This window comes from Vipera ursinii (genome assembly GCF_947247035.1).
Source record: "Vipera ursinii genome assembly, chromosome: 1".
NCBI classification, from domain to species: Eukaryota; Metazoa; Chordata; class Lepidosauria; order Squamata; family Viperidae; genus Vipera; species Vipera ursinii.
In genome coordinates this window covers 7,972,967-8,115,827 of record NC_139512.1, presented here as the reverse complement: position 1 = coordinate 8,115,827, position 142,861 = coordinate 7,972,967, and the positions used below count along the sequence as shown (strand labels likewise).

General features: G+C 45.5%; 4 protein-coding genes across 7 annotated transcripts in view; 3 read left to right on the top strand and 1 right to left on the bottom strand.

The window, feature by feature from the left end:
* APBA3 (amyloid beta precursor protein binding family A member 3) overlaps positions 1 to 9,564 on the bottom strand; it is a 29,071-nt gene extending 19,507 nt beyond the window's left edge. The window contains exons 1-4 of one of the 2 annotated variants that reach the window (XM_083363417.1): positions 9,142 to 9,564; positions 5,096 to 5,444; positions 3,081 to 3,933; positions 668 to 707 (exon numbers count right to left, since the gene is read on the bottom strand). In XM_083363417.1, coding sequence (XP_083219543.1) covers positions 668 to 707; positions 3,081 to 3,933; positions 5,096 to 5,409 — 1,207 coding nt within the window. In that variant the 5' untranslated portion in view covers positions 5,410 to 5,444; positions 9,142 to 9,564. Of the gene's footprint in view, positions 1 to 667; positions 708 to 3,080; positions 3,934 to 5,095; positions 5,450 to 9,141 lie in introns of both variants that reach the window. The other variant, XM_083363416.1, reaches the window with a different exon arrangement.
* A 3,548-nt stretch (positions 9,565 to 13,112) lies between these two features.
* MRPL54 (mitochondrial ribosomal protein L54) lies at positions 13,113 to 17,633 on the top strand. Its single transcript, XM_083365251.1, has 3 exons — positions 13,113 to 13,309; positions 14,778 to 14,934; positions 17,376 to 17,633. The coding sequence occupies exons 1-3, from the start codon at positions 13,207 to 13,209 to the stop codon at positions 17,506 to 17,508; spliced, it is 393 nt and encodes a 130-aa protein (XP_083221377.1). The 5' UTR covers positions 13,113 to 13,206; the 3' UTR covers positions 17,509 to 17,633.
* Positions 17,634 to 21,035: 3,402 nt separating this feature from the next.
* On the top strand, positions 21,036 to 28,708 carry LOC310641821 (UPF0449 protein C19orf25). Of its 3 annotated transcripts, none has more exons than XM_083365094.1 (3): positions 21,036 to 21,094; positions 24,599 to 24,760; positions 28,474 to 28,708. In XM_083365094.1, the coding sequence occupies exons 2-3, from the start codon at positions 24,625 to 24,627 to the stop codon at positions 28,668 to 28,670; spliced, it is 333 nt and encodes a 110-aa protein (XP_083221220.1). In that variant the 5' UTR covers positions 21,036 to 21,094; positions 24,599 to 24,624; the 3' UTR covers positions 28,671 to 28,708. The 3 variants fall into 3 exon arrangements, with proteins under 3 accessions (XP_083221220.1, XP_083221219.1, XP_083221218.1); XM_083365093.1 differs by lacking the exon at positions 21,036 to 21,094 and adding an exon at positions 23,966 to 23,980; XM_083365092.1 differs by lacking the exon at positions 21,036 to 21,094 and having other exon boundaries at positions 24,244 to 24,760.
* Positions 28,709 to 49,561: 20,853 nt separating this feature from the next.
* On the top strand, positions 49,562 to 130,533 carry PIP5K1C (phosphatidylinositol-4-phosphate 5-kinase type 1 gamma). Its single transcript, XM_083363557.1, has 19 exons — positions 49,562 to 49,735; positions 72,742 to 72,773; positions 81,464 to 81,556; positions 82,099 to 82,229; positions 83,268 to 83,385; positions 85,142 to 85,294; positions 86,210 to 86,509; positions 88,919 to 89,124; positions 98,908 to 98,991; positions 102,352 to 102,400; positions 103,810 to 103,894; positions 107,151 to 107,312; positions 107,623 to 107,652; positions 110,382 to 110,520; positions 112,993 to 113,025; positions 114,129 to 114,233; positions 115,647 to 115,770; positions 125,878 to 125,961; positions 127,247 to 130,533. The coding sequence occupies exons 1-19, from the start codon at positions 49,618 to 49,620 to the stop codon at positions 127,247 to 127,249; spliced, it is 2,049 nt and encodes a 682-aa protein (XP_083219683.1). The 5' UTR covers positions 49,562 to 49,617; the 3' UTR covers positions 127,250 to 130,533.
* Positions 130,534 to 142,861: the final 12,328 nt, after the last annotated feature.

The following is a 142,861-nucleotide window of genomic DNA, read 5'->3' as shown; positions in this document are numbered from 1 at the left end:
GTGGTTAGTTAACTTTAGCGCCTTTCCTTTTACACCTGTTTGGACTGAGAGAGAGGGAGTAGCCCAAATTCAGCCAATGAGCTTCTGTGTCTAGTCCAGCACTTTCCCTTCCACAGCTCATTGGCTCTTGGGCTGAGGGGGGAGGGCCTAGCCCAAAATCAACCAATGGCTTCTGTAGATGAAGAGGAACTACTAGAACATGGGTCTTAGTCCGCCTCCTTTCCCACTACACCTGTTGGTTCTTGGGCTGAGCGGGAGGGACAGGACCAAATTCAGCCAATGAGCTTCTGTATCTAAGAGAACCTGGATCTCTCTGCTGTTAGTCCAGCACTTTCTCCCTTCCACACCTCATTGGCTCTTGGACTGAGAGGGAAGGACTACTAGCACCAAGTCAACCAATGAGTTTCTGTGGCTGAGGAGAAACTAGAATTTGGGTCTCCATATTGCTAGTCCAGCACCTTCACTTCTACATCTGATTGGCTCTTGGGCTGAGAAGGTGGGACTAGCCCAAAGTGAACCAATGAGGTTGAAGAAGAACTAGAACCTGGGTCTCCCACTCTTCGTCTGCCTCCTTCCCCAGTACACCTGATTGGCTCTTTGGACTGAGAGGGAGGGACTGGCCCAAATTTCACATGATATAATAAATTCATCAAAATTCTTCACTTACCGTCTTTATAAGGTGGGAAAGATGACATATTGGCTTTATTCTGTTAAAGAGGAAAGGGGAAAAAGAACTGGCTTTGTAAAGCTGAGGAGGCGATCTTAATTATTTACTTACGGCATTTATCTGACCACCTGAAACCAACGAGACGAGACTCTAGGCAGCTTACAACTTTACATAATAACAACAGGATACAAAATCAAAATAAAGTTACTTGAATAACTAACCTCAGAGACTAAAAATCGAGAATTACAGAAAACAGTCCAGCTGCATGCAATGAATCCCCTTCAAACTCTGAATGCATAATATTTTGTTTGAGGAATTTGATCTGAGCACATTTTACTACAAAGCTAGATAAACCTTGATTCCCGGTGTCAGCATCCATGCTGTTTTCTTGATATTTCCCCCTGCCCTTTTCTGATTTTTTTTTTAAACTTCCCAGTCTAGACAACAGCACTTGGAATTTCCAAGTGCTGTTGTCTAGACTGGGAAGTTTTAAAAAAAAATCAGAAAAGGGCAGGGGGAAATATCAAGAAAACAGCATGGATGCTGTAAGGGTGTCAAACTGCCGGCCCGCGGGCCGGATCCATCATGGCGAAACCGCACCCACCCCATTGCTGGCAATGGAAAAAAAGTTGTGATATGTTGCAACACTTCACCTGACATTGTCAGTTTGACACCCCTGGTTTAGAGGACTTCCATCAAAGCATTAATTTTTTTAAAAAAAATTTAATTCCATTTATATCCCGCCCTTCTCCGAAGACTCAGGGCGGCTTACAAGCTTAGCAGTAGCCTTCATTCTATGTATATGCCTGCTTATTAGGGCTTTCACACACATACCCAAGCGGCATTATTACAAAGTCAGCTTAATTGCCCCCAACAATCTGGGTCCTCATTTTACCTACCTGGGAAGGATGGAAGGCTGAGTCAACCTTGAGCCTGGTGGGATGCAAACCTGCACTGATTGCAGGCAGCTGGTGTTACTTAAGGAGGCATTAGCCCACTGCTCCACCAAGGCTCTAATCAGGCCCAACCCTGCTTAGCTTCTGGGATTAGCCAAGGGTAGCTATGTACAGTATTAATCATTCTACAGCAAGCACATCATAATGACTTTGCACAACTGATACAAACTATATAATTTATGTTTGTGTCACGATGTCACAATGTACACCTGATATCACTGGGTTTTTTTTTACCATAAGGTGATCAGTCTAACTCTAACCAGAAGGCAGCTCATACTAAACAACTTCTGGAGACAGTCTCCAAGATTAGTTGGTTTGTGGCAGGATGCTTATGTACTGAGTGCATAAAATTATTAAAGTGGCACCTTTCAGTTATTTTGGATTTTGATTACATGTTCCTTAACCTAAGAACCGCTAACTGCACAGATAAAAAGATAGTGGGAAGGCAAAGATACCTCTGTATTTGAATTCCAGCTGGATACATCAGTCCCATAATTTCTACATCCAAAGCAGGGTATATACAGATAGTCCTTGTTTTGTGATCAGTTGCTTAGCAACCATTTGAAGTTACGACAGACCTCCCCAGGGGTGCTTACGACCCAGTTCTGATGCTCACCCCATGGTCACATGACTGAAGCTCAGGCACTCTACAACCGGTCCACTTTTATGGTTGTTTATAGTGTGCCATAGTCACATGATGGCATTTTATAATGGTTTTGCCCCAGACTATCATTTTTGTTTTTCAGAAAAACAGGCCCTTACTGAACCCTTGGTCACAAAATCAGGTCGGTCACAGAGGTCATCCAATTTATGACCGCCACCATATACATCCATGATGGGCAGTCTCCATTTCAGTTGTAAGTCGAGGAATACCTAAATGCGATTCTCATTTTGTTGTCTTTCCTCCGTAATTGTTTTAACATTGAACATTTAATGTAACTAAGGGCCATTGCCCTGTAAATGGGTCAACTATGATTTAATTCAGGGGTGGACAATTAATTTTCCCAAGAGGACGCATGAGAAACTGGGACTGTTGTGGAAGGCTGCCACCACTACCCCCACTCTCGTGACCCTGATGCCCTCACCTCCACCACTGCCTGGCATCCTCTGCCGTGGGTTGGACAGGGACAGCCTGCAGGCTGGATGTGGCCCACGGACTGTAAAATCCCCAGATCTGATTTAATTCCTATTACTATATAGTTGTTCCATTGGCAGGAGTCACACAACAAAGAACAAGCTAAGACAAAAACCAAGGAAACCACATTCTGGTTTACGATTCCATGACCTCATAAAGGCAAACCAAGCTTGGTTAAACAAGCAACAGCAGCGTTTGCCCATGGTGCTAAGCCACAAATCACAGTTTGCAACAACCCACAAAGTGCTAAGTCAATAAAGCCATCAAGGCGCCTTGATGACTTTGAAAGTAATGTGTGAACATTGCCATGCAAGATACTCACCACTGGATCGGAGGTGGGAGAGGAATCCCCCATGCGGTTCAGTGCAGGCTCCCCCACTGCTAGGCAACTTGGATCTGGGGAGACTTCCCAGCTGCTGGCCTCCAAGTTGGAGTCAGAAGATGCAGCTGCTTCCAAGCCAGTGGATTCTTTTGGCAGCCTCGGGCTGGACCTACGTACTTTCCTTCTTCTCTCTTTCAGATCATCACAGGCAGGTTCTGGAGGGACCGTCTCTGGGGCCACAGCCCTTCCCTCAACCTCTATTTTCTGACAGCCAATCCCGATCATCACATCTGAATGGGCCAGAGGGATCCGGTCATCCTCTTCCATGGATGTGCCCCCTTCATAATGGAGGAGACTGAGGAAGTCCTCCTGGTTGGCTTCTGAGGAAAGCAATTCTCCACTTCTCTGTCCTTGGACAGTTCTCAGGAGATGCTGAGCAGCTGCCCGAAGGCCTTGCCCTGTGGCCACATGGAGTAGAGAAGGGACAGCTTTGTCCGGAGGTCCCTGGAGGTCCTCAGCATGCTCAAGAAGGGGTCGCCTGTCTCCATCTCCTAACCCGTGGCTTTCCTCGCCGTCAGAGGCAGCCAAGAGGTCATCTTCAGAAGTGGGCAACTTGTCATGGAAGCCAGGGTTAAGTCTCTGCAGTTGGGCAAAAAGCTTTAAGAACTCGGCCTGGTCAGCCTCTGGAATCTCCTCTTCCACCTCCTTCTCCTCTAGCTCCTTTGGAATTTCACCCTGGTCAACAGCAACCTTGAGGTTACCTTCTACCTCTAAGGAGACCTGGTCTTGTTTGGGTGTCCAGCATACGTTCTCTTCCTGAGCTGAAGCTTTGGCACCCTCGTCCACACCATTCCTGTTGAGGAAACCCAAACGCCAAGTCACAAGAGAAGCTGTCTGCCCCAAGAAGGGAAGTCAATGCAAAACTATGACCGTCTCTCTCTCTCTATATATATATATATATATATATATATATATATATATATATATATATATATATATATGTTTCTCCCAGAAGAAGGAAGCTGAAGCCACCAGCCTGAGGATGATGGATGGGATTCCGAATGACCAAAGATCCACATACAAACACCCGCGAAAACCTCAGAAAACATATATAGTTAACATATGACAGCAGGAGGAACACACCGGCCTGATGATGACGGATGGGATTTCGTCGAAACGTCGCCACAACTTTCTGAAGATGAAAGGAACGCGGGAAGAAACCCGAGACTCTAGATCTACACATACAGACACCCGCGAGAATCTACGAAAACAAATATATATATATATATATATATATATATATATATATATATATATATATATATATAAATTGTGGGTCTTAATCACTGGAGGTTTTTAAGAAGAGACTGGACAGCCACTTGTTTGAAATGGCATAGGGTCTCCTGTTTTGAGCAGGGGGCTGGACTAGAAGACCTCCAAGGTCCCTTCCAGCTCTATTCTACACTAGCATAAGTTGCTTTAACTATGCTTTGCTGGACCAGCTGCAGTGGTTGTTTGCACAAAACTCTGAACCACAGTAAGCGATTTGAAGATTAACATGAGGAGCTCCTTCTCACTGCTAGAAATGAAGAGGGACAGTTTCTCCCATTTTTGAAGCAAGAAATATACAAGACGCATGGAGAATCCATTTATGTTGTCCAATTGTCAACCTCCATGTACTAGACGTGTGTGTGCGTGCGCGTGGGGGAGGGGGCATCCTCCATCCATCCATCCATCTGTCCATCCATCCCAGAGGTCCCCAAACTCTGGTCCACAGCCCAGTGTCAGACTGCAGCCCGGGTCGCAGAAGTGGTGGGCAAGTGCACAAGTGCACGTGTGATGCTGCATTTGTGAAAGCAGCGCACGCCAAAGAAACCATTTTCCTCTCCCCCTGCCACTGCCAGTCCACTGAGCTGGAAAGGTTGGAGACCACTGATCCACCCCATTTCTACAGCATATCAAGAATACATAGATAAATAATAAATAAAATGTGAAACAGAAGAGAGACTCTTTACCTGGGCGCCTCAGGATCCAAAGAAGTGATATCTTGGGGTTCTAAAGATCTTTTGGACTCTCCATCCCCATCCAGGCCAATCCTGATCTCTTCTGCTCTGAGGTAACTGGACCCTGAATCCAGCTCTGGAAGCTTCTGGAAGGCCTGGTTGTCACCAGGAGAGGTGGGCAGTTGTTGGATAATGGAAGCATCTTCTCCAGAATCAACAGGAGCCTCAATCTCATCTTCCAAATCCATGAGGGGAGGCACTACAGATTCTGAGGGGATCCCAAACCCCTCAGCTGTATCCTTCTTAGCCTCCATGCTACTGTCCATTGTGATAGCTCCTGCAGGTCGCCACAACAATGACCCTACACTTGGAAACAAAATGGGAGCGTGTAATCTTGAACTCAGGTAGAAACAGGAGTTTCACTTCATTCGCTTTCTCACAAGGCTTCAACTTCTTTTATTTTTATTTTATTTTAATTCCATTTATATCCCGCCCTTCTCCGAAGACTCAGGGCGGCTTACAAGCTTACCAGTAGCCTTCATTCTATGTATATGCCTGCTTGTTAGGGCTTTCACACACACACCCCCAAGCGGCATTATTACAAAGTCAGCTTATTGCCCCCAACAATCTGGGTCCTCATTTTACCTACCTCGGAAGGATGGAAGGCTGAGTCAACCTTGAGCCTGGTGGGATGCGAACCTGCACTAATTGCAGGCAGCTGGTGTTACTTAAGGAGGCATTAGCCCAGCGCTCCACCAAGGCTCTTGTGGGGGTGGGGGAGGAGAAGGGAAGAAACCAGTCATTCTTCCAAATGCATGGTGGGCAGGTCTCAGGTAGGTCTCAACTTATGACAATTCAGCCCAAAATTTCTGTTGCTAAGCAAAACAGTTGTTAAGTGAGTCCCCCCCCTTTTACAACCTTTCTTGCCACAGTTGTTAAGTGAATTACTGCAGCTGTTAAGTTAGTAATATGGTTGTTAAGTGAATCCGGCTTCCCCATTGACTTTGCTCGTCGGAAGATTGCAAAAGGTGATCACATGACCCCGGGACACTGCAACTGTCATAAACATGAGTCAGTTGCCAAGTGTCTGAATTTTGATTATATGACCATGGGAATGCTGCAACAGCTGTGTGAAAAACAGTCATAAATCACTTTTTCCAGCGCTATTGTAACTTTAGATGGGTCACTAAATGAACTGTTGTAAGTCAAGGATTACCTGTACTTCAAAAGAAGGGCTTAAACCGCTCAGGTAAGAGACCACAGGCACGGACCGTGAGGCAGGCTATTTCTGAACATGATCTAGCACTTTTTAGAACACTAAACCCATATCCAAAAATAGCTTAGTTCACCAATATGGAGAAAAAGCATGGTAAGAGTTTTTCATATTGAAAGGTTTGCATCATAGTTAGGGAAAACATGAGGATAAACCCACAGCAATGCACAAATCCCAAATACAGGCCATCCCCAGGATAAGGAGAATCCCTAGGTATGAACAGGCTGCCTATTACAGGTGATCCTTATGATCAGAATTGCTTGATGTTCAGTGAGTCATGCTCAATTTTACCTTTTTGCCACAGTGAATCAGGCTAGCCCAGGGGCAGGCAACCTGGCTCTTTTATGACTCGTGGACTTCAACTCCCAGAATTCCTGAGCCAGCCGCACGAGTCATAAAAGAGCCAAGGTTGCCTGCCCATGGGCTAGACCAGGGGTCGGCAACCTCGGCTCTTTTATGACTCGTGGACTTCAACTCCCAGAATTCCTGAGCCAGCATAGCTGGCTCAGGAATTCTGGGAGTTGAAGTCCACGAGTCATAAAAGAGCCGAGGTTGCCGACCCCTGGGCTAGACAGTCACTTGTTTGAGATGGTATAGGTCAGAGGTCTTCAAACATAGCCCTTTTATGACTTGTGGACTTCAACTCCCAGAATTCCTCAGCCAGCGTGCCTGGTATAGGTTCTCCTGCTTGAGCAGGGGGCTGGACTAGAAGACCTCTAAGGTCCCTTCCAGCTCTATTCTATTCTAAGTTGTGCGTTTTTAATATATAGCTTGGTTTTCAGCAGTTCCTGAAAGCATCAGATGGGTTCAACACTTTGTCAGCTTGAGGAAGGATAACAAGGTCCGTCATTTTTAGTAACAGGCTGTCCATTCGTAAGTACGAGTTCCAATTTACGTACAGATTTGGGTTAAAGCCAAAGTTAGCAACCAAACTCCTCCTTAACCTGTAGCTTAAAGCTGCCAATTAAGTGCTTGGTCCATTACTAGACTATTAACAATAGTGTAATCTGATTTTTAAAAAAAACAGCAGGAGAACTTGTAACATTGCAGTAAGATAAATTTTGTAATTTATCTGCAAAAGGTGGCAGACCATGGGGTTTGAGATTAATTACAAAAAAATAGGCTTTTTAGGCTCATCCTTTAATTTTAAAAAACCTGGTTTTTTTCCAGCTCAGAAAACAATTTCTAGTCCTGACAAGTTTGGATATTCCCAAAATGCAAACAAACAAAAAAAGGAAATGAAAAATGAAACTTGTATAATGTAAGGGGAGGAAGACCATGATATTAAAACACACATACAGAAAACTCAGCCCTAGATAAGACACCATATGAACCCCAGCCTACCTTAAATGCATTTGATTAAGGGCAAGATTCACTAAATGCGATCAGGCTTTTTCTAGGTAAACACAGGTAAGATATGCCCTGTTTAAAAAACTGCTAAGTTTTACTGCCATGAGAATTTTCCAGGATGTAGAAAATATGGTGGCACAAAGATGGATTGAAAACAGGATGGCTACTTGCCAAACAGACATACATAGCCTCAATCTCCAAGGCCATCATCCTAGGCAAAGGTGCACTGACGCTACACAGCAATTGCACTACAACACAACACCACCAAGAAATTCTGTTCAAAGTCCCAGCCAGCTGAATTCTCTTTCATTCCACCCACTCAATATTTTTTTTTAAAACTGTCAATCGACATTCCATGGTTATTTGAGCATGCTCAGTTGTCTCTGCTTTAAAAGTTGCCTGCCTGGTTTTATTTTATTTTAATTAAAGAAGTTTTGATTTCAGTCCTCTTTAATTTGAAGGACAGTTTCTCCTCGTTTCTCAATGACCCTTGTTGGTAGAGGCAGCAAGGTTTAAAATCCACACAAATGCAGCACATATGCCGGGGAGTGAGAATTTTAAATGGAAAGACATTAAAAATAGCATCATCCTTTTGGGTCCTTTGATAAACCTTGCTCTGTTAGGACTGTTACACTGCAGTTTTATGCTGCGTCTGCTGACAGGATCGATTTAAAAAGCTAGCAACCAATAATCTGGCTGACACTTATTTGCTTCAAAAGAGGGAAGAAATTGTGCAATGTCTGCTTTTTTTAAAACGAAGGAGATACATACAGTGTGGTTTAGTTGCTGAAGGCAAGTACCATATAACTGATTTATTGCTGCGGCTAAAGATTAGCTGAGGAAATGCAATGATCGTCCTATATTTAAAGAGGGAAGAGGAAAAACAGCTACCAAAATACACCGTGAAGAGTGTGAACCTTCTTTTGCTGCGCCTTTATAGGGCAGAGAAATTCTTAACCTGTTTACTTGAAAGAAAATCTCTAGGTTTAAAGCCTCTCAATACGCAAGTCCTCTGCACAAAATATTCTGAATTTATTTTCCACTTACGTTCAGTCTGATCCAGATTGTTTTCACTACCCCCTCTGATATCATTATTTACCTGATGCTCTTCTCTTTTAAACTTACATATTCATCTCTCCTCTCTCTCTCCCTTTAATCCCCCACATAAAGGGGAAAGTTTATAGATCTCGAAAAGAAATAAGCAATCTTAGGAAATCAGGAGCGTTTTCAAAACATTCCACTTCAAAAAGTTCCCGATGATCTAGAGTCAGGGGCTTAAGAAGTTTCCAACAATACAGGTTTTTTTTTAAAAAAAAGAATAAAACTGAATCTGCACATTGTAGAAAACCTTTCCCCCTCTCTTTTTGGGGTAAGTGGGTGGGTGAGTGGGTGGGTGCAAAACTTAAAACGAAAGCATGCGCTTGGACAAACTTACTTTTTAGAAAACTTTGGCTCTCAAGTTTGAAGAGAAAGATGAACCCTTTGTAAGTTGCAAGCTCTTCGGAGTCCCTTGCTGGTCGGCATCCGACTCTCCGGCAGGATTAGGCCCGCAGACCGCGGATTAAAGCTGAACATATATAAAAATATTCAAGCACATATTTTTCTTCCTGGGGTTCTCTCTCGCCTGCCCGCCCGCCCGCTTACTCGTTCCCACTAGGATTGAGCATGTGCTCAGAGAGGATTCTGGGAGATGTAGTTTTGTCGCGCCAGTAAGGTTTAGCTTTCCGAAGTAAAATTTGTATCTGCCTACAATTTTTTTTTTAAAAAAGGAGAGTTTGCCTAGTTTTCGTAACGGGATGATCCAGATTTCTGTGTTACTCAGAGGTCTGCAATTTCTTCACCAAGTCACCAAAAAGTATATTTTTTTTAAAAAAAATGCATTCCCCCCCCCAAATGAATTTAGTTGTTGCGGAGTTGTGTCTGTTTCCTCTTCATCCTGAAGAAATTGTTTTCCTACAAACCAGACGTTGCAATCCTGTTTGCTGATGTAATGCAAAGCCCTGCTCATGTTTCACCTGTTTTCTTTGTCAAATGAAGCGGAGCCTGGAACAGCATGCCTCTCTCGATCAGGTTGCCTTTTGAAGTAGTGGATTGAATTGCCTTTAAAAATCTATGATGCTGTTCCGCTTTTTGTCACAGATCCAGAATAAGTAAAATTAGATTCCGAGTGATCTGCTGGTCTCTGGCAACTTGTTTGTGTTAGGGGATATCCTAATTCTACAGTATTTATTATTTTATTTATTAAATTTATTTCCTGTCTATCTTACCTCAGGGTAACTCTGGGTAGCTTAAAGGTAAAGGTAAAGTTTCCCCCGCACATGCATTTTTACGTGCTTTCGAACTGCTAGGTTGGCAGAAGCTGGGACGAGTAACAGGCGCTCACTCTGTTACGCGGCACTAGGGATTCGACCCGCCAAACTGCCGACCTTCTGATCGACAAGCTCAGCGTCCTAACCCACTGAGCCACCACGTAAAGTAAAGCTATTTTCTCAGGGATGTAATGTACTATAGTACAAACCAAAATTTCTCTCATCTTCTTAGTCCAGACTTCCATTTTTCAGATAATTACAACAGGTCTTTTCCAACTATCTTCTGTGCAATCTTAAGGTTCTGCAACGGAAGGAAGGAAACAAGTTCACTCAAACACAGCCAATTTTCTGTCATAGAATTTTGACTTTTGATAAGATATTCTGGGAATTTATTTTTCCTCACAGCCTGAAAAGTTTGAGACCCTTGCCTTAGAATACAAACCAGGGGGAAAAAATCTGCTGGGCTACACCGATTTTAAAAAACAAAATAAGACAGGATTTTAAAAAACCATTTAAACTCACAATATCATCTTATTTAAGAAAGAGTTGCCAGATCGAAAAGTGTTCTGGAAGCCATACACAAACAACAAGCTTTTAGATCCTTGTCCTTGTGAAGTGAAGAACCCTTGTGCCAGACCACAGGAAGATGGATTCATTATTATTCATTATTATTCATTATTAGTCTGCAACTTACAACCATTTGTTTAGCAACTGCTTGAAGTCACAATGGCACTGAATAAAGTGACAGTGATCAGTATTCACATGTATGACTTTCATGGAATTGCCAAGGTCACATGATCAAACTTCAGACACTTGGCAACTGGCATGTGTTTATGATGGTTGCAGCATCCTGGGATCATCTGATCACCATTTGTAACTGGACATATTTGACTACCATTTAGGATTGAGGCACTTTTTTGCTTCTGGAGTTTAGCTTGAATAGTTTCCGTTTTCCTTCTTTCAGCTTGTCTAAGAGATGTAAATCTTGATAGTGGTTGTCAGCATTTTTGTGTATTCTGTAGTCATAGCTTGTTCCAACTGCTCCTTGAGGATATGTAAAGGGTGCTGATATTTGTTTAGCCTGCAGTGAGCATCCATGATAATTAGCCATATCATTTTTCAGGTGCTTTGTTGAAACTATTTTCCATCCACTTGTGCAATTTAATGGAGGTTTATGTCTGACAGTGGTGAACAGGGTATGGTATCAAAAGCAAAAAGAATGCAGTGAGCATCCATGATAATTAGCCGTATCATTTTTCAGGTGCTTTGTTGAATGATTTTCCATCCACTTGTGCAATTTAATGGAGGTTTATATCTGACAGTGGTGAACAGGGTATGGTGTCAAAAGCAAAAAGAATAGTTATACTCTGTGGAAATTTGCCATGTTCTCTGGGGAATTCTAGCAGTTAAAGTCCGCACATCTTAATGTGGCCAAGGTTGAGAAATGCTTCTATAGTTGTATCATTCTTAGATTGTAATTTCCACCAATTTTCAGATGTAGAAACATAGAAAGCTGATAGTTGAAAAAGACCTAGTAGTCCATGAAGTCTGCCCTTTGAATTTCTTTTTTGTTTTCTTTTTAACTAATTTATTGTTTTTATATTTTATTTAATTTTTAATTTTTGTCAGATGATGGACATGTGTTTAACCCAAGCCTGTTAAAACTCAAATGTTTAAACTCCAAAGCACTACAAGCATGTTTATACTCCAAAGCACCTGAAGGCAGGACAAGAAGCAACGGATTGAAACTAATCAAGGAGAGAAGCAACCTAGAACTAGGGAGAAATTTCCTGACAGAATAATTAATTAGTGGAACAACTTGCCTCCAGAAGTTGGGGGTTCTCCAACACTGGAGATTTTAAAGAAGAGATTTGACAACCATTGGTCTGAAATGGTATATAGGTTTTCCTGTTTGAACAGGGAGTCAGACTAGAAGACCTCCAAGGTCCCTTCCAACTCTATTATTCAGTTACTGATGACTGACCCACAACCACCCTTGGAAGTTGGTTCCAAGCTTCCACTACTCTTTCTGTGAAGGAATACTTTTTAACATTACTTTTGAACTTTCCTCTTGTCAGTTTGAGGTTATGCCTCCATGTTCTTCATTTTTGCTTAAAGTTGAAAATGCTGCCTTCTTGAACCTTATTCTCACTCTTAATATATTTAAAGTCCTACTGATTACAAGACATGTGGACTATAATTCAACAGCATCCGTCAGCAAACATAATTTTTAAATCAGGAATTTTAAATGAGTGGGTTCTAATGTAAAAAAAAATGTTCTGGTGTGTAAACATCAACCCACAAATTATTCTTTGTTGACTGGAGACTGGAAATTTGGAAGTTGCCCGAGTTCCCTAGGACTGAGTTGTAAGTACTGCAGTACTAGTAAAGTTTATTTATGATCATTGAGTGGTTTTTCAGTGGTCAAAAACCACACTGAAAATTAAATTGAAAGTAAAATCAGAAATAAAAATAGCTGAATCACTTGGAGTCAGGTGGGATGACGAAAAATAACAATGTAGTTATTTGAGCTGTACAAATTTTCATCTTTGCAGAGGATTGAGTTGTAAACCAGATATCTCTTGGAACACAGAGATTCTATTTTAAACTCAACTAATAAATAAATAATAAATAAATAAGATATAGTGAACTTTTTAAAAATAATGTACAAATAGACTGTCATGAAAAATCAGAATAATCTATGATAGGGAAGGAAATGAACTGCACCGGTAGCAGATTCTCCGGTTGTGGCATATCAGAATCTAATAGATTTTTAATAGACACTTTTCTGAGCAAATCTACAATATGCCATCAAGATTGGGCTTCACCGACTGCCCCCAGCTGACGAAGCTGGTTGGGGATGATGGGAGTGTCTTCCATTTGGACGTCAACTATAATGAATAATATTTCGTAAGTGCCGGATTCTGTGGGGATTTTTCCCTGGAAGAAAACCTACGAAATGTTTGTTCAGGCGGACTGGAGAAGACGGATCTTGCGATGCAGCACGTTTGAGGCGGGCACCCGGTTGGGGAAGGATGACGTAAGTCGTCATTGTAATCCGCGCTCGGCAGTCGCAAAAGGAAGGGGGAGGAGGCAGGTGAACTACGTTTCCCAGGATGCCCTCTGTTTCTGCGCCGACTCCGTGCGTCTGAAGCCGCCAGACCCAGCAAGCGGATAGGTTTGGAGGTCGCATGGCTTTGGTTGGGCTGCAGCTGCGGGCTGCTGTCTGCTCCTCGCTCTCCAGCCTTTCATGGTCGCGGCTGATGGTCAGAAACTATTCTGCCAAAAAAACGGGTAAGCCAGGCTGGGCGTCCTCTGTGGTTGGATGTGGGGCACCTAGGAAGATCCTTGCACCTTTCCCAGCAGATAGACCCCTTCAGCCCACCGTTTTGTGGTTTTCCCAAAGTCCTCCTCTTCCTTTGCTTATTTTCGGTAGATTGCTCTTCTGCATGGAGGTTCCATTGTTGCTGTCACCCCAGCCTCTCATAGGGAAAGCCCCACTGGATTAGTTTAAAAGCGACATGCTTGCCGTTGCTGTAGTTCAGTGTTTCTCAACCCTTATTTATTTTAAGATGGGTGGACTTCAACCCCCAGAATTCCCCTGCCAGCATTTTGGCTGAGGAGTTCTGGGTGTTGAAGTCCATACCTCTTAAAGTCACTGAGGTTGAAAAAAAACCATATCGCCTACCTGATCTGCCCTTAGCCACTGCACGAAACTGTCTCTTAGTTGTGTTGTTCTATCTAAGCCAGGGGTCTTCAAACTTGGCCCTTTTATGACTTGTGGACTTCAACTCCCAGAATTCTTCAGGCAGACACGTTGTCCTGTGTAAACATCCCTTTAAAGCCGGGGTCTTCAAACTTGGCCCTTTTGTGACTTGTGGACTTCAACTCCCAGAATTCCTCAGCCAGACACGTTGTCCTGTGTAACATCCCTTTAAAGCCGGGGTCTTCAAACTTGGCCCTTTTGTGACTTGTGGACTTCCAACTCTCAGAATTCCTCAGCCAGCGTGTCTGGCTGAGGAATTCTGGGAGTTGAAGTCCACAAGTTACAAAAGGGCCAAGTTTGAAGACCCCTGATCTAAGCTTTACATATTTTATGTATACTACATTGGTGGAAGTTCAGGCAATACACTAAGCCCAAACTAATCAAAATATAGGTAGTCCTCAATTTACAACTGAGCCCAACATTTGTAGCTACATAAGAGATCTGACTTTTGCTCCATTTTGCAACCTCTCTTGCCGCAGTTGTTGAGCAAATCACTCCAATTGTTAAGTTAGTAACATGGTTAAGTGAATCTGCCTTCCCCATTGACTTTACTTGTCAGAAGATTGCCAAAGGGGATCACATGATCCCGGGGACACTGCAACAGTCATAACTATGAGTCAATTGCCAAGCATCTGGATTTTAATCACGTGACATGGGGATGTTGCAACGGTCCTGTGAAAAATAGTCATAAGTCACTTTTTTCAGTGCCATTGTAGTTTTGAACGAATGAACTGTTGTAACTCGAGGACTACCTTTCTGAAAGTATTTTTCTGGGGTATTAGCCTAAGTTCCTAGAGTGTAAAAAAGGAATGTAAAAGCAGCTTTTTTCCATATCCTCAGAGATGTTTTGACTTGCAAAATGATTCCCTTTTCCCCCCTAGTCTTGCTCACATTTCATGCATATGCAAAAGCAGCTTCTGAAATATATATATATATATATATATATATATATATATATATATATATATATATATATATATATATATTTCTTTTTAGCAGTGAAAGGCAAAGTGAGAGGTCTTTCCAAAGAAGAACTGAAAGGCCCTGAAATATGCAAGGACCCAGTTAAGCTCGTCACTCATGCGATGGGGGTGAATATCTACAAGGAAGGGACAGATGTAGTGCTGAAGCCGGACTCAGAGTATCCTGAATGGTGAGCAGGGCCCCTTTTTGGTTATGATTGTAAGCAAAAGAAGACTGAGATTGAGGCCCTAGAATTCTTTTGCTTCTCTTTGCTATTTTCCTGTTCTGGGTAAATGAAGGACTTACAACTATCCTGATTCATAATGGGAATTTCGGATTTCATTACAATTGTAAGCTGAAGATTACTTGGGTCAAATTGCTGTTGCTTCTGAATGTCACTTCTTGTTCAGGTTTGAAAACCCTTTGCCAACTGTACATCAAAAGTTGTATTGGGTCCCGATTTCCCAGACTCTGCAAGCATTGGCTTTCTTAATAAAGCTTCTAGTCCTTATGGCTGCAAAGACAGACATACGGGCAGGCTAGGACCGAACAAGTAAAGTGGATGTCCCCAGAATATTTTGGATTAGAGAAACAACAATACAGGTACAACCACAACTGAGACCAAGGTTTCCGTTGCTAAACAAAATACTTGTTAAGTAAGTTTTGTCCCATTTTACAACCTTTTTTGCCATAGTTGTTTAACTGAATCATTACAGTTGTTTAATGAACTGTGTGGTCGTTTAGTAAATCTGGCTGCCTTCATTGGCTTTGCTTGTCAGAAGCCAGCTGGGAAGGTTACAGATGATCATGTGACCCCTGGGATGGTGCACCTGTCCATAAATACACGCCAATTGTCAAGCAGCCGAATTTTGATCATTTGACCTTGGGGATGGGGCAGCGGTCATAAGCGTGAAAAACGGTCATATATCACTTTTTCCGGTGCCTTGGCTGGCTCAGGAATTCTGGGAGTTGAAGTCCACAGGTTGTAAAGGGGCCATAATTGCCCAGCCCCGATCTAGAGCCTCAACTATCAGTTCTGATGGTCTGCTTTCCAACTGACTCCATTCTTCCCACTGCTCCTGTTTGTAATTTTTCTACTTCATTTGTGCTTGTCTTTCTGCCTCGTGCAAAACTTCCACACTCACACATTTTCTAAATATCCTTTCATTCCCTTCAGGGTGTTCTCCTTTCACATATGCTACAACAGTAATATCTGGCCATTATCTTTGAATAAACCAAAATATTTATGTGTGATGGTTTCCAGATTCAAAATAAAAGAACAGTGACTGAGGAAGGTACAGGTAGCCCTTCACTTATAATCATTCATTTAGTGACCTATTTAAGGTTACAATAGCACCAGTCCTTGCACTAATGACCATTGCAGCATCCCCATGGTCACCTGATCAAAATTCGGATGCTTGGCAAACTGGCCTATATTTATGATGGAGTCATGTGATCCCCTTTTGAGACCTTCTGACAAGCAAAGTCAATGGGGAAGCCAGATTCACTTAACTATGTTACTAACTTGACAAATGCAGTGATTTACTTAACAACTGGGGCAAGAAAAGTCATAAAATGGGGCAAAACTCAATAACTATCTTGCTTAGCAATGGAAATTTGGGGCTCAGTTGTGGTCATAAGTCAAGGACCACCTGTGTAGAGCATAGCTCTTCAACCTTTCCGGCTTGGCGGCCCAGAAGGAAAGGGAACAGCAGGGAAATGTGCGTGCACACAGCCCGGCGCCCACACATGGACAGTGCTAGTGTGCATGCGCATGCACAAGCAGGCCGTGCCAGGTATGGCATGTGGGCAGGCATCCGCGTGCTGGCGCAAATGGGCTGCTGGCGCTCGTGTGACGCTGGCTGAGGTTAGCGCCCCTGCGCATGCACAAATTTGTTACTTTCAAATGTAAAGTTATATGAAAATAATTATGAAAAGTTATGGGGAAAAGTTCAAAAAGAACTGGATAGTTGGAAAAAACTATAATTATCTTTATTGGGAAGAATTGCAGTAGTGAAAATGAATGTCTTGCTGAAATTTTTATTTTTATGTCAAATGATACCTATTCTTAAAAAGGATTCAAATTTGGAGGAATGGCAAAAGGGTATTAATAATTTTTTTTGGGTAGGGGAAAGGCCACGAGTTTATATTTATACTGCTTGTAGTTATTTTATAAGGGTTAAAGTGCAATAGATTTAATAGCTTATTGTTGTTTGCATAAGGTTGATTATGATTGTTTGTATTTTTACACCCTGTATTTAGCTCTGGGAAGTCGGGGAGGGGGGAGGGAAGGGAGGGGTTGGGGAGGGTTGGGGAGTGGGGAGGGGGTTGGGAGGGGTTGTGTTTTGTTAAAAATAAAATGTATTGTAAAACGTTTTAATAAAAAAAATGGGGCTGCTAGCACATGTGCAGCAGCGCTACCGCGAGGGGAGGCTCACCAGCTGTTCCTGGGGCCCGGTGGCCAAAAAGGTTGGGGACCCCTGGTATAGAGGTTTGATCACCATTTCAGTCAGTCAGTTTTCTCCCTAGAAAGTTGCAGTCCCTGTTGTTTAATAAACTTTTCAAGATGCTGCTTTACTCTAATTTATTTTATTATGGTTGTTTCCCTTCTTCTCCGTTTCCCCATCCCAGGCTTTTCAATATGGATCTAGGGCCCCCTAAGAAGTTGGAAGAACTGGACCCAGACACTATTCAATACTGGCGTCGGCTCCGGAAAGAGAATACAAAACTAGGGAAAAAGTATTGGAAGACAAAGCCATTTTGAGGCTAATACTAAGACGTGAAACCGAAGCCATCTCAGGAAGGGCTTGGGGTATTAGGAAGTGGGATTCTTTTTTAAAAAAATTATTCTCATTCTTCAAATAATGACCAATAAAAAGCTCCACTCTCTGTAATGGTTAGATTTTTCATTATCTCAAGTTTCGTAAGGCCTACTGGTTAAAGATTCTAAGAGTACAGGTAGTCCTCAATTTACAACAGCTTGTTTAGTGAACGCTCGAAGTTACAATGACACCGGAAAAAGTGTGTGAGGACCGTTTTTTACACTTATGTCCATTGCAGCATCCCCATGATCAAATGATCAAAATTCAAAAGCTTGGCAACTGGTATATATTTAGGATGGTTGCCATGTCCCAGGGTCATGTGATCACCTTATGCAACTTTCCAACAGGCAAAGTCAATGGGAAAGCCAGACTCACTTAACAACCGTGTTAACCAACTTAAAGATAATTCACTTAACAACTGTGGCAAGAAAAGATGTAAAATGGGCCAAAACTCACCAATCATCTTGCTTAGTGACAGAAATTTGGGGCTCAATTGTGCTCATAAGTTGAGGACTTCCTGTATTCCTTGACCTTGGCAACTTTAAGAGAGTGGGATTCTGGGAGTTGAAGTCCACGTGTCTTAAAGTTGACGTGGTTGAGAAACACTTGGTTGTATAATCTGAACTCTGAATACATTTCAAATGGCCCTGATGGGTTGATTTGATTTGCATCATGAGAGTTGTAAGCCAGTTGCAGATCAAGATGCGTGTGTGCACGTGCAAAATTGGGGCCAGAAGGAAGGCTGAGAGAGCAAATGCCCTTTTTTCAAGACCTCTTCAAGGGCAGCTTCGAATGGTCACTAAATGAAGTGTTGTAAGTTGAGGACTACCTGTAGTGATTGCCAGGATTAGTTTTTATGCAGGTGTCAAACAGCTCTCACGCATGTTTTTAAACATCCTCCATTAATTCTGCCATTACCTAACCTCAGTGGTTTTATAAAAGATCAGAATCCAGCCTTACCATGGGAAACATCATTTGTGCCTTAATTTCTGTGGCAATTGATTTCGTTTCTGCAAAAAGGAACTAAATAATGCTGAAGTTTCCCCCCCCCACACACGTTTGTTTCCTCCTGTATTATGTTCATCTTTTCCTGCTAAATCAGGAAGAAACACTATAGAGCAGACATGTCAAACACAAGGCCCGGGGGCCGGATCCGGCCCGCAAAGTGGTTTCATGTGGCCCGCGAAGCCATCCTGGAAACAGTGAGGGAACGGCCCCCACTGCCTTGGCCCTGGCCCAGAGACCCTCCTTCTGCCAGAGACCCTCAGATCTGTCCCACTCCTGCCCAGGCCCCCATAGGCACCCTTGATGCCAACGATGTAGAGCTGGCCACGCCCACCCAGCAGGCCATACGCACTCTAGCCACGCCCACCCAGTAGGCCATGCCCACCCAGGCCATACCCACCCGGCCCCCTAAGGGCAACTGCAATGCTGATGCAGCCCTCAATGAAATTGAGTTTGACACCCCTGCTATAGAGCACTATACAAAAGTGGATGGAAGCATGGAGTAGCTATACCTCCCAAGATATTTCTGAGCATATTAATCCTAATAGTATACCTCCAGGATTTGGTCTACCCCGACACGTATGGGTGACATACAATAGAAACAGAACGGACTCATGAGGTGTGTGCGCCGATTCTCTGTATATATGGGGAAAGACACCTTCAGCACAATGTGATTGCGGGGCTCCCCGACAGACCATCCATCATAACTGCCCTGTAAACCGCCCTGAGTCCTACGGGAATAGGGCGGTATACAAATCCAATAAAATAAATAAATAAATAAATAAATAAATAAATAAATAAATAAATAAATAAATAAATAAATAAATAAATAAATAAATAATATATATAGTGAGGGAATGCACTAATAGAAGATACCCAGGAGATTTTAAGGACTTCCTCTGCATAACAACGGCAGCTACTGACTGGATCTCCAAACTCGACATTAAACTCGGAAATGTTATTTTTGTTTTCCTCTCAGGTTTTATGATTGCTTCTTTTTTTTTAAAAAAAATAGTTTTCACTGTTCCACCTTGTAAATCTGAAGTGCTTTTAATTCTGTGTGTGGACCAGCCATACGCTAAATCAGGGCTCTTCAAACTTGGCCCTTTTATGACTTGTGGACTTCAACTCCCAGAATTCCTCAGCCAGCATTGCTGGGTGAGGAATTCTGGGAGTTGAAGTCCACAAGTCCTAAAAGGGCCGAGTCTGAAGACCCCTGCGGCTAAATAAATAAATAAATAAATAATAGGAAGAAACAACGGCAGAGATCAATCTTGGGGATGGGGGTTAGAGCGCTTCCCCCCCCACGGCGGGGTTTTTTTTTTTCACCACTGCACACGTGCCACGTTCGCACGGAAACCGGAAGGAGGGATTCCGAAAGCGGAAAAAGGGGAGAGTGGGTAGGCGTGGCCTGCTTTGGGGCGTGGTTTGGGGAAGGGAAAGGGCGGGAGGGATTCAGGTGGTGGAGAGGAGGAGAAAGAGCAGGTGAGAAGAGGAAGGGGGGGTTATTTGGGGAGGGGTAAAGGTTAGGGGGTGTCTGTAAAGGTAGAGGAAGCTTAGGGGAGCCTGATCTGGGGGAGGGGGAGAGGCGGGGTTGTGCAGGAAAGAGGTTGGGGGTCCTCTTGGGGCGGGCGTCCTCTCGGAGAAGGGGAATTGGGGAGGGGGGAACTTGGGAGGAAATGGTCCGTCTCGTGTGAAGGGGTGACGCGGGACAGGGATCGCGGTCTGCTGCCAAAGAGAGGCTGGATTACGGGACTGGGGTAGGGCGTGTGTAGGCTTGGCTTTGGGGGAGCTGGATCTTGGGAGGAAGAAAGGGTGGGAAAGAGAGCGAGGGTCTCCCAGGGGGACCCAGGAGTAGAGCTGGCTTGGGAAGTGGGTGGTGCGAATATGGTGGGAGCTGGGGGTGGGGGGTGGGTGGGTGTTGCTTATTGAGCAGGAAGAACTGGAGTCTGTTGGTGGAGGGGAGGGGGAGGATCTGGTTATGGGGAGGGGCTCAGGATCCTTCCAGAGGAGCAGAAGAGAGCAGGTCTGAAGGAGAAGGTGACCCTGGATACAACCACCTGGGGTGGGGGCTGGACAGGTGCAACGAGCCTTCCAGGAGTGGGGGGGTTGAATCAGGTGGAGTGTGTTTACGTCCCAGATACTTTAGCATGGGGTGGGGGAGGAGGTAGAAGTAGGAGATAAGAAGGGAGGATGAGAAAGGAAAGAAAAAGGGGGAAATTCAGCCAGGTGGGGAAGAAATGCTATAGGGTTTCCTGCCTGAGCAGGGGGTTGGACTAGATGACCTCCAAGATCCCTTCCAACTACTACTACTTATTGTTGTTGTTGTTGTTGTTGTTATTATTATTATTATTATTATTATTATTATTATTATTATTATTATTAAATGTGAAAATCCCACCCCCTCTTCAATTCACACTGCAAGGCATTAAGGAGAGGGAAGGTTTTGATGCAAACTCTGCTGCTGGTAGAAATGGAGGAAGAGGATTGAAGCTGGCTGCTATGACAGAGGAAGGGGAGTGGGTGAGTGGTGTAATGTGTCATGGGAAGGAAATGTAGGGGTCCAGGAAGATGATGGATCAGGGAAAGGAGGTCTACGGCATGATTACTGGAGGGTAAAATTCAGACTGAGGGTGTGTGTATCTATGCTTGCAATAGAGTGGGTGTGGTATCTGCAGAACGGGTGTATTCTGTATCTCTCCCCCCCCACATCCTCCTTTTTTTACCCCTGCATGCATCTTGCATAGCCATCCTTGGCGAAAGGGACTGCAGAGCCAGTAGTGAACATTCTGGAACGTGGTTGGGATGCATGGGCTGTCCTTCCTGCTCGGTGCAGGAATGAGAGCTTTTTTAAACTGGAGGGGGGGAACAGAACAGCATCACAGCCTTCTGTTCCCCCACCCCTTCGGAAAAAACCTTTCATCCCTTAAATGCATCTCACTCCTCCCCACTTACACAACTACATCTTCCCACCTGCAGATGGGACTGCAGCTTCACAGTAACATTTGGATGGTGTGTGTGTGAGAGAGAGAGATAGCTGAGGGACCAAGATAATTACATTTAACTCCTCCTGGTTCCCACTCCTGCATTGACAAACAAAGGATGTTTTGATTGTGGTTTCTAGCCTTGTGGAAGTGGAGGGAGGTGCTGAATGGAGACAAAACTGAGATGGAAGCAAACCATTCTTGGTAGGTGGAGGAGAGCTTGGATTAACTGAGATAATCTGTGGGGTGGATGCCCTGGGACTTTTGGCTGAAAAGCCCTGTGGTTGTGTTTTATGGGCTTTTTAAGGAGTGAATGCACAGGTGACAGAATACCTAAAATTCCCATAAAAATCGTAAGACTTTTCTTCAAACAACTGTAGATTTTTTTTTAAAAAAAAAGCTATCAAATTTTAATTAATCGCTTCTGTGGGGCAATAGTTCTTTTAACTTGGAGCAGGCAGACTAGGCTCCAAGAAGAGTGATTTTAAAACATAAAACAGGAACTGTTTCCCCCCCCTTTTCTAACAGTTTTTTTTTTTTGTTTAGAGGATTGCAAGGGGTGTGATGGTGATGCAGTAGCTTTTTCAGCTTGGGCACAGTCAGGATTTTTGGGGAGCCCTGTTTTGTGATAAAAAGGAACTTTTACATAAAAAGTGTTTTCAGCTTATCCGAGGAATAATGCATCTGATTTTATTTTAATTTTTTTAAAAAATGCATCGCGATGCTTTTGATTTTCAGCAGTTTGCCACTGTATTTCAAAAGTGTGATTCTGGGGGACAGTTTTGTGTGTATCCTGAAGCTGGCTGATAATGAAGTGTTTGCATAGCAGGCACCTTGTGTGATTCTTTATGATGTTTTCCTCCTTAGCTACAATTAATTAAATCAGGCATAGTTTGCATTTGATAAAACTATTGTTTTTCTGAAGGGGAAAACCATTTTTTAATGCTTTAAAAATGGATAACTTCTAGCATTGGCAGTCAAAAAGTTGTGTATGTTATTGCATTTCTTCCTCTAATTTAAAATTTAAAAAAAAGTGATAGAAGCAATGTTTAAAACATGGATTTCATAGAAGATAGTGTTATGCCTGTTGCCGTAAAAATCATGTTTGGAAGCAGAGCAATTGCACCAATAACAGTCCCTTCTGGAAGCATTTTTTTAAAACTTTTCAGTGGATTAAAATAATTGTTATTTTAAAAGCAACATTCTGTTTTGTGTTTATGCAGAGAAGCTGCGGGGTGGGGGGATGCTGGTATTTCTAAGATGGCACCTGCCATCTATTTTTTTTTTTTAAAAAATAAGTTATATAAGGAAAAAAATAATCAGGTTGCCTTTCTGTTTAAATTGAAACCGTTTTAGTCTGTTCATTCAACTATTTAAACACAGGTAGTTAGGTTGTTTTCTAGATACAGAAAACCCGAAGGAAATACCTGCATGGGTTTTTATCCCCCAGAGATGGAGATGAAGTCTATTCCTATGTGGAATACAGTAAAATATCCAGTTTTAGTAGCCGAATTCATATTTTTTTGGTTCAGATGTCTTAACTTTTGCTGCAAGATAGGCACATTGTAAAGGCAAATTTCAAAAGCTCATTCTTCTTAGATGTAACTTATGTTACTTATTTGAAAAAAAACAGATGGCAGGTGCCATCTTAGAAACAGCAACACCCCCCCCCAGCTGCCTTTCTTAAATTGCAGGTACCTCTTCTTCACCCCACCCCTGTACAGAGGATACTTTGAGCTGGCCTGACTCATTTAGGATATTTACTCTCTCCAATGAGGGTGATCTGGGATGGATCAGATTGTGTTTTACCTCAGACTCGAAATGCTGCTTTGTGTGTGTGTGCGCGTGCGCTCACACCTTCAAGTGAGATTGGATTTCTGATGGCTATATGGGGAACATTTTTGGAAATAGGTCACCCTTGCCACCGCCTCCTCCTCAGACTGAGGGAGAGGGACCAACGCAAAATCCCCCAGCTAGCTTTGTGCCTACGGCAGGATTACAACTCGCAGTCTCCTCATTTTGAATCTGATGCTTTAACCACTGCACCAAACTGTCTGTGCCTTAGGGTTTTTTTTGAAGAGGAAGTTTTTTTTTAAAAAAAGAAAACTTGAGAATGCCAAGTTCGTACAGAGGAGTAAACGCCCCCTGACTAAATAGTTTCTTCAGCTTGAACTGCTGTGTAATTTAACGTGGAGTTCCTTTTCACATAGACAGATAGTCCTCGACTTACGACCACAATTGAGGCCAGCGAATCACTTTCAGTTATTAATATCATGCGAATCTGGTTTCCCCCATTGACTGCTTATTGGAAACCGATTGGGAAGATTGAAAATGGGCAATCCTGTGACCTTGGGACAACACAGCTGTGATAAATACATACCAGTTGCCAAGCTGATCACGTGACCGTGGAAATGCTGCAGTGGTTGTAAGTGCAAGAACAGGTAGTCCCAAACTTACAACAGTTCCATTTAGTGACCATTCAAAATTATAACAGTTGTCATGGTTCCGACAGATGACACACTTCAAAGAACTTCGAGGCAATGTTTACCTTAAAAGAATCTTTATTCAAGCGATGCGTTGACAACAGCATTGAAAAAAAGTGACTTATGACCATTTTTCACACTTATGACCATTGCAGCATCCCCCATGGCCAATGTGATCAAAATGCAGGCACCTGGCAACTGGTTCACCTTTATGACGGTTGCAGCGGCCCAGTTGGGGTGTGTGGGGGAAGCCAGGTTCAGGTAACAACCGGGTTACTAACTAAACAGCTGCAATGATTCACTTAACAACCGTGACAAGAAAAGTCGTACAATGGGGCAAACCTCACTTAACAAATGTTTCACTGAGCAACAGAAATATGGGGCTCAATTGTGGTTGCAGGTCAAGGTTTTAAGTCACCTTTTCCAGTCCTGTTGTAACGTCAGTCACTAAATGAATGGTCGTAATTCGAGGACGACCTGGAAGGCCAGTCCATTTCTATCCAAGCCTTATCGGAGCAAAGATCCAAGCCTCCTCTTTCTCTCTCCAACTCTTCTTCCAGTGCCCTCTGGCACCTGTTTCCAAGCAATGACCTCAAAGGCCAAGAAGAGGGTGGTCCTCCCAACACGCCCTGAGCCCCCCAACGCAGAACAGATTCTTGAAGATGTCCAGCGTGCCCAGCCCAACGATCCCGTTTTTGTCCTCCTGGTGGAGCCCAACGAAGGTATGAAGATCCTGGCCCAGGTGTTGTCCTCTGCGCTTTGCAAAGTAAATGCAGGGAGGAGACCAGGTTACCCCAGGTTTCCTTTATATAACTGCATAGTACAGGGGTCTTCAAACTGGGCCCTTTTATGATTTGTGGACTTCAACTCCCAGAATTGCTCAGCCAGGCACGCTGGCTGAGGAATTCTGGGAGTTGGAAGTTCCCAAGTCATGAAAGGGCCAAGTTTGAAGACCCCTGGCATTGTATATAGTTATACAGACTATAACTCAGGGAAAAATCTCACGGGAGATGAGAATCCAGACCATAGCTTTACGTGGATGAAAAGGCAGGTAAAGCAGAAGTCCCCAACCCCTGATCCGTGGACTGGCACCGGTACGCAGCCTGCCAGCAAGCGGGCTGCACAAGCAAAGCTCCATCCTCAGGATGCAGGCAGTATTCAAAACCACACCCCCTCTGGTCCACGGAAAAACCTTTCTCCGTGGCACAGGTCCCTGTTGCCCAAAAGGTTGGAGACCTCTGACGTAAAGGGAAAACGTGTCAAGGTGCAGACACAGTGCCCTGAATGCAAAGCAAAAGGCCTGGAGTTTCCATCTGTCAGCAAAAAGTAAATTGTAATGGTCTGTGTGAATGGCCTTGGGAGACAGAAGGAAGAGCTACAGGCTGACTCAGGAATTCTGGGAGTTGAAGTCCACGAATCATAAAAGAGCCGAGGTTGCCTACCCCTGGGCTAGGCGATGGTCAAATCAGAAACTGTTTAGCCTGCAAAAGGAACCGTGGGGGAGGATATCAAATGTCTCAGAAGGGATCCTCTCTAATTTCATGGACTTATCAAGACAAGGGAGGAGAGATGCATATTCAGGCTTGCAAGTTTCAAGCATGCCTGGCTGAGGAATTCTGGGAGTTGAAGTCCACCAGTCATAAAAGGGCCATGTGTTGCACCATCATCCCCAAAAGACCTGCCAATTTTGAGGAGGCGAATTGGGGGTTCCAAAATCCCCTTCAACCTCACCAAATGGAAAGGTTGCTTAAAGATTTGGCTGTGCTTGGTCTATGGCTGACAGAAAGCTGCGTCCAGGTTGCCTGCCCACCCAGCATATTAGAAACATTGTTTGAGTTTACAGGCAGTGCTAAGCCGCAAAAGATGGTTTGTGAATCTGAATGGCTGGCTCCCACAAAATTATAAGGCAGACCTCTTAAAGATCTTTCCAGCTTAGCAGGATGTGTAACCAGGCAGCTTAGTTTTAACTGCAGTCTGCCCTCTATGACTTTTTAAACAAATCTTAAGTCAGGGGTGGGGAACTATGGACCTTTTATGACTTGTGGACTTCCACACTGGCTCAGGGATTCTGGGAGCTGAAGTCCACAACTCATAAAGGGGCGTCTGCGACCTAAGTAAATACGTTGTGGATTGAGTATCAGTGTGGCCTTAGCATACTGTGGTTTCCAGCCCTTTTGAAGCTGCTGGATTGATCCTAATATACTTTGCTTGAAAGTAAATATTTAACCATTATAGAAAAAAAATAATTCTCATAGTTTTGGATGAGGCTCAGATTTTATTAGAAAGTAGAGGAAGTTGTCTTAAACTGAATCCAGATGGAAATCAATTTTCTTTTGGGGAATAACTGTTCTCCAGAATTTCTTTCTAGATGTTTTATTACAATTATCTTAATATTGATAGTGAGATGGAAGGTGCTGGTGATGATCTATAAAGCCCTAAATGGCATGGGCCCGGATTATCTGAGGGAACACCTGCTGCCAGCGTCAATTTCCCATCGTCCTGTGCGCTCCCACAGGGAGGGCCTCCTCAGGGTACCGCCGGTCAAGGATTGCCGACGGGCGATCCCCAGGGGGAGGGCGTTCTCTGTGGGCGCGCCTGCCCTATGGAATCAACTGCCAACGGAACTCCGGACTGCCCTTGACCTTCGTTCATTTCGCCGGGACCTAAAAACCTGGCTCTTCGAGCTATCTGGTCTGGACTGAGGGGTTTTAATGTTTTTAAATTGTGATTCTAATTTTTTGGGGCTAGACTTTAATTTTATTTTAATTTTATATTGTATTGCTTTTAAATTTTGCCTTGTAAACCGCCCTGAGTCCTTCGGGAGTAGGGCGGTATATAAACCGAATTAATAAATAAATTAATAATAAATAAATATAAAACACAAATGAAGGTGATGGGAAAAAGGGAGGAAAAGGGAAAGATGTAGGTACAGAGGAAAAGAAAGAGACCATTGACTTTTTCCAGCATAGCGTAAAGTAGAAAATAGAATTACAGCCTCAACGTTTTACTTTTACCAACTTGACAAATACTAGCCATTTTTATATCAGACAGTTCTATTAATCAGCAAAACCCAGCATCAAGGGTTTTTTTTTCTGTCTCAAGCACAAAGTCCAGAAGTGGCTTCCAGGTAGAAACAACGTTTGATATGTTCTTTTCTCTAATAAGAAAAATCAATTTTGCCATTTCTGCTAGTTTCACCTTTTCCATCCATGTTTTTGTGGTGGGGATTGATACATATTTCTGGGCATATCAAGTTCTCTCTACGGCCAACATATACAGTGATAAAGTTCCCAACCTTTTAGGAAGATTTATAAATCTTATACAGTAATCCTAAAAGAAAGACTTCAGGTTTCAATTTTATAGTAGTTATCACTGCACTATAACATGGATCTGAGCCCAACGGTTCCTTAGAACATCTGACTGGATTCCTTGTAGATGAACCTAGATTTGTCATATTGAAACTAGGAGGATCTGGGTGCCAACCAATGCTTTATTATTAAGCTGTGTAGGTGACCCGCAAAGGTAGCATACTTTATTTCTGTCTGAGGAATCCCTGGTGCTCTCTGAGCTTGGTTGTTTTCTTGTAAACGTCTCGCTGCCAAACTAGGTAACATCATCAGTAGTAGTAAAGAGCAGAGATTAACACCACGATTAACATCAGAACAACAATCAAGAAGTAAACAGTACCTCAATCAAGGAACTGTAAGGTAAAGGTAAAGGTTCCCCCACACACGCGTGCTACTCGTTTCCAACTCTAGGGGCCGGTGCTCATCTCAGTTTCAAAGCCGAAGAGCCAGCGCTTGTCCGAGGACGTCTCCGTGGTCATGTGGCCAGCATGACTAGACGCCAAAGGCGCACGGAGCGCTGTTACCTTCCCACCGTAGTGGTCCCTATTTTTCTACTTGCATTTTTACCTGCTTTCGAACGGCTAGGTTGGCAGAAGCTGGGACGAGTAACAGGCGCTCACTCTGTTACGCGGCACTCGGGATTCAACCCGCCAAACTGCCGATCTTCTGATCGACAGGCTCAGCGTCCTAACCCACTGAGCCACCACGTCCCTATAGGGTAGTATATAAACCTAAATGCTATTCTATTACTGTCGCTTTGCTTGAAATAAGATAAAATCCATTCCATGACACTAACCCACTGAGCCACCGCGTAAACCAAGCTAATAGTAAACCGCCCAACCAAATAACCACCAAAAACTGACAGGGCACGTCAATACAATGTAAAATGAGAGCAAGCCCCACTCCCTACTAGCACTGATGATGTTGCTTAGTTTGGTAGTGAAATGTCTGCAAGAAAGCCACCAAGTTCAGAGCGCACCAGGGACCCCTCATTTCAACCCTGAGCTACAAATATTCTCCTCTATTGTTATCTTTGTCTCTCTTCCTCCTCCCCCCGCCCCCACCGTTCCCATTTTGCCTGCCTCCAGATTTGCCCACCCCAACGAAGAATGAAGATCCAGAGGCCAAGAGGGAACGCCTCTATCGGCTGACCCAGTCCTACGTGGAGATGAATCACCGCCTCCAGAAGGCCTGCAGTTTGCTCAAAGAGAAGTGTGAGGAGCTGAAACTAGCTGGAGCAACCCTGGAGCAGGGCATTTTAGAGATGAAACAGAGGGCTTTGTGAGATAACTTTTTTGGGGAAGTGACCACAGCCAAGTTGACCACAGCGTTTCCCCCCCTCCCCCCTTTGCAGGATCCATGCCATGCTTGAACTAAAGACTCGCAATTGTGATGTGATTTCAGCATGCCTACGCCACACATCTTCAACACCGTCCGTGTTTTAGGTTTTGTGAATGTGTGTCCAAGATGCCCGCCTGCTACAAGCCTTTTGAGGACCTGGATCTCTTCGCTGTGCTCACTCTGAGATGCCCAGTTGTGCAGTTAGCGTTGTTTTGATTGTTCTGGCCCTAGATTCACTGTTGCCCTTAGTTCTCCGCAGCTCCATTGGCCCTTGTTTTATTTTCTTCCTACAGACATTCAGAACAAAACACACCTCATTGGAGAAAGCCAACGGGAAGTTTCTACAGGATTCACACACAGAGATAGGCTGGGACAAGTGGGCTTCGCAGGAGGGGTGGGGGTGAAAAAAATCACCGGTTTGCCCCGGCAGCAGTTCCTCCATAATTTTATGCCATGACATCTTCGTTCCGATACGATTTCTCCCTTTGGTACTGCCTGGAGGACGATGCCATTGCCACTTCCATCCGTGAGATGCTGGCTGACTATGGTTTCCATGGCTACGTTGAACATCAGGACCACGTGGCCGGGAATCCGTTGTTGGCCTCTGTGAACGAGATCATCCAAAGCAGCCGACTTGCCATCGTGCTCTTGACCTCCCATTCAATGACTGACCTTTGGTGCCAGCGCATTTTGGAGTGGAACCTGGTCCATACCGTACACCACAAGGGGACGAAGGTCATCCCGGTTTATGTGGATATCACCCCGGAACAAGTGCCCCTCACTTTGAGACACCTGACCGGACTCAGATACAGCGAGAGATTCTTTAGGAAGCGGCTGCTTGACTGCTTGAAGAAGACCAAGGCGCCATGCTGTCCTAGTACCACAGGCTAAAAGCACCGTTGGCTTCTGATGGACTTGAGAAGTGGACTCGGGGAGGGGAGATGGCTGAGGTGGCTTGGTTGTTCCATTTGGACCATCACCAGAAGTGTATCCGATTCATTTTGGTGTTTGACATAGGTCCCATTGTGTTGTGGGTGATAACCGTCAGTGGAGCCCCATAGTTGTAGTAGTAGCACCTAGATCTGATCTGTAAGAAGGTCTTTAAAAACAAACCTTTAGCTGTTTGGGAAGAGAGGCAGGGAAGGGGAGGGGGATAGGGTTTGTTGTCTGTCTGCTACTAAGGGGTGTGGGTCGGTATAGAAAGCCAAGCCAGGTTCCTAAGACTGCTGGTTGTGATACTTGACTTAATTTAAGGAGCTCTTATTAAAAAGCAGTTTTTGGACAACTTTTGAGCGTGTGAGCTGTCTCCATCTCGATCTTCGTGGGCAAACCATACTCTCTTTGAATTGGGATGTGGATATGGATTGTTTTCAAACTGCGTGGAAACATCTGCACTAACATCATTTTTTTAAAAAAAACAAAACCTTTTTTTTTTTAAAAAAAACAACTTAAAATTCCAAGTTGAGAAACGCTATACAGATAGTCCTCAACTTGAGCCCAAGATTTCTGTCGCTAAGTGAGACACTTGTTATGTGAGATTTGCCCCATTTTACGACCTTTCTTGCCACGGTTGTTAAGTGAATCGATGCGATTGTTCAGTTAGCCACACGGTCGTTAAGTGTATCTGGCTCCCCCATGGACTAACCTTGTCAGAAGGTCGCAAAAGGGGATCACATGACCCCGGGACTCTGCAATCGTCATAAATATGAGTCAGTTCCCAAGCGTCTAAATTTTGATCACGTGATCATGGGGATGCTGCAATGGTCAAAAGTGTGAAAAAAGGTCATGTCACTTTTTTAGTGCCATAAATTTGAATGGTCACCAACTGAACTATTGTAAGTTGAGGACGGACTATATTATATAGGGGTGTACGGGGTGTTTCACAGCTGTCTAGTACAGTGTTATTTAGCCTGTGAACAGTAAGCTGTGTGGACTTAACTCGAGTTGAGTTGAAGTCCACATAACTTAAAGGTTGCCAAGGTGGAGAAACACTGTTCTAGCACAAGTAAATCCACCAATATGTGGCCTCTCGTGAAGTGGCTCTCATTGGGGTCTCATCCAGACAGACAGGATTTCAGTTTCCACTTTCCCAGCTAGAAGAGTCTTTGTCTTGCAAAACTGGCTTATTTGTGTACAATGCTGCTGTCAAAACACACTGAGATATGATTTAATGTAGACTGTGCATGTAGCAACTCAAGGCTGCTAAGAAAATAATAATAGAATTCTTTACTGGCCAAGTATAATTGGACACACACAAGGAATTTGTCTCTGGTACATAAGCTCTCAGTGTGCATACGAGCAGCAATCATAAAATGCAATCATCATAAATCATAGATACAACATCAGTGATAGTCATGGGATATTAAAGCAATCAACCTAAATCAAAATAGGATACTAAAAAGCAATCCACATAAATCATGAGATAACAACAGTAAGTTATAGTCCCAAGAATCTGAGGAAATGGGTAATAGGACGGATGAGAAGGATAATAAGTAATACAGCCTTACTAAGTGGTTTAACATCCCAGGGCATAGACAGGGTTGTGGGAATTAGTTGTTTAATAGAGTGATAGCATGGGGGGAAAACTTGTCTTTGTTTCTGGTTGTTTTGGTGCGCAATGCCCTGTAGCAGAGGTCTTCAAACTTGGCAACTTTAAGACTTGTGGACTTGCAACTCCCAGAATTCCTCAGCCAGCCCAAGATGTTATAAGATGTAGTGCAGTGCCATATTAACAGCATCATTTGCCAATCTACTTGCTCAGTAGGCAAATTGCAAGGGTTCTAATCAGTGCTTTTTTTGTAAAAGAAAAAAGTGCCGGAACTCCCACATGTCATACAACCCGCCTTGCCTACCCTACAAGGTTCCATCCAAAAAAGGTGCCGGAACTCCGTTCTGAGCGTTCTATGAGAAAAAAAGCCCTGGTTCTAATAATGGATCCATGATGGTTTTCAGGTGGGACAGCACTAGCCTTTCAAAGGTTTTCATAATTATGGACGTCGGAGCATCCGGTCTGTAGTCGTTCAGCTCCTGGATGGAAGCTTTCTTGGGAATTATAGCAGAACATTTGAAGCAAGAAGGAACATAACACATCCAGAAAAAGTTGCATGCTGGCTGAGGGATTCTGGGAGTTGAAGTCCACAAGTCATAAAAGGGCCAAGTTTGAAGACCCCTGTTCTAGCTTGCGCATTGAGTACCACCATACAAATGATGAGTACCAGAACAAACTTTTCACTTGAAAATGCACTGAATACCAAATTCAATTACTTTCAAAGCAGTTGAGTACCAAGGTAACAGTGTAATTAAACTGTGATCACCTGACACAATGGTGTAATTCAGGGCTCTCTGACCTTGGCAACTTTTAAGACGTGGACTTCAACTCCCAGAATTCCTCAGCCAGTGATGTTTGACTTCAATTAATTCTGGTTTAATCAACCGGCCAGGCTGAGATAAACTGAATGCAGCATATAAGTCCAGCTTCCATATTTAAGGTTAGAAGAACCTTGTTGTTAAGTTACTGAATTTATAAACATGTACATATTATTGATAACTTTTAATGTGTCCGTAATTTTTGATACAAGCAATTGGGAGGACACTTATAGTGAGAATGAAATCCTACCACTTACTACTTTAGCTTGTCATGGAATGGATTTTATCTTATTTCAAGCAAAGCGACAGTAATAGAATAGCATTAAATAAATTAAATAAAATAAATTTAGGTTTATATACCACCCTATAGGGACGTGGTGGCTCAGTGGGTTAGGACGCTGAGCTTGTTGATCAGAAGGTCGGCAGTTTGGCGGGTCGAATCCCAAGTGCCGCGTAACAGAGTGAGCGCCTGTTACTCGTCCCAGCTTCTGCCAACCTAGCAGTTCGAAAGCACGTAAAAATGCAAGTAGAAAAATAGGGACCACTACGGTGGGAAGGTAACAGTGTTCCTTGCGACTTTGGCGTCTAGTCATGCCGGCCACATGACCACGGAGACGTCCTTGGACAAGCGCTGGCTCTGCTGCTTTGAAACAGAGATGAGTACCGGCCCCTACAGTCGGAAACGACTACCACCCGTGTGCAGGGGAACCTTTACCTTTACCTTTTTACCACCCTATAGTGCTTTACAGCACTCTTTGGGCAGTTTATAGTGTTGAAGCATTATTTGCATATTGTCCCCAACAATCTGGGTCCTCATTTTACCAAGCTCAGAAGGATGGAAGACTGAGTCAACCTTACGCTCTATTAGGATTAAAATCCAGGTTGCGGGCAGAGTTTGCCTGCAAACCTCTGCGCCACTAGGGCTTTAACCACATCTTATCCTAACTATCCGTTGAGATAATAGCTAGGCATTTCTGTTGTTTGCCAATAACCAATTTGGCCTCTAGAAGTAAAAGTGGCCCAAGTTCTTTAATTTGTAATTTATTTTACTGGTCTCTGTCAGAACCATGACATACAGAAAGAAAATCGAACTTTGGAGGAAATTCAGATTTTTGTTTAGTTACACATGGCATTCCATTTAATACCTTTTCCCCCAAATCTGATTTTTTTATTTCCCATCCACCAACGGTTTTTAGTCTTGATGCAGTGGGACTCCCTCTGAAGGCCATCTGCTGGGACATGACTGGGCTTCCTTCTCTTCTCTTTAATTCACAATAGAGCTGGAAGGGACCTTGGAGGTCATCTAGTCCCTCAAGCAGGAAACCCTATACCATTTCGGACAAGTAGCTCTCCAATCTCTTCTTAAAAACCTCCAGTGATGAAGCACCCACAACTTCTGGAGGCAGGTTGTTCCACTGATTAATTGTTCTGACTGTCAGGAAATTTCTCCTTATTTCTAGGTTGCTTCTCTCCTTGATTAGTTTCCATCCGTTGCTTCTTGTCCTACCTTCAGGTGCTTTGCAGAATAGCTTGACTCTCTCTTCTTTGGGGCAGCCCCTGAGATATTGGAACATTGCTATCATGTTACCCCTTGTCCTTCTTTTCTCTAGACTGGCCATACCCAAATCTTGCAAGTGTTCTTCATATGTTTTAGACTCCCGGCCTTTAATCATCTTAGTTGCTCTTCTCTGCACTTTCCCCCCAAAGTCTCAACGTCCAGTTCTGATGGACTAGACGGGAGAGAAGGCAGATCCAACAGAACAATTGTTGCTTTCAACGTTCTCCAGTGGTTTACAGTTCCACCACCATGTCGCTGGATATTTAGTAAGATTCATCTAAGATTTTTATTGGGATAAGCTAGGTCAAGGTCATCGTGGCTTTGCTATTGGACGGGATTCAGATTTGGATTTCTTCAACCAACTTTATCAAATTCTTAACTGTTAACTCAAACTAGCTAATGCAATCTCAGGTTGCATTAACAGAGGGATAGAATCAAGAACATGTGAAGTACTAGTACCACTTTGAAAAGCCTTAGTAAGACTACACCTGGAATACTGCATCCAGTTTTGGCCACCATATTATAAAGGAGTAGAGACTCTAGAAAGAGTGCAAAGAAGAGCAACAAGGATGATTGGAGGGTGGAGGCTAAAACATATGAAGAATGGTTGCAGGAATTGGGTACGTCTAGTCCACAGGTCTGCAACCCGCAACTCTGGAGCCACATGCGGCTCTTTCAGCCGTCTCCTGTGGCTCCCAGTCCTCTGCCATGTGCAGTCCCAAAAAAAAAAAGTGGGACTAAAAAAGTTCAACCAATCAATTCAAATATGCAGGTTAGGTGCATATCTCGCCTTGGCTCCACTCTTCAGTCAAACCCTGTTCTGCGCATGCACGCATGTACGCGCATGTGCACACATTTTTTTGCTGCTCCCAGTTTTTCCTTTTGTGAGGGAACCGGTTCTGAGTGGCTCTTTCACTTTTTCAGGTTGCTGACCCCTGGTCTAGTCAAAAGAAGGATTAGAGGTGACATGATAGCAGTGTACCAATGTTTGAGGGGCTGCCACAAAGAAGAGGGGATCAATCTATTCTCCGAAGCACCAGAAGATAAGAAACAATGGATGGAAACTAATCAAGGAGAAAAGCTACCTAGAATGAAGGAGAAATTAGGAATGGCTTGCCTTCAGAAATTGTGGGTGCCCCATCACTGAAGGCTTTTAAGAAGAGACTGGACAGCCACTTGTCTGGAATGGTATAGGGCAGGGGTAGGCAACCTTGGCTCTTTTATGATTTGTGGACTTCAAATCCCAGAATTCCTGAGCCAACTGTTCTGGCTCAGGAATTCTGGGAGTTGAGGTCCACGAGTCATAAAAGAGCCAAGGTTGCCTACCCCTGGTATAGGGTCTCCTGCCTGAACAGGGGTTTGGACTAGAAGACCTCTAAGGTCCCTTCCAATTATTTTGTTCTGTGCTAAAATGGGTTAGAAATGAACCACACTGGCCCCAATGACATCAAGCCCATAGCCTGCTTATTAAATAATCCGTCTATTTACACAATGCACTGAACCATAAATTAACTAAATGAGGACACATACTGTAAAACGCCAAGCTATCAGAAACTAACCAACATTAAAGCTGACCACACTTAATGCATTGTAGAAATGTCGCTGCCAATAGTTTGCTGACTGGGTTAAAGCTGCTGTATGAAATCGATCAACTCCAAGTGTGGCTTATGGAGCAGCTAAGCCAAGAGGTGTCTGTTGGATTTTGAATTGTGTAAACCTAGACAACTGTTCAATAAACCACGGAGAAGCAAGCTGTCATTCAACTGTATCTACATTCATGCTATTCCTCTGAAGAGACTGTTGGGCACATAGCATACTAAACAGCAAAATAAGAACCTCCAATTTACCCTAGGACAGGTTCTCCTGCTTGAGCAGAGGGCTGGACTAGAAGACCTCCAGGGTCCTATTCTATTCTATTCTATTCTATTCTATTCTATTCTATTCTATTCTATTCTATTCTATTCTATTCTATTCTATTCTATTCTATTCTAATTCTATTCTATTCTTCATTAAACTAGACATACCCATACTCAATGACCACATTGCTTAGTGATGGAAGTTCCAGTCCCAAATGCTGATTTCCAGCAAAAAAAAATGCCGATATTTTTAACGACCACTGAATCCACTTAAAAACTGCCACAAAAAAAGTCAAAAAATTGGGGCCTGTCACATGGTGCCTCCACCTACCATCATCATATGACCGTAATTCTGGGCTCAATTACAGTCATAATATGTACATTTAAAAATGGCACATGTAAAAAAGTCAACAGGTTTGGATTCAAATACACACACAATTCAGATGAATGTAAAGATTAATGTAAAACTGAAACCAGAAATAACAACAACAGTAGCAGCAGCAGCAGCAGCTGCTGGAATTGGGTGAATGGTTGCTGGAATTGGGTATGTCTAGTTTAATGAAGAGAAGGACGAGGGGGGACAGGATAGCAGTGTTCCAGTATCTCAGGGGCTGCCCCAAAGAAGAGGGAGTCAAGCTATTCTCCAAAGCACCTGAAAGCAGGACAAGAAGCAACGGATGGAAATTAACCAAGGAGAGAAGCAACCCAGAACTAAGGAGAAACTTCCTAACAGAACAATTAACCAGTGGAACAACCTGCCTCCAGAAGCTGTGAATGCTCCAACACTGGAGGTTTTTAAGAAGAGACTGGACAGTCATTTGCCTGAAATGGTATAGGGTTTCCTGCCTGAGCAGGGGGTTGGACTAGATGACCTCCAAGGTCCCTTCCAACTACTAATACTACTACTACTACTACTACTACTACTACTAATTATTATTATTATTATTATTATTATTATTATTATTATTATTATTATTATTATTATTATTATTGTTATTATTGTTATTATTATTATTATTATTATTATTGTTATTATTATATTATTATTATTATTATTCGCCTGTGCGCTCCCACAGGGAGGGTCTTCTCAGGGTGCCGCCGGTAAAAGATTGCCAGCGGGTAACACCCAGGGGGAGGGCCTTCTCAGTGGGTGCGCCTGCCCTCTGGAACCAGCTGCCCGTGGAGCTCAGGACTGCCCCCGACCTGCGTTCATTCCGCCGGGACCTGAAGACTTGGCTCTTTGAGCTCTCCGGCCCAGGCTGAGAATTTTAATTTTAATTTTAATTGGTTTTTTTTTACTTTTTCAGGGACTGTTGTAATTATTTTTAATTGTTTTTAACTTTTGTATTTCTTGTTTTAAATACCCTGTAAACCGCCCTGAGTCCTTCGGGAAAGGGCGGTATATAAATCCAATTAAATAAATAAATAAATAAATTATTATTATGTTGGAAGGGACCTTGGAGGTCATCTAGTCCAACCCTCTGCTCAAGCAGGAAACCCTATACCACTTCAGACAAACGGTCATCCAGTGTCTTCTTAAAAACCTCCAATGTTCCTTTTAGGTCTGATGGATAAACAATTGGAAAAAATGCACGTAACTTTGTTTTTATATGTGATAACAGCAGCAAGACTTTTACATGTCACCAGAGCCCTGGTGGTGCAGTGGTTAAATGAGGTACATATGTTGTATATAGTATGTTGAGGTGTGTCATATATGTTGCACTTTGAGAGAGGGCAACTAAATTTTATTTTTGATGTGTGCCGTTGTGCCCACAGTAAAAAAAATGACAATAAAGGTTATCTTATCTTATCTTATCTTATCTTATCTTATCTTATCTTATCTTATCTTATCTTATCTTATCTTATCTTATCATCTTATATTACTGTAGTTAAATTCTGCTCACAGATTAGAGTTCAATCCTGACGGGGCACAAATTTGACTCAGCTTTCCATCTCTCTGAGGTTGATAAAATGAAGACCCAGTTTGTTGGGGGTTAATATGCAAATAATGCCTACATTGTAAATGGCCCAGAGAATGATGTAAAGCACTATGGGGCGTCCTCCTGGATTCACGGCTCAGTTTTGAAGATCACATAGGAGCCCTGACCAGGGGGGCTTTTGCCCAGGTTCGCCTGGTGCGCCAGTTGCGACCCTACTTGGACCGAGATGCCCTACGCACAGTCACTCATGCGCTCATGACCTCCCGGTTAGACTACTGCAACGCTCTCTACATGGGGCTGCCCTTGAGGACCACTCGGAGGCTTCAGCTGGTGCAGAATGCAACTGCGTGTGTTGTGATGGGGGTTTCCCGATACTCCCATGTAATACCTCTACTCCGTGAGCTGCATTGGCTTCCGGTTGCCCTCCGGGTGAGATTCAAGGTGCTGGTGATGACCTATAAAGCCCTAAATGGCTTGGGTTCGGGATATTTGAGGGAACGCCTGCTGCTGGCATCAAGCTCCCTTCGTCCTGTGCGCTCCCACAGAGAGGGCCTTCTCAGGGTGCCGCTGGTAAAAGACTGCCGGCGGATAACACCCAGGGGGAGGGCCTTCTCTGTGGGTGCCTTCTCTTTGGAACCAGCTGCCCGTGGAGCTTAGGACTGCCCCCGACGTTCGCTCATTTCGCCGGGACCTGAAGACCTGGCTCTTTGAGCTTTCCGGCCCAGGCTGAGAGTTTTAATTGGGGTTTTTATAGTTCTACTTCAGGGACTGAATTTAATCATTTTTAATTGTTTTTTAATTTTTGTATTGATGTTTTAAATACCTTGTAAACTGCCCTGAGTCCTACGGGAAAAGGGCGGTATATAAATCTAATAAAATCTAAAATCTAAATCTAAATATAAGCCTAAATGCTATTGCTAAATGCTATATGCATAATGGTGGAAAGCTTCAACATTACTTACAGTGGAGGAATGGATGTTGAAATTGATGGGGCTGGCTGAGATGATGAAATTGATAACTTTGATTAGAGAACAAATATTGATACCTTTTAATACTGATTGGAAACCCCTTTGGGACTTTATGTGTGAAACATAAAATAAAATAAAATTATGATACATGGATTTGATGATTAGAAAAAAAGAGTAGATAATAGAAAAAAAATGAAAGTCATGTTATAACTTAAGAGATTTTTTCTCTCAACAATTCACTTTTATTAGTTTTTATCTTTCTGGTTTAAAAACCGTCATGCTGGCCACACGACCGGGGAAACATCTTCTGACAGCACTGGCTCAGTGGCCTTGAAACGGAGATGAGCAGCGCCCCCTAGAGTTGGCAATGACTAGCGGAATAAAGTCTGCACACATTCCTTTACCTTACCTTTTTTTAAAAATAAAATAAAACAAAGCAAATAAAAAGATAGAGAGTGGTATCCACCAGAAGATGTCACTCGTCCCAAGGTGAACAGAGGAAACCGTAATAATTCTGCAAAACCAGGAACATTTTGCTGCAATAGCTCCAAATACATAAACAGCTGGCACTCTAGAGAAGTTCCCTGAGGATGGGGTTCAGCACGAGTCCAAAAGCTCGGAGGATTAAACCTCTAGTCCCCGTGATCAACCCAGATTGGATCTTGCAACACTATCCTGAGACATACCCAATCCCTGCAACCATTCTTCATTCGTTTTAGCCCAGGGGTCTTCAAACTTGGCCCTTTTATGACATGTGGACTTCAACTCCCAGAATTCCTCAGCCAGCTTGGCTGAGGGATTCTGGGAGTTGAAGTCCACAACTCATAAAAGGGCCAAGTTTGAAGACCCCTGCATTTAGCCTCTGGTCCCCTAATTCAGTAAATATATCCAGTAATATATTTATATGTATGGCTAAACATTCATTTCTTTTCTGTGCATGGCACAACAGTCTTTTACACGTGATTTTAATGCAGCATTTTATTTTATTCTATATTTTTTATTTATTTGTTAAATAGAAGCTTCCCATCGTCCTGTGCGCTCCCACAGGGAGGGCCTCCTTAGGGTTCCGCAGGTTAGAGATTGCCAGTGGGTGATTCCCAGGGGGAGGGCGTTCTCTGTGAGTGCGCCTGCCCTTTGGAACGAACTGCCGATGGAGCTTCGGACTGCCCCCGACCTTCGCTCATTTCGCCGGGACTTAAAAACCTGGTTGTTTGAACTGTCTGGCCTGGACTGAGGGATTTTAAATTTTAAGGTATTTTAATTAAATCATATTAATTTTAAAATTTTAATTTTTATTGTTATTATTAATTGTGGGCTTGCACTAATTTAATTCCATTTTATTCTCTTTTTTGTACTGTTTTAACTGCCCTGTGAACCGCCCTGAGTCCTTCGGGAATAGGGCGGTATATAAATTCAACTAATAAATAAATAAATAAATAGAAGTTGTGGATGCTTCATTACTGGAGGATTTTAAGAAGAGATTGGACAGCTACCGTACTAGTCTCAAATTGTATATGCTTGAGGAGGTTGGACTAGAAGACCTCCAAGGTCCCTTCCAGCTCTATTCTGAGTGATTGATTGAAATTTATTTGCCACCTATCGCACCATAAGGCTACTCTAGGTGGCTTACAGCAGTAAAAAGAAAGACAAGAAAAGGAGTGTAAACATAAGTAAAATAATAGAACAAGAAGATAAACAATGTAATAATAATAATAATAATAATAATAATAATAATAATAATAATAATAATAATAATAATAATATAAAGTTGGAAGGGACCTTGGAGGTCATCTAGTCCAACCTCCTGCTCAGGCAGGAAACACTATACCATTTCAGACAAATGGCTGTCCAGTCTCTAAAACTTCCAGTGTTGGAGCATTCACAACTTGTGGAGGCAGGTTGTTCCACTGGTTAATTGTTCTAATTGTCAGGAAGTTTCTCCTTAGTTCTAGGTTGCTTCTCTCCTTGACTAGTTTCCATCCGTTGAAGTGACACAATGATAATACACCAACATGATAACCCAAAAGATGGATGGGTGGACAGCAGAGAGCAAGGCAGAGGGAGGTGGACTCTGCCATCAATCCAGCAGTCATCTCCCACATTTGGGCCCCGGGCCAACCAGCAGAGCCAGGTCTTCAGAGTCTTGGGGGAAGATAGTAAAGCGGTGGCAGATCTTATTTTACATGATAAGATGTTCCAAAGGGCAGATTTTCAATCTTTTGTGAAATATTCTGAAGTTTATTACAATGATCCCTTCAGGGGCCAAACAATGGGAAAGATTAAAAATGCGAATCCCAGGCATATTAAAATTAACAAACTAAGCGAACACTGGGATGAAATGAGAAAAACCAAAACAGTTTTTATTGCTAAAAGATCAAGCTTTCGTTGGCTAACTGCCAACGTCATCAGGATGGAAACGCTGGGGTGGGGAGATCGCGTTTATACTAAATTTCACTAAATTTATTGGTGTTCATTTGGTGGAGAATCTCACTTGGTCCCTCAACACCTGTTCCATAACAAGGAAGGCCCACCAGCGTCTTTACTTTCTGAGGAAACTGAGGAACACACAGCTTCTACCACACATCCTCACAATCTTCTACAGAGGGACCATCGAGAGCACCCTGAGCAGTTGCATTACTGCCTGGTTTGGAAACTGCACCGTTTCGGATCGCAAAACCCTACTAGCGAATAGTGAGGATGGCAGAGAAGATCATCGGGGTTGCTCTTCCCTCTGTCATGGATATTTACATCACACGTTGCATCCATCCGTAAAGCCAGAAACATTGTGGCTGATTACACACATCCCCCTCATACACACACTTCACTCTTTTGCCATCCGGAAAGAGGTACAGGAGCATTTTGGCTTGGCCATCCAGATTGTGTAACAGTTCCTTCCTACAAGCTATTAGAATTCTCAACACGAAGAAACTGGAACTACAAATACTTGTATTTGTAGTTTTTAAAAAGTTTTTACTTTAGAGTTATGTGTAGTTGGTTGTTCTGTTCTTTTTTTGATTTGTGTCGTCTGATGTAGCACCTTGGTCCTGGGGAAACTCGTTTCACTGTGTACTGTACTGTATATTGTTTTTTTTTATTGAAAAGTTTTACAATACATTTTATTTTTAACAAAACACAACCCCTCCCAACCCCCTTCCCACTCCCCAACCATCCCCCGCTCCTCCCTCCCTTCCCCCTCCCCGACTTCCCAGAGCTAGATACAGGGTATAAAAATACAAACAATCATAATCTACCTTATGCAAACAACCATAAACTATTAAATCTATCGCACTTTAACTCTTGTAAAATAACTACAAGCAGTATAAGTATCACATCAATAATTATTCAAATGCTAGATGAAACTTTTTAGTCCCATATTTACTCCACATTATATCTCTGACATCTTAGGTATCAGCGAACTAAAATGGACAGGAATGGGTGAATTTAATTCAGATGACCATCAGGTATACTACTGCGGGCAAGAATCCCTCAGAAGAAATGGAGTAGCCTTCATAGTCAATAAAAGAGTAGGAAAAGCAATACTGGGATACAATCCTCAAAATGACAGAATGATCTCAGTTCGAATCCAAGGCAAACCATTCAATATCACAGTAGTCCAAGTCTATGCCCCAACCACCGGTGCTGAAGACGATGAAATTGACCGGTTCTATGAAGCCCTACAGCACCTTATAGAACTAACACCAAAAAATGATGTCCTTATCATCATGGGGGATTGGAATGCTAAAGTAGGAAGCCAAAAGACAACTGGAATAACAGGCAAGTTTGGCCTTGGAGTACAAAATGAAGCAGGGCACAGGCTGATAGAATTTTGTCAAGATAATACGATGGTCATAGCAAACACTCTTTTCCAACAACCCAAGAGACGGCTCTACACATGGACATCACCAGACGGTCAACACAGAAATCAGATTGACTATATGCTCTGCAACCAAAGATGGAGAAGCTCTATACAGTCAGTAAAAACAAGACCAGGAGCTGACTGTGGCTCAGACCATGAGCTTCTTGTTGCAAAGTTTAGGCTTAAACTGAAGAAAGTAGGGAAAAGCACCAGGCCAGTCAGGTATGAATTAAATCATATCCCCATGGAATATACAGTAGAGGTGACAAATAGATTTAAGGAATTAGATCTGATAGACAGGGTGCCTGAAGAACTATGGACAGAGGTTCGCAACATTGTACAAGAGGTAGCAACTAAAACCATCCCAAAGAAAAAGAAATGCAAGAAAGCAAAATGGCTGTCTGAGGAAGCTTTGCAAATAGCTGAGGAAAGGAGGGAAGCAAAAGGCAAGGGAGAAAAAGAAAGATACGCCCAATTGAATGCAGAATTCCAGAGAATAGCTAGAAGAGATAAGAATGCCTTCTTAAATGAACAGTGCAAAGAAATAGAAGAAAACAATAGAATAGGGAGGACCAGAGATCTTTTCAATAAAATTGGAGAGATGAAGGGAACGTTCAATGCAAAAATGGGCATGATAAAGGACCAAAATGGCAGGGACCTAACAGAGGCAGAAGAGATTAAGAAGAGATGGCAAAATTACACAGAAGAACTATACAGGAATGAGCTTAATGTCCTTGATAATCACACTGAGGTGGTCACTGACCTCGAGCCAGACATCCTAGAATGTGAAGTGAAGTGGGCCTTAGAAAAGCTGAGCAACAACAAAGCTAGTGGAGGTGACAGTATTCCAGCTGAGCTATTCAAAATCTTAAAAGACGATGCAGTAAAAGTGCTACACTCAATTTGCCAGCAAATTTGGAAAACTCAACAGTGGCCACAGGATTGGAAAAGATCAGTTTACATTCCAATTCCAAAGAAAGGCAGTGCCAAAGAATGTTCAAACTATCGCACCATTGCACTCATTTCTCATGCTAGTAAAGTTATGCTTAAAATCCTACAAGCTAGACTCCAGCAGTATGTGGATCGAGAATTACCAGAAGTACAGGGAGGATTTCGAAGAGGCAGAGGAACCAGAGATCAAATAGCCAACATACGCTGGATCATGGAGAAAGCTAGGGAGTTCCAGAAAAACATCTACTTCTGCTTCATTGACTATGCTAAAGCCTTTGATTGTGTGGATCATAAAAAACTGTGGCAAGTCCTTAAAGAGATGGGAGTACCAGAACATCTTATTTGTCTCTTGAGAAACCTATATGTGGGCCAAGAAGCAACAGTGAGAACTGGACACGGAACCACTGATTGGTTCCAAATTGGGAAAGGTGTCCGGCAAGGCTGTATACTGTCGCCTTGCCTATTTAACTTATATGCAGAGCACATCATGAGAAAGGCAGGGCTAGAGGAGTCAAAAGTTGGAATTAAGATTGCTGGAAGAAATATCAACAACCTAAGATATGCAGATGATACCACTCTAATGGCAGAAAGTGAAGAGGAACTGAAGAGTCTCTTGTTGCGAGTGAAGAAGGAGAGTGCAAAAGTTGGGTTGAAACTAAACATTAAGAAAACCAAGATCATGGCATCCGGCCCTCTCAATTCCTGGCAAATAGATGGGGAAGAAGTGGAGGTAGTGACAGACTTTATTTTCCTGGGCTCCAAGATCACTGCAGATGGGGACTGTAGTCAAGAAATTAAAAGACGCTTGCTCCTCGGGAGGAAAGCCATGGCAAATCTAGACAGCACACTAAAAAGCAGAGACATCACCCTGTCAACAAAAGTGCGTATAGTCAAGGCTATGGTCTTCCCAGTTGCAATGTATGGCAGTGAAAGTTGGACCATAAGAAAGGCTGAGCGCAAAAGAATTGAGGCCTTTGAACTCTGGTGCTGGAGAAGACTCCTGCGAGTCCCTTGGACTGCAAGGCGATCAAACCGGTCAGTCCTAGAGGAGATCAACCCTGACTGCTCTTTAGAAGGCCAGATCCTGAAGCTAAAACTCAAATACTTTGGCCACCTAATGAGGAGGAAGGACTCACTGGAGAAGAGCCTAATGCTGGGAAAGATTGAGGGCAATAGAAGAAGGGGACGACAGAGAATGAGGTGGCTGGATGGAGTCACTGAAGCAGTAGGCGTGAGCTTAAATGGACTCCAGAAGATGGTAGAGGACAGGAAAGCCTGGAGGAACATTGTCCATAGGGTCGCGATGGGTCGGACACGACTTCGCAACTAACAACAACAAATATCTCTGTATATTGTTGAAATGACAATAAAGTCTACTACTATTACTACTACTATTACTACTATACTGTTGGTGTCTGCACTCCGCTCATGGAGCGCGTCACCGGTCTGTTTGTTGAGGTCGGCCGTATTGCGCATCCGTTTTTGGGGGATGTAGTTGTCTCTGGGTGTCTGTTGTCAAAAGTGGATTGCTGATAGTTCCATGTGTTGCAGCCATAGCTCTAGTTATTGCCCGTGTTCTTATACCAGAGGTTCTAAATAGTTGTTGCTCTTCTTCCCTGAGTTCTACAATGCAGGGTGGTTGTGTGTTTGTGCAATCTTGATTTTGATACGAGGCGCTCTGTGAATGCCTGCGGTGTTTGCCTTCATATCGCGCACGTCTCTCCTGCATTGTTCCTCTTCCTATTCCCTTAGTTTCCAGGATGGGTTCGCAGGCCACATGAAACCACGCGCTCCATGAGCGGAGTGCAGACACCAACAGTATAAACGCGATCTCCCCACCCCAGCGTTTCCATCCTGACGATGTTGGCAGTTAGCCAACGAAAGCTTGAACTTTTAGCAATAAAAACTGTTGTTAGTTTTTTCTTATTTCATCCCAGTGTTCACTTAGTTTGTTAATTTTAATATGCCTGGGATTCGCATTTTTAATCTTATCAAGGAATACTATCCGAGAGCTGTATTGCTCACAGCCAGAAGATGGGAGACTCGCACAAAAGGTTACTTGCGTTTATCGCAAACTACCCTTTCTACACGACTGCCTACATAACGATCTACCTCCGAGGTCCCTCTGGAAGAAACCGCTTGTGGATTCCATGGAGTGCTGACGTGCCATTCATCGATTCCAATGCCGTACTACACGTACAGTCATGGCCGAAATTGTTGGCACCCCAGAAATTTTTCCAGAAAATCAAGTATTTATCATGGAAAAGTATTGCAGGAACACATGTTTTGCTATACACAGGTTTATTCCCTTTGTGTGTATTGGAACACAACAAAAAAGGGAGGAAAAAAAGCAAATTGGACATAATGTCAAACAAAACTCCAAAAATGGGCCGGACAAAATTATTGACACCCTTAACTTAATATTTGGTTGCACACCCTTTGGAAAAAATAACTGAAATCAGTCACTTCCTATAACCATCAATAAGCTTCTTACACCTCTCACCCAGAATTTTGGACCACTCTTCCTTTGCAAACTGCTCCAGGTCTCTCTTATTGGAAGGGCACCTTTTCCCAACAGCAATTTTAAGATCTCTCCACAGGTGTTCAATGGGATTCAGATCTGGACTCATTGCTGGCCACTTCAGAACTCTCCAGCACTTTCTTGCCATTCATTTCTGGGTGCTTTTTGATGTATCTTTGGGGTCATTGTCCTGCTGGGAAGACCCAAGATCTCGGACGCAAACCCAGCTTTCTGACACTGGGCTGTACAGTGTGACCCAAAATCCTTTGGTAATCCTCAGATTTCATGATGCCTTGCACACATTCAAGGCACCCAGTGCCAGAGGCAGCAAAACAACCCCAAAACATCATTGAACCTCCACCACATTTCACTGTAGGTACTGTGTTCTTTTCTTTGTAGGCCTCATTTCGTTTTCGGTAAACAGTAGAATGATGTGCTTTACCAAAAAGCTCTATCTTGGTCTCTTCTGTCCACAAGACGTTTTCCCAGAAGGATTTTGGCTTACTCAAGTACATTTTGGCAAACTGTAATCTTGCTTTTTTATGTCTCTGTGTCAGCAGTGGGGTCCTCCTGGGTCTCCTTCCATAGCGTTTCATTTCATTTAAATGTCAACGGATAGTTTGCACTGACACTGATGCTCCCTGAGCCTGCAGCACAGCTTGCATTCCTTTGGACCTTGTTTGCGGCTGCTTATCCACCATCCGGACTATCCTGCATTGCAACCTTTCATCAATTTTTCTCTTCTGTCCACGACCAGGGAGATTCGCTACAGTGCCATGGATTGCAAACTTCTTGATAATGTTGCGCACTGTGGACAAAGGCAAATCTAGATCTCTGGAGATGGACTTGTAACCTTGAGATTTTTGATATTTGTCCACAATTTTGGTTCTCAAGTCCTCAGACAGTTCTCTTCTCCTCTTTCTGTTGTCCATGCTTAGCGTGGCACACACAGACACACAATGCAAAGACTAAGTGAACTTCTCTCCTTTTTATCTGCTTTCAGGTGTGATTTTTATATTGCCCACACCTGTTACTTGCCCCAGGTAAGTTTAAAGGAGCATCACATGCTTGAAACAATCTTGTTTACCCACAATTTTGAAAGGGTGCCAATAATTTTGTCCGGCCCATTTTTGAAGTTTTGTTTGACATTATGTCCAATTTGCTTTTTTTCCTCCCTTTTTTTGTTGTGTTCCAATACACACAAAGGGAATAAACCTGTGTATAGCAAAAACATGTGTTCCTGCAATACTTTTCTGTGAGAAATACTTGATTTTCTGAAAAAATTTCTGGGGTGCCAACAATTTCGGCCATGACTGTACATTGATTAACGACCATCATAGAAAGATCCACACTATGACGATGGCAGCCTGTGAATACCAGGAGTGTTGCCAACAAATCCTTGCACGCCAGCATTACCAGCTTCTCGCTTGCCATATCAGCGAAGCTACAGAAAAGACCAAGCAACTCAGGACTGAGGTCCTGCATCGCAAAATGCAGTGCCTGCGCGCAATAAACAACCCTGGTTCTAACAATGGTTTGGTGCACAATTTATCATCTAAGACAAACAACTCAAATTGTTACAACATGACGCTGGTTACAACCTAACGGATGTGCGCTCTGTGGACTTTGTGGCGGCCTTTGAATCAGCTATCCAACAAGTGAATATTAATGAAGAGACCAAGGGCTCTATCAAGCACCTTGTCACAAGCCTACTTATGACTCATAAAAAGTAAAGGTAAAGGTTCCCCCGCACATGCGTGCTAGTCGTTTCTGACTCTAGGGGCCGGTGCTCATCTCCGTTTCAAAGCCGAAGAGCCAGCACTTGTCCGAGAACATCTCCGTGGTCATGTGGCCGGCAAGACTAGACACCAAAGGCGCATGGAACGCTGTTACCTTCCCACCGTAGTGGTCCCTATTTTTCTACTTGCATTTTTACGTGCTTTCGAACTGCTAGGTTGGCAGAAGCTGGGACGAGTAACAGGCGCTCACTCTGCTACGCGGCACTCGGGATTTGACCCACCAAACTGCCGACCTTCTGATCGACAAGCTCAGCATCCAAACATTATCAGTTATTGAAAGAGAAGACCTAACGCAACTACAGGATGACACATCCATCATCATCCTGCAGTTCGCGAACTGCATCCGGCCCCTCTGGCCTTTTGTTTGACATGTCTGCGCTAAGCCCTCAGGTGATTGGTTTAACTTCACATATGTTTATGGAGATTCTCAGTCATCCATGTCACGGTTGTCCCAAAGGTGCTTTTTCAAGAGGCAACTGGACTTCAGCTCAAGAAACCTCTTGGATGAGAAGCGAAATGTCTTCAAGGAAAAACAAGAAAGTCCGGTTGCCTCGTGAAAATAGCACCTTTGGGATTCACATACGTTGTACAGCAGATGATTTATAGCTGTTAGCAAAACCAGTAAGATGATAACTTTATTATCACTTTGAATGTACACCAATCGGCATACATCAAAATGAAATTTCGTTGCATACAGCTCTCAAAGGGTCACCACCTCCGATATATACTCCTTGTTTGTGGCCCGCTCAAATTTCACATTGTCCATTTTAGTCTCTAGGGAGTGAACGATGGCACACAGGACAGATGGAAATGGGGCTCCATGTGGATTAGCCCTCAAATTCGCTTGTATTCTGACAACCTTGCCTTCTTTCCTTTTTCTGATGCTGACTCTTCCACCTTTTCCTTAAAGAGGCTTTGCTTCTTTTCGCCCCTAGAGCACGCTGCCGCCTCCACCAACTCCTCCAAAAGCCTCTCTCTCTTCCTCTGGGCCTGCCGACAGCCTCATCCAGTTCCTTCGCTCCATAAGCTCCAGGTCCTCTCCTCCTCTGGAAACAGCCCTGATTTGCAATACAACCCATCACTGGGCCAGCAGTCAGATCTTGCTGCTGGTAGAACAAATTCAAACAGCGCCAATGACTTTTAACGGTCTCCCCAACAGTTCCAAAACCACTAGAAACTCGCCAGGCCAGCAAAGATTTTGTCGGTTGTACATTACCTTATTTATTTATTTATTTATTTTAATTTTTTTTATTTATTTTTTAATTTATTTAATTTTTTAACCTTAGTTCCACCATGTTGCTCAAACACAGGGGTCTTCAAACTTGGCCCTTTTATGACTTGTGGACTTCAACTCCCAGAATTCCTCAGCCAGCAAAGCTGGCTGAGGAATTCTGGGAGTTGAAGTCCACAAGTCATAAAAGGGCCAAGTTTGAAGACCCCTGCTCAAACACATTAAAATCTTCCTGATCACGTGGCCTACAGCCCTTACTATCCCTCCCCAAACTAGCTGTGGTTTATGCCACGAATCAGGATTAAACAACAGCACCGCCCAACACGTTTGCAAACTCAAAATTCCTCGGGGGGGGGTGGGTGGGGTGAAAAATGCAACCTCTCTCACTCTCTCTCTTTCTTCCCCCCCACCTCACTCCCCCCCCCCAAGTCCCATCTGCACGTTCCGCGAGCGCAAACCCTCTTTCTTCGCACCACGTGCTCCAAAGAAAAAAAAAAGCGCCAGCTTCCCAGAGCGCCGCCCCCCCTCTCCCAGCCTAAACTTCCTAACGTTCCAAAAACCAAGCCGGAACTTATCGTGGAGGGGGAGGGGGAGGGGGAGATGGCCGAACAGGAACAGCCTCCTCTTCCGCTCCCTGGCGGGGCGCTCTAGCCTTCCGACCTCGCCGTCCGGCCGCCGAGCTAACGCCTGCGCGCTACTGCCGAGTCCTCTCCCGCCCGGTCTTTCTCTCCTCCTCCTCCTCCCCCCTCCCTTCTCTCTCTTTCTCCTTCTGCTTAGCCGAAGCGGCGGCGGCGGGTGGCGGCTGAGGCGAGGCGAAGCAAGGCGGGCGCGGGCCTCCCGCAGCTATGGACCTGGAGGCGTCCGACGAGACAGGCTCCGCTGGAGGGGCCGAAGCGGGAGCCGGAGCCGTCACCCCCGAGGCGGGAGGCTGGGGGCCGCCGCCGGACTCGGCGGCAGGAGGAGGTGAGCGGAGTCAGGCGGCCCCATCATCTCCCCACCCGCCCGGGTCCTGGGGAGGGAGGGGGTCCCCGGGGTCTCCTCCTCGCGCGAGCAGGGGAGGGGGCTCGTCCGTCGTCGTCCGGGGAGCCGTCCCTTTCCCCGCCCGGCTGCCCGGCCCCACCTGGTCGCCTTGCCCGGTCCGGGCTGGAAGAGCCTCCGAGGATGCCCCGCGGCCCTTCAGGAGCCCTTGGGCGGCAAGGGGCTGAACGTGGGGAAGGATGGATGCCGAGCATTGCCTGCGTTGTTTGGCCCGAGTCTGACCCTGGTCGTGAGTGCAAAAACCGCGTCTGGGGGAGGGGGTGGGGAAAGGAGGAGAGGCGGCATCATCGCCGGGCTCTTTCCGGCCAATCTTGGTTTGTTGTTGCTCCCGTGTACCGAGGGAGACCGTGGTTAGGTCTGTGTTGGGGGGGGTGTGTGTGGAAAAGAGGGTCTGGATCTTGGGCTGTGGTCCGCAGAGGCGCTGATGGCCCAATTTGGGCTTATTAATATCTGCTGAAGGATGAGGGGGAGGGGAGGGGAGGGGGAGGGAGGCTGGTTTACTGATGATGATGATAAAGAGTAGAATTTGAATTGGAAGTGAAGGTTTACAGGTAGCCCTGTTTGCCTTGGTTTGTTTTATTTATTTATTTATTTATTTATTTATTTATTTATTTATTTATTATTTATTTATTGATTTGATTTGATTTGATTTGATTTGATTTGATTTGATTTGATTTATATACCGCCCTTCTCCTGAAGGACTCAGGGCGGTGTACAGGGCAATGAAAATAAGAATACATTAGTTAAAATAATGTTAAAACCCAAATCCATCAGGCCAGGCCGGCTTGTTGGAATAGATAAGTTTTTAGATCACGCTGGAAGGAGCGAAGGTCGGGGGGGGGGGGTGGCCATCCGGAGTCCAGCCGGTAAGCGGTTCCAAAGGATTGGTGCGCCCACTGAGAATGCTCTCCCCCTGGGGGTCACCAGCCGACATTCTCTGACCGGTGGTACCCTGAGGAGGCCCTCTCTGTGGGAACGTACAGGACGGAGAATGAATGAACACACACACACACACACACACAAAGCTTGGGGCAGAGTAATCCTAAAGGTTGTCTATTGATATGACATTTATTGATACAGGTTACTGGTCGGCTGTCAGTACAGGCGGTCCTCGACTGAAAACTCTTTAGTGACCATTCAGAGTTGCAGTAGCACTGAAAAATGTGACTTATGACTGTTTTTCGTACTTAGGACCATTGTGCCGGCCCCGTGGTCACGCCATCAAAATTCAGACGCTTGGCATCTGACTCGTATTTAGGATGGTTGCAGTGTCCCAGGGTCGTGCGATCACCTTTTGAGACCTTCTGACGAGCAAAATCAATGGGGAAGCCAGATTCACTTAACAACCGTCTGAATTTTGATCCCCTTGAACCAAGGGGATGCTGTAACACCTGTAAGTGTGAAAAATGGTCATAAGTCACTTCTTTTTTCAGTGCCGTTGTAACTTCAAATGGACATTAAATGAACTGGTGTAAGTTGAGGACTATCTGTATAGTTTAGGGAAGCAGTATATTGTAGAGTGACCAGGGAAGAGCATAAAGGAATAATACCAATTTATTCATAGGATGAGATAATTGGGTGTGGAATGGAAGAAAAAAACAAACCAGGATGCAGACCCTGAGAGTAACCTGAGTTAATGCTGCTGATGTATAAGCATGAAAAGTTGGGGAAAGGACATTTACAATAGGATGCAGCAGTCAGATTTGCAGGAGAGGAGCTGGATGGGGAATATGTAAGATTGTTTGGCAGAAATCTGGGATTTTAAGGAGAGGCTGAAAGAGTGGGGGAGAAACCAGGCGCGGGAGGACTAGAGAGCAGTGAAGCAGGGGTATGGGGCTGGAAAAGTGATTTGGGGGTTTACAGTAAATAATGGGTGCTCTGGGAGAGCGAACAAGCCTTGGAAGCAGGTGAAAGATGTAATTTTGGGGGGGGAAATCTTGGCGGTCTTGAGAGAGGTAACTTTAGAGAAGGAGGGATGGAGGAGGAGGAGGGGGAGGCAGGGCTGGAGAAAGTCTAGTGGGAGATAGACATTGTGTGCAAAGGGGCTTACTCTGCCGTTTTATGAGTTGAAAAGAGGACAGCTTGGTTACCAGGATGGAGGCAGAAGCGAGAAAATTGGTCAACTGCAAGCAGTATTGCTTGTGGGAAGGTGGACAGGAGACCCTTAGTAGCATGAAAGGAATATGGCATAGTTTGACATAATCTGGACATAATCCAGACCCTTCTCATCACTCTGAGCCTCGCATATGAATTTGGGCTTTATTCTTCAACCTCCCCCGCCTCCAGAAAAATCCTTGGTTTAAATAGGATCTTTCACCATATCCTCCCAAGGATGTTTCCCTCGCTTTATCTTTTGAGGCTTTTCTTTTTAAAATTGAGAACACCGCTTGTTCTTTCTTCACCCTCCCCCAGGGAATGTTATCATCCCGCCATACTAGAATTCGGATAGGATGTGTATTTCAGCCTATAAATTAGTTAAAATTAATTGTGTGAGAATTTGAAACGCGCTGCATCTTTTGCTTTGCAGCGGACGTCATCTTGGGTGACTTTTTAAACTTCCTATTTTATTATTTTTTTTAAAAAAAAAATCTTTGTTGGAAGGGGAAGTAATTTTTAATCACTTTTCTGTTACAGCAGTGCATCTATTTCAGAATGCTGTCAATGGTGCAGGAAATGGCACCCCGCTCTCACAATTAAAAACTGTGTGTAAAAATTTAAAACCTACCCCTTTCTTTTAACATGAGTCATTTGCTGTGCCCCTGGCATGTGTGATAAAAGAGCCTGGATAAATGGAGGTTGTTTCCCCCTCCTCCCCTTCCATGCATGCGTGTGGGTGAAGCTGGGATTCACAATGTGTTCCTGATGATAAGGTACCAAGGGCTGCAATTTGTCCTAGATGGGTTAATTTGTGCCTGTGTTGCCAGACTCCTGTCTGCATTCAGGAATGTCCTCATTACTCTCATCTTAAAGATTCATGACCAGATTTGAATTCACAGTCTTAAATGCAACATTGAATTTTGGATGATGGGAATGAGGCATGACTCTGGATATTTGGTCGAATTTGTAATGGTCTTTTCTGCCTCTGTAGGTTAGGCTTGATATCCTTGGTCATAGATTAAGGTTCACACAGAATACTAAGCCGTAATGTAGTGTGTTTTGTTCTGGTTTGCTTAGCTGCTTGTTTTACATTTTTCTAATCCCGACTTTATTATCTTTATAGATAACTCAAATTTGTTAGATTTATATCTCAATTTTGCACTCAAAAGGTGCATACATATTCCTCCTCTTGTTTTTCCTTACAGCCACGGACCGGTGAGGTAGACTGAGAGAAAATGATTGCTCCAGAGTCTTCCAGTAAGCTGTATAGTCAAGACTCAATTAATGAAAATATTAACTAATACATTTAACCCAGTAGTTTCTCATTGGTAAAACAGTGTTTCTGGCTGGGGAATTCTGGGAGTTGAAGTCCACAAGTCTTATCCAAAGTTGCCAAGTTTGAAGACCCCTGATGTAGACTAATACCTTAACTATAAAGGTAAAGGTTCCCCCGCACATGCGTGCTAGTCGTTTCCAACTCTAGGGGCTGGTGCTCATCTCCGTTTCAAAGCCGAAGAGCCAGCACTTGTCCGAGGACGTCTCCATGGTCATGTGGCCGGCATGACTAGACGCCAAAGGCGCATGGAACGCTGTTACCTTCCCACCGTAGTGGTCCCTATTTTTCTACTTGCATTTTTACGTGCTTTCGAACTGCTAGGTTGGCAGAAGCTGGGACGAGTAACAGGCGCTCACTCTGCTACGCGGCACTCGGGATTCAACCCGCCAAACTGCCGACCTTCTGATCGACAAGCTCAGCGTCCTAACCCACTGAGCCACCGCGTCCCTAAAACCTTAACTATACTTCAGGTTTAGTCTCAAGTATGAACCCTGATGTTGATATTTTAACGCCTGTAATGTTGTTGTAAATCAGGCATTATAGGTGTGTGTGTGTGTGTGTGTGTAAATAAAAGGTAGATTTTAAAGCACGTTTACCAACAGTCTTGACATAATTGCTGCATGGTGTTGTCTCCTGTGTCTTTTTTTTCCTTCTGGGTTTTGTAAAGCTTGTAGCATATTTGTCTCATGTATATTTAATACAGCTGGGAGTGAAGTTTAAAGAGAATGATCATTGATTGCTCTTGATGTGGATTCCAAGTAAGAGAAAAGACAGAATTAACAAGCTTGTTTTTCACACATGCAGGTCCCCCCCCAGCCCATGTAGTGGTCAAAGTGGGTTGCTGTTGGCTTGCTCATAACCTGAAGAGCTGAGGTAGTGGATGAGGCTGTTGGCACAATGTCTCTTAAATCCTTTGTGGCAGGTGCATTACTTCTTGTTGTTGTTAGTTGCAAAGTCGTGTCCAGCCCATCGCGACCCCATGGACAACGTTCCTCCAGGCCTTCCTGTCCTCTACTATCTTCTGGAATCCGTTTAGGCTCACGCCTACTGCTTCAGTGACTCCATCCAGCCACCTCATCTGTCGTCCCCTTCTTCTCTTGCCCTCAATCTTTCCCAGCATTAGGCTCTTCTCCAGGGAGTCCTTCCTTCTCATTAGGTGGCCAAAGGATTTGAGTTTCAACTTCAGGATCTGGCCTTCTAAAGAGCAGTCCGGGTTGATCGCCTTGTAGTCCAGGGGACTCGCATTACTAGAAGGGATTTTAAAAATCTCATCAGTATGCAAAGGAATGTGAGCTGGGATGAACTGTATTATTGTGGCTGGATTGTATAAGGGCTTTTAAGTGCCAAGTGATAAAAATCCTCATCTTGGTACCTGGTTTCTCCTTTACTGGCCCATTCAGAGCGCAGAGGTCCCATCAGAAACGCAGTGGACTGGCAAAGGGGAAAAACAATAATTCTGCCCGTTCCACTTCTAGCCTGAAAAAAAAATCAGGCTTTAGAGAGTAAAATGTTTTTGCAAGCTATTCACTTGTGGGAGATAAGGCTTCCTTAGAAGGAAACTCAGAGCTTGGTTGGTCTAGTTTGCAACATCTGGTTTGTTTCGTACCAGTTTAGATCGATCACCAAATCTTTCCTGATGTTCCAGTTACCACACAGGATTCTGGCTCTTGTAAACATCTGATTGTATAAGTGGCCAATCAGGCTACAGTTCACATGAGGGCTACTTTCATCTCCTGAAAATCCTGGTATATTTTTTAAAAATATTAAGATTCTAGTCCTTACGATTGCTAAGCTAGTCCCAGCAGTGCACTGGCAGTATCTGGTAAAATTTGGATGATGGACCACATTCTCCAATCTTGCCCAGTTTTCTGAAAAGCAAACTAGCCTATTATATCTTGCATATCTTTTTATTTTCTCCCCAACCTCACACAAAATATTATAAAAATAGAGGACATTTATACGAAACGAGAGATGGAAATGACTTATTGGCCTCCCTGTATATATGCTGATTCCTGTTTCTTGGGGAAGGGGGCAGTTGGTTGGTTTTGTTTGGGCTTTCTTTCTGGGCACAATTTGGATTGCCTATGTAAGAATTTTTCTTTTTTTCAACACCCCCCCCCCCACAATATAGTTATATAAAAAGCTATAAGCAGAAGCTTTGTAGCCACGAATTCTGTTAAATCTAATGATCAGGCTGCTTCAGCATTTTTGTGACAAAGCCTGTTGTAGAATAGGCTGATTTTGTTTCCTTTCTTCTGGAAGGTGCTTAAGCCACATTGGATATGTTTGTGTGTGTGTGTGTTGTGGGGAAAGAGAAAAGATGCGCATAGCCATTTTAAACAACACACCCTGTTCTGGCTGCAGCTCGGCTCAGAGATACAAAGCAGGTTGGGAAGATATGCATAAAAACTTCTTTGTCCTGAGGAAAGTATACTGAAATGAGGGTGTGTGTGTGGGGTGGGGGTGGGAAATGTGGGACAAGGAAGGGAGGGGGTGCTAGAGGAATAATTGGGGAGGGGGCTTTATAGAAAAAGTGGCCAGGCTTTCATTATTGCTACCAAACTTTGAAGAAATTTGTGAGACTGTTTGGTTTTTGTCAAATACAGGAAGTCCTTGACTCACAATCACAGCTGAACTCCAAATTTCTGTTGCTAAGTTAAGTGAGCTTTTGCCATATTTTACAACCTTTCTTGCCACGGTTGTTAAGTGAATCACTGCAGCCGTTAAGTGAGTAACAGGGTTGTTAAGTGAATCTGGCTTTCCCCATTGACTTTGCTTGTCAGAAGGTCGCAAAAGGGGACCACGACCCCAGGACATTGCAAGCGTTATAAATATGAGTCAGTTGCCAAAAGTGCCTGAATCTTGATCACACGACCAGGGGGATGCTTCGACCTTGGCAAGTGTGGGAAAAGAACTGTCACAAGTCACTTTTTTCAGTGCCGTTGTAACTTTGAATGGTCACTAGATGAATTGTCGGACTACTGACATGGCAAATCTAGACAGCACACTAAAAAGCAGAGACATCACCCTGCCAACAAAAGTGCGTATAGTCAAGGCTATGGTCTTCCCAGTTGCAATGTATGGCAGTGAAAGTTGGACCATAAAAAAGGCTGAGCGCCAAAGAATGGAGGCCTTTGAACTCTGGTGCTGGAGAAGACTCCTGCAAGTCCCTTGGACTGCAAGGTGATCAAACCGTTCAGTCCTAGAGGAGATCAACCCTGACTGCTCTTTAGAAGGCCAGATCCTGAAGCTGAAACTCAAATACTTTGGCCACCTAATGAGAAGGAAGGACTCACTGGAGAAGAGCCTAATGCTGGGAAAGGTTGAGGGCAAGAGAAGAAGGGGACGACAGAGAATGAGGTGGCTGGATGGAGTCACTGAAGCAGTAGGCATGAACTCCAGAAGATGGTAGAGGACAGGAAGGCCTGGAGGAACGTTGTCCATGGGGTCGCGATGGGTCGGACACGACTTCACAGCTAACAACAACAACCGACATACTACATCAAACCACAGAGGCAAACTATCGCTTGGGATGGAATTAGAAGTGAAGTGAGCACGAAGCACAGCTTGCACAATACTGTGATTTTAAAGTGAGCTTGCAGGTCACGATTTAAGTTCGTTATGCTTCAGCGCGATGTCAGAATTGGTAAACCTTTGTTTGCTTTTTGCCCTTGCTTCAAGCAAAGACTGCTGTTTGAGACGCACATCTGTGAAAGCCGGAGGGAAGCTCTAAAAACATATTTTGACTTCTAAATCTTTGTTCATATAAGTTACAGCTTGGTGTGCAGCCTGCACTGAACAGTGATTCAGATAGGATTAAGCCACAGAAGCCTGATTCATACATAACGCAAAACCATAAACTTTGATTTCCAAACCACGGTGGCTGGATCTCCCCCATTATGGTAAGCCAAAAGAAAACCCATAATGGGTTTAATGCCTGTGGCACAAGGCAACAGAAGGCTAAGTTGCTGTCTATTTCCCAAAGAGCCGTAAAAAAGGGCTTGTCCACTTAACATGCACGCAGTAGTAGGGCTTCCCTTCCACTGTATCCATGTGGGGTTTTTAGCTCATAAATAATGAGGTTTAAAGGAAAGATTTGAAGGCATTAGGAATAAACGCAAACTGACACTGTATCTGCATCCCAGGGGAAATCTAGGCTTAAGGGGCAGCAAGCGCATATGTCACATTATGCTGGATGATAATATGATTTGTTTGGGTTTGACCTAGGCCAAATTTGCAAGGCAAGCTAAATAAAAAATCTTGTCTAGTGGGAGGCTACAGAGAGACAATTCGGTGTGATAGTTCAGGCATCAAGCCAGAAACCAGGAGCCTGTGAATTCTAGCCTTGCCTTAGGCACGAGGCTAGTTGAGTTGACACACACACTGCCCTAGAGGGGAGGTAGTACAGGTAGACCTTGACTTCCAACCATTTGTTTCGCAACTGTTCGAAGGTGCAAAACTGACTTAGGGCCAGCCCCTTACTTACGACCCTTGCAGCATCCCCATAGTTACATGATCGGAATCCAGGCACTTGGCAACCAGCACGTATTTACGACGGTTCCAGCCTCCCAGGGTGATGGGACTGCCATTTGCAACTGCCATTTGCAGCTTCTGAACAAGCAAAGCCCAACGGGCTAGGCCAAATTCGCTTAATGACTGCGTAATTTACTGAACGACTGCAGTAACTCGCTTAACAACCGTGGTTAAAAAAAAAAAAGTAAAATCGGCCACGACTCCCTTAATAATCATAATCATCTTGCTTAGCAGCAGAAATTCTGATCTCGGTTGTGGTTGTAAGTCGAGGTAGTAAGTCGAGCAGTGTTGAACTTGGTTATATGCTATAAGTATACGATGTTGAATCAGACTGCTGGGCCGTGGAGTTGGAAGCAAGGTTCCCCTTAAACCAGAGGTCCCCAACCTTTTGGGCACCAGGGACCGGTTCCGTGGAGAGAGGTTTTTTCAGGGACCGGAGGAGTGTGGTTTCATGTGCTGCCTGCATCCCACAGATGGGTCATTGCTTGTTTGTGCGGCCCGGTTGCCGGCATGCCGCAGCCCAGGCTAGTCCACAGACCGGGGGTTGGGGACCCCTGCCTTAGGTCATAAAGAGCCGCTAGCAAAGAATGTCATCTGCTCCCCTAGGATAGGATGCTGGGAGCAACACCAAGGTAATCCTCGACTTATAACGGTTCATTTAGCGACCATTCGAAGCTGCAGCGGCCCTGGAAAAAGCGACTTTTGAGCCTTTTCCACACTTTGCAACCGTTGCAGCATTCCCCCTGGTCACGCGATCAAAATTCAGCCACTTGGCAACCGGTTCCTGTTTATGACGGTTGCAGTGACCTCCTGACACGCAAAGTCAAAGGGGGCGAGCCAGATTCACTTTTAACGACCGCGTTACTAACCCTAACAACTGCCGTGATTCACTTAAAGGGCTGTGTGGCGAGAAAGGTCGTAAAAGGGGGCAAAACTCACTGAACCGCTTGCCTTGCTTAGCCACAGAAACCTTGGGCTCAGCGGTAGGTTGTAAGTCGAGGACGACCGGCACCCATCCGTCAACCCTTCAGTCTCATTGCTTCCGATCTGTCAAGCAAGCCCCCTGGCGATCTTGCAATTTTCCAAGCTCTCCTCTTTTTTTTCCTGCCGCGAAAGAGAGCAGTTGGTGATACAAAAGGAGAATTCAGTCTTGAAAGAACGCCGAAGGTCAGGTAGGCAACCAGGCAACCAGTCCTCCTCCACACAGATACCCCCTCCACCCCCAACACCACCAGCACAAACACCAAAGCAGGGTTAAGGTTGTGGGAAGGCGGCTTTGGAGGGGGGCTGGTTTGTCACTTGTGTGGAGGTGGGGCTCCGCTTCGGTCTCTTTGAATGCCACCCATTTTGTTTTGAATGTTCACTGCCACTTAACTGCCCTGCGTGCCAGCTGTAGGGAGTGTGTAATTAAGGCCCGCCAACAAAGAGACTGCCTAAGTAGGCAGACAGCAAATGCACAGATGGTGCAATGTTGAGCAGCTATTGGGAAGCGCAATATTGATTGCTCAGGCACGGGGTAGCTCAGTGGATGTGTGAACTGGGATCCTTGACTCATCTGATCTCTTCACATCCAAGGTTTAACCGCATGCTTCAGTTCAGTATTCGGGTGTTTGTCTAGAGGCCACGGGTGTCTGGTGCACTCCTGGCTGAGGAATTCTGGGAGTTGAAGTCCACAAGTCTTAAAAAGTTGCCAAAGCTGGACCCACCTGATCTGGACGTTTCTCCCGGCTTATCAGCAGGAGTGTCCACGCGCTACTCTCCTAAACTATAATAAGAGTTTGTTTGGTTTTCACTTAACGTAGTGTGTGAGACTGTCCAGTTGGAGCTTATTTCAATAAACTGCAAATCAGTCAAGAATGGCATAACACAGCGATCCCTAATCCCCAGCCATGGGCTGGTACTGCTCTGCAGGCCTCCAGGAAACAGGCCGTGCAAGCCAATGAAATCCCATCTGCACACATGTGGGATCCTGGCAGCACACGAAACCCCCCTCTTCTCCCCCCAACATGGTTCATGGAAAAAACACCTTCCACGGAACCAGTCCCTGATGCACAAAAGGTCGGGGGCTGCTGGCATAACACGATGGGTGATCCTAGTCATCCTTTCTCGTAGTTTGATTTATTGATTGCATTTCTATGACTGCCCAACTCACAGTTGTGACTCTGGGTGGTAGAGCAATAGCAGGGGTCTTCAAACTTGGGCCCTTTTATGACTTGTGGACTTCAACTCCCAGAGTTCCTCAGCCAGGCACGCTGGCTGAGGAATTCTGGGACTTGAAGTCCACAAGTCGTAAAAGGGCCAAGTTTGAAAACCCCTGAGCAGTGGCAATAGTACTTAGACTTATATACCGCTTCATAGTGTTCTCTAAGCAGTTTACAGAGTCAGCCTCTTGCCCCCAACCATCTGGGTCCTCATTTTAGCGACCTTGGAAGGCTGAGTCGACCTTGAGCCGGTCAGGATCAAACTCTTGGCAGTTGGCAGAATTAGCTTGCAATACTGCATTCTAACCACTGGGTCACCACGGCTCTTACACAATCAGTAATCAACAAAAATCAATATATAGGTAGTCCTTGACTTGTGATTATTCATTTAGCGTCTGTTTGAAGTTACAGCAGCACTGTAATTTAAAAAAAAAGTGACATACGGTAAGTTCTCATAGTTACACCCATCTCAGTAAGCCCATAATCAAGTGATCATAATTCGGGTGCTTGGCAACCAAACGCATATCTATGATGGTTGTAGCATACTGGAATCTTGTGACTGCCATTTGTGACCTTCCTAACCTGCTTCTGACATGCAAAGTCAATAGGGCAGGGGTCTTCAAACTTGGCCCTTTTATGACTTGTGGACTTCAACTCCCAGAATTCCTCAGCCAGGCATGCTGGCTGAGGAATTCTGGGAGTTGAAGTCCACAAGTCCTAAAAGGGCCAAGTTTGAAGACCCCCTGCAATAGGAGAAGCCAAATTCACTTAACAAATTGCATAATTCACTTACAACTACAGTCATTTCCTTGCAACCATGGTTAAAGAACAACCATGGTTAAAAAAAAGGTAAAATTGGGCCTGGCTGACTTAACAGCCAGCTTGCTTAGTTAGCAATGTAACTTCTGGTCTAAAATTTTGGTTGCTAAGTCAAAAACCATCTGTAATTAAATGTAGCAACAAAAAATTTAAAAAGTGACTGGAATTATTGTTTTAGCTGCTTCATCAGCATTTCCAGCACCTGGTTTTTGTTTTTCAGAAAAGCCAGGTTTTTCAAACCTTTCTGAAGACCCTCAGGGTCGGTGGCAGCCACTCTGCTTTGGAAATGGTTGTTGTTTCCTCTCACCCGAAGGACCAGATTTGGGCTTGGAAGACCTGGTTAGAATCTTGTGAAGCAAGGGGCTGTTATTCCAGTAAAAGGATTTCTGCAGTAGATATTAAGATGGAATTAGATGACTCACTAAGGCTATAAAAGACTCTCTCTGACTTATTTACTATCACATGAGGATTGTTCAGCTTGCCACTGACCCAGAACCTCCAAAGATTTCTTAAATGTTCTTTGATTGGGAAGGGAATTTTGACAGTAGAAAGGAATTAAATCGGCAATCTTCCTTCTGTGTTATAAGAAATACAATATGGGAGGTGCTTTACAATAACCTGGGTATTATGCAGCCTTTGGGCCACCTTTAGCCCTTGTCTGTCCCTATCTGATCTGTGTGAGGTTAAATGGAAATTAGAAATCAAATGTAAATAAGTGTCCGTCATGCACGCAATACAACTGCAGTGCTTTTCTGTTCAAGGCAGCTGCTATTTCCCCCCCCCCCATTGATACACGCATGGGTGCATCCCCCTGCACCTCCACAGCCCTACTGGTTAAGCCCTCCGCAGTAGTTGCAGCCAGTCATGTGGCCCATTGGGGAATACTAGGATATGTGCTGGTATGAACCGGTTGCCAAGCATCCACATTTTGACCAAGTGGCCACGGGGATGCTGCAACAGTCGTAAGTGAGAAAAATGGTCATAAGTCACTTTTGTCCGGGCTGTTGTAACTTTGAGTGGTCACTAAACGAATGATTGTTAAGTTGAGGACTACTCGTATGCATCTGTGGGTAGCCCGCACCCTTTTCTGCGTTGTGTTGCTTTTTAATGTTTTACAGTTCGTACAGGTAACCCTCAGCTTGTGACCCCAATTGGGATCAGAATTTTCATATCTAAGCAAGTTGGTTGTTAAGTGGGTCACGCCCGTCTTTATGACCTTTTTTTCTCTCCACCCTTTGTAAAGTGGCCAAATTTGAAAAACTTTGGTTCCACCTTCCACCCCCTTTACGTATTGGTCCTTTTTAATCCAGTTACAATGGTTAATTTCAACGCTTTTGACTTTTAACGCTGGATGTTTCAACACTTTGTTTTACATTCTTATTTACAGTTTTGTAAACTGCCAGGATCGTGTGGCTTAGTGAGATGGACAGCATATAAATTTAAATAATAATCTACCTACCCCAGATCACTGGGAAGGACTCAGTAGATATGCTGGATAAAAATGCCAAATCTCATGAGGGAGATAAGAAGTTGGGGAAAAAAACAAACCCTAACAAACCAACCAACCAACCAACCCCGGTCTATATATCTGACTATGCAGTGAACCATAATAGCAATCTTGGCTGGAAAATTAAATCTTTTAAAGTCACCTCTCATCTTAATATATCAGGGAGGTCAACAACCACCCCAGAAGGAACCCGAATATCTGCCAGATGTAGTAATGCATTAAAACCGTAAAGCAAACATTCGCGAAGACGTGTAGAAAAGCAGAGCAGGCTTGTTCCAGCCAAATTGGAGGGAGCTGTCCAGCAGGATGAGGAATAAATGGCCTGCTGAGTGAAGACCGCTGATGGGATCTAATGGGATCGGAGCTAGCCATGATTAATGAGGACCAAGGTCTTGGAGTAATGGTAAACAGTTCGATAAAGCTGTCAGCACAGTGTGCATCCTTCTGTTTAAAAAAAAAAAGAGGCCAACAACAATGTTAATAAGAGACAGCATTGAAGAAAGAGATGCCGATATCGTAGTGCCATTAGTTAATCAGTGGGGCAGCCACAACTGGGAAATGGTGGGCCGTTTTGACTGTCGCACCTCAGAATAGATAAAACAGGTAGTCCTTTACTTATGACTGTACTAGAGCTTGCCCATCAGAGTTGTAAGTCGAGATACTGGTAGAGTGGGTCATCCATGTAACCGACTCGATTTTAGGACTTTTTTTGGGGGGGCGACCGTTAAGGGAACCAACGGTTCACTAAGGGGCCAGTTTTGCCCCCCCCAAAAAAAGTAAGTAAATGCTGGTTTTCAGCAAAAACCCTGAAAAATCTGGTCATGTGACTGGAAGGAAGCGGCTGTCAAAATTTTTGGGAACAGTCGTAAGTACTGCCAGGGAGGTCAGTCATAACTTCAACTGGTTGCTACGTGACGGGTCGTAAGTCAAGGATTACCTGTAGTGGAACTAGAGACGGGTCAGCAGAGGGTAGCTAAAATGGATCAAAAGGCTGCAGCAGCTTCCCTATGAGGAAAGGGGGCCGGGGGGGGGGTTATACAAGTAGTCCTCGACTTAGTGACCATTTAGTGACCATTCTAAGTTACAATGGCACTGGAAAAAGGGACCCGTGACCATTTTTCACACAACTATTGTAGCACCCCCATGATCACGTGGTCAGAATTTGGGTGCTTGGCAGCTGTCTCATGTTTATGGCAGTCGCACTGACCCGGGCTCACGTGATCATCTTTTATGACAGTGGTGGTGAACCTACGGCACGCATGCCAGAGGCGGCACTCAGAGCCCTCTCTTTTGGCACGCGTGCCACCGCTGCCGGCAGCAGGTCCATCAGGCTGCCCCCGCCGCTCGGAGCAGGAGCCCCACCCAGCACAAAGGAGACAAAGCGGCCAACTTGCAAGCTCAAGTAGAAGTGGTAGAGCAGAGGTCACCAACCATTGTTGATTGGCGGACTGGAAGAAAATGGGAGGGGGAAGCATTATATATGTGTGCATGCGCGCACGGGGCCACGAGCACGCATGTGCTGCAAATGGGGCTGGGCTAATGCCTGCATGACACTCACTAGCCCTGCCCTGTTGTGCAGTGTATTTGCACTGTGCGGCACCGCGGCAGCCGTTTTTACGGCCCCCGGGTTTTGCGTGCCAGAGGCGGCACTCAGAAGCACCTCCCTGCCCCCCCACCCCAAGGGCACCACAATGCTGATGCAGTCCTGGCACTTAGCGATAAATAAGTAGTTTTGGGGTTGCGGTTTGGGCACTCAGCCTCTAAAAGGTTCGCCATCACTGTTTAATGATCTCCTGACAAGGAAAGTCAACGGGGAACACCAAATTCATTTAGCAACCGTGTCACTTACCTGTCAAAAATACTGAAAATGGCTAACTTGACTTTGTTGGCATGTCACACACAGACCCACCCCTGAACAAAAGATAATTCTTTACGTGCTATTTTTTTTTAAAAAAAAATACAGTCCAACCGTGTGTGCGATTCCCCAGAATCGGCCGCAGGCCGCTTGCCTTCAAGCAATTTTCTCTTTCCGTCGACAGGCCCCTGCAGCCTACCTGAAGCAGCTCCGTGTTGCGTGAGGCTTTTGGTTTCGAAGCGGCTTCGGAGAATGCACCAGTGTGGCTTCTGCAGCCTCTGAAAACTCTGCAAAAGCACACCCCATTTTTGTGCGATTTTCAGAGAGACATCTAGAGCAGAGATCCCCAACCTTTTGGGCACCAGGGACCGGTTCCATGGAGAGAGGTTTTTCAGCGGGCGTGGTTTTGTGTGCTGCCTGCATCCCGCGGATGGGGCATTGCTTGTTTGTGCGGACTGGTTGCCGGCATGCCGTAGCCCAGTTCAGGTCCACAGACCGGGGTTTTGGGACCCCTGATCTAGAGAGTCCAGAGGTTGTGTGATAAGCCACTCCATTTTCACGCAGCCTCTGAAAATTGCACAAGAATGGGGCATGCTTTCGAGAGCGGTTGTTGCCGGGTGTTGGTGAACCCTAGCATGTCACCCCAAATGTTGTGGAGTGTCCCTTTTGACAGGTGTCATAGGTTCACCACCATGGATCTACACCCTTAGTTCCTTTTGGATGGCTACATGAGTTCCTCATGAAATTTACCCCAGAGTTCAAGAGGAATCTTAATAATGTAATGAGTCGTTATAGCTCGGGAAAAAACATTTCAGATTCTAAGGAGCCATACCTCAGTGTAGGTAGTCCTCGACTTATGACCATAATTGAGCCCAAAATGTCTGTCGCCAAGCAAGAGAGTTAAGTCAGTTTTGCCCCATTTCCATTCTTTGCCACAGTTGATAAGTGAATCACTGCAGCTCTTAAGTTAGTAACACGGTTGTTAAGTGAATTGTGGCTCCCCCGTTGACTTCGCTTGTCAGAAGGTCACAAAAGGGGATCACGTGATCCCGGGACACTGCAACCGTCATAAATATGAGTCAGTTGCCAGGTGTCTGAATTTTGATTATGTGACCACGGAGACGCTGCAGTGGTCTGAAAAACGGCCTTCAGAAACTTTTATTAGTGCCGCCGTAACTTTGAATGGTCACTAAATGAACTGTTGTAAGTCGAGGATTCCCTGTATTCAGAAGCTTAATGTTACGCATTCTTATTTTACGCCTTGAAATACTGTCAGATAATCAGTATTGGAGTCCTTCCTTACGTTACTTCTGCCTGCTTCTTGCTAACATTTTTTTCTAAGGAATTGGCTTTCTGTACACCTTATTTTTTTCCAGCACTCTCACTTTGTTTAAACTTTTAAAATCTTGACCTCAGCCCGGATTTGTGATCACAACACAATGGCGCAGAGAAGATGTTGTTTACAGAACAGATTGTTCCAAAACTATATCTTTAAATGTCCCGATGAGGCTGTTTGTGCCCTTAGCAGTCCAGGCTTTATAGAGAGAACAGTCATTGGTCCTTATTACTATCTCTCTTCTGCATATTTGAGTGTAGAGCAAATTAGACACGGTGTGCATGGAAAAATGAACCTTGATATGCTCGGTTTGAGCCTGTTCTGGGGCAGATCTTATTTTTCCTGTCTTTTTCCCCCCATTTTATGGATGCCTCATTATTGTTTTCTTTAACCTGACTTACTGGCATTGTAACTTGGATCTGGTCCCTATCCTCATACTCTCTAGAAGTAACGTGTCCGTGTGTTTTGTAGGAGATGTATTTATTTGATCTCCCTTTTCTATCCCCTTCCACTGAAAGTTCTCCCAGTAAACAGTAGGAAGAGTTCAATCTTCCTGAGAGGATACATAACTCAGCCGAACACAAGTTAGCCCAAATCAGCCCTGGCGTTGATTTCAGCTCGTCAAGGCCTTCGATTCTATCACGTGTGTCTTAATTTGGGATGTTTGTTGTTAGCTGTGAAGTCGTGACCGACCCATTGCGACCCCATGGACAACGTTCCTCCAGGCCTTCCTGTCCTCTACCATCTCCTGGAGTCCATTTAGGCTCACGCCTACTGCTTCAGTGACTCCATCCAGCCACATCATTCTCTGTCGTCCCCTTCTTCTATTGCCCTCCATCTTTCCCAGCATTAGGCTCTTCTCCAGTGAGTCCTTCCTTCTCATTAGGTGGCCAAAGTATTTGAGTTTCAACTTCAGGATCTGGCCTTCTAAAGAGCAGTCAGGGTTGATCTCCTCTAGGACTGACCGGTTTGATCGCCTTGCAGTCCAAGGGACTCGCAGGAGTCTTCTCCAGCACCATAGTTCAAAGGCTTCAATTCTTTGGCGCTCAGCCTTTCTTATGGTCCAGCTTTTCACTGCCATACATTGCAACTGGGAAGACCATAGCCTTGACTATATGCACTTTTGTTGACAGGGTGATGTCTCTGCTTTTTAGTGTGCTGTCTAGATTTGTCATGGCTTTCCTCCCGAGGAGCAAGCGTCTTTTAATTTCTTGGTCGCAGTCCCCGTCTGCAGTGATCTTGGAGCCCAGGAAAATAAAATCTGTCACTACCTCCATTTCTTCCCCATCTATTTGCCAGGAATTGAGAGGGCCGGATGCCATGATCTTGGTTTTCTTAATGTTGAGTTTCAGCCCAACTTTTGCACTCTCTTCACCCACAACAAGAGGCTCTTTAGTTCTTCTTCACTTTCTGCCATTAGAGTGGTATCATCTGCATCACAGTCATAACTCATGACAATTTTATGAGCTTTTTTCCCAGCAGTCATTAAGCCAATATGGCGGTCATAAAGCAGTCGTTAAGTGAACTAATGGTGGTTCGCTATGGGTGCGGTTTGGGGGAAAAGTGGAAGTAAGTGCTGGTTTTTGGCAAAACTATCATAAAACACAGTCATATGACTGTGAGACACTGCAAATGGCTGTAAATGTCCCTGTGTTGTTCAGCGCCCAAAGTTCAATTGTGTGTCTGCCATGGGGAGGAGGCGCTGTTGGAACTTCGAATCCGGGTCGTAAGTAGCCCCAAGTTAGGACCACTGTAACTTTGAATGGTTGCTAAATGACCAGTCGTACGTGGAGGACTTGCTGTACCTGATTCTTATGCCTATTGCTCATTCAGTCATGAAACCCACGTGGAGCTGAATATCCATATCTCTGTTTGCACACAGGAGTCCTATCCTGCTAAGGCCTTCCCACCAACACAGGCAGTCCTCGACTTGCAACAGTTCATTTAGTGACTGTTCAAAATTACAACATCACTGGAAAAGGTGACCTATGACCATTTTTCACACTGAAACGACCGTTGCAGCATCCCCATGGCCACATGAAATTCAGACAGTTTGCAACTGACTCGTATTTATGACGGTCGCAGTGTCCCGGGGTCATGCGTTCAATCTTTTGAGACCTTCTGACAAGCAAAGCCAGTGGGGAAAAACCAGATTTCCTTAAGAACCGTGTAGTTAACTTGACAACTGCAGTGATTCACTTAACAACTGTGTCAAGAAAGGGGCAAAATTCACTTAACAAATGTGTCACTTAGCAGCATAAATTTGCGGCTCAGTTGCTGTTGTACGTCGAGGACTACCTGTACAGAATTACCTGGCTGGCATAAAATTAGGACTTGCTTTCCCCCCCCCCCCTTGAAGCTGGGTCACGTGTGACCTGGTTAAGGAGATAAGTACCCCCTTTTACTCCAAGGTTGTTGGCAACTCCCAGCAGATACTCAGTGAGGAGTTTAATTTTTTTTCCCTTTTAAACCTGTGTTTGCCTTTCAAATTGGACGGTGTCTTGGCTCTTTAAAGGGAAGCATGCAGAAATTCTTCTTGCCATTTTTTCCTACCCATCTCCAAGTAGCCAATTAGGCCCTTCTGGGGCTTTACTGCTCACCTGCCTGATCTGTGCCCGGCTCAGGAACTTTATTACTTGCAAGTTAAGCTGCTTGGATTAATTAGCCTCAATGTGGCCACTAATCCTCAGCTCTGGAGCCGGTCCAGGAAAAGAGCTCAGCTCGCACATTTTGCTCTGGAACACCTTCCTGTTGCAATGGAGGAAGAAGGCCTTATATCCCTTGAAAAGTTTCTCATCTTCACAAAGGATGGCTGTGAATATCCCGCAGCTGAGGACTACTCTCCGTTTCCTTGTGGCTGTGTGATTGTGCGCTGGTTCTTCGCATGCCAGGAAAAACTTGCCGCATGTTGAAATCCAGCTTCCTGTATGACTTCCTTCTTGCCTCGATAATTACAGCAAAAAAAAAAATCAAATAGAATTCTTGGCTGGGAATTAAAGACCCCATGGAATTGTCAACAAGGAGCTTTTTGTCAAATCAAGAGGCAGAGGCGAAGTTACCCTTTTACTGCGGAAGCTAAATTAAAAGATAGCGCTTAACAGCGCTTGCCTTGTGTAACTTGCATGGGCTGCAGACATCCTGAAGGAGCAGCAAAATAAACATAGGGGATGATGACATGTCATCTGCTAATTTACTATTTTTAGCAGGCACCACTTTTCTCTCTAAAGTACAGTGAGATGGTTCACTGTTTTAAAGCGTGGCTTAGATTAGAACGCACTGGCATTTAACAGCTGCCCCTCCGTCTAGTTCAGGGGTATCAAACTGCCCGCGGGTCGGATGCGTCACAAAACTGCACGGCAATGGGGAAAAAGTCCCAATATGTCACGCAACGTCACGTGACATCGTGTGTTTTGACATGTCTGTTCTAGTTGATGAGAGGGATCTGCAGGGTGTGGTCAAAAGAGTGAAGACGGAAGACTGTAGCGATGGAGGCTTGGTCTGTTTTTATGTGTGTGGCATGCAAGGCGATCAAACCGGTCAGTCCTAGAGGAGATCAACCCAGACTGCTCTTTGGAAGGCCAGATCCTGAAGCTAAAACTCAAAATCCTTTGGCCACCTAATGAGAAGGAAGGACTCACTGGAGAAGAGCCTAATGCTGGGAAAGGTTGAGGGCAGTAGAAGAAGGCTATGGCAAATCTAGACAGCACACTAAAAATCAGAGACATCACCCTGCCAACAAAAATGCGTATAGTCAAGGCTATGGTCTTCCCAGTTGCAATGTATGGCAGTGAAAGTTGGACCATAAAAAAGGCCGAACGCCAAAGAATGGAGGCCTTTGAACTCGTGCTGGAGAAGACTCCTGCGAGTCCCTTGGACTGCAAGGTGATCAAACCGTTCAGTCCTAGAGGAGATCAACCCTGACTGCTCTTTACAAGGCCAGATCCTGAAGCTGAAACTCAAATTCTTTGGCCACCTAATGAGAAGGAAGGACTCACTGGAGAAGAGCCTAATGCTGGGAAAGGTTGAGGGCAAGAGAAGAAGGGGACGACAGAGAATGAGGTGGCTGGATGGAGTCACTGAAGCAGGAGGCGTGAGCTTAAATGGACTCCAGAAGATGGTAGAGGACAGGAAGGCCTGGAGGAACGTTGTCCATGGGGTCGCGATGGGTCGGACACGACTTCACAACCAACAACAACAACATGCATTAAAAAAAAAAGGCGGCAGCTTCACGTGATTACCATTTGCAACCTTCCCAGCTGACTTCCCCAGGTGAAGGAGGTTGCAAACTGCAATCACATGATATCTCACTTAACAACAATTTGTTTTTAGAGGGATGAATTTAAAAAAGACTCTCCGCAGCTGCTTTTTTTTTTCCCCCCTGCGCAGTGGATGAAACCAGGTTGGTCTTCTTGAACCGGATAGTTTAGTCTTGAGAGAGAAGACTGGGAAAAGGACTGGTAATTTCTCCAAATAATGAATTAAAAATAATTAGGGTGGTCGTTTGTTTGGCCTCGGGGTTGCTGTTTGTTTTTTGTGTCCTGCCTGGAGAGAAGGCGTTTACCTGGTAATGCAAAAGTCTTGCTGGAGTGGGCAGAGCTGAAATCTTTGGCCTCTTTTCCTATTTTTGTAGTTTTTTTTTTAAGAGCAAATGGGAATCTTAAGCCTTTCAGAGGCTTAAGGCGCTTATTTTGCCCTTTAAACTAAACCGAAACAGTGAAAAAACCCATCTGTTTCTTCACTGGGAAAATCCATCTGCTTTTTCTTTTTCCACAGGGGCTGGTTCGGGGGAAATCAGGGAATCGGTGCTTTAAATATTCAAGGATTACCAATTTTTGCCCTTGGCTGACCCACCTTCCAAAAGATTAAAAAAACAACAACGACAAAACCACTCATTCTGGGGTACCCAAAACCGTATTTTAAAACGACATAGTTCAGAATTCCGAAGTCTGATATGTTCTAAACTTGTGTCTTGGCTGTACAGGTAGCCCTCGACTCACAACCATTCGCCTAGTGACTATTAAAATTTACAGTGGCACCAGAAAAATGTGATTTATGACTGGTCATTGCACTTGCGAGCGTCACAGCTTTCCCCTGGTTACAGTGAACAAAATTTGGGCAGTTGGCAACAGCACGTATTTATGACATCATTTGCAGCGTCCTGGGGTCCCATGACCCATTTGCCACCTTCCCAGTTGTCTTCTGACGAACAAAGTCGACGGAAGAAGCCAGATTCATTTAACCACCACACAGTTCACTTAAACAGCTGCAGTGATTCAGTTAATCACCCCGTCAAAAAAAAAAGGCTATAAAAATCACTCAAAAACAACCGCCTCGCTTAGCAACGGAAATTCTAACCCCAATTGTAGCTGTAAATCAAGGACAACCTGTATTAGACAGAGAGGAATCGCCAGTCTCCAGTTTGTTTTGTTGGAAAACTTAAGATTTTGGGAGGATGTTGGTTTTATTGTTTTCTTTTGATTTTATTACAGCGTTGTGGGCCTCCCAGAGTTACGCTATGCAAGATGGGTAATCATAAAAGCATCTGGCATAAATATATACATACATAAACATACATACTGGATGAAGGACAGATGAGACTTCTTTTGGGAATGCCATTTTTTCCCAAGTGGAGAGACGGGTTTTGTTATTCAGAGTTGTGGTTGGCCTTATTAAGGTTCGTACTAAAACGTAGGTGGAACCATTGAGATGGAATTTGATTGCTTGAATATGACAACTTGGCAACGGTTAGGAAGCTACCCAAGTAATCTGGTTTGTTTACTTACACACAGGGGTGTCAAACTCAATTTCATTGAGGGCCGCATCAGCATTGCAGTTGCCCTCAGGGGGCCGGGTGGGTGTGGCCAGGGTGGGCATGGCCTACTGGGTGGGTGTGGCTAGAGTGCGTATGGCCTACTGGGTGGGCGTGGCCAGTCCTACATCGTTCGCATGAAGGGTGCCTATGGGGGCCTGGGCAGGAGTGGGACAGATCTGAGGGTCTCTGGCAGAAGGAGGGTCTCTGGGCCAGGGCCAAGGCAGTGGGGGCCGTTCCCTCACTGTTTCCAGGATGGCTTCGCGGGCCACATGAAACCACTTCGCGGGCCGGATCCGGCCCCCGGGCCTTGTATTTGACATGTCTGACTTACAGGGATGTGGCTGTTCCAGAAAACGTTGAATAGGAAAAAAAAATTCTATGGAAATGAATATAATTCTGATTACCATATTCATCACGGTATCGATAGCAGGGGTCTTCAAACTTGGCCCTTTTACGACTCGTGGACTTCAACTCCCAGCATTCCTCAGCCAGCGTGCCTGGCTGAGGAATTCTGGGAGTTGAAGTCCACGAGTCGTAAAAGGGCCAAGTTTGAAGACCCCTGATCTATAGTCTGTTCAAAGACATGGGCTATATTATTTGGTGCAAGGGGGAGACAGCCATGTTTCCAACTTTCTTTTAGAACAGTCACCTGGAAAAGCAAATTCCATGAGGGATCCTTGGTGTTCTCTGAGCTTGTTTGTTTTCTTGCAGTAGTTTCATTACCCAAACTAGATAGCATCAGTGCACTGATGATGTTACCTAATTTGGCTAATGAAACATCTGCAAGAAAACAGCCAAACCCCTGGTTTCAACCCTGCTACAAATATTCTCCTTTATTGGTAGCAAATTCTCTCCAACTTTGAAATGGCCAAACTTGCCTGAAGGGGCAAACGTTTGGAGGAAAACTTCTACTCCATAAAATTTCCAGCCCAACATCTCTCTTTTGTTTGAGAAGAAAATCCCATTATCTTTAATAGAGGCTGTTTATAAGCAAACAACGTGATGTGCATAATGTTTCATTGCTCACATATTCCAACTACACTGGAAATAATTCCAACTTCAAAGCAGCAGCTTGGAACACAACTGGTCTGATCAGTATAATACTGGAACAGTCCAGCAAGGTTGGAACAGTTAATTTCAAATTTGAATCGGCTATTTTGAATTTGAAATAGATGAGAGTTGAAATATTTTGCACGTCCACTTGCTCCCGTGCATAAAGATGGAGAGAAGGAAATAAAGACCGATCATTTTGAGTTGGACAAAATGAATTTTTAAAGGGAAAGTTTGATTTCGGATTCGGAAGTTTCCTGTAAGGACAGAGGGGAGCCATGGTTTCTGGCAGCGTTTATCCAGAGCTTCTACCTAGGTTAGGGATGGGGCTGTAAAAACTGCATGTTTCTGTGTTTACCTCCTCACCATGTTCTTATTTTTTCAGGGCTGGCTTTGAAGAAGGCAGTTCTAACAGAGGTAAAAATTTGCATTTATTTCTTGTTTTCAGTTTTTTATGTGTTCCAGGTACATTATTAGCTGCTTTTGGAAATAGTTTTACATACTCTTTATATTCCATTAGAAAAAGTTCTAGTAAGTAAATGAAAAGTTAACAGAGATAGGCTATTTCTCTAAATGTATAATAATAATAATAATAATAATAATAATAATAATAATAATAATAATAATAATAATAGAAAGAACTGGAGAAGATAACAAAATACAAAGACCTACAAATAGAAATAGAAAGACTTTGGCAAAAGCAAGCAAGGGTAGTACCAATAGTAATAGGCGCCTTGGGTGCAATCCCAAAACAACTGGAGCACCACTTGAACACCATCATCGGCATTGACAAATTCGCCATTAGTCAATTGTAAAAGGCGGCTTTACTAGGAACTGCTTCCATCCTGCGACGATATCTGTAATACCATCAAACATCTACATCTGCCTATCCCAGATGTCCTTGGTATGGACTCGGTAAGTAGACAAAAATGCCAAATCCAGTCTGAACATCTGGCTGACTGTGCAATGATCAATAATAATAATAATAATAACAACAATAACAACAACAATAATAATACAGTTGGAAGTTACCTTGGAGGTCTTCTGGTCCAACCCCTTGCCCAAGCAGGAAACCCTATACCAGGGGTAGGCAACCTTGGTTCTTTTGTGACTCGTGGACTTCAACTCCCAGAATTCCTGAGCCAGCCATGCTGAGGGGAAAGGGAGAGGTTTCCAAGCTGAGCCACGCTGGCTCAGGAATTCTGGGAGTTGAAGTCCACGAGTCATGAGGGAGCCAAGGTTGCCTACCCCTGGTCTAGGCCGCTTTATGACTCGTGGACTTCAACTCCCAGAATTCCTGAGCCAGCCATGCTGAGGGGAAAGGGAGAGGTTTCCAAGCTGAGCCACGCTGGCTCAGGAATTCTGGGAGTTGAAGTCCACAAGTCATGAGGGAGCCAAGGTTGCCTACCCCTGGTCTAGGCCGCTTTATGACTCGTGGACTTCAACTCCCAGAATTCCTGAGCCAGCCATGCTGAGGGGAAAGGGAGAGGTTTCCAAGCTGAGCCATGCTGGCTTAAGATTTCTGGGAGTTGAAGTCCACGAGTCATAAAAGAGCCAAGGTTGCCTACCCCTGCCCTGTACCATTTCAGACAAATGGCTGTCCATTTGTAATAACAATTTCTGTAGAAATCCATACTTCTCTGGATCTCGGGGTTCCATACTTTGTCATAGCAGTGCAGTTATATGCCTATGGGAAGGTTTTGCCTTTTTTAAATAAAGCAAGTGATTTCCTGTAGAGCATGTTAATCAGAGTATTTAGAAAAGATTTTGAGCACCAGCTTCTCCAAGGTTCTTGTGGGCAAGCAGCTTCCTCCCCAGGAGTGGTTTTGAATGAATGAATGAATGTGTCAACGCAACACCGGAGCCCCCACCTGGGATTTGGCCGGCTTTATAAAGCCTCTGGCTAGGTTTTTGTTCACATATTGCTGTAGTTCATTCATTTCGAGGGAGGTGTGTGTCATAGCATACATTCTCGGCCTTGGGAGTTTAGCCCCCGGTAATAGTTCAATGACACAGTCTTTTGGCCGATGGGGTTGCAGGAAGTTGCACTCTTTTTCACTAAACACCTCCGCTAAATCTCAGTATTTGCTGGGAATGAGTGGTTCGCCCAGCTGGGGAATGGCAGCGATCTTTGCTGATTCTGTAAATGGCTTAGGCCAGGGGTAGGCTGTGCTGGCTTAGGAATTCTGGGAGTTGAAGTCCACGAGTCATAAAAGAGCCAGGGTTGCCTACCCCTGGCTTAGGCCCTCCAGGAACGTCGGTAGAATCAAGAGGGGGCTTGGGGCCTATGGGCAATCTCACAGTCCTCATCCCCTTCTCCCACCAGGTAAAAGCCTTCCACTTGTCCAACTAGGCTAGACCTAAGATCACAGCTTCTGTCATCTTCGGGGCCACCATGAAATGGATGAACTCCCAATGCCCACCTATTTCCAAGCGTATAGTTTCTGTCAGATGGGTGACTAAAGTCCCTCCCATTAAGGAACCATCTGCCCGTTCGAACCTCATGGGCCTGGAGAGCAGTCTTGCTCGTATACCCATCTTGAGGGCAGTTGGCAAACTGATAACGCACCAGGAACGTCCCGAGTCCACCAGCACTTTCGGATCCATTTGTACCCCTGCCTTAGGAACTACGAGCTTAGCAGTGGGAGAAAAAGGCGGAACAGGTCGACTCACCATCGGGTCGTCCTCCCCTTCGTCGTTGCTGTCATAGGAGGGCCGAGCGGTGGTAGGTCGGGCTTGGGCCTCGGCGCTCTCCTGTGTGACCGACGTGACCTGGGTAATGGGTTCTTGTGTGAGCCTGCTTGATTTTTCTTTTGCCGGCTATTGGACTGAATGAATATATATGTATGTATTTATGTATGTATGCATATGTGTGTATGTATGTATGCTGACTATAAACTGTTTAGTGCTGTAAAGCACTATGAAGCGGTATGTAAGTCTTATATGATATAATATATTCCACCATTTTATCACCCAGCTAATTTTCGTGACGCAGGACTAGAAATATCTGTCTCACGGTGATTGGCCTAAACGTCACCTAGCTGACTTTCATGGTTAAAGCGAGGCTGGAACTCACTGTCTCCTACTTTGTAGCATGGTGCTACAAAGTACCCCTAGACCAGGGCTAGGCAACCTTGGCTCTTTTATGACTCGTGGACTTCAACTCCCAGAATTCCTCAGCCAGCATGGCTCAGCCTGGAAACCTCTCCCTTTCCCCTCAGCATGGCTGGCTCAGGAATTCTGGGAGTTGAAGAGCCAAGGTTGCCTAGCCCTGCACCAGACCCAACTGGCTCTGAACAGCCCTTCCTATGACTCCCATAACCACAAGCTCAGCCCCTTGTTTCAATCTTTTTTTTTTTTTAATTAGATTTCTATACTGCCCTATTCCCGAAGGACTCAGGGCGGTTTACAGGGCAAAGTTAAAAACAGTTAAAACAGTACAAAAGTTAGAATACAGTTAAAGTTAAAATAGAATTAAATGACGTTAGCCCAAATTTAAAATTTAATTTAAAATTTAAAAATTTAAAACCCCTCAGTCCAGGCCAGCTAAATCAAACAACCAGGTTTTTAGGTCCCGGCGAAACGAACGAAGGTCGGGGGCGGTCTGGAGTTCCACAAGCAGGTTGTTCCACAGGGCAGGCGCGCCCACAGAGAACGCCCTCCCCCTAGGGATAACCCGCCGGCACTCACTGACCGGCGGCACCCTAAGGAGGCCCTCCCTGTGGGAGCACACAGGATGATGGGAGATTGATGCTGGCAGCAGGTGCTCCCTAAGATAACCCGGACCCATGCCATTTAGGGCTTTATAGGTCATCACCAGGTCTTGACACATATAGGTCTTGACACATATAGGTCTTGACACATATTGCTACCCCAAAGGAGAGGGGAGGCCTTTCTGCTTTGTTGAAGAGCCAGGTTTACTGACAACAACTACAAGGGGACCAGGACTTCAGATTACATTGTAGGTCTTTTCTTTTTTGTGAAGTTACTTGGGTTGCCCATCATAATTCCTGCAGTACTTTACACCTGCCTGGATGTTCCAGCTTGAAGGACAGTTCATTTTACATGATGAAAATTCAGCCTGTATGATCAGCACTTAAGATCATCACGTTAAGGACAGATACAAATGATAAGTCAAACCTATTTCAGGAAAATTTGATCTAGTTCGCATAATCTGCTTAGCGTGCTAAAGCCGGGTTCACCCAGGGTACTAAGCAAACACAGGTATACACATCTCAATTTGGGCTGAGATGGTGACGATGATTTTGTGCAAACCACCTCATTCCGACTTGAATCAGCAAAAGATAATTAAAACAACCATGGCTTAGCATGATTCACATCATTGCAGTGGGGAAATTTAACACAAGACTACTGAAGGAGCCGGAAGGGGAGGAGAAGTGTGTGTGCGTGCAGGTGAATTATTCACAAATGCACATTGTTAGTTCAGCAAACAGCTTCAGTTCAGCCCACGAATGGCTTTGCTATACACCTTCCATCTGGGAATGCCTTGTTTTGCATACTTACCCTGTGACGTCACCTCTGTGTATTTTAACATTATTTGTAATCTTTATGTCAGACACAAAAGGGTGTGGGGCTAAATACCCTTCTTTTGTTAACCCCACTTTCGTGAGGAAAGGAAAATAGATCTGATCCAGCCTTATGGAAATAGCTTTCTCTTGGAATTAAAACTCCCATCCTCCCTCTTTAACATTCCGGAAACTTAAGCGGAAAAAATTGCTTAAGATGGAAAGCTTCATTTTAATTTTGTGTTGTTGTGTTCCACCTTTGTCTTGTGCTCCAGTTTTCCCATTGTTATTATTGGCAAACTACCCAACAAACATCAGGGCCTTTAGACCAGGTGTTTTTGCAATAATTTCATTGCAAGCACGTACCTGGGAAGAACAACAACAACATTTTGTGTTATTTCAATTTTAATAACGCTCAGCTGGTTTTACTTGGCTGAATGTTTTAATCGGGGTGTGGGTTGACTCGACTTATTTGCTGATACCGGTAGTCTCGACTCAGCAGTTCATTTAGTGACCTTTCAAAGGTCACTGAAAAAAAGTGACTGACGACCATTTTCCCCACTCATGACCATTGTGGCATCCCCATAGTCACATGATCAAAATTCAGACAGTTGGCAACCGACTCACATTTACGATGATTGCAATGTCCTGGGAAGATGTGATCACCCTTTGTGACTTTCTGACAAGCCAAGTCAGTGGGTAAACCAGATTCACTTAACAACCGTGTGGCTAACTTAAGAATGACAATGATTCACTTAACAACCGAGGAGCCCTGGTGGCGCAGTGGTTAGGATGCGGTATTGCAGGCTAATTCTGCTGACTGCCAGCAGTTCGGCAGTTCGATCTTGAGCAGCTCAACGTTGACTCAGCCTTCCACCCTTACAAGGTCAATAAAATAAGGACCCAGATTGTTGGGGGAGCAACAGGCTGACTCTAAACCGCTCAGAGAGGGCTGTAAAGCACTGTGAAGCGGTATATAAGCCTTAAGTGCCATTGCTATTGCTAGTTGTGTCAAGATAAGTCGTAAAATGAGACAAAACTCACTTAACAAATGTCGCATTTAACAACATAAATTTGGGCTCAGTTGTAAGTCGAGGACTACCTGTACGCACGTAAAATGATAAGAATAAATAAGAAACGGCAGATGAAGGCTTTGCAGGCGATGGCCTCGTGTGTCAGTTTTCTGCCTGTATGCAAAAGAGCACAAGGACGCTTCTGGAGATCTGCTCAATTCTACAAAATAATTTTTGTAAGCAGGGCTGCGTCCTACCCTGGCTGAGTTCCTAAACTGCCTGGAGCCAGAGAGAAATGCGTATGTTGTCTCTTTTCACTTCAGTGCATAAGCAGTTCTATTATTTGCTGGATTTATCATTGTTCCAGGCTTGTCATCAGCAATAAGCTTTGACAACTAACTGAGCTATTCGCTGAGAACTAGATTTGGGAAAGGGTCAGGTGCCCTAGAACAGAGCTGCATAAAGATGACAGGATTATGAGCAACTCTTCTGAATAGATGATAAACAGTGAATGGTGCCCTGGAAAGTTTGTCTTTCCACCCCAGGATGACAAAAGAGAAGGTTGTAGAAGATTTCCTGAGATGAGGACTGGAGACTAGAGCAGGGGTAGGCAACCTTGGCTCTTTTTTTAATAACTCGTTTATGACTCGTGGACTTCAACTCCCAGAATTCCTGAGCCAGCTATGCTGGTTCAGGAATTCTGGGAGTTGAAGTCCACGAGTCATAAAAGAGCCAAGGTTGCCTACCCCTGGACTAGAAAGCAGGAATCTGCCACATTAGTGTCCCCAGACTAGGGAAATGTTTGATTTTTGTAACGAGAGGATTTGGAAGAATTATTTTGAAAAGAGAACTAAGTCATTTGTCTTAGGTCCAACCTCTTTGCTTCTTAGAGCAGGGGTCTTCAACCCTGGCCCTTTTGTGACTTCTGGACTTCAACTCCCAGAATTCCTGAACCAGCATAGCTGGCTGAGGAACTCTGGGAGTTGAAGTCCACAAGTCATAAAAGTGCCAAGTTTGAAGGTCCCTGCTCTAAGGCTTACAGCAGCTTTGCATTATAATTTACTCTTAAACAGAGTAAGATCTTTTCCTTCTATAACCAGTGCTTGCTTAAGAAATTCAAATTTAGAATAGAGCTGGAAGAGACCTTGGAGGTCTTCTAGTCCACCCCCCCCCCTGCTCAAGCGGGAGACCCTATAGCCATTTCAGACAAGTGGCTGTCCAATCTCTTCTTTAAAAAAACCTGCAGTGATGAAGCACCCACAACCTCTGGGAGTTGTGAACTCCCAAATGAACCACCATTCGTTGGTTCGACAACTGTGAATGGTGATAGTGCTGGGTGGATGTTAGTTATGAGCTATCCTCAAAGTAACAACTGTTGCAGTACCTCTGGTCCCATAATTGAAATTTGGGTGCTTGGCAGCCTGCCCATATTTATGACTGCAGTGTGACCCTCACATGCCTTCCCACCCGTTTGTCTCCCCGTCATCTCTGTCTTTTGGCTGGTCTGCTGCCCCTCCCTGCCATACAGAGGTGTTGGATAGGCTTTGCAAGGGGGCCAAAGTCCTCTGGGAACAGGGAAGGGGGCGGCGGCACGCAGGGCAACAAAAAAGGAAGAGATGTGGGGAGACAGGGAAGTGGGGAGACTTGAAGAGTTTAGGGCAGGGGTTTTCAAACTTGGCCCTTTTAAGATTTGTGGACTTCAAGTCCCAGAATTCCTCAGCCAACATGCCTGGCTGAGGAATTCTGGGAATTGAAGTCCACAAGTCATAAAAGGGCCAAGTTTGAAGACCCCTAGCTTAGGGTTAAGTAACAAAAGGGATGCCTGAAGCCTGTGCAAGGCTATTTCATTCCTTAATCTCCGGGCCATCCTTGATCCCAGCTACTTCTGGAGCAGGGCAAATTAGATAATAGCCCTTGGGCCGAATGATGTCTTCCTAACTTAGTGGTTAATATGAACCCAGCCCTTGTGATTTTGAAGCCATGATTTTAAGGCTAAGGGTTTTTGGCGTTGGATTAAACAAGCCATGATTTAGCCTACTCTGAAGCCAGCCTCAGCCTCATTGTTTTAATTGCTCTGCCGTGTGAGAGCAGCCAGATGATTGGGTCCAGGTTGGCTGAGGAATTCTGGGAGTTGAAGTCCACAAGGCTTAAAAGTTGCCAAGTTTGGAGATCCCTGCTGTAACCTATTTCAGTGGAGTAAAGTTAGGACTTTCCTCTGGAGTCGTTTTCTTAATCTACTCTGCCTCATAAGGCTGGTATCAGTCTTGCTCTCTATGCTACTAAACGCAAAGGATTCTGCCTAATGAACCCCTAGGCCAGGGGTAGGCAACCTTTGCCCTTTTATGACTCGTGGACTTCAACTCCCAGAATTCCTGAGCCAGCCATGCTGAGGAGAAAGGGAGAGGTTTCCATGCTGAGCCATGCTGGCTCAGGAATTCTGGGAGTTGAAGTCCACGAGTCATAAAAGAGCCAAGGTTGCCTACCCGTGCCCTAGACCACAGGTCTGCAACCCACGGCTCCGGAGCCGCTCCCAGTCTTCTGCCATGTGCAGTCCAAAAAAAAAAAAAGTGGGACTAAAAAAGTTCAACCAATCAATTCAAATATGCAGGGTAGGTGCATATCTCACCTTGGCTCCACTCTTCAGTCAAACCCTGTTCTGCACATGCGCGCATGTACGTGCATGCGAACACAGTTTTTGCGGCTCCCAGTTTTTCCTTTTGTGAGGGAACCGGTTCCGAGTGGCTCTTTCACTGTTTCAGGACCCCTGCCCTACTTTGCTCCTGGCTCTTTAGCAGGTAATGAGAACAAGAAGTACTGTTATTTAGGAGGCAGCACTCCTATACAAAAGGGCTGAAGCTGGCTTTTCTAGCCAAGCCATTTCTTATTTCCCCACTTGGAGCGTGGTGGCTTTATTAAACGATTGATTAAATGGCTTTTCAAGATTGCCAGCTGCTTTAGGACTATTATAAGGTCAGGCTGCTGGTTGCAGAGTTTGGAAGTACCGTGAAATCAAACGGAACAGAAGCATCCAGCCTTTTCCTCTTGCAGTAGGTCACCGAGGGACTTGGGCTTTTTGCTTGGAGGAAGAACGGACTTGCCCTCTGAAACCTGTCAAAGGAACATGGTTTACTAAGTCTTGCCTGGCATGGAGAAGGAGAACCAGGATAAGCTTCTTCTTTTTTTTTTAAATAGATGAAGCTGATCAGTAGATTTAGGGTAAGCCGAAGAAAACAGTTCCTCACACAGCACAAATTAGCTTGTGGGATTTGTAATGACGAGATGACGTGGCCACTAACTTAGATGGCATAAAGGGCAGGTCTACCCAATGTTTTCAGCCTGAAAAACTCTTTTATGTTGTCTCCCATGTTGCAGCAGTGCAGAGGAACAATGGGGACAGAAGGTTTGATTCCTATTTGTAAGCACCGAAAGGGATCAGCTTGGCTCCCGTGAGAAACGAGATCTTAGCTCTAAGATGAAACTTGGCCTAATCTAACAGAGCTTTCCAACGTTCCTTCTGTACCGGCAATTAATATTCTCTGCTTACTTTGATCTCCCTTCCTTTTTCCAGCCACCATCGCTGACAGGGCAGCCGGGAGCCAGCCAGGGGAAAAAGATAGGCCACCGAGGAGTTGACGCCTCAGGGGAAACGACATACAAGAAGGTCTGATCTCCCTGGAGAGGGGATGTTCTGATGGGGAAGAAGGGAAAGAATTGAAAGGCCCCCCCTCCACGCTCTGCTTTATCCCGAAACTAAGTGCCTCTGCTTCTGGGCACTCTGGGTATAAGATGAAGGAGGGCTGTGAGACCAAGCCCAAGGCCACTTGCAGTCCACTTTGCTGAGGCCATTAGAATCCGCTCCGACTACAGTCGGAGGCAGGAGACATGAAAACTGGAGGGTAAGCCTTGTACTAACTAGGCTTATTTTTATTTTTATTTTTATTTTTTTTTTTTTTTAAATGTACAAATGCTTCCCCTGGACCAGGGGTCTTCAAGCTTGGCCCTTTGATGACTCGTGGACTTCAACTCCCAGAATTCCTCAGCCAGGCACGCACTGAGGAATTCTGGGAGTTGAAGTCCACAAGTCCTAAAAGGGCCAAGTTTCAAGACCCCTGACTTGGATGATTGAGACTCTCCATAGACATCTATATTAAGTCCTCCTGTAAGTGCTGCTCAACCTAATCTATTCTTCATTGGCTGCTGCAGACCACGTCAACCACCCTCAAGGGGGCCATCCAGCTGGGGATTGGCTACACTGTGGGAAACCTGAGCTCCAAGCCTGAGAGGGATGTTTTGATGCAAGATTTCTACGTAGTGGAGAGCATTTTCTTTCCCAGGTAATGTCCTACTAATGTCCTACTTAACAAGGGAGGCTGAGGGAATTGAAGCCGGCCAAGAGAAAGTTCACTTTATTTATTCATTACATTCATATGCCGCCCCATCTCACCTTCAAGGGACTCTAGGCAGCTTGCAACAACATAAAAACGGCAATATAAATGGTAAAACATTAAACGATAAGTATTGACATTAAAATTCAGAAGGAGAGTTAAGGAAGGAACCAATATACAACCGGGTGGGGGAGAGATGGAGTCTTCTTTTAATCTACTAGCCCAGGGGTCCCCAAGCTGTGGTCCGCAGTCCACGACTGGGCTGCGGCCTATTGGCCATCAGGCTGCGTGGATGGATGGCCGTTGCGCGTGTGTGCATAGCCCCATTCGTGCAAGCGTTGCCGTGAGCATTGCGGAAGTTTGCTACCCAACTTGTGCAAGGGTCATTGCGGACATTTGCGACCCCACTCGTGCAAGCACTCACGCCCCCCCACTCCCCCCTCAAACCATCTCTTCTCTCCTTGCTCTGGGCTGCCAATCCCAAAATGTTGGGGAATTCTGCACTAACCCACTAATTTTAAGACTTGTGGACTTCAACTCCCAGTTGAAATCCACAGATTGAAAGTTGCCAAGTTGCACTAACCACCTCCAATATGGAACATTCCCATTGGGGCCCCAGGCCAATTGGCCGAACCAGGTTTTAAGGCCTTTCCAGAAGGCTAAGAAGGGTGAGGGCAGATCTCACCTCAGGAGGCATGATGTTCCAAAGGGCGGGAATCACGGCAAAAGTGCTCTTTTTCTGGGTTCTGCCAGTCAGAATTCCTTGACCGACCGGGTCTGCAGCATGCCCCTTCTATTGTTGCAAGTGGGACAAGCCAATAACACTGGGGTGAAACAGTTCCTGAGGTAACCTTGAGTTTCCCCCCAAAACAGCCAAAATGGAATGCCTTTATTTTACTAGCGGTAAAAGTGATTTCATTATCAATTGTAAGAAAAGAGGAAAGTGTTGCTCAGTGTGAACATGTTTCTGTCTTTCCAAAAATGTAGTGAAGGCAGTAATCTCACGCCAGCGCACCATTACCCCGACTTCAGGTTCAAAACATACGCCCCTGTAGCTTTCCGGTATTTTCGAGAACTTTTTGGCATTCGTCCGGATGATTATTTGGTAAGATCTCCTCTTTTTCATTCTTTGCAAATAAATGAAAAGCACAAGCAGTCCTCGACTTCCAACCGCGATTAAACCCAAAATTTCTGTTTGCTAAGCAAGGCGGTTGCCCTGTGAGCTGCACCCCATATTACGACTTTTTTTTTTGCTATAGTTAAGCGAATCACTGCAGCTGTTAAGTGAATCATGCGGTTGTTAAGTGAATCTGGCTTCCCCCATTGACTTTACTTGTCGCAAGCCGGTTGACAAGGTCACAAAAAGTGATCACATGATCCTGGGACAGCACAACTTAACCATAAATACATGCCAGTTGCCAAGCGCCCAAATTTTGATCACGTGATCGCGGGGATGCTGCAACATTCATCAATGTGAAAACTGCTCATAAGTCACTTTTTTCAGTGCTGTTGTAGCTTTGAGCGGTCAGGAAGCAAATGGTTGTAAGTCAAGGACTCTGAATTGGTGTTAGGTTGTATTACCTAATGACCTATGGCAGAGGTAGGCAACCTCGGCTCTTTTATGACTCGTGGACTTCAACTCCCAGAATTCCTGAGTCAGCTATGCTGAGGGGAAAGGGAGAGGTTTCCAAGCTGAGCCATGCCGGCTCAGGAATTCTGGAAGCTGAAGTTCATGAGTCATAAAAGAGCCGAGGTTGCCTACCCCTGACCTATGGAATGCATGGGTCAGGGCCGTTTAGCTGGGATGAGCAAATAGGGAGAAGCCTACAGGTAATCCCCGAGTTACGAGCGTTCACTTAAACACTCAGTTGAAGTTACGCAATAAGCGCCCCCTAGTGCTTACGAGCAAGTCCCAAAATTACGAATATTGCAGCAGCACGGCAGTCGTTCGCCCTTACGAGCGACCGCAGAGTGCAACCTTCACCCTGGTTATTCCCTCCCTCCCCACCCCTGCCCCGGGTCTCCCTCGGTACCAGGCCTTCAATACTCACCTTGTGAAGATCAAAATCCTTCGCTTTCTTGGCTGCTCCTGGCCTTCGGTGTGTTCGCAGATAATGGAGGCCTAAAGTAGCATGAGATCACGTGAGATCAGGAGCGCAATCTCACGGTACTGATCTCGTCTGATCTCATAGTACTTTAGGCCTCTGTCTTCTGCAACAGAGAATGGAACTGAAGCAGGGAGATGCTTCCACGTGCCTCTGGAGGCTGGATCGGGACATCGGAAGCCTTTTCCAGGCTGCTGCCGCCCAGATCTGAGGCCGATGGACGCTTCTGCAGCCCTCCGGTAGCCTGATCTGGGTGCCGGAGGCTTTCTCCAGGCTGCTGCCGCCCAGAAACGGGCTGCCGGAGGGCCGTGGAAGTGTCCCCCAGCCTCAGATCCGGGAGACAGCAGCCTGGAAAAGGCCTCTCGTGCCCCAATCCGGTCTCCGGAAGCACCCGGAAGTGTCCTTCGGCCTCAGATCCGGGTGGCAGCAGGAACCGCGTCAGAGAGAAGATGGATCTTTTCAAACTGAGTCTGGCACATCAAGAAGGGATGGGGAAGCATGAGGTATCTTAAGTGGGTTTGGGAGGCCTTGGCCTGTTCCATCACTAGGCCCTCCATGGCCTTCCCCATCCTGAGATAATTCATCTGCGTGTGTCTTAACAAGCAAGGGAGCGATCTTGTTCAAGTTATGAGATTCATTCCCACAAGTTTTCATTTACGAGTTGAATGGGCAGGCTCCATTACACTCATAACTCGAGGACCACCTGCACTGATATTCTTGTAACACATGCTGTTGAATTTCTTCTTGCCTTCCCAGTATTCCTTGTGCAACGAGCCGCTGATCGAGCTCTCCAATCCTGGGGCCAGCGGCTCCCTCTTCTATGTCACCAGCGACGATGAATTCATCATCAAGACTGTGATGCACAAAGAGGCAGAGTTCCTCCAGAAACTTCTTCCAGGTTATTATATGGTGCGTATCCGACCCTGTTCCTTGTAGGATTTTAGAGTTTGGAAAATGTATCCGTATGAAAGGGAAGAACAGGCAAAGCCTATTGTGTGTGTAGAAGAGTTTTTTCCCCCCCGTTAGACCCTCTTGATGCAGATGAAACCTGTTTTCCAGAATTTAATCCCAAACCGGGAAAAGCTCAGAAGAATAAACATCCAGAAAACCCCCCAGATCATTCCAGGAACATATGTATGAATTGGCACGGCCTGGAATGTGATTTGAATGTTCTAGAATATTCTGGTCCTGGAGTTGTATGAATAGGCAGCAAGCACAAGCCTATCAGTAACTAAATTGGGTGTATGCTGACGTGAAACCGAGCAGTGTACTATAACCGTGAGGTGCTCATCCTAGAAACAGAACTTTCAGCCCAGCCAGAGTTATTTGATACTGAGATGGGTGGCATATAGATTTAATAAATAAATAGGAGCCAGTTTGATCTAGTAATTAAGGCGCTAGGCTAGAAAACCAGGAGACGTGAGTTCTAGTGCCGCCTTAGGCATGAAAGCCAGTTGAATGACTTGGGACCAATCCTCAGGTGAGTTCCAATCCCACTTTAGACATGCAAGCCAGCTAGGTGAATTTGAGCCAGTCCCTCTCCCAGCCCAACCCACCTCACAGGGTTGTTGTTGTGGGGAAAATAGGAGGAGGAAGGAATAGTAGATATGTTTGCTGCCTTGAGTTATTTATAAAAATAATAACAGTAGGATAAACATCTAATCAAAAGCAAACCCAGAAGACGGAGGAAGTTGTTGAAGGATACCATTTCTTTTCCATTAGGAGCCCCAGGTCCCTCAGGTGCAAAGTTGGGTGGTCAAATGCATAAAGATCAGGTCTTGTGGCCAGCATTCTTCTATGCACCTTTTAAAAATCTCCCTCTAGAACTTGAACCAGAATCCACGGACGTTGCTGCCAAAGTTCTACGGTCTCTACTGCGTCCAGTCCGGGGGCAAAAACATCCGTGTGGTGGTGATGAATAACATCCTGCCCCGGGTGGTGAAGATGCACCTGAAATACGACCTCAAAGGCTCCACCTACAAGCGCCGGGCCTCCAAGAAAGAGAAGGATAAGGCAAGCCCCACCTACAAAGATTTGGATTTCATGCAGGATATGCCCGAGGGCATCATGCTGGACACAGACACCTTCAACGCTCTGGTGAAGACATTGCAGAGGGACTGTTTGGTAAGTCAGAGGAGGAGGAGGAGCTGACCGGCCATCCTGAACGATTCATAGTGATGTACTGTTAACAACCCAGCAAAGAGAGCGAGAAGAGTACATGAATGAACAAATGAATGAATGAACCTTTATTGTCAAAGTACAACCATGTATACATTGAGATTGGCTGAGCCTCCCTTCGTGCCCCCACCCCCATCTCACAGTGACAACAAACGCTCCATCTTCTTACACCATGTGAGCTAATTGCACAACACACTGGCCTCGCAAGTCAATCATACATTAGTTCCCGTTCAAGAGCCTGACAGCCCATGGATAGAAGCTGTTCTTCAGCCTGTTGGTACGGCTGGCTATACTCCTATCTCTCCTACCCGATGGTAGGAGAGTAAAGAGATACCGACCAGGGTGTGAGTCGTCCCTGAGAATTTTCCTCACTCTTCCAAGGCAGCGGGCCCTGGCGAGGTCATCCAGTGGGGTCAGGGGACAGCCCACAATGTCTTGTGCTGTACTTACCACCCTCTGTAATGCCTTCCTATCCGCGGCTGTCAGACCAGCATACCAAACCACAATACCATACGAGAGGATGCTCTCTATAGTAGACCGGTAAAAGAGGGTCATTAGTTGTTGTTCTACCCTGTTCTTCCGCAAGACCCTGAGGAAGTGGAGTCTCTGTTGGGCCTTTCTAGCCACTTGGGTTGTATTGATTTTCCAGGTAAGATCTTCACAGAGGTAGACTCCCAGAAATTTAAAGGAGGAAACTCTCTCCATACAGCGCCCCTCCCCAATGTAAAGTGGGGCAGGTTCCTCTTTCCCCCCCCCCCCCCGGAAGTCTAGCACCATCTCTTTCGTCTTGCCGATGTTTTTTTAAATTTTTTTTTTTTTAATCCCATTTATAGCCCACCCTTCTCGGAAGACTCAGGGTGGCTTACAATCTAAGAAGCACAAAACAATGTGCTTAGCAATAGCCTTCATTCTATGTATATGCCTGCTTATTAGGGCTTTGGGGGGGGGCAAGCGGCATTATTACAAAGTCAGGTTATTGCCCCCAACAATCTGGGTCCTCATTTTACCTACCTGGGAAGGATGGAAGGCTGAGTCAACCTTGAGCCTGGTGGGACTCGAACCTGCACTAATTGCAGGCAGCTGGTATTACTTAAGGAGGCATTAGCCCACTGCTCCACCAAGGTTCTTGTTCAGGTGCAAGTTGTTGTTACTACACCATATGGATAGTTTTTGTACCTCCGCCCTGTATGCTGTCTTATCCCCTCATGCGGTCTTTGGCTTAACAGTCATTTGTTTAGCAACCATTCAAAGTTACAGCAGCACTGGGAAAAAGTGGCTTACGTCCCATCCTCCCACTTAGGACCACTGCAGCATCCGCAGGGTCACATGATCAAAATTCGGACACTTAGCAACCAGCATCTACCCAGGTCCATTTTTTTTCTTTTTTGCCTCCAAAAGAGCTGCCAGGTCTTATTTTCAGGGGGTGTCTTTTATACTCAACTCTGGCACCGGCAGCCCTGCCCGCCCGGCCCACTTCTTCTTCAGCTGAAGGAGCAGCTGCATTCTGCAGCTGCATTCCAGCCTGCATTTTGCAGTCAGGCCTTTCTGTAAGTCCTATGCAGTCGAGTACTGAGCTATGGATTGAATCCATAGCTCAGTTCTCGGCTGCAGTGGCCTTCCGGAAAGCCCTGTGACTGAGAAATGCAGGCCTGGCTGCAGAAGATGCCACAGAAGAAGAGGTGGGCTGGAAAGGAGAGGCCTGGCTGCAAGGTAAGTGGGTGCGGGGCGCGTGGGGCAGCTCCACCCCCCCTCCCCACCTTAGCTTGATTTTTAGGTGTGTGCCTCACCCTCAACTAGAGCATATTTTAGGGGTAGGGCTTATATTAGGCCCACCCCCCAAAAATCAAGCAAGGGCTTATTTTTGGGTTAGGCCTTACTTTTGGGGAAACAGGGAGTTTACAACGGTTGCAGCATCCTGGGGTCGCCTGATCTTCCCAGCCAGCTTCCAACAAGTAAAGTCAGTGGGGTAAAGCCAGTTTTGCTCAACGACCGCACAAGTCATTTAACAAGCTGCAGTGATTTGCTTGAACAGCTGTGACCAAAAAAAAATAATTTGTACAATTGGGCACGACTCACATAACAACTTCTTTGCTTAGCGATGGAAGCTCTGGTCCAAACTGTCAGAAGTCGATGGACAGCCTGTAATGCTTTTGCAGCCCTCCTAAGCTTCGTTGTGCTGCAGATGGTTTGAAGCTTGTAAGCCGCCCTGAGTCTTCGGAGAAGGGCGGGATATAAATGTAATAAAAATAAAAAAAAATAAAAGAAGAATCAGAGCTGTTAACCTAGCAGGCTTTAGCCCCTCCTTAGCTTTTATTGTGGTTTCTCCTTTTTTTTCCCCCCCACCATAACCTTCAGGTGCTAGAGAGTTTTAAAATTATGGATTACAGCCTGCTCCTCGGGGTGCACAACATAGACCAGCAGGAACGGGAGCGTCAAGTGGACGGCGCCCAAAGCATGTCGGATGAAAAACGCCCCGTGGGACAGAAGGCCCTGTATTCCACCGCCATGGAGTCGATCCAGGGTGGGGCTGCTCGAGGGGAGCCCATTGACACGGATGACACGTAAGTCACGCCGGCAGTTTTTGAGGACAGGTAGTCCTCGACGTACAACTGTTCATTTAGTGGCCATTCGAAGTTACAACGGCGCCGACAAGAACCGACTTAACGGCCGTTTCCCATACTTACCTGTTGCACCATCCCCCCCTGGTCACGTGATCCAAATTTGGGTGCTTGGCAACTGACTCATATTTTATGACGGTTGCAGTGCCCCGGGATCATGCGATCCCCTTTTGAGACCTTCTGACAAGCCAAGTCAATGGGGAAAGCCAGATTCACTTAACAGCTGGGATGCAAACTTGAACAACTGCAGTGCTTCGCTTAATAACGATGGCCAGGAAGGTCGTACAAGGGGAAAACTCACTTAACAAGTGTCTTGCTTAGCTACAGAAGTGTTGAGTTCAGTTTTGATCATGATTCAATGACTGCCTGTATTGCTGACTCTTCCAAGCAGATGTCCAGGGAAGGTTTTGGGATCTGCAAGGACTTGTTCTATGAATAACATGGTTACGTTGCCCAAAATGTAATGGTCTGGAATGGTTGGGGATAGGGAAAAAATTCTAAGCAAGGAGTTCAGGGATATATATATATATATATATATATATATATATATATATATATATATATATATATATATATATATATATATATATATATATATATATATATATAATATATATATATATATATAATAAAGGGAGACCGATATGATCATTTCAAACTTATTTGTTCTCATCAGTCAGCCATACCCTTCTGAGATTCGAACCTGGGCCGACTGCGTCTTAAGCAGTTTAACCTAGGGCAGGGGTCGGCAACCTCGGCTCTTTTATGACTCGTGGACTTCAACTCCCAGAATTCCTGAGCCAGCATAGCCAGCATAGCTCCAGCTGATCGGCGCTTCCGGGAGAGGAGAGGAGAGCTTGTACGAGATGCTTGCGGACTATTCTGGCGGCGGCAGCAGCGGCAACGGCGGCAGCGGCGGCGACATTTTGTATCACTCTACCTGCCTTGGGCCGTCTTTGATTGCTGCCTCTTGGCCCGCTCTTGTTAGACCGTTTGCTCGCTCGATCGCTTGCCCGACCGTCCGTCCGCTCCCGCCTGAGCCTTTTCGGCCCGTTTTCCATCGGCGGCGGGAATGGCTGGATCGTTTTTTGTTCCGGCGGCGTCCTGGTGGCGACAGCAATGGCGGCGGCGTCTGCAGCGGCGCTCCGGTGGTGGTAGCGGCCTTGGTGGCTCAGCAGCGATGTTGCACTCGACTTGTCTTCTCCCCCGTCTGCTTTGCTTGTTCCAGATGGCCTGGTACCCTCACTGTTGCTGGTGGCCCTGGAGGTTCTTGGGTTAGCCGGTTAACTCCGGTGGATCCCAATGGAGCCCAGCGGTCCCTTGAAAGACCTATGCTCTTCGTGGCACCTGTTGTGATTCTGGTCGGTGCCAATGGATTTTTGGACCTAAGGGAGTTAGACTCAGTAGACCACAATCTGGAAGGCCCCAATGATTGCAGAACTGAGGGCCCATGGAGTTGTGGCCATGAACAATCTCCTGGAACGGCAGAGCGACGGAGGACTCGGCTGTTTAGCAGTGCAGACTTTGATGGCGTACTACGATGGATTATTATACCACCATACTTTTGCCTTCGGACTGTTGCTTATTGTCACCCACATATCATCCCCTAAGGCACAGGTCGGCAACCTGCGGCTCCGGAGCCGCATGCGGCTCTTTGAGCTGTCTCTTGCGGCTCCCAGCCGCCCGGTGCGCGCGCACCTCTTCCAACGGGCAGTGGTGCGCGCGCACCTCTCCAAATGGAGAGTGGCACCGCCCGTTTGGAGGTGCACGCGCACCTCCCCGAATGGGCGGAGGTGCGCGCGCACCTCCCCAAACCTTTGGAGAGGTGCGCGCGTACCTCCGCGCGAATGGGCAGCGGTGCCGCTCTTTGAGGAAGCTGCTGCGGCCCGTCTGCGAAGCTGCCGCTTTCGGCAGCTTCGCAGACGGGGCGCGGCAGCTTCCTCAAAGAGCGGCGCCCCTGCCCATTCCGAGAGGTGCGCGCGCACCTCTCCGAATGACCGGAGGTGCGCGCGTACCTCCGCGCGAATGGGCAGCGGTGCCGCTCTTTCAGGAAGCTGCCGTGGCCCGTTTGTGAAGCTGCCGAAAGCGGCAGCTTTGCAGACGGGCCGTGGCAGCTTCCTCAAAGAGCGGCGCCCCTGCCCATTCCGAGAGGTGCGCGCGCACCTCTCCGAACGACCGGAGGTGCGCGCGCACCTCCCCAAACCTTTGGGGAGGTGCGTGCGTACCTCCGCGCGAACGGGCAGTGGTGCCGCTCTTTGAGGAAGCTGCCGTTCGCGCGGAGGTACACGCGCACCTCCCCAAAGGTTTGGGGAGGTGCGCGCGCAACTCCGGTCGTTCGGAGAGGTGCGCGCGCACCTCTCGGAATGGGCAGGGGCGCCGCTCTTTGAGGAAGCTGCCACGGCCCGTCTGCAAAGCTGCCGAAAGCGGCAGCTTTGCAGACGGGCCGTCACCGTCGGGCAACCGGGAACCGGTTCCATCTCATTTTTTAAAAAATGGCAGCCGCGTGCGTCCGCGCATGCGCAAAAAACCTTTTTTCGCATGCGCGTGCATGGACACACGCACGCGGCTCCCTCTTTTTTTAATTTGTGATGGAACTGGTTCCCAGTGGCTCTTTTTCTTTTTTAGGTTGCCGACCCCTGCCCTAAGGATTCGGAGTTCCCTGGGTAATAGCCACCGTGAGAGGGTGGCTTGAACTTACATCTGCTGCCCCTAGAGGTGAGAGCTCTAGGGGACATGCTATACCCAGGATGGGTGTTTCAGACCCCCCCCCCCCAGGAATAGGCCTTGCGACTGTCGTGAGAGGACGGTGGTTGGCCTGTCCTGGGGGTGCACCCAGCTTAGTGGCAGTGGCTGGGTGGAGGGCCGGGACACCTATTTGTCCTCTGCTTAGACCCTCCTTACTGACTATGGACTGCCTGCATCTGGACTGCTCTTATGCCTTATCTTAGGTATTCTTCTACGGACTTGCTCGCCCTCAGGGGTGCTCCCCCTTCCTGGGGGCGACCCGCCTTTCCAGCCGCGTACAATCTCGAGGAAGGGCCCACTTATTGGGACCCTGAGAGATGGCTGGGCACGGGTAGGGGCCTCCGACGTAAACCTAATAAGAGGCCCCTGGTTTGTTTTTTGTCGAAATTTTTTCGGGGGTTAGGGAGGAGGGAGGGTACTTCTTTCGGTTGTTTGGACGAGGGGGGCAGTCCAACAACCTCTGTTCAGGCCAGTGCTGAGGCGGATCGCGGGGGGGAGGAGCGGGGGTCGGTTGCTTCTGGGGCTCCAGGGCCAGTCATGGGATTACCTATTCCCACAACGTTAGGGAATGGCAGCAGGTGTAGGAACAGAGGGCCGTATCGATCTCTGGGAAGGTCTCTCCGCTGCTTACAAGCGGTGAGGCACTCCGACCCTCTGGCTCCGCCCCGAGGTCCCGGGAGTGAGGATGTGCAGCCTCCTGAGCTCCGGCTGGTGTACTTGAATGCCAGGTCTGTCGTTAATAAAGCTCCTCTCGTCCGTGACTTGGTCGAGGGTGAGCAGGCGGACCTGGCTTGCATCACGGAAACTTGGTTGGGCCCAGAGGGCGGTATTCCTCTGGTTGATCTTTGCCCACCAGGTTTCCGGGTGCTACACCGGCCTCGGGCTCAGGGTAGGGGTGGGGGAGTGGCTGTTGTTATGAGGGAGACCTTGTGTCCACGGGAGGCCACCGTTCCCCAGATAGTCGGGTGTGAGTCTCTCTTCTTGAGATGCGGCCCTGGTGCGCAGTTGGGCTTGCTGCTGGTGTACCTTTCGCCTAGTCACGCAGCAGCAGCCCTGCCTGAGCTTCTCGATGTCCTCTCTGGGTTGGTGATTGAGTTCCCGAAACTTATAGTTTTGGGGGACTTCAATCTACCATCTCTGGGAGGATCATCTGAGTTGGCTCGGGAGTTCATGGCTTCCATGACGGCCATGGACCTGACGCAAGTAATTTCGGGACCGACTCATGAGGGAGGCCACACCCTTGACCTAGTTTTCTTATCTGGACGGTGGTTAGATGATCTTGGTGGGGGCTCCTCAATTGTTATGCCCCTGTCATGGACCGATCATCATCTCCTGCGGCTGGTCTTCCGTTTTGCCACCCCCCGCCGTGGGTTTGTGGAACCTATCAAATGGTACCGCCCCAGACGCTTAATGGATCCCCAGAGGTTCCAGGCGGCGCTGGGGTCCCCACCTGCCTCCCTTGCTCACAGCTCGGCAGACGCCTTAGTGGAAGCCTGGGAAAGGGCAGCCACTGAGGCTCTTGACCGAGTTGTACCCCTGCGGCCCCTGACCCGGTGCAGATCCCGTCGAGCCCCATGGTTCTCCGTGGAGCTCCGGGAGATGAAGCGTCGGAGACGGGGCCTAGAGAGCGGTTGGAGATCCAGCCGATCCAAATCCGATCGATTGCGACTAAGAACCTATACTAGGTCTTATCTCGCTGCGATGAGGGAGGCGAGGTCTAACCACTTCGCCACCCTTATCGCGTCCACAGATAATCGCCCGGCCGCCCTGTTTAGGGTGACTCGCTCCCTCCTGAATCAGGAGGTGAGGGAGGATCCCTTGCAGGGTCGTGCCGAGGAGTTTAACCAGCATCTGTCGGACAAAATCGCTCGGATTCGGATCGGTCTGGACTCTGACTGGGCAGAGTCTGTCGAGCAGGACACGGGTGGTCTTGTCGATATCACCTGGGAAGAGTTTGATTCTGTGACTCCGGAGGAAGTGGACAGGATCATGGGGAGGCTGAGCACCACCACATGTTTATTGGACCCGTGCCCTTCCTGGCTGGTCTATGTAGCCCGGGAGAGGACACGCAGCTGGTTCCAGGCAGTTATATCGGCTTCTTTGAGTGAGGGTAGCTTCCCCGCCGTCTTGAAAGAGGCGATGGTGAGGCCTCTCCTCAAGAAGCCTGCCTTAGACCCAGCTGTATTGAACAACTTTCGTCCTGTCTCCAACCTTCGCTTTCTTGCGAAGGTTGTTGAGAGTGTGGTGGCACATCAGCTCCCTCTGGTCCTGGATGAAGCGGATTATCTAGACCCGTACCAATCGGGTTTCAGGCCCGGGTACAGCACGGAGACGGCATTGGTCGCGCTGGTGAATGATCTCTGGAGGGCCCGGGACAGGGGGCATTCCTCTGTTCTGGTCCTATTAGACCTCTCAGCGGCTTTTGATACCATCGACCATGGTATCTTGCTGCGGCGTCTTGGGGGATTGGGAGTAGGAGGCACGGTTTTACAGTGGTTCTCCTCCTATCTCCAGGGACGCTCGCAGTCGGTGTCTGAGCCACCACGTCCCTCTTAGTTCAAAACTTAGTGTCACTGAAAATAGCAACCTGCAACTCAAGTCTTCACAATATGACAGTCGCAGCAACCCAATGGCCACATGATCAAAACTTGGGTGCCTGGCAACCAGAGTGTATTTGTGAGGGTGGCGGCGTCCCAGGGCCACTTGTGACCTTCCCATCCGGTTTCCAAAGAGCAAAGTCGAAGGGGGAAAATGGATTTGCTTAGCGCCTGCATCATTTACTTGACAACTGCGGTGATCTGATTAACCACCATTGCAAAAAAGGTAAGCTCGGTCATGACTCACTTAACAACCACCTTGCTTAGCCATGGAAATTAAGATCCCAAGTGTGTTCATAAGTCGAGGACTGCTTGTAGTTCCTTGATTAGGGTATTGTTTTCCACCTGAGGAAATTTCTGCTTAAGGGACTTAAATCAATGCTACAAAGGTCTTGTCTGGAAAATGTAGAATTCTATAAAGTGTTTGATTTTTTTTAAGACACTTTGAAATATACAAATTGTAAGCATCTCAAACTCTTGATTATCACCCACTTGGGCTAGGGTAAGGTGGGGATGCCTGTGGAGAAGAGCCGGAAGCTAAGGCAGGTGCAAAAGACAGTGGAAGGATTTCCCACCAGTGACAAATAATACCAGGGCTCTTCAAACGTGGCCCTTTTATGACTTGTGGATTTCAACTTCCTCTGGCTGAGGAATTCTGGGAGTTGAAGTCCACAAGTCATAAAAGGGCCAAGTTTGCAGAGCCCTGAATTAGCCTAACATGTTACACCCTCAGTAAATGAGTGGAAGTCCAAATCGTGGTGCGTTGTGCGATCTTCCTCCCCAGGGACTGCAATGGCTGGAGATGATGGGAGTTGTAACACCACAGGTAGTCCTTGTCTTATGACCACCACGGGGACTTGAATTACCATTGCTAAGCAATGCGGTCGCTAAGTGAGTTGTGCCCAACGTTGCGCCTCTTTTTGCTGCAGTCCTTAAGCAAATCACCACGGTCTTTAGGCAAGTCGCTTGGATTTGGATGCCCGGCAACTGGCATGTATTTAGTTATTTCATTTTATTTTTTCCCATTTTTAAACTGTCCACCTCCCTCAAGGACAGGCTCTGGGTGGTATGTAATAAAATGTTCAAATATTAAAAACAGGATATAAATGTTAAGAAGGTAAAAGAGGAAAGGATGATTTAACACTGTTAAACTGAATTGAAAGTAGGGCTCTCAGGGCATCGCCCAGCTCCTGCAAAGTTGAAAACCAACAATTACAAACTCAGAATACAGTTTGACCTAGTACAGGAGTAGGCAACCTTGGCTCTTTTATGACTCATGGACTTCAAGTCCCAGAATTCCTGAGCCAGCCAAGGGAATAGGGCTCGCAACTTGGGAGTCCTCCTAGATTCACGGCTTACCCTAGAAGATCATGTAGTGGCCGTGACTAGGGGGGCTTTTGCCCAGGTTCGCCTGGTGCGCCAGTTGCGGCCCTATCTGGACCGGGATGCCCTGTGCACGGTCACTCATGCGCTCGTGACCTCTCGCCTTGACTACTGTAATGCTCTCTACATGGGGCTTCCCTTGAAGACCACTCGGAGGCTCCAACTGGTACAGAATGCGGCCGCGAGAGTTGTCTTGGGAGTTTCCCGGTACTCCCATGTTACACCTTTGCTCCGCGAGCTGCATTGGTTACCAGTTGTCTTCCGGGTGAGGTTCAAGGTTTTGGTTATGATCTTTAAGTCCCTACATGGCATGGGTCCGGGGTACCTCGGGGACCACCTGCTGCCGGCTTCAACTCCCCTCCGCCCTGTGCGTTCCCACAGAGAGGGCCTCCTCAGGGTGCCTCCGGTCAGGGAATGCCGACTGGCGGCCCCCAGGGGGAGAGCCTTCTCTGTGGGTGCCCCGGCTTTGTGGAACCAACTGCCGGTGGAGCTCCGGACGGCATCGGACCTCCGAACTTTCCGTCGTGGTCTGAAGACCCATTTGTTTGAATTGGCTGGTCTGGCCTGATGGGGGAGCTGGGTTTTAAATTGTTATTTTAGATTGTATTATTGTTTTTTAACTGGGCATTGATTTAATCTCTGTTTTAACTTTTGTATAGTATTGTATTTTTATTTATATGCCCTGTGAACCGCCCTGAGTCCCCAGGGAGAAGGGCGGTATATAAATTAAATAAAACGTAAACGTAAACGTAAACGTAATTCTGGGACTTGAAGTCCATGAGTCATAAAAGAGCCGAGGTTGCCTACCCCTGACCTAGTAGAACTGTTCGTGCAGTTTTATCATCTCAGCAGTTTCTTAGTACATTCAGTGTGATTTTTTTAAAAAAAAAGCAAAGAAAATGCCCCAGAACTGATTCTAAATGCTTTCCTGCACTTATTTCATGACACACACAATTAGAAAATGTCTCTTGTGTGTCACACGTGCAGATCCACAGCGTGACCTTGTGTTATTCCAAGGATGGACCGGCCTGTGTAGATTTTGTAATAATTATTCCCTTGGATTCAATTATATTTCATCATGCATGAGAGAGCAAGGAGAAGAAAGTAAAGAGTGTGTGGGCCCCTGCACAGATGGGCAGCCTAAGCACCTTGAGGCAATTCACACAACTGTGGGTCATTTTAAGCATTACAATTTAGCCCATTTTGTTTAGCGGAGTGTAAAGTGGAAGCTGGGCATTGCATCCATGACTTTATTTGTTCACTTGTATTCCACCTTCATTATTTTACAAATAAGGCACCAGATATTCAGTTCATCCTGTTGACCCTGTTGTGCTAGGTTTGCCACCAACCATATTGTGAAGCATGCGGATGATACGACAATGATTATTCAAGATGACAGTGAGGGTGCTTACTGCAAGGAGGTTGAGGGTTTGGTGAAGTGGGGTAAGGAAAACAGCCTAGTTTTAAACATTGGAAAAACCAAAGAGATCATTGTCGATTTCAGAAAAAGCAGGCATAGCTGCACTCCTCTCTGCATTAATGATTCACCTGTGGAGGTGGTTACCAGCATCAAATTCCTGGGTGTGCAGCTAACGGTAGGCTGGCTTGGTCGCTCAACAGCGAGACACTGGTGAAGTGGGCAGAGCAGCGCCTGCATTTTCTGCGTCGCATGAGAAAAGCTCATCTTCCTTCCCCTGTCCTGACCACTTCCTACAGGGGGACAATTGAGAGCATCCTGTCATACGGCATCACAGTCTGGTTTGGAAGCATCCCTGCTTCAGACAGGAAGGCGGTGCAGAGAGTGGTGAGGACGGCCGAAAAGATCATTGGCAGTTCCCTCCCTCCCATCCAGGACATAGCAGAGAAGTGTTGCTTGAACAGGGTCTGTAAGATTATCTGGGACCCGACACATCATCTTCACAACCTGTTTTCTTTGTTATCTTCTGAGAGGAGAGGGCTCTGTGGTATCCAAAGCAGAACATCCAGATTCAGTCACACTTTTGTTCCATACAGTATCAACCTTGTGAAATCTAAAGCTTCCTCGTTCTGTTATATATTCAAGTGATCAATATTTGTATGTTACTTATATGTAAGGCTGTAGGTCCGTACATATGTTGTATATAGTATATTTAAATGTGTCTTATGTATGCATACACTTTGAGAGCAAGCAACTAAATTTCATTCTTAATGTGTGCCCACAGTAAAAAAAATGACAATAACGGTTATCTATCTATCTATCTATCTATCTATCTATCTATCTATCTATCTATCTATCTATCTATCTATATCCATCCATCCATCCATCCATCCATCTGTCAGAACATACCTTCCTCATATTTCCCCCCCCCCAGCCCTCTGAAGTGGTTTAGGCTGAGTGCTTGGCCCAAAGTTACCCATCGGGCTTTCATGCCTAAGGCGGGACTAGAACTCACCCTCTCCTGGTGATGGGCCCAAAGTCACCCAGCCGGCTTTCATGGGTAAGGCGGGACTAGAACTCACCATCTCCTGGTGATGGGCCCAAAGTTACCCAGCGGGCTTTCATGCCTAAGGCAGGACTAGAACTCACCCTCTCCTGGTGATGGGCCCAAAGTCACCCAGCTGGCTTTCATGGCTAAGGCGGGACTAGAACTCTCAGTCTCCTGGTGATTGGCCCAAAGTCACCTAGCCGGCTTTCATGGGTAAGGCAGGACTAGAACTCTCAGTCTCCTGATGATTGGCCCAAAGTCACCTAGACAGCTTTCATGGGTAAGGCGGGACTAGAACTCTCAGTCTCCTGATGATTGGCCTGAAATTACCCAGTTGGCTTTCATAGGTAAGGCGGAACTAGAACTCTCAGTCTCCTGGTGATTGGCCCAAAGTCACCCAGCCGGATTTCATGGCTAAGGTGGGACTAGAACTCCGGTGTTCTGCTTTGTAGCCTGGTGCCTTCACCACTAGACCAAATTGGTTCTAACTTTAACTGAGCAAATAGATAGTAATTTTCTGCCCTCTGTCCTTTCAGAATGGGGGGTATTCCAGCCGTGAATGGCAGAGGGGAGCGTCTGCTGCTGCACGTCGGCATCATCGATATTCTCCAGTCCTACAGGTACGCCCCACATCCTGTTCCTCTTTGAGATGACCTCCAAGGTCCCTTCCAACTTTATTATTATTACAGCATCTCCACGGCCACATGATCAAAATTCGGGCATTTGATAACCGGCATGTATTTATGATGTTTGCAGTGTCCCAGGCTTATGCGATCACCTTTTGCGACCTTCCTAGGTGACAGATGATTCGCACAGGCTTTCTGTGATGAGTTTTAATGCCAAAAAAGTAGATGTAAGAGTACAGAATCTGAAGAGCTGAGGTTCTGAAGAATCAAGGTAGAAACCCTTCAGCCTCTGTTTATTATAGGTAGTCCTTGACTTGCAACCATTCACTTAGTGAGCGTTCAAAGTTATGACCATGCTGAAAAAAAGTGACTTATGACCAGTTTTCACATTTACAACCCCTGCAGCATTCCCCACGGTCATGTGACCAAAGAGAGGAGACCACACCGAGTGAAGTAGCTCTTTTTCTTTCCTTTTACACGACTCAACAGCACAGTGTGTTGGATTCCACCCAGCAATTTCCAATTTATCCAGTTCTGGATGTTATTACAATATGATTCCCTATTTGGAAGGGAGACTTGGGGGCAAATGGTTTTCTTCTGACCTCTGAAATGTTGCATAGCATTCCTTAATGCCATCATCCATCAGAATGCACACTTTGGGGCTTGATCACTGGATCTCCTCTTAGCTATTCTAGGATTAGGCTTTGATGGAAAGTGGAATGGCCCGGAAAGGAATGTTCTGCCGTGACTTTTCATTAGTCATGTTTACAAAACTGCAGGCCATTCTTTTAAGTCAGGGGTCTTCAAACTTGGCCCTTTTATGACTTGTGGACTTCAACTCCCAGAATTCCTCAGCCAGGTTGCCTACCCCTGGACTAGAGAGCAGGAATCTGCCACATTAGTGTCCCCAGACTAGGGAAATGTTTGATTTTTGTAACGAGAGGATTTGGAAGAATTGTTTTGAAAAGAGAACTTAAGTCATTTGTCTTAGGTTCAACCTCTTTGCTCTTAGAGCAGGGGTCTTTAAACTTGGTCCTTTTATGACTTGTGGACTTCAACTCCCAGAATTCCTCAGCCAGTCATGCCTGGCTGAGGAATTCTGGGAGTTGAAGTCCACAAGTCATAAAAGGGCCAAGTTTGAAGAGCCCTGGTTAAGTAGATCTTAGTCATTTAGCAACCAGTTTAGACCTTGACTTTCTATTATAATAGACCCTGGAATATCTGTTGTAGCTCGTGATGTTTGTAAGTCAAGGATCCAATTTTATGATTTATTTTTTTTGCATCAGTCATTAAGTGAACACAAGTGCTTAAGTGAATGCCGTGGTCGTTTATTCAGTCAATGTGTTTCTATGGGCACTTTTTTCCTGAAGCTGGCTGTAAAAGCGTAAACCAGCAGAAAAAGGTCATAAACTGTGGTTAGGGGACCGTGGAACACTGCAAACCAGCGATTAAGTTGTGCCAGTTGCCAAGTTGAAATGTGGTCATGTGCAAGTGGTGGGATTCGAATATGTGAACAAGCGGTTCTCTGTGCGGATTCCACTTCCGGAAGTCCATTCTAGGCCCGGGCAACAAAAAATTAGCTACCGGTTCTGCCGAAGTGGTGCAAACCGGCTGAATCCCACCACTGATCATGTGACTTCAGGGGATGTGCACCATTGAAACTCCAGAACCAGTTGTAAATCAGGGACTCCCGGTAAGAGCTGCGTTCCTCTCAAGATATGGACCTTGTTTTAAGTTTTAACCAAGCTCTTCATTTCTTTCCGTGTTTCCTCTCATGGTAATCCACGTTGGTGGTTGTTGTTATTGTTGTTGTTGCTCAGTTGCCAAGTTGTGTTCGACTCTTCACGACACCGTGGACCATAGCACGCCAGGCCTTCCCCTCCTCCACTGTGTTGAGTTTTTCCCAAATTCACATTCATTGCGTCGATGATGCTATCTAACCATCTCCTCTGCCGTCCCCGTTTCCTTTCGCCTTCCCTCTTCTCCGACATCAGTGCCTTTTCCGAGGAGTCCTCTCTTCTCGTCTGGTGGCCAAGGTCTCTGAGCTTCAGCTTCGGCATCTGTTCGTCCAAAGGACAGTCATGGTTGCTTTCCTTTAGGATTGACTGATTAGATCAGTGATGGCGAACCTTTTAGAGACTGAGTGCCCAAACTGCAACCCAAAACCCACTTATTTATCGTCGGGTGCCGAGCGGGCGTGGCCCATCGGGTGGGCATGGCCTATCGGGTGGGCGTGGCTGCGGTAGTAACGGCAGGCTGGGTGGGACTAAAAGGTTCAATCAATCAACTCCAACTTTGTGAGATTTTTTTCCCCCTCAAGAAGTTGAAATTGATTGATTGATTGATTGAAGCTTTTTCTTTTTGCACATGGCGGTGGAGACCTAAAGGGAAAAGGTTTTATAAAACCCAGCTGAAGGCCTAGGACTTGGGCGACAGTGCGCGTGCCCACAGAGAGGGCTCTGTGTGCCACAGGTTTGCCACCACGGGATTAGATCTTTTTGCAGTCCGAGAGACTCTCAAAGAGTCTTCTCCATCACCATAGTTCTCCAACAGTTTTTCAGGGTCCAGCCATCCTTATGGTCCAAGTCTTACCATTGAAGATTACTACTGGGAGAACCATAAAGGTAAAAGGTAAAGGTTCCCCCGCACATGTGTGCTAGTCGTTTCCGACTCTAGGGGCTGGTGCTCATCCCCGTTTCAAAGCTGAAGAGCCAGCACTTGTCTGAGGACGTCACCGTGGTCATGTGGCTGGCATGACTAGACACCAAAGGCGCACGAAACGCTGTTACCTTCCCACCGTAGTGGTCCCTATTTTTCTACTTGCATTTTTACGTGCTTTCGAACTGCTAGGTTGGCAGAAGCTGGGACGAGTAACAGGTGCTCACTCTGTTACGCGGCACTCGGGATTCGACCCGCCAAACTGCCGACCTTCTGATCGACAAGCTCAGTGTGCTAACCCACTGAGCCACCGTGTCCCTGGGAGAACCAAGCCCATGGACTGCCGAGGTCCATATATAGTCAAAGCTAGGGAGAACCATAGCTTTGACTATATATGGACCTCGGCAGTCCATGAGTTTTTCCTAATCTTGTTCAACTTTATCCTTCCCTCTCTGGGTTCCTTGGTGGAGAGCAGACTGCTGTGACGTCTAGTTAAAAGTGCAGTTGAGATCTGACCTACCTATTTTATATGTGTAACACACACAGGTGGTGCTTTGATGGCATCATTACGGCTGTCACCTTGACTTTTTTGACCACACTCGTGAGTGCGCCCAGAGAAGAGACGGGTGTTTGGCCCTGTTTTAATTTGGTTCTTCTCTTCCCCAGCTCAGTCCTTTGCTTGTCTCTTCCTTCCAGGTTAATCAAGAAACTGGAGCATACGTGGAAAGCGCTTGTCCATGATGGGGTAAGTTTAAACCCAACTGAACGCTACCAAATGGTGGCTTGTCCTAAGAGTGATCCCATGTTGTCCTTGGTTATGCTGCCACCCAAAGGGAACTGGCAGAGGAAATTAATCTATCCAATAAAGAAGTGGTTCTCAATCTTTTCTTCACCATAGATCCTCTTTAAATAACCTTTTGTGGCCACGGACTCCCAAGACATGGCTCAAGATTTAAACTATAACATTTCTTCAAGCCTTTGCGGACTACTTGTGACGACATTGTGCCTCCCCCCCCCCAGGGTCTGTGGACCACAGGTTGAGAACCACTGGTGTAAACAGTTATGGGGCACTTGTGTTCTGTAATTCTCAGTACCATAACACAGAGGCCCCAATCTTTTTGGGCACCAGGGACCGGTTATTTGGAGAAAGATTTTTCTGCGGACCACAGGGGTGCGTGGTTTCGTGTGCTGCCTGCATCCCATGGATGGGGCTTTGGTGGTTTGCGCGGCCTGGTTGCTGGAATGCCGAGGCCTGGTACTGGTCCGTGGACCGGGGGTTGGGGACCCCTGCCATAACAGACAATATATTCCGACAACGTATCAGTCCATAATCATGGCTTATTGGTGAAAGCTGTCTAGCATTATAGCTAGGAAAGAGCGATTCGAGATTTCATAGACTCAGAATCATAGTAGTGTGGAACTCAGAGAGACCATTAGGATCATCTAGTCCAGGGGTAGGCAACCTTGGCTCTTTTATGACTCGTGGACTTCAACTCCCAGAATTCCTGAGTTCAGCTATGCTATGCTATGCTGACTCAGGAATTCTGGGAGTTGAGGTCCACGAGTCATAAAAGAGCCGAGGTTGCCTACCCCTGATCTAGTCCAACTCTCTGCAGAAAATCGATTGAAATCTATAGAATGATGGAATTGGAAGGGATCCCAAAGATCATCTAATCCAGCCATAGGCAGGTAAGGCAATTAAACTATCCTTGAGAATTAATAACCTCCAGAATTGGAGAAACCACACCCTCTGTGCATACAGACTGTTCCACTTGTGTACGGGTTTGGTTTAAGCTTACTGTGTGGGTTGCATGATGTCTCTGCGTGCAGCTGTGGAGGCCTTCATGTCTCCTTATAGAAATTAGGTTTGTGTTCTTGGCTATTCCTTAAAGCCTTAAATTTCTTCTAGTTTTGCTTTGAACTTGGGAAAAGGTGGATCTACCTTAGGAGGGGCTTAAACAAGGCTGTTTTAATGAGTTCTGTTTGCTTGGAATAATTTTCAAAACGCCCATTGTCTGCGCTTGTATTCCAGCGTACCGATAACATTTTTTTAAAATAAATCCTGCAGTCTGAATTTTTTTTTCCCCCGGAGCCATGGTTTATGTAACACGTAACATTTTTACAAGAATATTTGTCCCTTTCCTGTTTTTCTAGGACACGGTGTCAGTCCACCGGCCCAGCTTCTACGCAGAAAGATTCTTCAAGTTTATGACCAATACAGTGTTCAGGAAAAGCTCTTGTAAGTGTTTGCTGCTTTCATCGGAGGCATTTACAATGCTATTTTGGGGGGGCGAGGGGGGCATGTTGAAGGTGCTTGTTAAAGGTCCAGCTGTAGGGAGCTATGGAGAGAACCTTGGAGAAACTACCCAGAAGGGTTAAGACCGTGGTGGCGAACCTATGGCACGCGGGCCACAGGTGGCACGCAGACCCCTCTCTGTGGGCACGTGCACCGTCACCGCAGTCCTAGGCCTTCAGCTGGGTTTTCGTTTTAGGCCTCCGCCGCCGTGTGAAAAAAAAAAAAAGGTTCAGTCAATCAGTTTCAACTTCTCGCGGGGAAAAAAAGAGATCTCGCAAAGTTGGAATTGATTGATTGAACTTTTTAGTCCCACCCAGTCTGCCGTTACCACCGCAGCCACGCCCACCCAATTGGCCACACCCACTCGGCACCCGACGATAAATAAGTGGGTTTTGGGTTGCAGTTTGGGCACTCGGTCTCTAAAAGGTTCGCCATCACTGGGTTAAGACAACAGCAGATGCAGAAACCTGCCTACACACACACACACACACACACACACACACACACACACACACACACCATGGAGGAGGGAAAGCGCTAAAACGGGTTCCCATCTGGGGGTGCGAGGCGATATTCCAGGGGGTGTGAAAACTTCGGTTTTCAAAATTATAGTGCCTATGCATAATTCATTGCCGTTATTTTGAACTTTTGTAAGGGGTTCGAGAATATATCAGAAGCGTTCTAGGGGTGCAGGACAAAGAAAAGGTTGGGAGCTGCTGCGTTAGAAAGAGACTCAGACAGTCTCTCCCCTGACTCACTGGCAAGATCCTGTCACAGTAAACTATAGTTATATAGGTAGTCTTTGACTTACAGCCGTTTTGTTTAGTGACTGTTCCAAGTTACAACAGCACTGAAAGAAAGGGACTTATGACCGTTTTTCACACTTACAACCATTGCAGCCTCCCTGCGGTTACGAGATCAAAATTTGGGCCCTTGGCAACCGACTCCTATTTATGACGGTCGCAGTGTCCCAGGGGCCACGTGATCCCCTTTTGTGACTTTTTGACAAGCAAAGTCAAGGGGGGAGGGCCAAATTCATTTAACAGCCGTGTTACTCACTTCACAACTGCAGCGATTCCCTTAACAGCCGTGGCAAGAGAGGTCATAAAATGGGGCGAAATTCACTTAACAAATGTCTCGCTTGGCAACAGAAATGTTTGGCTCAGTTGCGGTCATACTTCGAGGACTACCTATGTAGTACAGTTACTAACAGTCCTCAACGTATGATCGCAAATTGTAACCGAAATTTCCCTTGCCAAGCATGACAGAGGTTAAGGGGGTTTTGCCCCATTTGGCAACCTTTTTTGCTACAGTTCTTAAGTGAATCAGGGCATTTATCAAATTTAGTTCTCCCCCCCATTGATTTTGCTTCTCAGAAGCCAGTTGAGAAGGTTACAAATAGTCATCACATGCCCCTGGGGCAGTGCAACTGTCATAAGTCCATGCCAGTTGCCAAGCGAATTTTGATCATGTGACCATTGGGATGCTGCAACGGTTGTTAAGTGGGAAAAACTGGTCATAAGTCCCTTTTTTTTCAAGTGTCATAACTTCAAATGTTCACTAAACGAATGGTTGTAAGTTAAGGACTATCTGTATAGTCTTCCTGTGAAGTTGGTTTCTTGATCTTGCTTGCCTCGTAGGGCTGACAGTACCATTTAAGGATAAGGCTGTTTCCTGCCTGCCTCATGTCTACCTCATCCCCTTTCTAAGTCTGTGATATGTCGTCCTCTTTTTGCAAGTGCCTCACTTAGTAACCATTTGCACTCACGGCAATTACGAAAAAAAAAAACCTTTGCAACGCATACTCACATTTGCAATCTTTGTATGTCTATAAAGCAAAGGAAAGTTGAAGCACGAGAAGCATAGTTTCACTGAGTGGCTGCTTCGCTTAATGACCAAATGATAATTCCCAATTGTGGTCGCTAAGTGAGGACTATTTGTAATACCTACATCGCCCCCTTCTGAAGCAGCCCAAACAGATAATCATTCTTCCCTCTGCTCATGTGGTGTTCATTCTTTGCAGCAACTCCTGAGTGGCAGATTAGCTAGGACAGGGGTAGGCAACCTCGGCTCTTTTATGACTCATGGACTTCAACTCCCAGAATTTCTGAGTCAGGTGACTCAGGAAATCTGGGAGTTGAAGTCCATGAGTCATAAAAGAGCCGAGGTTGCCTACCCCTGAGCTAAGAAGTCAGATTAGCAAGAAAGAAAGCTTTGTAGGGCCAGCAACGATTTGATTCCGGGGATCTAATTACTTCTGAATTTTTCTGATCCATCCTTTTGCCCAGAGTTGAAGTCCATTCATTGAATTATTTATTTATTTATTTTATTTTATTAGATTTATATACCGCCCTTTCCCGGAGGACTCAGGGCAGTTTACAGGGCATTTTAAAATCATACCAATACAAAATACAAGTTAAAAGACAAATAAAAGATTAAATTATCAAGGGCAGTGAAATTTTGGATCCTGGCCTGCCTGCCATCCGTTGCCAATCCCTTTTTTTAGGAGTACCCTTCCGCTATCAATTAAGAATATAGGCAGTGTCTTTCGGTCAGGCCCAATAATTTGTTCATTTCATCCACGCTGGTTTCTTCTGGCTGAAAGTGGCTTTTCTGGGCCTGGAAATTCTTTCCCATCATCATCTATTACATGAGACCCTTCTAAGGAATAAGTCAGGAGACCGAACCTGGGCTATTTTATATGCCAATTATCATACCTAGCGACATGACATAAACTGCACTGAAGAAGAGAAAAAAATAAGAGTTTTCTTATTTTAGCAGGAAAAAAAAGATTTATCTTTTAAAATAAGGGTCTAGCAATCTCTTTTTTCTGGTGCTTTCTCCAAGCTGTTTTTTTTCCCCCCTCAACCTTGGCCGGGGAGTTCTGTGGGAACTGGAAGTCCACGCATCGTAAAGTTGCCAAGGTTGAGAAACACCTTTTTCAGGTACAATAAAGCTTTCACACAAAAAAGAGAGTTTAGTAGACAAAAGCAGGCGATAATTAGTAGACGACTACTAGTTTGCTTCGAAGGGTCTTAATTTCTCGGGGTGGGTGGGGGAACAAAAATGCCCGCTATTTTCAGGGGAAGGGCGGGCGTGTTTCCTCTTTTAACAGAACCTCCTCGCTTTTCTTTCTTTGACCTCTTCTGCGATGATGATGCTCGTCGTTGCTCTAAACCCCCCTTGCTGTCCTTTACAGCCCTGAAAGCATCTCCCTCAAAGAAAGGACGGAGTGCCTTGTTAGCTGTTAAGCCATCCGGCCCTATGGCTGCCTTCTCTGCCAGCCAGATTCCTTCGGAGAAGGACGAAGTGCAGTATGATCTCCGGGGAGCCAGGAGTTACCCCACCTTAGATGACGAAGGTATTGTGGGTCACTCGGGGCCACTCGCCGTGGGTCCCCCGGAGCTGCTCCTTAAGGCACAGTTGAGCTTTCCCCATCCTGCCCTCCTTTAAATGGGTCTGGTCCTGCCATTCCCTGGATGCCTAGCAAAGGTAACTGGCTGGGGAAATTCTGGGGATTGCAGTCCCAACACCCTGGAAGGGGGGGCAGGTTGGGGAAAGCTGCCTTCGTGGCTCAGCTCCGCTCAAACCCCTTCCCTTTTCCCCCATAGTGCCAGTAGGTCCCACCATCCCACCAACCGTTCCTTCAACTTCTTGCTATGCTTTTGCAGGTGCTAAAGTTAACCTCGACAGGGGGGAAGGTAAGAACCCTAATTTGTCCCTCTCTTAGTTGGTAGAAAGTAGAACTTGAGACGGGGACGCGGTGTGGCTCAGTGGGTTAGGACGCTGAGCTTGTCGATCAGAAGGTTGGCAGTTTGGCGGGTCAAATCCCGAGTGCCGCGTGGCAGAGTGAGCGCCTGTTACTCATCCCAGCTTCTGTCAACCTAGCAGTTCGAAAGCACGTAAAAATGCAAGTAGAAAAATAGGGACTACTACGGTGGGAAGGTAACAGCGTTCCGTGCGCCTTTGGCGTCTAGTCATGCCGGCCACATGACCACGGAGACGTCCTCGGACAAGCGCTGGCTCTTCGGCTTTGAAACGGAGATGAGCACCGGCCCCTAGAGTCAGAAACGACTAGCACGCATGTGCGGGGGAACCTTTACCTTTCCTTTTAGAACTTGAGAGGTGGCGGGGCTTTGAGTCATTCCGCTTAGGAGAATGGAAACAAGCCAACCTACGCCTGTGGTCACGCATGCGGCTTAATACAGGCAGCTACTTCTACCAGCGGGAAAAACCAACTGGGAGCGATAGTTCCAATTGTGGCTTAATTGCGCTTGCCCCCGTTGGGAGCATGCATGTAAAATGGGCCGATGCTGGTACCTTAAAAATAAAAATAAAAAAAACCTTCCTGCACGTGACTTGCAAAAGACGATTCTGCTTGGTTTCCCAAACAACACTGGGAGTGTTGGCAGCAGAAATGTCCCAGCACTTGTAACAGAAGGCTGTATGACTTAAGGCCCAACTTTGGTAACTTTTAAGACTTGTGGACTTCAATTCCCAGAATTCCCCAGCCGGCAGGGCTAGGGAGGGAATTCTGGGAGAATTCTGGGAATTGGAAGTCCACAAGTCTTAAAAGTTGTCACGGTTGGAGAGGCCTGATCTAAGGCATTCTTCCCCGATCTAAGGCCCTCCGGATAAGCAGTCCAAAGGGATTCTGGCTTGGAATTCTGGGAGTTAATTTTTTTCAAGGCATTTTAGTGGCATTAGGTCTGGCTGGCTCACTTGAGCAACCTCCCTTCCCCCAAGCTACGTACAAGTTGTTTTGAAAGTTACCGCATACACCAGGGGTCTTCAGACTTGGCCCTTTTATTGTTCTGTACCAGCCTGCTACTGGCCCTGCAGGGACAACCCCTTTTACAAGAAGGCAAGAGTCTGGAATTACGCCTGCCAAATTTATTGCTACAAAAACAAATAGAACAAGACACGAACCAAGAAACAGGAGCTTTTCAAGCGGTTGCCTTCAGCAAACCAGCCCTCCCACGCATTCCCCCTTAAATACAGTTCAGGGCGTGGCTTCTCTCTGCCTCCTTCCGAGGAGCCCCATTGCCTTCCTCTATTTACTCCTGATTGACTGCCCCCTGCGTCGGGCGTCCTTGAACAGGGCCAGCTGTGGGTCATCTTCATCCACGCTGTCAGGCTCACACAGCTGGGTCTGCGTCGTGACCAGGTGAGAGGGGCCTGGCTGAGGGCTCTCATCAAGCTGTCCAACCCCCTCAGCAAGCTCTTCAACACCCCCCTCCTCCTCCTCCTCTGAGTCATCCGACCCAACTGCCGAACCCACAGGCTGACCCTGAATCACAACATTTATGACTTGTGGACTTCAACTCCCAGAATTCCTTAGCCAGGCACGCTGGCTGAGGAATTCTGGGAGTTGAAGTCCACAAGTCATAAAAGGGCCAAGTCTGAAGGCCCCTGGCATACACTGTCCCCCCCCTCCCCCAATGGTCATGTAATCACATTTTGGTTTTTTAGCAACTGGCTCAACTTTATGGTTGTTTGCACCATCCTGCGACTATGATTTGCAAATGTTTTTGCCGTTTTGTGGCCTTTACTTTCCATTTCCAGCAAAAAATGCCCATAGGGGGAAATGGATTCATTGAACAACCACCACGTTGACTTAATGACTACCCCAAGAAATGTTGCAAAAATCAGAGCTGGTCATAGGGTGCCTTGACATCTGACCACAACAACTTGTGACTATAGATCCAAGCTCAGTTATGGCCGTAAGCCGAGGATTACCTGTATATTATCCAAGACAGGGTTTTGGGGTGAAAAAGAAGGGAAATGAGTTAAGTGCAACGTTACTCTGCCCAGAAGAGAGAAAGACCAATTAGTTCTTAGCAGCACCAATTGAAAGAAAGGAATTTCTACGCTGAGCTTCCGCTGCAGAGCTCCCTCTAACCTTATGCAGATTTCTTTTCTGACCATCTCTCTCTTTGCTTTTAATATGATGCCTTTGGCTCTGAGGAGTTGCATGTATAAAAGATAGATAATCTACAGAAATGGATTTTTGAGGGAGGATTTAGAAGTTGGCGATGTTGAATCACGGAAAGAGATTATCTTGTACATTTTAGAATGCTGGTTAAATATTTCTTATTAACGCTCTCCGCTCCCGAAAACCTCTTTAAGAGAGTGCAAGATTCATTGGGAAACAGGTGCCACATAAAATCTCGACTCCTGTTCCTGACCAGAAACAGACTTTCATGTTTCTCTGTTTCGTCCGCAACAAAGACCACAAATGGCTTCATTTTTTTTTAAAAAAAATTGAAATTATGAATTGGTTACAGTCCTCGTTCTATAATGTGATCAGAACTCTTCAGATGTACAAGGATCATTTGCCATAGTCCAGAAGATTACGGATTTTTTTCCCCCTCGCAGACTCAGTATTCTTTCTTTTTTTCTTTCTTTCTCTTCATCGTGGACACAACAGGCCGACCTGATCTTCTTCCCTGCACTCCTCCCTCTTTTGAAGAAGCAACTACAGCCTCTATAGCAACCACGCTCTCTTCCACGTCTCTTTCCGTACCGGAAAGATCTCCTTCCGAATCCTCTGAGCAGCCCAGATACAGGTGAGCCCTAATTAGATCCCTCTAGCCCTGATTAGATCACTCTCGCCCTCCTTTCCCCCTTTTTAGCCAGTCCTCCAAAGAATTTAAGTCGGGGGCCTTCAAACTTGGCCCTTTTATGACTTGTGGACTTCAACTCCCAGAAGTCCTCAGCCAGGCACGCTGGCTGAGGAATTCTGGGAGTTGAAGTCCACAAGTCATAAAAGGGCCAAGTTTGAAGACTCCTGATTTAAGTGATCTCAAGTTGTTTCAGCGATCTAGAAAGCAAACGGCTCCCTTCTGGATCCCCTTCTATTGGAAGAATTGGCAGCAGGAGTATCAGCTTGGAGAGGATGGATTTATTTATTTACTTGCTGGGATTCATCTGGTTGGACTGTGAGGGGTTTACAGATAGTCACATAATAAAAATGCCTTTATAACAACAGCTGAAATCATAGAATAATATAATTCCCTATAGCAGCACAATCTCATTCCGGTGTCTGAGCTAGGTGTTTACTACTTAAATTTGCTTCAGTTTATTTTTCTCTGAAAAAGGGACGTGGTGGCTCAGTGGGTTAGGACGCTGAGCTTGTCGATCAGAAGGTCGGCAGTTTGGCGGGTCGAATCCCGAGTGCCGCGTAACAGAGTGAGCGCCTGTTACTCATCCCAGCTTCTGCCAACCTAGCAGTTCGAAAGCACGTAAAAATGCAAGTAGAAAAATAGGGACCGCTACGGTGGGAAGGTAACAGCGTTCCGTGCGCCATTGGCGTCTAGTCATGCCGGCCACATGACCACGGAGACATCCTCGGACAAGCGCTGGCTCTTTGGCTTTGAAATGGAGATGAGCACCGGCCCCTAGAGTCGGAAACGACTAGCACGCATGTGCGGGGGAACCTTTACCTATATTTTTCTCTGCCATGTATAAGAGCGCGCAATGGATCAGCAGTTGGACAGCTGACAGCCTGGGTTCGAGACCCAAGTGCTGTGTGACAGGCTGAGCTCCCGTCACTTTCCCCAGCTCTTGACCACCCGGCAGTTTGAAAGCAAGCAGTAGATAAACAGATATCACTTTGGTGGAAAGGTAACAAGGTTCTGTGCACCTTGGCATGTAGTTATGCTAGCCACATGAACATGGAATTGTCTTAGAACAGGGCTTTTCAACCTTTTCACCCATTGTATCACTTTTAGGATATGGCAACATCCGAGTACCACCAGTCGCCTAGCAAGGTGTCAAAAACCTGATGACACACCCCCAAAAAAGGAAAAAAAGTGATGAAGTACAGGTAGTCCTCGACTTACAACAGTTCGCTTAATGACTGTTTGAAGTTACAATGGCACTGAAAAAAGTGCCCCCCAAGACACAGCCGAGCAAGACACCTGCCTGCCTGCCCGGCGGCGCTCTTCCTCCTGTCCGAGGTTTTCATTGTTGTGAGCATTTCTGTTGAGGATTGGCAGCGGGGGTGGGGTGGGGGGGTGTTTGGTGTTTATTCCCCCCCCATCTGCTGGGTGGTTGCAGCAGGTTTTGGTCACTTCACATGACCCTGGGACACTGTGACCGTCATAAATATGAATCAGTTGCCAAGCATCTGAATGTAAATCAGAAGACCCTGGAGATGCTGCAACATTCCAGCTGATTGGCGCTTCTTCTGGGCTCAGCAGAAGTGCCAGGATCAGCGCCGAGCTCCAGTTGGAGTCTGGTGCTGATCCCAATGCTTCCGCTGAGCCCTGACAGCCCTGCAGCTCCACCCGTCTCTTGCTCAGGCTTGTGTGTGGTGCTGCCACCAGTTCAGGTCATTCCCCTCCCCCGCTACCACTTTTCTAGGGTGGTCGCGTACCACCTGCCAGGTGTCAATGTACCACAGGTGGTACCCGTACCACTGGTTGAAAAGCCCTGTCTTAGACAGTGATGGCTCTCTTGGCTAAGAAACGGACAGTCGGACACAACTGGACAGCGGAAACCTTTATCTTTACCTTTAACTGCCACGTAGCTACTGCTAAGCTTGTAAGCCGCCCTAAGTCTTCGGAGAAGGGCGGGATATAAATGGAATTAAAATAATAATAAAAAAATGTAGATGCCACTCAGTTCCAGAAAGGCTCTTGAGAATGCCATAAACGGAGGCATATCAGGCTACTTCATAGAAGGGGTGTGTGTGTCTTACATTGGATATCTGTGGAGATTCTCAGTCATCCAGGTCACGGTTGTCCCTAAAGTGCTTTTTCAAGAGGCAACTGGACTTTTCTTGTTTTTCTTTGAAGACCTTTCGCTTCTCGTCCAAGAACCTTCTTTAGCTTTTTCAGCTCTGAAGAAGCTTCCGGGATGAGAAGCAAAACGTCTTCAAAGAAAAACAAAAAAAGTCCAGTTGCCTCTTGGGGGAAAAAAAAGCACCTTTGGGACGTACATTGGATGAGACAGAGAGAAATGAGGTGCTGTTGGCTACATTTTTAGTCATTCTCACGAAGTATGGTTTTTTTTTTTGGCACGGTGTCCATTCACAGGCGGCGCACACAGTCCTCGGGACACGAAGGAAGGTGAGTTGGATACTTTTGCACATTGTGACTATCCCTCTAGGAATCCCTCGGTGCCATTGCAAGTCCAGCATTCTTTTATTCTTGTTGACTCTCATGTATACAAGCCCTCATAGATTAACATTCTTACATTAATTAATAGGCCCGCAGATCTCTAATGCTTTACTATCTCCATACTTACAGGAATGAAAATGTCATAACCGATCCTAGCTAATGCAGATAATTAGCTAAGTTGGGTTGTCATTTATTTATTTTTCACAGTTTTGAATCGCCCATCTCCCTCAGGGTTCGGGGGGGGTCATTACTGACTGGCAGACTATAGCTTTTACCTAGAAAGTTATCTTCAATGAAAAGACTTTTTTTTTAGCAGGGAATGCTGAAAAAAAAATCAGAGCAATATCCTAGAACAGTGTTTCTCAACCTTGGCAACTGGACGAAGGGGTGGGGGGGATGATAGCCGTGTTCCAATATCTCAGGGGCTACTCCAAAGTCATTCTATTCTCCAAAGCACCCGAAGGCAGGACAAGAAGCAACGGGTGGAAACTAATCAAGGAGAGAAGCAACCTAGAACTAAGGAGAAATTTCCTGACAGTGAGAACAATTAATCAGTGGAACAACCTGCCTCCAGAAGTTGTGAATGCTCCAACACTGGAAGTTTTTTAAGAAGAGACTGGACAACCATTTGTCTGAAATGGTATAGGGTTTCCTTCCTGAGCAGGGGGTTGGACTAGATGACCTCCAAGGTCCCTTCCAACTTTGTTATTATTATTATTATTATTATTATTACCTCCCAGAATTCGCCAGCCAACCCACCAAAGTAAATGCTGATTTCCAGCAAAAAGCATCATCAATTTGCCGTCACGTGACCGCGAGTGCTGCAAACAGCTGCAAATGCTAGCTGGTTGCCACGCGCCAAACCAGGGTCATGTGGCCATGGGTAGGAGTGAGTGGACGGCCATTGGAAGTTTGACTCTAGTCGTCAGTAGCTTTTGGGGCTGGGGGGCTGTCTGTTGGAAGTTCGAATGGTCACAGAGCTACCGATCATAAGTCAGGACCGCCTGTACTAGATTTGTGAAGTGGGATATTTTTTTTTTTCTATTTTGCAGGACGCGTGAACAGGTCCGAGGGGAAGATGACCTCCAGCAGATAACTGTGGAGCTCAAGCCGAAGTGTGATATTGAGATTGTGGTGCCTGATGTGGCTGCTGCAGGGTGAGAGCCTGTTTTATGTTACAGCACCGCTGTTTTCATCCGCACATGCCTTCATGCTCCTATTTAACGCATGCAATACCCAAACATTATTCAGGAGGCATCTGTCTATTGTACATGCTAGGAACTAGCTCTGAATTCTCCTCAATATTTCAAGAAATAGCTCCCGAACTGCAAGCTTTTCCCCCCTGTGGCGGAGGGAACGTGCAGAATGCAAATAATTGGCTGAAGAGCCACTTGGGATTTAATTTAAAAATAACGTTCCTCCTATGCACGATCCAAGGATGGTGCGATACAACTTTGAAATTCTGTATCTACTATACATAGAAACCCAAGTCTGGATTGGCTTCCTTCCTTTCCATCTGCTGTGGGCCGCCTTGCCAAAAATTGGATGATCAACAAACAGTCTTGTGCTCTTAACGCAACACATAATTCAGTTTGACACGCACACACCCAGTTCGTACCGTTGTGTTTCACCCTTCTGCTCGGGCTGTCGTACGGTTTGTTTAGTTTTGGCACAGCACGTTGTGTGTGAGCTCAGCCGTTGCAGTTGTAAATCACAACGGATGGCTGGATACATTTAAGGATCCAGCCCGTTTAGGTTCCTTCACTGCAAGAGGTAGTTAATCAAACCAGAATTCTGTGTAGTGCACGAATTCCACCTCCTTCTCAAAGGGATGATCAGTCAACAGCCCTCACTTCCCTGAAGGTTTAAGCAGACAAAGTAGAAACGTTAACCGTATTTATTTATTAATTCAAATGGTAGGGTCACCCATCTCAAGAAGGACTCTGAGCGGCAAACAAAATTAAAGTAAAAACAATTGCAATAATGCAAGATTTAATACGCATAAGACAGCAAGGCTGGTCTAGTGCAGGGGTCTTCAAACTTGGCCCTTTTACAACTTGTGGACTTCCAACTCCCAGAATTCCTCAGCCAGCATACGCTGGCTGAGGAATTCTGGGAGTTGAAGTCCACAAGTCATAAAAGGGCCAAGTTTGAAGACTTCTGGTCTAGTGCTAAGGCACTAGGCTAGAAAGCAGGAGACAACGAGTTCGAGTCTCGCCTGAGGTATGAAAGCCAGTTAGGTGACTTTGGGTCAATCAGCAGGAGATTGTGAGTTCTAGTCCCGCCTTAGGCACGAAAGTTAGCTGGCTGACTTGGAGCCACACTGTCTCTCAGCCCAACCCACCTCACAGGGTTGTTGTGGGGAAAATTAGGAAGAGGAAGGGATATTAGATATGTTTGCCACCTTGAGCTGTTTATAATAAAGGCTGGATATGTTAAATGAATAAATAAATAAAATATCCCATAAACCAGGGGGGTCTCCAAACTTGGCCCTTTTATGACTTGTGGACTTCGACTCCCAGAATTCCTCAGCCACCGCCTCCATCCTCACCCATCTCCCTCCTTTGCAGAGAGGCGGCGTCCTTAGCGTGTGCCACCATGTTGTCGGCGGAGGTGGAGACGGCAAGCCAGGCTTCCGAACCTGCCAGCCAAGCTTCGGATGAAGAGGACCTTGCAATCCCGGATATCTATTTTGTAAGCTCCCCTGTCCCCCCCCTTTTTTTTCTTTTCTTTTTGCGCACAAAGCTGTGGTTGGTTTGGCTCTTCCCTCCTTCCTTGCCTTGCTTTTCAACTTCACTTGTTCTGCCCTCCCCTCCTGAGGACTTAAAACGAACCAACACACCTGTGCCAAGGTATTGTCTTGTCTCGTCACCCTGATGCGCATTCATCCCTTCGCATTCACACACCCCTTTTTTTTCCTGCCAGGCTGCCAAAGAAACCGACTGGAAAAAAATCGCTGCCAGAAAAATCTCGAGATTCCCTTGAAATAGGTAGAAATGTGGCCCTCTCTGGGCTTCTCCACGGCTCTCAGATGCATTTCTGAATGGCCTTTCCTTTCCCTGCAGGCAGAAACGTGTTCAGAGGAGGAAATCTAGAGAGGCAGAGCAGGGAGTAAGTGAGCCAAGGAGTGTGTGCGTGTGTGCACGTGGTGTGTGCAACCATGCTGTGCTAGATTCTGTGGGTGTGAAACCTCAAAATTGTGTTAAGGAGTTCTCCCATCTTTCCCAGAACCCGGTGTCCGATCTTGTTAAGATCTTCTTTGAAGCCAAGCGTGAGTCTCTTGGCGAAAAAGGTAATGTAGTGAATTTCACTGGGAATGTTGGTTTTACTCAAGCTTGTCTAACCTTTGATTCAAGCCAGAGCACAGGTAGTCCTCAATTTACGACTACCGTTCAGCCCCAAATTGCTGTTGCCAAGCAAGACAACTGTTAAAATGAGTTTCGCTCCATTTTATAAGCTGTTTTGCCACAGGTGTCCAGTAAATCGCTGCGGTTGTTAAGTGAAGTGGGCAGTCATTAACTGAATCTGGCTCCCCCCATTGACTTTGCCTGTCAGAAGCCGGCTGGGAAGGTTGCAAATGGTGATCACGAGACCACGGGATAGTGCAACTGTCCTAAATGTGTGGCAATTTCCAAGTGCAACAATTTGGATTACCTGACTGTGGGGATGCTGCAGTGGTCGTGTGTGAAAACGTTTCAGTGCTGTTGTAACTTTGAATGGTCACTAGATGAATGGTTGTAAGTCAAGGACTACCTGTATCCCTAAGATGTAGCTGCTCAAAGGCAACTTGCAGAGAGAAGTTCACCCATCCCCCAACTAATAATCAAATTGCTCTTTTTAATAGAATATTCTTCTAATGTTCTCTTGCAGTCTCTTCCATAAACCTCTTTCCTGCACCCTGGACCAACAAAAAGCATAAATCGTTGCTGCCTTCAAAATGTCAGCTTGACATGGAAACAGCTGTAGCTGTGTGGACTTCAATTCCCAGAATTCCTCAGCCAGCATGGTGAGTGCTGGGAGTTGAAATCCACATAAATTAAAGCCTCTCGAGCTTGAGAAACGTTGTCCTGTGTAATATCCCTTTAAAGCAGGGGTCTTCAAACTTGGCCCTTTTATGACTTGTGGACTTCAACTCCCAGAATTCCTCAGCCAGACACGTCCTGTGTAAACATCCCTTTAAAGCAGGGGTCTTCAAACTTGGCCCTTTTATGACTTGTGGACTTTAACTCCCAGAATTCCTCAGCCAGACACGTTGTCCTGTGTAAACATCCCTTTAAAGCAGGGGTCTTCAAACTTGGCCCTTTTGTGACTTGTGGACTTCAACTCCCACAATTCCTCAGCCAGACACGTTGTCCTGTGTAACATCCCTTTATAGCAGGGGTCTTCAAACTTGGCCCTTTTATGACTTGTGGACTTCAACTCCCAGAATTCCTCAGCCAGACACGTTGTCCTGTGTAAACATCCCTTTAAAGCAGGGGTCTTCAAACTTGGCCCTTTTATGACTTGTGGACTTCAACTCCCAGAATTCCTCAGCCAGACACGTCCTGTGTAAACATCCCTTTAAAGCAGGGGTCTTCAAACTTGGCCCTTTTATGACTTGTGGACTTCAACTCCCAGAATTCCTCAGCCAGACACGTTGTCCTGTGTAAACATCCCTTTAAAGCCGGGGTCTTCAAACTTGGCCCTTTTGTGACTTGTGGACTTCAACTCCCAGAATTCCTCAGCCAGACACGTTGTCCTGTGTAAACATCCCTTTAAAGCCGGGGTCTTCAAACTTGGCCCTTTTGTGACTTGTGGACTTCAACTCCCAGAATTCCTCAGCCAGCGTGTCCACCAAGAGCCTTGGTGGAGCAGTGGGCTAATGCCTCCTTAAGTAACACCAGCTGCCTGCAATTAGTGCAGCTTCGCATCCCACCAGGCTCAAGGTTGACTCAGCCTTCCATCCTTCCCAGGTAGGTAAAATGAGGACCCAGATTGTTGGGGGCAATTAAGCTGACTTTGTAATAATGCCGCTTGGGGGGGTGTATGAAAGCCTTAACAAGCAGGCATATACATAGAATGAAGGCTACTGCTAAGCTTGTAAGCCGCCCTGAGTCTTCGGAGAAGGGCGGGATATAAATGGAATTAAAAAAAAAAAAAGTTTGAAAACCCCGGCTTTAAAGGTTTGCAGAGTGCAGTTGCCTTTTTTCCACCAGAGAGGCAGAATCATCTTTGCTGCCATCTGCTGGCGTTTTGGCTTTCTGTAGTCTGTCCTAAGCATTCCTATACAGTAGTGGCCAAAATTGTGGAAACCTTTTGGGAAAAGTGTACGTTTGAGGTTTGATGGCTAATAACACCACTTTTCTTTGACGTAGTACTATAAAATTATATATCAATGGAAAGATAATTTAATCAAGAATGTAATGCAACAAAGTTTGTTCAATTATCTGTATTCTATGAAAGGTTACAGCCAATTAACCAGAAAAAGGAAGCACAACTTGCTTAGGTTGATATCAGGTAGCTTTCCTTCATCTGACTGTAGCCAAGGAGCATGAGCATGGCAAGGAGCCAATCAGATCACAGTAGGATTCAGTTATTGATGTCATGTATTGAAGCTGAGAGGAGGACATTTGTCAGTGTGTTATGTGATTGCTATCAGGTTGGTTTTCCCAAAAGGTTTCCACAATTTTGGTCACTACTGCAGAGCAGAGGTGTCAAACTGCTGCCCCACAGGCCGGGAGGCGTCACGCGGAAGCCGCGCCCACCCCATTGCCGGCAATGACAAAACAGTCCTGATACGTTGCGCGGCGTCACGTGACGTCGCGAGTTTGACACATCTGCTATAGAGTTACTCTTTCTATTATTTGATTTATTAAAAAAATTTATATGGCTGCCCAACTCACTCACAACGTCTCTGAGCAGCTTACAGAAATAACTCCCAATATGAAACCCAGTAAACTCACTCTCTCTGGGAGCTGAAGTCCACAAGTCTTAAAAGTTGTCAAGGCTGCAGACCCCTACCTTACAGGTAATCCTCGACTTGCATCCATTCATTTAGTGACCGCTCAAAGTTATAACGGCACCAAAAACGAACGTAATGACCAGTCCTTGCCCTTAATAACCATCGTAGCATCCCCACGGTCCTGGGATCAATAAGTCGGGCGCTTGGCAACCGGCATGCATTTACGATGTTTGCAACCTTGTGGAGTCATGTGATCCCCATTCATGACTTTCCTAGCTGGCTCCTCATGAGCCAAATCAATGGGGGAAGCTGGATTTGCTCCATATCCACCTGATTCCCTTAACAACCGGACCAAAACAGGTTGTAAAACTGGGCCCAACTCTCTTTAACTGCCTTGCTTAGCAGTGGAAATGTTGGTTGGTCCCGATTGTAATCGTAAGTCGAGGACTACCTGCGCAGTGTTCAGTTTTGGAGCAGTGGCTACGCAAGCTCAAGCTAGATTATACGTTGATATTTCAAAGGCAAGTATGGTAAATATTGCCTGGCATGGGCGGTAAATAATTGTCCACTTTACTTTTCGCATGTGCACGTCTCCCTGTGTTTGCAGCTAGTGTTCCCAGATTTGCTGTGTCAATCAAGCGAGTCAGGGCTTGTTTCCCCCCCCCCCCCCATTTCTCTGTGGTTCCATGCCCATTGGACCATTGTTTCTTTGTCCCTCCAAAGACACAACTCAACAGCAGGACCAGAAAGTCCTTTGCAAATAATCCATTGCATGACTTCACCCAGACCTTTAAAAAGCTTGCAGAATGCAGAGTATCTTGGCCCTCCATGGAAAGAGCCGAAGGAAGCCCCTGGCAGCGGAAATATATTATTTTCCTCCATGGCGGCTGAGTTCTCACAACATCCACCTGTTTCCAAGCATGTTTTCTTCGCCGGGTTGCCCTCTCATGCTTGTGCACGTTTACCTTTTCCACCGACGTGATCATTTCTTATCTTTCTTTCATCGTTTCTCCTCCTTCCTTTTTTTTCTTTTCTTTCTTCCATCTGCCTCGTTCCCTTCTCCCTTCTCAATTCGCCTTTGGATGTGCCCGGTCTAGTTCACAGAAGGGAAGTACTGGATTTACTCCCCCCGCCTGCGCAGGCTCCAAGCCGCCTCGGTTTCCTCTGGGGACGTAAGTGATTTTGCTGGTAGAAAGGGCAGCTCCATCCCAATTTTGAAATGCCAACTTTGGGGCCAGGCACCCGGGCTCCTGCCGCGCCGGCGAGGGCGAACCTTTTCGACTCGGTGCGTCAAATATTTGGAAAATGTCTCTGCTGGCCTATCGCACCACCGCCACCACCTCTGAACAGAAGGGAAGCAAACTCTTTTATCTGCCCAGCCATCTAGGCTACCCTGAATGGTGGCACTCAGTGGCAGCTGGGCCTGGAGGAGAGGCCTGGTCTGCAACTTCAGCCCTAGTGCCACACCTGCCACTCAAAAAGTCTGCCTTGCACCATTCCCCAAGGTCAGGGGTAGGTAACCTAGGCTCTTTTATGACTCGTGGACTTCAACTCCCAGAATTCCTGAGCCGGTATGGCTCAGCCTGGAAGCCTATCCCTTTCCCCTCAGCGTGGCTGGCTCAGGAATTCTGGGAGCTGAAGTCCACGAGTCATAAAAGAGCCAAGGTTGCCTACCCCTGCCCAAGATGCATGAGGCTTGGGGAACAGTGTGATTGCCTCTGCGGCCCAGTGCCCCCCAAGTTCTCCTGCGCCCCGCTTACCTCCAGGCGGTGTCCTCTTTCCGTTGACAGGCCCTTGCGGCCTACGGAAGGCTGCTCCGGGTTGCACAAGCCTTTCCTTCTGGAAGCAACGTGAGGGAATGCTCTTGCACAGCCTCCTGCAGCCTGTTAAAAACACAGCTCATTCTTGCATGATTTTCAGAGGCTGCGCCAGAGAGGCACTCCCCATTCTTTCGGGGGCCTCCAAAAATCACGCGAGAAACAGGATGTGCTTTCGAGAACGGTTGCTGTCGGGCATCGTTGAACGCTGGTGCGTTGCAAAACATTCTTAGGCAGCCAAACTACTACTCTGCATTAAGCACGGTAGTCTCCTGGCTAATGTAACATCGCCCATATGCTAAATGAAAAAAACTAAAACCCTGTAGCATTGTGTCACTTTTGACCCAGGTGTGATGGGTTTGCCATCCTTGTGCTTAGGCTTACTTGGCGCAGCCCACTGCTAGCTGAGCATAAGAAGAATCTTAGGATCTTTGTCAGCTTCAAAAAAGAGGGATTTGCTTTGAGGCCACCAGCCTTTCTGTTTCCATGAGGCCTGCTTGGGTTTCGTTTGACAATGGCGTGATTTAGGGGTTATTCTGCCCTGCCTCAAGATTTTTCCCCAATTTGGTGGCAGGGAAACATTTTAAACAGAATATTAAATTCACAGCCCGCAACAATGGCAACAGCCATTCCTAATCCATAGCTTGGTCTTTCAATGCCACTGATCTTCCTTTGCTCTTAATTAACCAAGGTTGGGTCTTCGGTGTTACCTTACTACAAGCATCAAACCACCTTCCCTAACCTGGGTTTTCTCCTTCCAGGTGTGTTAATTCTCAGGGCCCAAATTCCTGGTCAGCAAGCCTGCTACAAATGTAATATACACCCTGCTGGCAAGAAGGGACATTTTGAATAGTATGCAAAAATAGCTTTCACTGTTAGAGGAGAATGGCTTTTTAAAAAGAGGATGAGGAAAGATTTGATTTTACACCTCCCCCTTTGGCAATTCAAAGTTCTCTCTCCTCCATTGTGGTGTTGTAGGTAGAAGAATCTTTGTGTTCAACCCCCCCCCCCCTTGGTTTGCTTGCTAGGCCTCTTCTGTTGCTCTGTTGAGGTAGGACATGCTGCAAAGTTTGGGGCAAGGGATGGGCAGGGACAGTGGCCATTCACTAGACTTGGTCTGGGTTTTTCCTTCCCAGCATTCTTGAAATCCCCCAAAGCAGCCTTTGCGCTTCTGGCTTTGGATCTCTACTTCCTTCCAATGCCGGGGGTTTGATGGCCCTCCTTCGAAAATTGGACATTTCTGGCTGAAATACTGCATCCAGTTTTGGTCACCACGATGTAAAAAACATGTTGAGACTCTAGAAAGAGTACAGAGAAGAGGCTAAAACATATGAGGAACGGTGGCTGGAATTGGAAATGTCCAGTCTAATGAAGAGAAGGACGAGGGGTGCCTTGGTGGAGCAGTGGGCTAATGCCTCCTTAAGTAACACCAGCTGCCTGCAATTAGTGCAGGTTCACATCCCACCAGGCTCAAGGTTGACTCAGCCTTCCATCCTTCCGAGGTAGGTAAAATGAGGACCCAGATTGTTGGGGGCAATAAGCTGACTTTGTAATAATGCCGCTTAGGGGGAAGCCCTAATAAGCAGGCATATACATAGAATGAAGGCTACTGCTAAGCTTGTAAGCCGCCCTGAGTCTTCGGAGAAGGGCGGGATATAAATGGATTTAAAATAAAATAAAATAAAAATAAATGATAGCAGTCTTCCAATATCTCAGGGGCTGCCCCAAAGAAGAGGGAGTCAAGCTATTCTCCAAATCGCCGGAAGGCAGGACAAGAAGCAACAGATGGGAACTAATCAAGGAGAGAAGCAATCTGGAACTAAGGAAAAACTTCCTGACATTGAGATCGATAAACCAGTGGAACAACCTGCCTCCAGAAGTTGTGGATACTCCATCACTGGAGGTTTTTAAGAAAAGACTGGACAGCCACCTGTCTGAATTGGTATAGGGTCTCCTGCTCAAGCAGGGGGTTGGACTAGAAGACCTCTGGGGTCTCTTCCAACTCCGTTATTCTATTATTTCTCCGTGTGGCACAAGACAGGATCCTGCGGTATGTTGCTGAGCAGACACAGGGCAGAATTTCCCCCTCAGGCTAGGAGGCTCTCAGCTGTGTCCCTGCCCCATTCATCTCTTAGAGAAGCGGAGGAGATGGGCACTTTTCTTGCACCACTTCATTGGATTGATCTCAGGACAATAGAGGTGGTCCTCGACCTACGACCACAGTTAGGCCCAACATTTCTATTGCTAAGCAAGGCAGCTTCATTTTGCGACCTTTTTGCTGCGGTTAAGCAAATCATGGCAGTTGTTAAGTGAATCGTGGGCCGTTAAGCCAAGAATTTAGTTAAACTCTTAACCTAGTTGAAATGTAATTGAAGTTTGCCTTCCATTTGAATTTGGGGAGGGTGGGAGGGAAGGAAGGAAGGAAAGTTGGCCATCAGGTTCCTTGAAAGATCACTATATCTTCTTGGCTGACTGTCCACTATAAGAACAGGTAGTTCTTATTGATAGATCCCAATGCCGCGCCATAAAAAGCTTTCAATAATTAGTTTTTGGCCTGGAAGCATTCAGGCTAGCATTAGTATTATTCAGGGGTCTTCAAACTTGGCCCTTTTATGACTTGTGGACTTCAACTCCTAGAATTCTTCAGCCAAAGTGTGCTGGCTGAGGAATTCTGGGAGTTGAAGTCCACAATTCATAAAAGGGCCAAGTTTGAAGACTCCTAGTATTATTCTTCACTGGTGGGAAACTGTCTTTTGTACCTGCCTTAGCTTCTGGATCTTCTCCATAGGCATCCCCATCTTACCATAGCCCAAGTGGGTGATAATCAAGAGTTTGAGATGCTTACAATTTGTATATTTAAAAATCGTCTTTTTAAAAAAGTCAAACACTTTATAGAATTCTACATTTTCCAGACAAGACCTTTTTAGCATTGATTAAGTCCCTTAAGCAGAAATTTCCTCAGGTGCAAAACAATGCTCTAATCGAGGAACGACAAGCAGTCCTCGATTTATGACCACACTTGGGATCTTAATTTCCATGGCTAAGCAAGGTGGTTGTTTCATGAGTCATGACCAAGTTTACCTTTTTTGCAATGGTGGTTAATCAGATTTATTTATTTATTTATTTATTTATTTAGATTTATATACCGCCCTTTTCCGAAGGACTCAGGGCGGTTTACAGGGCATTTAAAAGAAAGTCAATACAAACGTTAAAAAAATTAAAAAAGATTAAATAGAACCCTGAGAAAATTAAAACCCAGTTAAAATTAAAATTAAAAAATTCTCAGCCTGGGCCAGAGAGCTCGAAGAGCCAGGTCTTCAGGTCCCGGCGGAATGAACGGAGGTTGGTGGCAGTCCTTAGCTCCGCAGGCAGCTGGTTCCACAGGACAGGCGCACCCACTGAGAAGGCCCTACCCCTGGGTGTTACCCGCCGGCAGTCTTTAACCGGCGGCACCCGCAGTTGTCAAGTAAATGATGCAGGCGCTAAGCAAATCCATTTTCCCCCTTCGACTTTGCTCTTTGGAAACCAGCTGGGAAGGTCACAAGTGGCCCTGGGACGCCGCAATCCTCACAAATACACTCCGGTTGCCAGGCACCCAAGTTTTGATCATGTGACCATTGGGTTGCTGCGACTGTCATATTGTGAAGACTGAGTTGCAGGTTGCTATTTTCAGTGACATTGTAAGTTCTGAACGGCCGCTAAACAAAGGACTTTCTGTATATAAACAGGGTGCAAACCCCACAAACCCTTATCCTGATGATGTTACCTAGTTGGGTAACGAAACGTCCGCAAGCAAGGAACCAAGCTGAGAGAGCACCAAGAACGCCACAGTATCTTCCTTTGCTTTTCAGCTATAGGTACCATCCTTTCAAGATGCACGATTCGGTTTTTATTTATTTCCCACCTGGAAAAGTAACAAAGTGCAGATTTTTAACAGTGATGGTTTGATGGGGTTCTATGAATCCACCAAAAAGAGATTGACAGTCCCGCGGCCACTGGTTGCACATTCCTAGTTTAAGAGCCTTGGTAGCGCAGTGGTTAAAATGCGGTATTGCAGGCTTGCTCACTGCCAGGAGTTCGATTCTGACCGGCTGAAGGTTGACTCAGCCTTCCATCCTTCCGAGGTCCGTAAAATGAGGACCCTGATTGTTGAGGGCAAGAGGCTGACTCTGTACACCGCTCAGAGAGGGTAAAGCACTATGATGCCATATACAGGTAGTCCTCGAATTATGGCCACAGTTGAGCCCAAAATTTATGTTGCTGTGCGAAACATTTGTTTAATGAGTTTTGTCCCATTTTACGGCTTTTCCTGTCACAGTTGTTAAATCAATCATTGCATTTGTTACACGGTTGTTAAGTGAATATGGATCCCCTACTGACCTTGCTTGTCAGAAGATTGCAAGTGGATCATGTGATCCCAGGGCACTGCAACCGTCATAAATATGAACCGCTTGCCAAGCATCTAAATTTTGATCACGTGACCACGGAGCGGTTGTAAGGGTGAAAAAACGGGCACAGGTCCCTTTTTTTCAATACCGTTGTAACTTTGAGCGGTCACTAAGTGAACTATTGTAAGTTGAGGACTGCCTGTTATAAGTCGAAGTGCTATTGCTGTTGAAAAGCTGAGTTTTAAGGGAACCAAACTCTTCAGCACACTGATTCTTGCCTGAGCTGACGGGGTGCTTTAGATAGATAACTCTAATTTAATTTAATTTAATTTAATTTAATTTAGATAGATAAGATTTGTGCTTAGATTGTAAGCCGCCCTTAGTCTTCGGAGAAGGGCGGGATATAAATGGGATTAAAAAAAAAAGTGGTGGTGGTGGGGATGGAAAACATCCAACTTCTGTGTGAAAGCTGAGTTCTGCCCTTGTGTTTCTTTTTCTTTCTCCAATCATGTAGTTTTTTCTCGTTGGTGTTGTAGCTTTCATCTCTCTCTTTTTTTCTCTCTTTCCCTTTCCCCCCCCCCACTTTCCTCTTTTTATTTTACTCTCCTCCCTGCCCTCTGCTGCTTCTTTTGCTCTCTGCTTTGCTGTCCGCCAGCCGACAGACGAGAGGAGCTGGGTCTATTCTCCTCTCCACTATAACACTCAAATCCAGTCAGTCTCTGATGAAGAGAGTGATACAGTAAGTTTGTGTTCATGCCTGTTCGGGTTTTTTGTTGTTGTTGTTCGTTTCGTTTCATTTTTAAGAAGGAAACGCAATTGTGGCACAGTCCATCCTTGCCAGCGAGCTGCACTGCAAGCTCATCCTGAGCGATCTTGGGAAGCTTCCAGTATCTGCACGTTTATGCCCCTCAAAAGACGGTGCTGGTTTTCACGATTCCCCATTTCCTCTCAGACTTCCCCAGAAAGGAATTGGAGCTTGATTGGACACAACGCGGCTACGGAGAATAGAATGTCGCAATTGCCCGGATGGCTCATTTTTGTAGTTCTGAATAAAACACTTGAGCAGGGCATTCTGACGGCATCTTCTGCGCCCTAAGGCAGCGTTTCTCAACCTGGATAATTTTTAAGTTGTGTGGACATCAAGCCCCAGAGTTCTTCAGCCACCATGGCTGACAGGAATTCTGGGAGTTGAAGTCCACACGTCTTAAAATTGCCAAGGTTGAGAAATATTACCCTACTACGGCATCTTAGTCCTATCAGGAGTTTTAAAAAAAGTTCTGTCAGGGCATGTTCGTACTGTGGCCATCTTGAGGGCGTCCCCATGTTGACCATCCAGTAGATCCCCATCTGTGCTGATATATCAAGATGGTGCTGAGAGGAAGGAGGCCGGTGTCTCAAGGGAGCTGTCCTCAGACTAACGAGAAGAATGATGTCAGTAGATCCCAGCTGCCTTCATACCGTCTTGAAGGAATGGCCCAACAATGTCTGTTGACTCAGGAGAAACAAAACTTTTGATTTTAAACTCTAGGGCAGAAATAGAATAATTGATCCAGTTGTTAAGGCACCAAGCTAGAAATCGGGAGACAGTGAGTTCTAGTTCTGCTGAGGCATGAAAGCCAACTGGATGACTTTGACCAATCAGTAGGAGACAGTGAGTTCTAGTCCCGCCTTAGGCATGAAAGCTGGCTGGGTGACTTTAAGCCAGTCTCTCAGCCCAGATTGGCCTCACAAGATGGTTGTGAGAAAAAATTAGCAGTAAATTATTACAGTATGCTGGCTGAGTCATGTCCTGGGGTCCTTCCGAGTGCAAGCCAATTCCAGAATAAATGATTGATAATTCAGAGAGAGACTAGATTTTTCAATTGACAACTAGCCCTTCTCTATAATTGGTCAACATCCATTTAAATTTTCCAGTTCTTCCGTCTCCCAAGCATAAATCCAGGGAGATTCAATCCATTCCTTTGGATTGGACTCTTCTAAATGCTGTCCTCTCTCCCTTTTGTCTTCCTTCTTCCCCCCTGCAGTAACTTCTATGCAAACTCCTCGAGAGAAGCGTCCCTCCCCATGCCATTTGTGGCGGTCCCTTTCGATGTTCCTTGCAGCTTTTCGGAGGGAAGGCGTGGAAGAATGTCGTGCATCAACGTCGGCTGTGCTTCAGCATCCCAACGTTACCCGGAAAGTCAAAGCAAAACCGCCCCAAGTCCCATCTCCTTCCTCCCACCATCCTTTCTCCAAAATGTGTATATTAATACCTCTCGAAACAGTTACCCACAAACTGATCTTGGTCCCAGAGACATCAGAGGTCGGGAGGAATTGGATCCTGGGTCATCACCTCTCTCTTTTCCCCTGCCCCCCCCTCTCTCTTTATTCCCAAAGTGCACTACTGTAGCTCTCTTATATGTATGTGATACTGTGAACATTTTTTTTAAAAAAAATCATGTATTTATTTTGTTTCTCTTTGCACAAACAGCACGCTTGTGCTTTTTGTTTTTTTTGTTTTTTTCCAAAAATAGTTTTATTGCACTTTTAGGGTGTAGGGGAGAAGGACTTTGTTACAGGTGTCAATCGTCTTTGGTGATAGTGATTAGAAGAAGCGGCAGCCTCTGAGCAGAAGGGCAGGAGAGCCTGACAAGAGTTGTGGAAGAGCGTCTGTCAAATGCCACTTGGGGTTGATCGCTCAGTGGCTTCCATTTCAGTTTGGTAGTGGGGGAAAAAAAAAAGGCTTAAATCCTAGCCGGCTCATGAAGATTTGAAACTTTCCACCGAAACAAGCTGTGGAACCTGCCTGAAGATTCCTTGGTATCTTTTTGAGGGAGATTGTTCCTCCCAGTTGTGCATCGTCCCTTACGTCGGCCATCTTTGTTGGGGAAGGTGGCTGAACCCAGCTCAGTTCCACGCAAAGCTATGCTTGGTAGCGTCTTCAGGTGGCTTCCTGCTGCACCCAGTTGGGTCGACTTAAGCCATAAAAGACGGCAAAGCTGGAAAGGCTTTGAGGTCCTCAAGATTGGAGAGAAGCACCCCAGAAATGCTTGCAGGAGATTAAAAAAAAAAGCACGAAGGCCCGTTTAGGAGGTCTTGGCGGCTTTTTAAGAAGATGGGCTCTGTTCTAAGAGCTGTGAAGCAGCTCACTGGGGAGAGAAACACCAGAGGACTCGCTTACAGCCCCCTCAGGATCAGACTGTTGTGCATGTTGCTGCTCTAAATACGGAGAGGGGAAAAGATGAATTTGGTTGTACGCAGGAAAGGCGGGCAGAGAAACATCTATTCCATGTGGAAACCCTCTCGTTTTGGGGAAGCGGCTGGAAAAAAAAGGGTGCCTTCCGGACACACAGCGGCTGCAGGATTTCCACAACTGTGACAGTATTGTGAACATGTTCCTTTCTTTTGATGGCACAAACGCTCTCCGCTTTGGGGGTGGGCAGGACGTCTCTTAAATGGCAGCATTTGGAGATGCAAGCTATTCTCACCGGCGCAGTATTCACAACCAGCCAAATCACTCTGTCCGCTCCAGCTGATGAGAGGCCCAAAAGCTGTTTTTTTTTTCCCCTGGGGTGTGTGGAGGTTATTCATATTTAACTCGGTGCCTCTGCAAAGGCCCTTCCCTCGTGAAACGGAAGAGAGAGAAGAGCAGAAGGCAGCTTTTAATCTTCTTGGCAATCCTTCCGTGAGGTGAGAAATTCTTGCGATGTGCCGGAGGTCCAAGCTAAGCACCTCCTTGAAGTGATGTCTTCTCATCGATTGAAATTTGGTCCCTTTGGGATGAAAGTTCCCTATAAATAAAGGAGGCGAAGAAAGAAGCGGGTTTAAGAAGGTCTTGGGAGGGGGGGGGAAACAAGACAACTTAATGTCTCAGTGCTGTCCAGTGTGTGTTAGGTTCTCATTCCATGACTGAGGAAGTGGGAGATCCTTGTTCTCGTTTTGGGGGCATCCCCCGTGCTGGAACTTCTCAACCTCTTGCTAAACATTCCAGAACACAACTGGAAACTACGTTCTTTGAAGTGATAACGATAGTTTTAGGACAGATTTTTGAGAATGTTTCTTTAGGCAGCTACAAGTAGAGTGGTTTCTCTGAACCTTGCCCAGTGGGCCTCTGCTTCAGGTTCTTTCCGAGCGCCCAAAGTGGCCTGCCGCCTCCTCAACCTTGTCATTTTCTCTCCCAGCATCCTGGATTCCATTTCCAGCCACCGTCACGTCTTCTCCCCTCAGCTGTCAGGATGGCACCTTTCTCTTCAGCCTGAGGTGGCATGGCCCTCCTTCCTTCTTTCTCTCCTTGAACTTGCTCCCCATGCCAGCTACGGACTCAGGGCGGAGTGCAGGCCAAGCTTTAGTCTTTCTTTGCAGACTGAGCCATGGAGCATCTTCCATCCTTGGAGGAGGTGGGCTAATCCATCCATCAGCAGAGCAGGTGGTTCTGGAGCAAACGGCACCCTTTCCTTCCCTCTACCTGGTGCAAGGCGCAACCAAGAGGGCCCTTGTGGGTTTTGAAGATGGCATCAAATCTGGAGTAACCTGGTCAGGGACGGTCCTTTTAGAGTTGGTTGCTCTTACAGTTGAAGGATGGAAATGGCACTTGGCCCATTGATTGGCCAGTTACTGAAGACCATGCTTGCAAGGTTCCTTGAGATGCACTGATTCTTTTGACTTGGGGGTATCAAACAGAGTTTGGGCACAGCTGGCTTTGTCTTCTCTGATTGGCTGGGAGCCTAAAGGTAGGCAGAGCAAGAGAGAGGGCCTCCCCCTGCTGAACTCTTGCCATGGATGAGGTCCCCTTTGTATAAGAGAGTCAACTGCGGTTTTCAGCCAAGAGGAACAAGATGGCAACCTTGGAGGCATCTGGACCACGTCTTGCTCATCCCAAGCCCAGCAAGAAACCCCACCCGACAGCTCCTACCCTCTTCTTCCTCTCGGTTTCTTCAATGGAGAGAAAAATCAGCGTTCGGACCACCGCCAGATGCTATTCTGAATGACTTGTTGACGTCTACATTAGACTTCCTGAGTGTGCATATATGATATATATAGATATATATATATATATCTTACATATGGTTTTTTTTCCTTTTTTTTTGAAAAAGTATTTTTTTAAAAGAACATCTCCATGTTACATGCTTTATACACAGAATGTATAGGATTTAAGGATTGTGTTCAGGGGGGTGGGAAAGAAAGAACAGTTGAATGAGACTCAAGTTTTCTTTACTTTTTTTTTTCAAAAGAAAGGTGTGTTCTTCGGGTCACAATTTACTTCTTTATTGGGAGAGGGATCTCAGCCTTCAAAATGTAAATTATTGCATATTACAAAGTGGTGCAGCTGAAATGGCGTGGTTTATTTTTTAAGTGAAACCAGGCACAGTTTCTCTCATGAAGGTAAACAAATGCTTCCCAGCAGAAATCTCTTTTCCTTCTCTCTCGCTCGCTCCCAAAAATAGCTTTTCAAGTGTGTGATACAATTACATTTTTATTTAGCCTGAACATCAGGAAGGGGCTAAAAGTGGTTTGTTTCTCAAACCTGGCAGCTTTACGAGGTGCGGGCTTCAACTCCCAGATTGTGGGAGTTGAAGTCCACACATCTTAAAGTTCCTAAAGTTGAGAAAACTTGGTCTAGATCAGGGGTCGGCAACCTCGGCTCTTTTATGACTCGTGGACTTCAACTCCCAGAATTCCTGAGCCAGCTATGCTGGCTCAGGAATTCTGGGAGTTGAAGTCCACGAGTCATAAAAGAGCCGAGGTTGCTGACCCCTGGTCTAGATGGATACCATCTATCTATTACCTTCATAAAGACATTAAAATAGGCAGGTGGTTGTCTTAATTGCTATTTTTAAGGGAAATCTGCTGACTTAGATTCCCTTGCTGATGTTTTCTTTCCATTTTATAATCATTCTCTTGTCTGTGTGCAAAGCTCCTTAGAATATGTATTTTTGCCCAAATTTGGGGCCTGTTTCTCCCAAATCAATCATGCCGCATTTTTCTCCAGTGATGAACGTTCCTGGCTACCTCCATCCTTTTAATCTGATAGTCAAAGTGCAAGCAAACTGGTCAAACACTGCCTCATTTCCTCCCCCCCTTTTTTTTATTGAGCGGTATATGTCACTATAATCATCTCACCATTATTTATACCTGGGGTGTCCGACCTCGACAACTTTTAAGTCTTGTGGACTTCAATTCCCAGAATTCCCCAGCCAGTTGAAGTCCACAAATTTTAACGCTGCCGAGGTTTGGATACCCTTGGTTTATACAGCCAGCTGCAATCTTGATCTAAGGAAATGTCAGTGTTTTTATATTTCTCTTCCCCAGTTGTAAGGAGAGAATCCTTCAGAATTGAGATTTTTCTCGTTGGCCGTCATTTTCTCTTACAGAAAGTGGGACTTCTGGGGTGTTTGTCCAAATATAGAATTATGCAGAGGCAGGGAGAATAGTCATTATCCTACGGTGGATCTAGGTACAGGGGTAGGCAACCTTGGCTCTTTTATGACTCATGGACTTCAACTCCCAGAATTCCTGAGTCAGCTGACTCAGGAATTCTGGGAGTTGAAGTCCATGAATCAAAAGAGCCAAGGTTGCCTACCCCTGATTCTAGGACATTCTGAAGCTGATCTCTTTCTCACTCACTCCAGTGGCTCCATTCAGACCCCATTCGCAATCCATCAGGTCATGATGGCCTCCTTTAAAGACCAGGAGCCTCCTGTTCTCAAAAGATCCATGGGTACCTCACTGGTCACAACTTCAGCCCTTCTTTTCAGGAGGAACCAGAAGGGTGAGGTGTCGCATCTCGAGAATCTTCTGTCGGGATGAAGTTCAAGTGGGGGAGAGCAAGAGGGAAGAGGGGTTCCTGGTTGTTTTTTTGGTGGTTGTTTTTTTTTTAAAAAAAAGGTGCTAAGATGGCTTCTCCCACCCTCAACTGCAGACATCTGAGTGTTCTTCCGGTGGTAGCAGAGTGGCCATTTTAAGAGTTATTTTAAAATGTAATTTTAACTGGGGATGGGAGGGGGATACGGATTGGGGTTTGTTTTGATGTTGATGTTTCTATTTTGTAAACCGCCCCGTCTATACAAGGGTGAGATTTTCTGTTCATAAATAAATAAATAAAGATGGTTTCTCTGCTGAGATTCCTCCCTTGGCCAGAGAGCAAGGGCCAGGCTACCTTTGTAGATAGAAGTCACCGGAAGGGGAAAAGACTCCCCTTTCCCCTCTTTCAGGCCCTTACACCCATGGGGGAGGGAGAACTGTACTAAGATGAGGGAGAAGGCCAGCATGCTATCCCTGTGTCCCCCGCACTGTCCAGGAGGCAGGTTTTCCCAACTACAAGGAGCCCTCGGCCCATTTTGTGACCATTCAAAGTTACATTTTGTGACCATTTTGTGACCATTCAAAGTTACAACGGCACTGGAAAAAGTGATCTGTGACCACTTTTCACACAACTTGTGGCAGCGTCCCCATGGTCACGCGGTCAAAATTTGGACGCTCGGCAGCTGACTCATTTATGACGGTTGCGGTGTCCTAGGGTTGTAATCACCTTTTTGTGACCTGACTAACCAAGTCCACGGGGAAGCCAGTTTCACCTAACAACCGTGTTCCTATCTTAACAACTGCAGCGATTCACTTAACAGCTGTGGCCAGAAAGGTCGTAAATTGAGGTAAAATTCACTTAACAAATGTTTCACTTAGCAGCAGAAATGCTGGGCTCAATTGTGGTTGTAAGTCGAGGACTACCTCTAATCGGGAAAGTTTAAGACCTGATGTCATGGTTCTGACAGATGAAACTCTTCAAAAGAACTTGGAGGCATTGTTTACCTTAAAGAATCTTTTATTCGAGAAACAAAGTATGGGCACTACATAGTTGAAACCAAAAACTAAATCCCCCTCCCCTGGATTCAGAGTAACAAAGTACAATTCCCTCCCCCAATAAACTGTCATAAATCACATTCCCCAATTACCTTGAAGTGGGGCCTTCTCAACCCTCCAGCCCGCCAAAATGCTATCAGCTCTGGGCCCCATGTCCTTGGGTTCCAATGGCTAAGTCATTATCATATGACTAGCTGGACTCTCATCCCTATTCCTCCTCCCAGCATCAACTAATTCTAAAAGCAATAGAGAAAATGGCTGCATTTCCATCTGTTGTCAAAGCAAGAACATCCAATGTTAGCAGCGTTGACACCTGAAGCCTCAGAGATACGGACATATACCCACTCGCTCACCTGTGGCAAATGCTGGGAACCCCCCCTTTCCCCCCCTCTTTTTTTGAGGCAAAGTGGGAAATTTTGGCTCTTTCCTGTATCCCAGTGGGTGTCCTTGTGGCAGCATTGATTTTGGACAGGAAATGGAAGTCCTTCAAACAGAACATGAGCTTCCAACCACAGCAACACTTCCCAATGGGTGGTAAATTATCTCTTGAGATCCACTGTAAGTGCCTTGGCTTTGCTTGTCCCAAAGGTGCTTTTCCAAAAGGCAACTGGACTTTTCTTGGGTTTTTTCCTTCAAAACATTTTGCTTCAGAAGTGAAATGTTTTCAAGGAAAAAAACCCCTGTGAAAGTCCACATTCAGCTCATGGTTGTCCCAAAGGTGCAAGGAAGTCCAGTTGCCTGTTGGAAAAGCACCTTTGGGACAACCATGACCTGATCGATTGAGAATTTCCATAGACCTTGACTTTGCTGAATTTCAAGAGGTTTACCGGATGTTGCTCTAGATTTAATTACAAGGCATCCAAATCTCAAGCTAGTCAGAAAACTGATGCTAATATTTGTAGCTCCCCTTCGCTTCCAAAGGATGTCTTCTGAGGCTGATCTCCAGGGTCCTTGGTGCTCTTTGAACTTGGTGGTTTTCTAAGAAGACATTTCATTACCAAACTAGCTAATGGCATCAGCAGGAGAGGAGTAGTTTGGTAATGAAATGTCTGCAAGATAACTTCGCTCAGAGACCACCAATTAGTCCACAGCTCAATCCTGAGCTACAAATACTTTTATTGATCCAACCTCCATTGATAAAACAGGAGGACATCCAGACCATGAAAGACCCAAGTTTCTCAAGATCCTGGGCCAAGAATGTCTTTCAACCAGCACCGTTCTTGCAGTATCTTGAGGCCTGATCTTCCTGTCAAAGGAGAGAAAGGTGACCAGCAGCTGCTCCTATCAGTCCTTCAGCTCAAAGGATCTCGTGATCCTCTCTAGTTTTAAGGGATTGATGATCACTTGGATTGTATTTGATACCCTCAGTGGAAGCTCCTTTCCTTCCAGAAGAAGCCCAGAGACTTGGAGATACCTGCTGGTCCTAGGAAAGGCAATGTCCTCCCTTAAATGCTGACCAACAGAAACTAAAGGCAAGGTGTGTAGTCCTTGTAGTATATCCAACTCCCTATAGAATCTAGGGTCAGCAAAGATAGAGGATACTCTGCTTTAGTTCAAGGAATTTAGATGGAAGAGCCCATGATAGGGTAGGTTTTCTGGAATGGTATTCAGAAGTTGTGACCATTAAGGCTTCCATTAAGAGAGAGGGAGGGAGGCAAAATCAGGAGTGTCCATACCAGTTGGAAGGGACCTTGGAGATCTTCTAGTCCAACCCATTGCTCAAGGTGGAAACTATACTATTTCATACAAATGGCTGTCTGGTCTCTTCTTCAAAATCTCCAGTGATGGAGCACCCACAACTGAAGGCAAGTCATGCCACTGATTAATTCTTCTCACTGTCAGGAAATTTCTTCCTAGCATTGGAGAGCGATGAACCTGCCTTGTCCTTTACTCACATGAATTTATTTATATAGGGTCTTCTCTACTGAGACCATCAGCTGCCCACCAGTATCAATGATTATCATGTATTTATCTCTTGTCTTTATTATTTTTTTTATAAATATCTCAAGGTGGCAAAAATATCTGATACTACTCTTGTTTTCCCTACAAAGAGGTTACCTGACTGGCTTTCATGCTTAAGGCAGGACTAGAGCTCACCATCTCCTGGTGATTGGCACAGAGTCACCCAGCCGGCTTTTGTGCTGAAGGCCGGGCTAGAACTTACCGTCCCCTGGTTTCTAGTCTGCTGCCTTAATCACTAGATAAAACTCGTCCAATCCCTATTGAAACTTTTGCCTGAATTGTCCCTAAGCCTAGGTGATTTCTTAACCACCCTATTTCTGAAAAAAATGAGGCACGCTGGCTGAGGAAATAATAATAATAATAATAAATTAATAATAATAATAATAATAATAATAATAATAATAATAATAATAATAATAATAATAATAATAATAAAGTTGGAAGGGACCTTGGAGGTCATCTAGTCCAACCCCCTGCTCAGACAGGAAACCTTATACCATTTCAGGCAAATGGCTGTCCAATTCTGGGAGTTGAAGTCCACAAGTCATAAAAGGGCCACGTTTGAAGACCCCTGATCTAGATTCAACTTTCACAATTCAGGTGAATTTGGTCTTTTGCCAAGGCAAGGAAGCAAAATTAAAGGACTGGCCTAAGAGGATATTAGAATTCAAGATGTACCAGAGCAGAACAGAGGAATTTATGGTCTCATTGTTTCTCAGTGATTTATTTTGGTGGTGAGGAGAACTCCCTCTGAGCTACAGATCCTCCCCAGCCATAATCTTAAAACTGGATCAAGGCCTGTACAAAGCTAATCTATGAGACTAAAATAAGTTTACTCTACAGGGTTTATGAATCACACCGTCATCCATTAGAAGTACAGATAACACTAATAATAGTGTTATAATAGACTCACCACCCTGAGTCCTTCGGGAGAAGGGCGGTATATAAATAAAATTATTATTATTATTATTATTAATATCTGGGAAACATCACTCAGCCATGCCATGCCATGCCATGTGCTTCTCCATATTTTCCTTTATAAATATTAGCTGTTAAATTTTGGCTGAAGCATCCTTCAGGGCCCCAGAAAACAGTCCTTACCAGGGATCAAGTTAAGATCTCCCTCAGATAGGACCTCACCCCAGTAAATCTCGCCTCAGGATGCAGAGAACCCCCCCCCCTGAAAACATTCAATTTACCATGAAGATCTCTCTTCTACAGCAGAGGAAGAGTATCTTAACTCCAGCCCACTGGCATCATTTTCAGAGCACCCATCAATTTTGAGAATTTGGATGGAATCCAACAGGTCTAAAATCTCAACTTTTATTTCTTTTCATTTTCTTTTCTGGATTGTCATTCTGGAACTGGAAAAGGAAGTTTCTCCTCTGCCGTAGCAGGCAACTTTGAGAACGTAGAACATAGAATTGTAGGGCTTGAAGGGACCTTGGAGGTCTTCTAGTCCAACCCTCTGCTCAAGGGTAGGAGACCTTGTAGCTTTTTCTAGCCTCGCCCTTAGCCTGAGAGGGAGAGATCTCCACAAATGTGGTTTGTCTCCACTACAGAGAAAAAACACTGTGGAGAAAAAGAGTAAATCCCAGTGTACAGGTTCAGATAGTCCTCAACGTAACAACTGTTCGTTTAGTGACTATTCCAAGTTACAACAGCACTGAAAAAAGTGACCGATGACCGGTTTTCACACTTATGACCATTGTAGCATCCCAGTGATCAAAATTCAAGCCCTTGGCAATTGGCTCGCATTTATGACAGTTGCAGCATCCCAGGGTCACGTGATCCCCTTTTGCGGTCTTCTGACAAGCAAGTTAATGGAGAAGCCTGATTCACATAACAACGGTGGTACTAACTTAACTGCAGTGATTGTGTAACTGTGGCCAGAAAGGTCATAAAATGGGGCAAAATTCACTTAACAATTGTCCTGCTTAGCAACAGAAATTTTGGGCTCTGTTGTGGCTGTAAGTTGAGGACTACCTGTAGTCTTCAACTTACAACCACTTGTTAAATGAACATTTGAAGTAACAACTGCACTGAAAAAAGTGATTTATGATCGGTCCTCACACTTACAACCATCTGCAGTCACGTGATCAGGATTTGGGTGCTTGGCAACCATCAGGAATTTATAATTGTTACAGCATCCAGCAGTCAAGTGATCACCATTTGTGACCAAGCCAACTTTCAACAAAAGTCAGTAGGGATGTTGGTGGGTAAGGTCACAAGATGATGATGATAACAACAACAACAACAACATTCAGTATAACTCAATGAAATGGTGTTTAGAAAGGATTCATTTATTTTTTATTTTTATTTTTTATTTTAATTCCATTTATATCCCGCCCTTCTCCGAAGACTCAGAGGGGCTTACAAGCTTAGCAGTAGCCTTCATTCTATGTATATGCCTGCTTATTAGGGCTTTCACACACACCCCCCAAGCGGCATTATTACAAAGTCAGCTTAATTGCCCCCAACAATCTGGGTCCTCATTTTACCTACCTTGGAAGGATGGAAGGCTGAGTCAACCTTGAGCCTGGTGGGATGCGAACCTGCACTAATTGCAGGCAGCTGGTGTTACTTAAGGAGGCATTAGCCCACTGCTCCACCAAGGCTCAGATTATTTCCAGATAATCAAGGCAAAACTTACTTTGCTGTGGACTGGTCCGGTACAAACATTTCTGTCTATTTTCATAGGTAAAAAAGGCAGTGATTTCCCCATTCCAGCTAAACTGGATTACAGCTGTAGTCACGTGTGTTGTATAGTTGGTTAGAACAAAGAAGAAGTTACCCGCCTGGCACACAGCCAGGAAATCCTGTAATAAACTGTGAAAGCTCCACCTACTTAATTAGAAAGCATGGTATTCACTATACAGCTAGACTACAATTCCCATAAGGCATCTCTTGAGGAAATAATGTTTAACCCTGTAAATGCTACATGTTCTTACATACAATGCTACTAAGGGTGCTGTATTAACCCTGTAACTGCTGAATACACAAACACAATTCTTAATTCCTAAACTTGATAAAAAATGGAGCAGCTGAATGTATACTGGTTCAGCACAAGCCCCCTGCTCAGGCAGGAAACCCTATACCATTTCAGACAAATGGCTGACCAGTCTCTTCTTAAAACCTTCCAACGTTGGAGCATTCACAGCTTCTGGAGGCAGGTTGTTCCACTGATTAATTGTTCTGTCAGAAAATTTCTCCTTAGTTCTAGATTGCTTCTCTCTTTGGTTAGTTTCCATCTGTTGCTTCTTGTCCTGCCTTCATGTGCTTTGGAGAATAGCTTGACTCCCTCTTCTTTGGGGCAGCCCCTGAGATATTGGAAGACTGCTATCATGTCACTCCTCGTTCTTCTCTTCATTAAACCACACATTCCCAATTCCAGCAACCATTCCTTATATGTTGTAGCCTCCAGCCCCCTGATCATCTTTGTTGCTCTTCTCTGCAGTCTTTCTAGAGTCTCAACATCTTTTTTACATCGTGGTAATCAAAACTGGATGCACTACTCCAAGTGTGGCCTTCCCAGGTATTGAGGTCAGGCTGATAGGTCTGTAATTTCCTGGATTCATTTTTTTCCCTTTTTTGAAGATGGGAACTACATCAGCTCTTTTCCAATCTTCTGGTAGTTCCCCAGTGCTCCAGGATCTTTGAAAAATATAGTTCGGTGGTTCTGAGATCACATCTGCCAGTTCCTTGAGAACTTTGGGGTGTAATCCATCTGGTCCTGGTGATTTGAACTCGTCTAGGCTGGACAGGTGCTCACTTACCATTTTCTTATCTATCTTAACCTGTGTTTCTATTCTGTTTTTTTATGGCACTATTTTTGATAGGTTGGTCTGTTTTTTCCCTTTGTGTAAAGACAGATTCAAAAAACGAGTTAAATAGTTCTGCTTTCTCCCTGTTGCTTGTCACCTTCTTGCCACTTTCACCCACTAATGGGTCAATCATTTCCTTCACTTTCTTCTTGTTTTTTACATGTTGAAAAAACCTTTTTTTTGTTATTGTTGACTTTGGTCACAAGCCTTAGTTCATTTTGAGCCTTAGCTTTCCTCACTTCATCTTGCAGGTTCGGGCTATTTGCTGATATTCTGACTTAGTTATGTGCCCCTCTTTCCACTTTCTATACTTGTCCTTTTTATCTTTCAATTTGTCAGAGAGTTCTTTATGCAGCCATGCTGGTTTCTTTTGAGAGCTGTTATTTTTCCTCTTCGTTGGTATTGTGCTAGACTGGGCTTTTATTATCTGACTTTTCAAAATTTCCCAAGCTTCTTGAGTTGTTTTCCCCTTGAGGATTCTCATCCATGGAATCATCTCTCTTAAAGTCCAAGACTCTAGTTTGACTGTGTTCTATTGCTTGTGCTTCCATAATGTTGAATTCCAATATTGCATGATCACTTCTTCCCAAGGTTCCTGTGGCTTCAACACCTTCTATCATTTCATCTCTGTTAGTGAGAATTAGATCCAAAATGGCTAATCCCCTAGTTCCCTTCTCTACTTTTTGGGTAACACAATTGTTTGCTAGGTTTGTCAGGAATCTGTTTGATCTTCCACTTGGTGCAGAATTTGTCTCCCAGTTGATGTCAGGGTAGTTAAAATCCCCCATTACTATTGTGATATGCTTCCTACATACCTTAGTTAGTTGACTAGCAAAAAGTTCATCTATTTCCTCTGTTTGGTTGGGTGGCCTGTAGTATACCCCTATACATATCCTACTTTTCACATCCATTACGTTTTATTTTGAAGACATAATATAAGAGGATCATAAAATCTACTTTTAGGGTGCCTTAGTGTTTTAATGAAGCTCTTATTTTTAGGCGATCAGCCAGTAGAGTATTTTGAACTGAACAAGCAGGATATTGGAGTGATGCAATTCTTTGCATACTCATTCAAAAAATGTTTCATTTAGTGCTGTTTTTTTTTAACCTCAGGAAGAATAGATAAAATCTGCCATTTAAAATTGGCTCCTATTGCATGCAATATTGCTTTAATTAAAAAAAATGTGTCGGTTAAAATTGTATTTATTTTAGTTAAATTGTACTGGTTTTAATCTTAGGCACATCTATTTAGAAATGAGACTTGCATCAAAAGACACCAAAGCTGTAGATTAAAAATTAAATTCCTGGTCAGAAAGGTTCCTGTTTTCCAAAGATTACAAACAAAACTTCTCTGGCCACAAAAGGTTTAATTCAATATGACCTTCTTTGTTTATGTCATATAGTATGGTTTATTTTAATTGTGATGCTTTTGACATGAATAAACAAACAAAGCTTCTTTGTGGGGAAAATACAATAGTAAACAATCCTATCCTATAAGGTTGGTGTATCAACTATCGGATGATAGAGTAATAAGTATGCTACTCTGAGATCTTGAAGGAAAGATATAAATCTAATACATAATAAAGAAAAAAAAACCTGTTTTGTACTTCAAAAGATTCCTTCCTTCATTTCTCAGCCTGAAGAGGCAGGAAACTTTTGTTTGCCAGGGATTCAAAGTTGAACATAAAAATGGTCCATTTTAGCTAAAAGGTTAATTTTTATGATGTGCTTTTTTTTTTAGGAAGAGAGAGATGGGGGGGTGGGGATGAAGTCCGAGGCTGAACAGAGAACTCTTAAAAGGGCTGTTGAAAAGTGTGTGTGTGTGTGTTAGGACGCTGAGCTTGTCGATCAGAAGATCGGCAGTTTGGCGGGTCAAATCCCAAGTGCCGCGTAACAGAGTGAGCGCCTGTTACTCGTCCCAGCTTCTGCCAACCTAGCAGTTCGAAAGCACGGAAAAATGCAAGTAGAAAAATAGGGACCACTACGGTGGGAAGGTAACAGTGTTCCATGCGCCTTTGGCGTCTAGTCATGCCGGCCACATGACCACGGAGACGTCCTCGGACAAGTGCTGGCTCTTTGGCTTTGAAACGGGGATGAGCACCGGCCCCTAAAGTTGGAAACGACTAGCATGCATGTGCGGGGGCCCTTCTCCGAAGACTCAGGGCGGCTTACAAGCTTAGCAGTAGCCTTCATTCTATGTATATACCTGCTTGTTAGGGCTTTCACACACACCCCCAAGCGGCATTATTACAAAGTCAGCTTATTGCCCCCAACAATCTGGGTCCTCATTTTACCTACCTTGGAAGGATGGAAGGCTGAGTCAACCTTGAGCCTGGTGGGATGCGAACCTGCAATAATTGCAGGCAGCTGGTGTTACTTAAGGAGGCATCAGCCCACTGCTCCACCAAGGCTGTGTGTGTGTGTGTGTGTGTGTGTGTGTGTGTGTGTGTAAGTATATGCATATGAGGCCCCGGATTTGATAACAACCCATTTGAAAAAGACATGAGTTGTTCAATCATCGTATAGAAGAACCTTGGAATTATAGTCTTAAAGATGTTTATGTCAATGTCATGAGTAAATTAACATGCTGAAGGCATCATGATCAATTTGTCAATTTGGTTAAAGAACCAGGCAAGAAGCCAGGAGACGGTGAGTTCTAGTCCTGCCTTAGGCATGAAAGCTGGCTGGGTGACCTCTCTCAATCCAACTCACCACTCAGGTCTGTTGTTGTGGGGAAAATAAGAGGAGGAAGGCATGTTGTGTGTATTCGCTGCCTTGAGTTATTTATAAAAAATAATAAAGGTGGGATATAAATAATTTAAAAATATACTAACAAATACGTTTTAACAGGGTTGCCAATCGCACATTCTAGAGCAGTGTTTCTCAAAGTCAGCCACATTAAGTTGGGTGGGCTTCAACTCCCAGAAACCTGGCTGGGGAAATTCTGGAAGTTGAAGTCTACCCATCTTAACATGGCTGAGATTGAGAAACATTGACCTAGAACATGAGTCTTCAAACTTGGCCCTTTTATGACTTGTGGACTCCCATAAATCCTCGGCCAGCGAGTCCACAAGTCATAAAAGGGCCAAGTTTGAAGACCCCTGGCTTAAGCCATCAGATCAAAACCAAATCCCCTCAAGGTTAATGTGAAGATAAATTGGAGATGCCCCAAGGTGATCCCTCACTGTGGAGGCTCAAATGCAAGCAACGTCAAAACTGGTTCCATTGCACATGTTGGAGATATTGCTGGATATGTTGGATGTGACGACATCCCTTCCCTGCAAAGAGTACAATGATCAGAAAAACCCATCTTCATGGCTTTCAACAGTGCAGGAAATGCTCTGGAGAATGAAATGAAGATAGCGGTTGGTCTCCTCAACGGGCTGCTCTCCAGATGTCTTGATTTCTGTGCAGAAGATATTTCCTCAAGCTACAGCAGAATGAGGAAGCGATCGAACCATGAGATAGGAAGCAGACCTAGATCATTAGTCTCATCCACTCTCGGAGCTGGTCCTTGTGAACACACACACACATCTCCAGTTTCAAGAGCTGGTTTATGTCTTCCTATTTAGTTCACTAAACTATGGTGCTGGAGAAGACTCCTGCGAGTCCCTTGGACTGCAAGGCATTCAAACCGGTCAGTCCTAGAGGAGATCAACCCTGGCTGCTCTTTAGAAGGCCAGATCCTGAAGTTGAAACTCAAATATTTTGGCCACCTAATGAGAAGGAAAGACTCACTGGAGAAGAGCCTAATGCTGCGAAAGGTTGAGGGCAAGAGGAGAAGAAGAAGAAGAAGAAGAAGAAGAAGAAGAAGAAGAAGAAGAAGAAGAAGAAGAAGAAGAAGAAGAAGAAGAAGAAGAAGAAGAAGAAGAAGAAGAAGAAGAAGAAGAAGATCAACAACAAACTTAGAAGGGACCTTGGAGGTCTTCTAATCGAGTCCAACCCCCTGCTCAGTCAGGAAACCCTATACCATTTCAGACAAATTGTTGTCCAGTCTCTTCTTAAAAACTTCCAGTA

Coding starts and splice junctions, on each gene's coding strand:
- MRPL54 (XM_083365251.1), top strand. CDS start 13,207: ATGGCTTTGGTTGGGCTGCAGCTGCGGGCTGCTGTCTGCTCCTCGCTC. Junction 13,310..14,777: donor CTATTCTGCCAAAAAAACGG/GTAAGCCAGGCT, acceptor ATTTCTTTTTAG/CAGTGAAAGGCAAAGTGAGA. Junction 14,935..17,375: donor GACTCAGAGTATCCTGAATG/GTGAGCAGGGCC, acceptor TCCCCATCCCAG/GCTTTTCAATATGGATCTAG.
- LOC310641821 (XM_083365092.1), top strand. CDS start 24,490: ATGAATGGTCGTAATTCGAGGACGACCTGGAAGGCCAGTCCATTTCTA. Junction 24,761..28,473: donor CCTGGTGGAGCCCAACGAAG/GTATGAAGATCC, acceptor GCCTGCCTCCAG/ATTTGCCCACCCCAACGAAG.
- PIP5K1C (XM_083363557.1), top strand. CDS start 49,618: ATGGACCTGGAGGCGTCCGACGAGACAGGCTCCGCTGGAGGGGCCGAA. Junction 102,401..103,809: donor AAGCGCTTGTCCATGATGGG/GTAAGTTTAAAC, acceptor CTGTTTTTCTAG/GACACGGTGTCAGTCCACCG. Junction 107,653..110,381: donor TAACCTCGACAGGGGGGAAG/GTAAGAACCCTA, acceptor TGGACACAACAG/GCCGACCTGATCTTCTTCCC.